The sequence below is a fragment of the Crotalus tigris genome, unplaced genomic scaffold (genome assembly GCF_016545835.1).
Source record: "Crotalus tigris isolate CLP2741 ecotype Arizona unplaced genomic scaffold, ASM1654583v1 scf7180000018101.4720394464:4744507, whole genome shotgun sequence".
Lineage (NCBI taxonomy): Eukaryota > Metazoa > Chordata > Lepidosauria > Squamata > Viperidae > Crotalus > Crotalus tigris.
In genome coordinates, this window is record NW_024096823.1 from 2,439,718 (window position 1) to 2,583,896 (window position 144,179).

Sequence of the window (144,179 nt, forward strand, 5' to 3'; positions counted from 1 at the left end):
GAGGGTTTGTTTTTTTAAAAAATGCTTAGCACAAATGTTGCAGGACAAGATTCTCCAGGCATCACTATAACAAGCAAAGCATTCTCTGAGTTTTTCAGATATAAAATTTGACAACTTATAGGCTGTACTTAGCCCAGGAGCTAAGAGACAAAAAGAAAAGGAAGGCTAAAACAATAATTAGACCAGTGGTTCTCAACCTGTGGGTCGGGACCCCATTTGGGGTCGAACGACCATTTCACGGGGGTCACCAAACAACGCAGTCCACCATTTTTTTCCCCTTTTCCTTAGCTGTGCTACTCCCTTTTATTCTATTGGCTTTTGAAAGCCAATAGAATAGACTCTTGAATAGAGTCTAATTCTATTGGCTTTCAAAAGCCAATAGGAATTGTCCAAGCTGTCTCTGCCCTGCTGAGCCCGCCAAAAGTCCCATTCTGCAAACGGTGCTGCACCAGCTGAGTAGTCCTCGACTTACGAACGGTTGAGTAGTCCTCGACTTACGACCGGGTGGGGATCGCGGCATTAAAAAGGTTGAGAACCACTGAATTACACATATACCAAATCACTCACAAACACACATTCTCCAATAACAACCTTACCAAACTTCTTTAATATGGTGTCCTCTACTGTTGATATGTAGTCTACAATTCCTATTAACTGTGCAGGCTGGTGGAGCGTAGAAAATGTGGTCCAGCATATTTGACATGCATCATGCAAACTGCTTCTGAGGTTTGCTCAAATAGCATAGCAAAGATTCACACTAACACACATTTTTTTCATGGGACATTTTAGGGACCCAAAAGAGCAGAGAACAGTCCCCATTGCAGAGCATGGTGATTGAAACAAGTTCCAAAACCTTTTTCATTCTACTTCAATTACATACAGGATTTGACTAGTAGCATGGGTTGCAGCAACTAAGAATATCACATACCAACATTTACAATTCTACCAATGTTTTCTGGCTGAATTGCCAAGCCATTAAAAAATAAAAATCCATCTAAAGCAGGGGTGTCAAGCTTGCAATGTCACATGATGTGTTGTGACGTATCGTGACTTTTTCCCCATTGCTGGCAATGTGGTGAGCACAGTTTCGGCATGACACAGCTGGCCCGCGGGATGTCAGATGATCTAAAGAGAGCTTCATTTTCATTCATTTTAGTTTTCTAGTTCATTTGGCATCTACAGGTGCTAGGTTACCATAACATACCTGTAAGTTCCTGCATCATCTGTCTTCTCAGGAAAGCATGACTCTTAAAATAAACATTATTTCAAATGGAACTTTTACTGAGAGAAGGTGATTGCAGAGAAGCCAGGCAGAATCTGAAGTTCCTGCGCAAATTGTGAAGCTAATTTCTGCTTGTTCAAACCCCACCCCAATGCCCCAGTCCATCAGGAGCCCATCCGCTGGCATGAAGGTGTTTTGAGAACTCTGAGAGGAGAAGGTGAGAACGTCGTCTTCTTGGTGCCGCGACCTTGGTAACAGGCTGAAACTGGTCAGAAAGGAGTTCATCCTGATGCTCCTGATGGCCCAGTCCCCCTCCCTATTTCCCATACAGATACATCAAAGCTAAAGCAGCAAATTCTCAATCCCCAAGTAACAGTCCCCCTGCCAATACCTGTATAAAGGTGTCAACAGAGAGACAAATGAGCATGGGTGTGTTATTATTTTGAAATTTGGGTTAATTATACTAGTATGATTGGGCTTTTTAGCAACTGTCTTCATTGTTCAGGCTGGTAGGGGTTGCCAGAAGTTACAGTTAGCAATATTACATGGACCACAAGTTCTTCAACCCTGCAGGTTGAAGAGTAGGAGTGCTCAGAATATCAGTGGGACATCATCCTTTAGGGCAGGGGTCTCCAATCCCGGGTCTGTGGACCAGTACCGAGCCGCGGCATACCAGCAACTGGTCCACACAAACAATCAAGGCCCCATCCATGGGATGCAGGCAGCACACAAAACCACACCCCCTCCAGTCCACGGAAAAACCTCTCTCCACGGAGCCGGTCCCTGGTGTCAAAAGTGTTGGGGACTTCTGCTTTATGGCTGGCTGAAAGTAAGCTAGAGATATGAAAAATATTGTGACCTATTTCTGGAACATATCAGAAGTTCCTTTCTCCCCCTGGAGCTCTCCACCAAGTGATTGGGGGATGGGGCAAGGTGTTCATTCCATAAATGAATCTTCAAGAACAAGAAGTGGGTGATAAGTGTTCCAGACATGGCCCTGCTTTGAATTGTTGACCTAATAAACCTTCCAAGTACATTTCAGGAATGAAATATTTAGGTTTACAGACAGCTAAGGGTTAAAATATAGCTTGTGACAAGCTATGGTTTAACCTGATGACATGGTTCACATAATACATTCATTTAATAGCTAGATTTCTGCAACTTCATAGGCTACCCAAGTTTTTTTAAAACCCATTTGGCCCAGCCTAAAAATGAGCCCAGACATTATACATCAATGTGATGTCCAGAGAAGAAAGAAAAAAGGAAAGCAGACATGATATATAATTAGGGTAGATGTTTAGAAAATTCAGACTTTAAGGTGTCATATAACCATGACACGTTTCATATATGTTACCAAGTGTCTGAAATAGAAGTAATTGAATAAACCCCAATCAGCTGTGTAGTACCTACAAATTATCAGCCAGATAAAAGAACAATTATAGCTTAGACAAATGCAGGATTTCAGCCATTGTCTGAGCATCCTTTCAAGTAAAAAGATTGTTGACTATTCCATATTGATCGTCCAGGTCTCCCCAGCATGCCATGGAGCTCAATTCTTAATGGCTTGCCACAGGACATGGTATGCCAAATCAACCAAAGGAACTTCATGGAAGTAATCTCTATCAGGGGGCCCCAATACCCAGGCTACAGACAAATACCGGTCCATGGACTGTTAGGAATCAGGCCACACACCTGGAGGTGAGTGAGCAAAGCTTCATCTGTATTTGCAGTCACTCCCGAGCGCTAGCATAACCACCTCACTCCACCTCAGATTATCAGACATTAGATTTTCATAGGAGTGTGAACCCTACTGTAAATTGTGTATGTGAGGGATCTAGGTTGTGTGCTCCTCCTCCCCACCCTAGTCTATGGAAAAATTATCTTGCATAAAACTGGTCCCTGGTATCATGTCATATCATATCACATCAATCTATCATCTATCATTTCTCTATCTATCTATCTATCTATCTATCTATCTATCTATCTATCTAATCTATCATCTATCTATCATCTATCTGTCTGTCTATCTATTTATCTATCTATCTATCTATCTATCTATCTATCTAATCTAATTAATCTAATCTAATCCAATCCAATCTAACCTAACCTAACCTAACCTAACCTAATCTAATCTAATCCATCTTCGTAGGGTGAAAGAAATCATGGTTTAGAAATCAGAGACTTGCAATGTTGCCAAGACCAAACAAGAAACTACTATATGGCTTAGCAGTGTATATCTCATTGCACACATGATGGTGTGCTACGGCTCTATAGAATGTAAAAGGGTACAATTAAGTATTAGGTTTTATTAAATCAATGGAAGTCTTTCAGTAAAACAGGTGAAACCTTGAGTTTCCAAGAACATTTCATCAAATAAATTGTTTAAAAGCCCAGGCAAAAGCGATCTTTTTTTTTTTAAAAAAAAAAGAAACCCAGGCAATTATTTTATATTTCAGACACAGATTATTTAATCAACTGTCAATCCAGGCAGGACATGGCTTAACTTTAGGAAAATGCTCCAGGAACTTTCAAGGTTGGAATTTGAACTCAGTTCCGTAAATCATCAAAACAATAATACAATCCTATGCAAGTCTGTTAAAAAATATGCAATTGCAGGTCAGTGTGTAAAGGACTGCAGTCTTGGCCTTCCTTCCTAATCCATTCTTCCTCCATGGTTGATTCAGCTTCTTTAGTACAAAAATAAGAACTGTTTAGATTGGAGATGGTTCATTTCTGCTCTCCTGGCATTTTAATGAAAGTCTCAATGTTGTGCTTGATGGAATGGCTATCTTTGTATGCCGTTTACTTTTTGATACAAATTTTTTTTATTCCAGGTCCAATTTGCCATTCAAAATATTGCCTTATGGTTTATTTCTAGGAAAGGTTAATATGGCAGGAGCATAAGTTCTAGGAAAAGTTAATATGGAAGGAGCATAAGTTCCATAATTTCCTTTGCAGACAATTTCCAGTAATATATCAGTGATGGCAGTAACTGTCTTATACGCCTATTAAAATATTTCAAGATCTGTACTGCATTAAATCCTAGAATACTGTAGATTCTTAACTTCTGTCGGTCAAGAGTGATGTGCCTTTCTTAAAAGTTAGATTTTCAAAATGATACAGTAGGTGTAAAAACATCACAACTAAGTCTCCAAAGTCATGTTTGAACTGAGGATGGATTGCTGTTCCAAACATTGAAGACAAATACCTTATGCAACTTCCACAGAGCTGGGAAATTATCCACCAATCAGCATAATTGTAACACTAACCAATAGGCAACATCGCTAACCGGCAACATCACTACATCGATTGACCTATTCAGCTACATCTTTCTACTCAGGAAAAAAGTAATACTTCTGAGTATTACTTGGAATTAGATGGACCATGGTCTGATCCATCAAGGCAATTTAGATGCTCTTAAGTTACAAATGAGGCAATTAGGCAGTAACTATAAGAGGATTCATACGAATCCAGATTTCACCCTCATCTAGTAAGGTGCCAATGCCAAATAAATCATTAGGTGAGACATTACAGATCCTGTGAGATCCTCAGTTCAATATTACAGATCTCATTAATCATTAAAAAAAAAGGGTGTTCATCCCTGTGCAAAATTAATTGGCAAAAACATGTGGCAGATAATCGGTAGCCCAGCCTACATCTCATTTTAAAAGAAGAGTTAGATAGTAACTATGTACAAAATGATTGATTTTATGATTAAATGTATAATAGTTTATGTGTGTAGCATTTGATACATAAAGGCTCTCATTTTGTGTCATCTCTAGCATATTGGATTATTGCTTTTACTGCTTGATTAGCATACAATAAAATAAGCCACTAGAAAAACCTGCTTCTGATTCAAAGGATCAGTAGAAAGACATAACACATCTGTACATAGCTCATGCGAGTGATAATTCTTTAATAGTGATACCTCTCTAATTCTCACTGGAGCTGTTATGCTAGAATTGGAGTGGGGCAAAACACTTGATTTTCCAGGTTTGGTCACTGTAGTGGCGCAGCAGTTAGAGTGCAGTACTGCAGGCCACTTTAGCTGACTGTGTTCAGGAGGTCAGCGGTTCAAATCTCACCGGCTCAAGGTTGACTCAGCCTTCCATCCTTTCGGGGTAGGTAAAATGAGGACCCAGATTGTTGGGGGCAATGTAAATATATATATACATTGCTTACTGGTGTACACCGCTTAGAGAGTGCTTGCACTTAAAGCGGTATATAAGTCTCATAAAATAAATAAATAAAATAAATATGGCTGTGTCTTTTGTACTACAACCTAGTCCTAGTCCTTGTAAAACAAGAAAGCAAACTGAAGAATATATTCAGCTTCTGAGGCAGAAAATACTGTATTTGTAGTATTAAGTATCAAAGCAGTGGGATACAGATTCAAAAAGGATTCTTGAGATATCTATAGGTAAGAAATAAGCTTTGCAGAGAGAAAATCAGGGTTTGTATTTCTAGAATCAAGATTTTCTTGCTGTCGATATCCCACAAAGTAGAGACGCAAGGTTGGGGAACTTTCCCATGCTGTTCTGCAAAATCAGTGCCATGTTGCAACTGACCCCATGTGAAGAGCACAATGAAATTTCATTTAGTGTGTTTACTCAGAGAGCGACTTCTGTCCACTGTACATCAAAATATGTTATTGTAGCATGGGAGATTTCAATGAATAAACCAAGTGACTGACAAAAAGACTCCTGTGAAATTATTAGAGACCAACTTTATCTTAATAATAATAAAAAAAGAGAGTCTCACTGGAATAACTGAAAGCTCTCCCCCAAAGGAAGGAAGAGATATTAGTGGGAATTTCCCCTAGATAATAGGCTTGGGTCTATAGAAATCCTGTTTTGTCTTAGTTAGATATTACGATATGAAAAACAGAATGAAGCAGATTTATTGAGTGGAAGCAGGAAATTGACAATTTTGCAAGAGTACTCCTGAACTTGCCATTTTAATAAACAGTACCTTCTTTTTTTCTGTTCCGATGGAGCAAAAATGGAACCAGATTCTAGCAAATGCATGGAGCTAAGACCAAGCTTTTATAAAGTTGTGCAGAAGAACAAATCTAACCCCTTTAAGAGTTCCCAAAACTGTGGGTGTGCTCTCTTGTTCTGCATCTTACCCATACTGCTGAGTGCAGTGCTAGTGACTTCTGGCTATCAGCAAACGCGTGTCTGTTCTGTTCCATTATTCTAAAATGAAAGAAAACCCTCCTCCAGGCAAAGCTGAAAACTCAGTTTCTTTTGAAGTCTAACTCTATCTCTATCAATCTGTCGGTCTGTCCATCCATCCACCTATCCATCCACCCACCCAGACATGTGACTAGTTAAGAAATTGTTTTAATCTGCCAAAAATATAGGCAAAGCTAGACAAACCAACTTTCTCAATCCATATTCCAGATTTATACAATCTATCAAGTCTACTGCAAGCCAGTTTAGCATGTTTGATTAAATAACTACACTTATAAACTCATTTAATATAGTACAAGTATGAAATCATGTAGTGTCATGGTCAAGTTCTAGTCTAAGGAAACTCATTTGAATGATTTTGGGCAATGTCTGACTTAATGCTAAATCATTAGGTTGTTTCTTTAGGGCTTAGTATAATATGTGATGCTGTCAATGATGGTGAAGCCATTGGGTTTGACTAATCATTTGGAAATGAGCTACTGGGTCCCATCAGGATATATGTCATAACATTTGTACTACAGAGACAAAATGGAGACTTACAAGTGTGCCATCCTGAAAACTTAAGATGAAGGTCAGAAAATAAATGAAATAATAAAAATAATGGCCTTTGATTCATTACACAAAGGATCAATATAATAACAATGCATCAATCCAGTAAGAACAAAAAGCCAAAATCTGTTAGAAATACAGTTCCAAATACACTTTGATTTTTTTAAAAAAAAAATTGACTACATTTTTATTATTTTGCATTAACTAATCTGAGTAAACTATTCCTGCATCTCTCAGAAAATATCATGTTACTGACCTTCCATGGGAAAGATCAAAGCAACAAGAAAAAGTTATTATAACTGACCTGTTGGTATCAGTCAGATAAACTAGTGACACATTTTTGCTCTGTTTGCTTTTCTTATTGGGCTTATCAATGGGGTTTTACAAACAGAACATTAGTCACAGAAGGATCTCGTAGGAACAAGGGAGATGGGTCAACAACAAGAGCTGATTTGGATTTTGCTCATTCATGATGACTCCCTTTTCAACATAGCACTTCTGGTTTGCCGTTTTGTGGATCCCGTGGGGAGTTTTATCCTCCTACAGCAAGAATGTGACTCCATAAGAATTTCATACACTTCAGATAGAAAGAATGCTGTGAATTTTTCAAGTCAGGCAGCTTATTTCAAGCTGGAGTCCCTGGATTCCTCAGATACTGAGGGTTAAGGAGTCATTTCTTAGATATTCATTTTGCTACATATGACTTTTACTGCATACTTTTTTGGGGGGGAAATACAGGATGATTTCTCCTTAGATTTCTTTATTTAATACCCTTAATATCCATCTTAAACACAATTCAAAGTAGAACAATTCTGACATAGCAAGATAAACAGAAATATAGAACAATAACATTTTCTGCTTTTGCAGTTACAACATTAAGCAGAACCTTAAGCACTACAGTGTACTTGCCATAACACAGTTTTTTTAAAATGATGTAAATCAAACTATATTGCTTATTTTAACAAAGCAAAACAAGGGTAAATTAAAGAATCTCCATTGAACAATTGTTTTATAATACAGAGTTAACTCAAAGGAAAACAAACCAATGTTGCAAGCCTATCATGCTCCCTAGAATACATGAAAAAAGGCATACAGGTTATACTAATGTGAACTGGACTGCCTGTACATGCCAACATTCTTCAAAATAACTGTATATAGCCCTTAATTTGGTCCATCCAGGATAGGTAGATCTAGGATCAGTTCTTGCTGCTCTGTAAAGCTTCTATTATAGTTTTGTTATATTCTGCAACTTCCTTCATCACATTCTTCATTATGGACCGGTAGTCACTCTCCTGGCTTTTTGTAGCAATAACTGATTATATCAATTAAGGAAAAAGTTCTCCAATAAATAAATATAAAAGCTACCAATAAGAAACCACACTAACTCCTAATATCTAAAGAACTGAGGCCATACCAAAAAAAAATTAGATATCTCTTTTTTTGACTGTATCATTTTGCCAAGCAGAAAGAAGGCATCCAGGTTGAGAAAACTCAGGGCAAGTTTTCAACAAGAATTGTTCTCAGTTAATAGCAAATTAAGCCAGCTATTGCCGCCGACAATATGGCAGTAGGTTAAGCTGTTGCAATAACTCTTGATTTCAGGTTAAACCTCACACGATTCAATTAGCAAAAATTATTCTTTTCTAAAAAAAAAATCAATAACCACCTCTGAACAAATCCAATCTCTTTGGAGGGAAAAGAGCTGCAGAACTTCCACACAGGTGATAGTAATTTATAGAATTACTATCTATAAATCTATCTATCTAGCTCTCCCCCACCCCCTATCATGTTCCAGGGTCAAGAAATTGAGAATAGATCTGATCCACCTAATAGGTACTTTCATACAATACAGAAAGATGCTTAAAAATCACAGGCAAGCAAGTACAGTTCTTTTTTCCTGTCATGCTTTAGTGTGTTCACACCTGGATTTACCACTGATGCCAGCTGTAAGAATAAGATAGGCCAGATGTTAAATTACATCATGTTCCTGTGTACAGAGTTGTACATGATACTACCATCCCTCCACTTTGTGTGCTATGTATATCCAATAGTCAATGCTATTGATGCTAAACATCTTAAAGGCCCTTATTACACAGCTTCGCCTCACTGTGACTTCATTGACTCTTTTTGGCCAAGAAAGAGAAAAGATTTTTTAAAAACTCTGTAGGTGTGATCACAGAGAATTCACTGTTACACAAAATCTACTCAGCAGTGAGAAGGAACATGTCAAGCACCAGGGAAATCAGGAGATCTGGGCAGTTCAAATGTGTATAAAGATTTATTGTAAGCTTAAGCTCTTTTCAAGATTCTGAACTACTAATGGTCATGGGAGATTAGCAGGGGTTAAGAATAGAAAGGAATTCAAGATGGGCTGGACTTAGATCTCTTGTGGATGCAAAGGGACTCATAACTGATGACACATTTGACCCCCTCCCACAGGTTCAGCCTGGTCATCTCCTACAGTACAGTGGAAACACATATGTCATTGGTAAATTCATGTTTGCTGTAGTTATTTGGAAATCCACCCCAGAAAATGGCTGACTAGTAAGAACATTCAGTTTCGCAACTACTCATTACCCATCTGAAGCTTCTATTGGTCAAATAAACCAATAAACCTTGTAACAAAGAAGCAACCATCACCTATTCTAAACCAACTGCTGTCCACAAGTCTTAAAGTTGCCAAGGTTGGAGACCCCTGCATTACACAATAAGTAGATTATATTTTTGTTTCACCATGATCCCAGAAGTTAGACAACATTCAACAAGTTTCAATTTATGCACCGGTTTTACTCTATTATTAAACACGGTGTAATTTGTAAGTGACTGATGTGTGCTGGTCAGAAAAAAGAAATCTGAACCAAATGTATTCAGAATAAATGTCAGTACAGTTTAATAAAGACTGATGCTTTGCAGGAAGCAATAGTGATAATTTGCAATATTTGACAACAGTAATACTATTTATGAAAACAAGAAGGATACATTCTTTCATAACAAAATTATTTTGTTCATGGTGTTGCCACTTCCTTTCCAGATTTGTAAGCTGAAGGTAGAAAACGAAAAATATGGTAACAACAGGCATGAAAATTGTACTTCCATTTTTTAATACAAGACTGACCTCCCTTCTATTCAACTGTTTAGCTATGTTGCTTAAGCATTCTGATTAAGACTAATTGCAGTGTAATCTTCTCTCTCTGTATGTACATATGTGGTTGCATGTATGCATGTGCGTTTGTGGACACACACACACACACACACACACACACACACACAGGTTTAATGGTTAGGGTACTGGCTTAGAAACCAGGATAGTGCAAGTTCTTGTCCCGCTTCAGATGAACTTGTGGGCCAGTCATTCTCTCTCAGCCCAACCCACCTCACAGAGTTGTCATTGTTAGGAAAATAGGAGAAAAGAATATCGTATACGTTCACCATCTTGAGTTATTTATAAAAACAATGAAGACAGGTTAAAACTCAAATAATGACACACAAACTTATTTTTATAGTGACAAACTATTAAAATAACAACTCATCACAATGAAATTTGTTTTATGTAAGGCAAAGAATTTTCCTAATCTGTTTTGGGTTTTTGGGGGGGGGCGGGCGAGAGAGGTCAGTAATTATTTCCAAAATATCTTACACATATTAAACTCTAATATGCTCTGCACTATGAGGGAGAAACTTCCTCACTTCCATAGCTGAATTTCCTGTCTGATGGCAGAATGTGCGATTAAGAACCGGTCTGTGCTGAGAATAGTCTAACACAATAAGTTTAAACAGAGGAATTTTAGCCATTCCACTGAGCATAAATAACAAGGTTATATGGTTATTATATTTATGGCTGTTTCCTAAAAATACTAGCAACAGTTTGCTTGCCTGATATTACTGTTCAAACTTTTGGAGCCAAAACATGTAGGCTCCTTACAATGAAACTTTCAAAAACACTGCGTGGAAGTCAACATGTTTACTTTAAGAATATCTCACTGTAAATGGAAAATGAGAATATAAACCATTGTACACATCAAAACAACAATTGCCCATTAATATTTGTGTTGGAAAAAACACTTTAAATTTTATTTACCAGTAAACTTTAAGATACCAAATACCAAACAACAAGCATCATGTTTTATAATTAATTGTTTTCTGTGCCATGCTCAACATCAAAAGTTATCAATTCATATTATAAAATTTTATATAACTTTCACACACCCTATATTATTCCAATACAGTAGCCATTATGTTCATTTCAGAAAGTTGAGTTCCATCCTCCTTTTTAATTCAAATCTGCCGTCAAATGTATTTACAGATGTTAAAACACTTGTCTCAAGAAGTTGTGAAGCAATTCAGTGTATCCTTAACAATTTACCTGTGCATGTGTTTCATTCTCCTGGAGCTGCAACTTTAGGCCTTCATATTCTCTATTCAAATGTTCCATAATTTTCTTGAATGCATCCCGGTGTTTGGTTAATCTTTCTTTCTCTTCTTGGAGTTTCTTAGCATGAGAAAATAATATAAAATCAAACGACTCAAGGAGGGAAAAAGTACTTATGTTTATAATTAAGTCTGTAGCACAGCGTATTCCATAAAGACTACATAAAATGAGAAAAAACTGATTTTTCCAAGTATGATTAAAGCAACCAACCTTTGGTTTTAAGTTATTCTATTTTTTAACAAGTGGAAAAATAGAAACCTGAAGATTTGCATGAATTCTGACTTCTAATTTCTTTAGAAATTCATACCTTTTATGTGAATCATTTCTTTCTCTTTCCCTGTGTTCAGGCACTCACTGTAGATTTAATTTTGATTCCCAGCCAATGTTTATGAACACATTGGCTTCTGCTATTTTTTCCTAGCTTTTACTTTCTAACACATTTCCTCTTCTCATAAAATCTTTTGTTCAATGTAATAAATGGTACTTAAATGCTGAAACACTTGATATAAATAATGCACAATTAGAATAAAGGATCTATGGGATTACAGGATCATAAAAAGGGAGGTACTATTACAGATCTATCAGAAAGATAGAGTAGGATAAAACTGGAATGGTTAATAACATATTGAAGGAGGATACAACAAAGTCCAATCCCTCTGACTCAAATCAAGCATGTTGTCCAATAAAACGTCAACTGGGGAACAGCTCTTAGCATGAATGGGAAACAGAAGGGATTTAAATCTAGATTGCATTTATCAGTTACCAAATATTTAAAAAATTGCTGAAGTGAATCTGCAATTTTTTTCCATTGGGGAAAGTGTGGCACAAAACTATCATAGCTATATGTACTTTTTAATCTATTAAAACTAAGAACAAAAGGAGCAGTCATAAAATGGGATGCATTGCTGTCATACAGTATAAGAAAAACACAAAAGGATGAACAGTGCTTCAGAAACAAATGCTAGTGCAAAAAGTATAGGCATGGCTGTTTATCTAGTATACATAGTTATTGTCACAGAGCAGTGTTTGTTGAAAGAATTTCACTAGCTGCTGATTTAACTGAGTTTAAAGCTTTAGCCTTAATGTATATAAAACTTTATGAGTTCCCTAAATTAAATGTCATTATCATGGATCCAAGGAAATGTGCCTTTTCTATCACAGCCCCTCTCCTTTAGAATAGCATTCCCCCAGATATATGTATGGCTCCCACTTTTCCAGTCTTTTCTAAGTCCCTTAAGACGTGGTTCTGCTTCTGGGACTGGGTTTAGGGTGTTTGTGGACCCTCTGCCATGGTTTTTTTTTTTCCAGATTTTGTGAATGCTACTGTTCTTGAATTGTTCAGGAAGTTATGTTTCATTATGCTACATTTTAACTGTGTTTTAATTATACATTTGATATTCTGAAAGATACCAAAAGTTTCCTTGGAATTATGGTTAGGGTTATGTCTGCATCATATCAGAGTCCTTTCTGCTTATATCTATCAGACACCTTCTTAGTTGTGTCACATCCTGCAGATATTTGCCTGGCAGGAATAGGATTTTTTTGCATTGTGTCTTTCTGTTGAATGACAGGAGATAAGCCACCTATTTAACTCATTTTCGCATTCCAACATTTTATATTTATTTTATATGCCACTGTTTTATATTGTACCTTATTTACCCATTTATTACAGTGTTATTTACTGTTTATTACAATCATAATACCAAGCAGGAATACCATAGAAATAGAATTAGAATTCACCATATAATTTAGTACTATAAATTATGATAACATATTTAAGCTAAGAGAACAGTAAATACAAACACTGGTGAAGGTGGAATAAAACCCAGGTGAATTTCCATACCAAACACTATTAGCATTTAACCTAACTTCAGTCTTGCATTTTATATTTTAAATTTTGTGTCATGGAGCATGCCTTATTTTAACTGTGATGCTTCTGACATGAATAAATAATAAACAAACATAATATCAAGCTATTTTGTATTACTGGCAGCATACAGACTCTTTAAATTATCATTTACACCAAGTGCTGCTCCTTGCAAGCCCTTTTAGTTCTGTAAGGTAAGGAAATATAGTTGGGATAGCCTGAAAATGCACCTTCTTACAAAAAGAAAAAAAAAAGCAATGGGAAAGTGATTTGGAAGCAACTGATCCCACTGCAAGAGAAAACCATCCATTCCTACAAGGAAGCATCACTAATTTTAACAGCATTTCTTTCAAGTGAGAAAATTTTTGGCTGTATAAGGAAAAAGTTAAAGGCTATTTTTTTTTAAAGAAAATAGTTTAATGACTTTTCAGTTTTAGGCATAAAGTACTTTCTAAGCAAGCACTTTTGAAGTATTTTTGCTTAGTCTGACTATTAAGCTTCTACTGGGAGGAATGGGAAGCCATTTGAAGCAGCTGGCTTGTATCTTGAGTTGCAGCAGTAAATATGTGAGTATTACAATTGTTTTGAGTTATTACTGACACATTCAAATGCCTCTGCCATGCTCGGATGGGATAAGATTAGGCGAAATAGCCCTGCCTTATTTCACTGCGCCGTTAACAGTGCAAGCCCTACTGGAAGCGGTGGAGCATAGTCCTCCAAAAGTGAGTATAAGACAGCAGTTTCTATATATAGGTTTTAGCAGGCTGAAGATGAATTAATGCCAAATATTTTAGTCTGTATTTTGAAGAACTGGTTCTCAAACATATTTCCCAATTGGTTTTTTTAAAGAGTTGTCACACAGAAGAGAGAAAGCGAACTTGTTTTCATTGCCCCAGAAGGAAGAATCGGAATCAGTGGCTTAAAACTATAGGTAATCCTCCTTTACAGATAGTCCTTGACTTACAACAGTTTGTTTACGACTATTTGAAGTTACAACAGCACTGAAAAAAGTGACTTATGGCCGTTTTTCAGCTTTACGACCACTGAGCAACCCCAGGGTCAAGATAAACATTCAATGCTTGGCAACTGACTCATATTTACGATGGTTGTAGCATTCCAAGCTCATGTGATCCTCTTTTGCAACCTTCTAAACGAGCAAAGTCAATGGGGAAGGCAGATTCACCGAACAGCCGGGTTACTAATTTAACAACTGCAGTGACTCGCTTAACAATCGTGGCAAGAAAAGTTGTAAAATGGGACAAAATTCACTTAATCAATGTTTTGCTTAGCAACAAAAATTTGGGGCTCAATGGCGGTCATAAGTCGAGGATTACCTGTATCAACCCCAACTGGAACTGGCAACTTGGCCTTTAAGCGGGATCACCACTAAGTAAAACTTCGACTGCGCTTACATGTTTTACTTCAGTTTTCCTTTGGTTTACAGATCTGCGGAGGTCATAAATGCGAGAATAGGTTGCAAAGCTACTTTTTCCTCCCCACTGAAAACAGTTGCTAAACAAGGCAGTTGCCAAAGAGAACTACCTATAGTACATAAGAAAACTGGACTAGACAACAGGAGGAATTTCCTGACTCTATCATCCAGCGGAATAGCCTACCACACAAAGTGCCAAGTTCTCCTATGCTAGATGTCTTCAAAGTGAGCCTTGGGGATCATCTATCAGCGATATTCTAGTTAGTAGATCCAGTAGTAAGCAGGGATTTGATTAAATGACTGCCAATATCCCTTGCAACTCTATGGTTTTAGGATTTGGACTGCTAATTACCTTTTTCTTTTCTTCTCCTGTTGTTTTCAGAGCAGGCAGATTGTTATATACTTCCAGGTCCTTGCTCATCTGTTCAATTTTTTCTTTGAGTGAAGTTAGTTCATCGACCATCTTTCCCTCCAATAATCCCATCTTCTGGAGGTCCATCTGGAGTCGCTGACTATCTATAACAAAGGGAAATGGTCTAGGATGCATTACTGACATACAGTAAGATTGATTTTCCATCACAAAAAATATTTACTTATCCAAGAAGACAACCAAGTCCTGCTTGCCTTATTCACCCTGGCATTGGTCCAGTAAAGCTCTCAAGAATGTTATCTTTTGCATACAAATATCTATTATCTGATGAACTAACAGTATGGCAAATACTGGTGCTGAAATAGTTTACTGCTTGTAGCAAAAGCTGCCAAACTGAAATTAAGATTGTTATGCTTCACTTATATTTGTGAATAAAATGAAGAACAATAAAAAAATAATTCCATTGCCTTCTTTAGCTTTAAACTATCCAAAATGTGATAAACTCCTAGTGATTGTGCTGGTAATTTAGAAAAAAAAAAGCAGATTACTATAATTGAAGCGTTCAAATAACAGCCGATCCTTTGTTTAACAATTTTGTTGACCCACAATAGAATCCATCTGGTATACAGCTTTGAGGTCATATTTTAAAAATGTTTTTAAATATTAAACTTACATCCAGCTGCTACACAGTGCATTCTGTGGTCTGACCATTTTATTGTAAAACAGACCTGATAACATCAAATCCTTAGATATTCCAAAATTTGAATTTCTTGTGCATGGTCTCCACTGGGAATTTCAGGCAGCCCCACTGACACCTCAGAATTACCTGAGTTTATATTTTAGATTGAAAGATTTTTTTTTAGACTTCAATGCAAGATACAGAGATATCAAATTAGTATGCTGGAGAAAGTAGTGCATATCATCATGATTTAAAATCATCATGGTGTATTGTTAATGCCTTTCTTAGAGATGGTTTAACTCCTTGTCTCAGAACTGGGCAATCTGTGCTCCTGTCTGGCCTTTTGCTTTGAGGATATGTGGCTTGTGCTCCAAAATAATGATTCCAGGATTCAAAATCCTGCATTGTGGAATGTCTGGGAATTGAAAAAAGTACAGTCACAGCTAGTTTAAATTAATTTTTATTTTTTTAAAAAAAAAATTATTGGGGGTGGTCCCATAGTCTGCCAGATGTTCATATTGGATTTGACATTTTTGTACACCTATCTAGTCCTTCCCAAGGACTTGGGATAGATAGATGCTTGGTGTTTAATAATATGAAAGGTATTGTTGCAGCACGTAAGTTGTTCCAAACAAAGCTGCCTGTTGCAATTAACCGATGGTGATTTTGTCAATGCCGATGATCAGTGCTGATGGTGTTCAAGTGGTACTCTAAATGTTTTGGAATTGCATCCAAGGCATCTATTACAATGTATTTACTATTTCTTGTCCGCTGAACAATTGTTCACACACCTGGCGAAGAACATCCAATTTCCAGATTCCTGTCTAAAACCATAGAAAGCTGCTGCTGAAGAGTATAAACCAGTGGTTCTCAATCTTTTTATACCAGCGACCCTGGTCATAAGGAGGTCGCGTGCATGTGCGGCGTTGCCCCGTGTGGCCGCATGTGCAGCGCCGCCCCCATGCGCCGCCCCCTGCGCGGCGCGCATGCGCGGCGCCATCCCCTGCACCGGCTGAAGAAAAAAAATGGCAGATCGCGTTGTTTGGCAACCCCCGTGAAATGGTTGATCGACCCCAAATGGGGTCGCGACCCACAGGTTGAGAACCGCTGGTATAAGCAGTATCAAAAGAGCAACAATTTGGGGATAAGATAGGCTTTTTTGCTGAACAATCTGGAGAAGGTACTAATTTTCTTCATCCAAATACCATCCTAGAATAAAAAAAGGAAAGGAAAAGGGGGAGGGGGGAAACAACCCTTCTCTCTGGGAAGAGACAGGAAGAGGATGCAGTCCAGTTCCTTCTGATATGCCACTAAGTCACAGACTTCAGCAAGCAGTGTGTACATAGTAGCAAATTTTGAGACAAAATTGCTTTTGTGCTTTGACCTAGGGAAATGTTAGTGGGAAATGCTGCCCTCAGCAAATCTGTTTACTCACATAAGTTTCCTTTAAAGAATGAAAAGCAGACCACTCTTGTGTGGTATTTTACACAAAGAGGGAACGTGTAGCCTTGTAGAACTTTTCTAAAATACGGAAGACTTGTTACTAAGCAAACAGCAAAGTGTAGATTGTAAACAACATGATTTCAAGACCAGCAGAGTCTCACCCTTTTATAGTTGGTTAAACAAGTCAGCAACCACAGTAACAGACTAAGCAGTTTAAGAGAATTAAAACAGAATAAAAAATTGTCTTATTCGCCTGCCTTTTTCATCTTCCCTTTAAATTACATCTCATTTATTTGTTTTACAGTGCGATTCTGGTTTTAAGACCTGGCTCAGAGAATAATTACAGATGCACAATTCAGATATAGCAGAAACTATGATCTAATCAACTCCGCAAATGTTCCCATTCAGAATGCACACAAAGTATGCAGAATAACAAAATGGTTTGTTACTAAATTAATATATCTGAAAATTGCTAACCCTTTTATTTTTATTCACAATCTGCAAAATCACAATGCCTTGTAACGCTCTTTGGTGCCCAGCAGCTTCTGGAATATGTAAATAAAACTCCTATTTGAAATGATTTTGAAACAGTATATCCATATGTTTAGGGAAATCAGCAATATAGATAGTCCTTGACTTAACAACAGTTCATTTAGTGACCGTTCAAAGTTACAACGGCACCCCCAAAAAGTGACTTATGACCAGTTCTCACATTTACGACCGTTGTAGCAACCTCATGATCATGTGATCGAAATTCAGATGCTTGACAAGTGGTTCATTTTTATGACGGTTGCTGTGTCCCAGGATTATGGGATCACCTTTTACAACTTTCTGACAAGCAAACTGTGTTGCTAACTTAGTCCCTGCAGTGACTCCCTTCACAACTGTGGCAAGAAAACTCATAAAATGGGGCAAAGCTCACTTAACAAATGTCTTACTTAACAACAGAAATTTTCATCTCAATTGTGGTCGTAAGTCGAGGACTACCTGTATTTGCCTGATTCTCTACCAGTTTCAAAAAAAATATTTAAATATATATAGTAAAGTATGAACTATGAAACAGCTGAGTCCTTGAGATATAAAAGGGGAAGAGTTATTTTTTTTGTAATGGAATAAATGCATCTCAAATGTATTCCTGTCTTACCTGTACCCAGATTTTTAGCAGTACTCTGTGATTTTTGCATTTCACTTGATTTGAAAGTGAGATCTTCCTGCATGATCTTCAATTCTTGATTTGTTACGGAAGAGATCTGCTTCATACGACTTACATTCTGCACATTACAACAACAACAACAACAACAACAACAAAACTTTCCAAATGTGTTGCCGTGCCTAGAGGCTGATTAATGGAAAAACTTTTTCCATAACAATTATATCAATCACAGTTAATACCCTTAAGAAATGTAAATATTGGAGAGCATATCACAGAGCACTGCTGTGTTATCCACACAAATGGTTTTATTACTTTACCTTACACAATGAGTCAAGGCGAAGAAAATATTAAAGGCTTATATAATTTGAGGAAATTCAACTAAAGGTATAGGTAGTCCTTGACGTACAACCACAATTGAGCCCAAAATTTCTGTTGCTATGTGAGATATTTGTTAAGTTGCTAAGTTAATAACAAGGTTGTTAAGTCAATCTGGCTCCCCCATTGACTATGCTTTTCAGAAGGTCTCAAAAGGCAATCACATGACCCCGGGACCCTGCAACCATCATAAATAGGAGTCAGTTGCTAAGGGTTTGAATGGGAATGCTGCAACGGTAGTAAATGTGAAAAACAGTGATAAGTCACCTTTTTCAGTGCCGCTGTAACTTTGAACAATCACTAAATGAACTGTTGTAAGTCAAGGATTACCTGTCATTGCTTCTTGCAAAAATAACCCTAACCCTTAAGCGAAGAAAAACATCTTCACGGATAATATATCCTAAAGGAAAACAGTTTCTAAAATGTTAATGGGACAATCAAATTCTACTTCAGAAATCGAGATAGCCCGTTCTAAAGGAAGCTATTTTCACTACGACATGGCACTTTAAGAAGTTTCCAGTGAATTGACTTGAATCTGCAAAAGACCTAATAAAACACTGATAAATCTGATGTAAGGCAGTTTTTAGGCAAGTATATGAAATGTAATTACTACATGCTTAAGTTGTGTTAGACTGCTCTGGAAACATAAAAAGCATGTCTGTTTCACATCACATGCAATTGGTTGCAATATGAGGTCATTTTCCTTTTTCCAGGCCTAAGCCTAAGGCAGGGGTAGGCAACCTTGGCTCTTTTATGACTCGTGGACTTCAACTCCTAGAATTCCTGAGCCAGCCATGCTGGCTCAGGAATTCTGGGAGTTGAAGTCCACGAGTCATAAAAGAGCCAAGGTTGCCTACCCCTGGCCTAAGGTATCAAAAGAAGAAACAAAAATGATGGGGGTAAAAAGAAAGCAAAGGAGCAAGATCAATTCTATGGAATGACGACTTTCTATGAACTGTTTTAAAAACTCGGGAAATGTAACCATACCTTAATGAAGTTAATTAATTAACCCCAATGTTAAACAAACCAAAGAATTATTCTGCTATTCTAGCGGCTAGGATCTGAAACCGGCTTAAAATGCGTTTCAAAAAGATCTTGGTGTAAAAATGGAAGTCACCATTTCAGGAAGAAAAAGGCTAAAGCAAGGCTAGACTCTTCACTTGTTAACTGCGTTTACTTGAAAAATCTATACTGGGAAAGGAAGAACTCTCACCGCCTTCTTTTGACTTCTCCAACTGTGGTTCACGTCCCTTAAGGAGCTCTGATAAAAATGTAAGGGAGTCTGCACTCACTCCCACATTGTCTGGACAACGGAGCTTGCTGGTACCAGACCAAGCTGTATGCAGGATCCAGCTGCTGGAACATTCTTCAATAGCCTTTGCACTCACTGCAATGACTCCCCATGAAGCCCTCTACTCACTCCTCAGTACTCGCCAACACAATGCTCATTTTCTTTCTATGCCACGGAGATTCCTCCTGGGGGATAACACTGAGCATGGACGTCCATTCCCCCCAGCAAAATATTGCTTCTCCTTTCCTTTTTGTGATAGGAGACTGACATGCCCTACTTGTCTGTCTTTCTGGGGCATATTCTCTATGTGCTAAACTTTCTTAGGGTGGCTGCTCTCAAGATATGAAAACGGACATTTTCTCTGGTAGCTGTTACTAGTGGGGGCATCTCTTTCCTTCCTGTACCCATGTAAAATGGCTTCCTTCCTTCCTCTTTTATGTGCAGTTCATGATGGGGAGGGAAATGTCACATAAATTCAAGTATTATTTTAGAGGGTCACAGCATCATAAAGTCTGAGAACTCCTGACACTAAATTACTGTTAGATTTACTCTTATTTGCATTCTGAAGAAATGCAAATACAAAGAAATAAAAAAAATAATCCATGTTATTATCAAATGGTTTTATTATTTAATAGTGTGATTTTCAATATTTAAAATTAAATCATAACTGTCTGGTTTTATTTGTTTGAGAGAGAGAGATATATATATTATCTATATTTCCCTAATAGTAAATTAGGATTTCAGGAGGGATTACTTCTTACCCGACTTGAGTGCTCTAAAAGCGCCACAATATTGGCCTCTATCTCTGCTTTCCGTTCCAGTTCCTGGTTCTTTGTCTCTTCAAAAGATTCAAGAAAGTCTAAAGTTGGAAAAAAAAAAAAAGATAGAGGAAGCTATTGTTTACAATAGGAACAGGAGAGAAGTCCAGCAGCATTGCTTACAATTGCACTTTGAATTTTAAAGGGTTTAAAAATATACAAAAAGGGAGTTAAAATCAGAAAATAATTTAATAAAAAATTAGTTTATATGAAAAAGTACAATGAGAATCAGTTATTCAACTGTCACTCAATTGAGTTATTCAACTGTCACTCAATTGAGCTCTATATGGCAAACTAGAAATAATAATATATACAAATTTTTAAGATATTCAATGCCTTAATTACATTCTAACTAGACTCCTGTAACACAATCCATTTATCTATTGTAATATAATCTCTGAAGGATATTCAAAAATTTAAGCAGAATGCTATCCCTTATTGACTGACTTTTTTCCAACAATAGCTTCACTGGCTAAAATACTGTGTCTGAATCCAATTGGAAATGTTGATGATGATCCATAAAACCATATATACATTCATAGACTATATGAAAGACCCTGATCCTTAAGACTGCCTGGGGGATACCAATGTTCAAACAGAGGAATTCTTTACTAGGTGCTTCCAGATTTTGGAAATTTTTCCAGCAAGTGTGGCAATTCAAGCAAAAATTAGGAGAATTGGAAGTCATCCACACCACCATCCAAGTTTGGGCAATAGCTCCCAACATTTACAAATATTGTGTGACTGTTTAAATAGAAGAAAACTTCCTTTCCTGAGTTTTTAACTAAGCCACAGTATGCCTGAAAGCTCCATACATCTCCCTGATATCTGGAGAACTTTCAGAAGCAAAGGTTCAATATGGAGAGTAGCTGTGAGAGTGCGACTGTAATATGACCATAGAACTTTAGCGATACTGGCTCTGGCTCACGGGGGTCTCCAAAATGTGTCTCAGAGTTCCTATATATGCTGAGCAGCTCCTTACACAAAAGAAATCTATTAAAATAGACTAAATGCTTCCTTATCAATTTCTCGGTGCAGAGTAACAACCTATAGAATTTCTGAAATGAAATTAACTTAAGAAATTAGTGTTCTTCATTAGCCAAATGTTCTGCTTTCCTTTATAATATTTTTTCAACACATAAAGGAAGGATTTCGGTTTGCTTTTAACTTCCAATAATTTATCTGAAGTTCAGGGGACCAGAGTGGGAACCAATTTTTACTCTACGTGTTGTTGCCATAGACCCAGTCATCATGTGGGAAACATAAAGAGTTGGACTTACTGTTGAGATTGGCATTCATACCAAGTGATGAGGATGCAGTCTTGTTCTCACTTACCTGAGATTAAAGGCAAAACACTAAGTTTTTTTTCTCTGTGTAGATATCTTGAAATGAATGTTTTCAGGGCCTTAAATGCAATGTGTGCATTTTATATATGTTTATGGATCTACTTACTATCCATGCTTTCCTCTCTCTTCTTCAATTCTTTATATTTCAGATTTTTTTCACCTACAAAAAACAATTTAAAATTAAACAATTAATACTGCCGTTATTTTGTATTGACAGATTAGGGTACAGGTAGACTTTGGTTAATGATAGTAACATTACTAAATGATGCGGTCAAAGTGTTAGGTCACTTTACCGTATTCCTTACCAATGGAAATCCCGGTAGTTCCCATTGCCATTATTAACCAAATCCCGCTGGTTGTTAGGCGCCCTGATTCAAATCATTCCTGATTTTCTCCCTTGGATCCATTGAGCTTAATTACTTTCAGAAATTGCTTTTTAACTGCTTTTTAGTTACTAGGAATTTTTATAACAAGAAGTTATTTTAGAGTACCAGGTGAATCTCCTTCAGTCCTTAGCAAAACTAAATAAATAAATACAAATTTAAGAACTTAGAAAAAATATTATTAATTTGGAATAAAAAGCAAAAGGGTGATTAGAATTTTGGTTTTGGACAGTTATAAATGATCTATAAATTGATTAAGAGGCAAGAGGGACTGAAATAAAATTTTGAAATTAACTATAAGAATTCTCTACATGGGAAATTTCTCTTGAAGTCTTAAAAAATGATACGATGGGACTTTGAAGGTTGGACACTAGAGGGAATCAGAAGTTACTAAAGAAAACAATTAAAGGAAAATAATACTTAGATTTGACTTACTAATATAGAATGGAGCAAAATAGTTTAACACTGAGTGTACTGAAGGATATTTGTGAACAATAAGTCCAGAATTATAAATAAGCTGTGTTTAAAAAATGTTGTGGAATAGGAACAAGTTTTACGGGACAAACTTGAGATTGAGTGGTTTTAAAAATGATAGGCTACAAAAACGATAATAAAAATCATCATAATTATTAAAGGGGATAAACAAATAACAAGTCAAGAGAACAATCTTGATAACTTTCCTATATTGAATTTACAAAAGAGTCTTATTGAAGTTTTGAAGGTTTTTGTGAGAAGGGACAAAGAAAAAAATTCTAGGATAGAATTTGAAGGGATATAGGTCAAGATTGTTAAAAGTAAAAGGAAAGAATACAAAGTGAGTTTAATTTGATCAAAGTTAAAGCAAAAATTGTTATCTCTGCAAACCCTTAATGGATTTTTGTGACCAGGACTGAACAAGGTTTTAAAGTTTTGTTTATGGATAAGAGATGAGAGATAGGTAGAAAAGAGAGATAGGTAGAAAAGAACATTTTTAAAAAGTTTTTATTGTTTTTTTTTAGTACAATTCAAAAGTACTTATTCAACAAACATATTGTCTGAGTTTATCATTCACTAATACAAATTAAATTCCTAATCCCTTGTTCATTTCTCCAGCCATTGATAAAATAAGTCCCAAGTTTGAAAATATTCTGTCTCTTCTTTTTCTTTAAACCTCAGAGTAAGTCTGTCCATTTCCACACAGTCTAATATTTTTTTAATTATTTCTTCCTCTGGTGGTATTTTAAGAAAAGGTGAGTTACTAAAATTGTCTATGCTTGTTGTGATAAAGGGAGAAGTAATTTCTTTATATATTTTCTTTCTTGCTACAATATTAATTTTTCTTTCCTTTCTATTTGTTTTTGTCTTTTTCTTCTACTTTTTTGCTTTTTGCACTTTCTTTTTCTTTTAATTTAATTTGCATTAGTTTTTCAACAGGTTAATAAAATTATTATTAAAAAATAAACTATTTTTAATGGCCACATTTGTAACATGGACCAGCCTCCCTGTTGCTATCAGATTGGCCTCTATATTATTGGCCTTCTAGAAATTGTTAAAAATGGAATAAGGTTGAAGGACAAATGGTGAAAGAAATGACACTGATCTATGATGTATGGTTTTTTTATTTTGTATTAAATGCCTTTAGGAAGGCACTTAAGACCTGGCTCTTCCTGCAGGCTCTGAGTTACATTTGTGTGTGGGCACTAATCACTAGCAATGCTGTAGTAGTATATTTGAATCTATTTCCTCCCTTCATTTTTTTTGATGTCTATATTTTCACCCACAATTTTTTAACCCATTATAAGTGGCCTAGTCATTGAGTGGGTGACCTTAAAAATTGATTAAATAAATCACCGTATATTTAGGACTGTTTTTTACCACAAATGTTTTATAACACCATTGAATGTTATTGTAAACCACTAAGAGTCCTATTGAATGCATTGGGGACAAACCGAAAGATAAACAAGATGCATTTGAATTAATACAAGATATATCTGTTCCATAACATACTTATATGATATGCTTGCATTATTTATGATAACTATAATCTCTGTTGACTTACAAAAAGGTCTGATTCAAAAATTTAAAATAAAGTGTATAATACAAATAGATAACAGCTTCACAACCTAAAGAAAAACATGGAATGCGTAAGCTAAAAATAAACCACATTAAAATTGACAGACACAAAGTCTCCTTTCCCTGTTATATTATATGACTTTCCCACTACTTGTATTTATAAATTATAAATGTTTGCACTGTCCTAAGAGCACATTTTTTTAAACATCCTGGTAGCTAGAGTCCTATTTCTGGCCAATTCTCCCTTTCATGACAGAAAAAAAAAACCTTAAAGTCTAATTTGCTTTTCAGAGTACCATGAACAGAGACATAGATTGAGGACTTAAACAAAAAAGAAATCTTTGATTTTTTTTTATAAAAAATAGGATTTTTTTAATGAAAACTTCAGAATATTGAACAATTGCACCAATAACACTATATTGATCATCGTTTATGAGTTTGTCTTAGATATGTTGTAAATCACCCGTGTCACTTAGGTGAGATAGGTGGGTGTGGAAATTTAAACAAACAAACATCTAGGTTATATATTTCCTATTCAATATTTCGGTAATATATTAATGAAAACTATAACCACCAGTGCAAATGTCTAAATTATACGTTGCAAATTTTTAAAATTGTAGTTACAGATTTTTTTTTTTGTAGAACTGATATTTGCTTTGACAGGTGTTTAAGAAACAAAAACACCCTTCTTCAGATATGAAAGTGAATTGTCCATGAACAATAGGAGCCAGTGATATATGATCAGGAGAATTTATAATAATTTTTGTTGTCTGATACTTGGTGAAACTATTCAAACTATAATTTTCACAAATCCCAACTAGCAGAGTAAATATTCTGGGGAATTACAGCCTGGAAATTGTGGGAGTACCCAGTACCTTCAAGGACTCAAATCAACACCAGCAGGAATGGAAGCTCCTGGTACAATCCCTCTCGTTGGTGTGAAGGTAAGATTAATTACAATGGGAGGGTTGGCAGGTGGAGATGGAGATGTGGGAGAAGACAACTTAGGAAAAGGAATTCCTAAATCAAACTCAAAAGATTGTGTATGATTGCAAGAACATTTGTGGACATGACTGCAACATTTAGACAAGTTTTTGTGCTAGACGATGTGATCTCTGGATAATAAAACACTTCCTTAGTTAGTGGGAAAGAGCATAGCATTTCCACAACTAGATCTGGAGAGGATTATGTGGGAAGATCAAATTAGCAAAAACATCTGGTCATCGATGGTGCCAATATTGAATCACAAAATCATAGGGTTGGAGGTCTTCTAGTCCAACCCCCAGTGTGATGCAGGAATCCTCACACCATACTGAACAAATGGCTGTCTAATCTCTTCTTGAAAACTTCCAAGAATGGAGCGTTCATGACTTAAGGAAGCAGATACTGTATTCCATTATTCAATACTTGTCATAGTGAGGACATTTGTCCTTATTTCAACTTTTGATTTCTTTCTGTAAAGTTTCTACTCACTAGTTCTTGTCTTCTCCTCAGGTTCTATGACAAAACCCTTTGCTCTGTGACATCTCTGTGTGTATCATGTCTCTCTTTACTTTTCTCTTTTTAAAGTTAAACATACCAAATTTCTTTAACTGCTCTTCATAGGATTTAGACTCTAATCCCCTTACCTTTTTATTATTCTTCTCTGCATTCTTTCTTTTTTGTATTGTGGTAACCAGAATTGGTCACAGTATTATTACAGGTGCAGTCTAACCAGAACAGTACTATAACTTCCCGCGATCCTGATGCCATATCTTTGTTGCTACAGTCCAAAATTTAATTTGGTATAATTTTAATACTACTGAGGAAAGATAATTAATGCTTTTGCTATAAGAAATATAATGGATTATTTTGAAAAGCTCCTATGCTTTAGATATCAACTATAAATAGTAAAACAATTTCTTACCATCTACAGCCATCCAAGAAATATAGGAAAACGATGCAAAAAGTGTATGAAAATAAAACAGATAAAAGCAAAATGATGGAATTACCATGAAAATGCTAAAATCAAGTACTGATTATATGATCAAACTTAAGAATCAAGAAAGAAAAACAATACTGATTAAGTCACACTTCTAAGGAGATAGCATTAAGATAATTAGTTCCTTTTAAATCAAAACTTACAACTGCATGTACTTATTTATCTAAGGGCAGTTAAATGACTGCCCAACTCAAATAACATGATTCTGGGTAGCATATAAAAAGAAAAAGAAAAAAAGGGAAAAAATAATCAACCCAATAAACATAAAAAAACTTGAAAGGTCATTAAATCATGAAAGCTGATTTTACTGTAACTCCTCAAATTGGGAATTCTATTCAACTGGCCCAAAAGCTTGAGGAAAGAGCCAGACCCCAACTGCTGCCATTGAGAAGGCATGGCTTTTGGATTCCATAAGATGGCACTGGTTCAGTAAAGCAACCCAAGGTGTACCCTCCTTATAGAAGCATCATTGGTTGTCACCGGATTACAACTCCCGCAATAATCTATTCCGATTTGGAAAGCACCAGGTTGGAAAAGGCTACTTTATTAGTTGAAATGCTTTTTTTCTAACTCCATGTGATTCAAAGATTTGATAATATATATGCAGAGAATTACCCACATTCACAGTCTTCCAAATAGTTCTGCTTACACAAACCTTTTTTACAGTGAGAAGACCACCCATATCTGTTGCAAGGATTAACTTATGTTGGAGTTTTTGTGCATGATCATAGAATTTGAACAACTTTCATTAGGGAGGATTACTTTTTTGGCTTATTTTGCCACACCATCATTTTTTTTTATTCACAGTGAAACACATTCTTTAAAGTCCTTTGAGAAAAGGGATATTTCCAAACAGCTAACAAGCCATCAAGTGCAATGCACTATGAAGCTGTGTTAGACTGTAAACATCTTTTATAGATGTTTTAGCACAGAGGTTCCCAACCTTTTGGGCAGCAGGGACTCGTTCTGTGGAGAAAAGTTTTTTCATGGACAGGAGAGTGCATGGTTTTGTGTGCTGCCTGCATCCCACAGATGGGGCTTTGCTTGTTTGTGCAGACCAGCTGCTGGCATGCCACGGCCTGGTACCAATCCCTGGACTGAGGGTTGGGGACCCCTGTTTTAGCAGTAAGAAAATAGGTAGAGGCGGAAGGAAACTACAGGAAGGTAACAAATGGAAATACTTATCATATAAGAGTGTGGAATAAAAATATTGTACAGAATCATGCCGTTTGCATGTATGAACACATATTAGTATCTATTCAGAATTCATAGACCCTACCTGAATATAAATAGTCCACATTTCTGAATCAACTAGAACATTTAAATACAGTTTTGAAGAGTCAGGTTTTAAAGCCCTCTTTTACCTTGGTGTTCTTCTAAATCCATGTCAAGCTGCCGAATTCCTTCATTGAGATGGTTGATCTTTTCTTTTATATCTGTTAGCCTAAAACAATGTGTAAAGTGCATGGTGATAACTATAAATATACAGCTTTAGACACCAGCTTTTTGCAAAAAACACTGAATAAATAGCTTTCTGACTAACAATAAAACAGCAATGTCTTTTTCTTCCAACATGTTTTTGCTTCTGAATATTCTTGAACTGAGTTTACACAATTTTACCTAAACGAGTTTAATTTTGTAAAGAATGAGGAACATAAGAATTTCTTATGTTAAACAATGGGTCCCCCTGCTGGTTAAAATATTTCATTACAATAATATTACAACAGAGTAATGCTTCTTTCTCTCACTTTCTCAAATTAAGTTTGATTTCAGAGAAAAATGTAAGTAAAACATTAATTAAAGTAACCTAGTTAACATATTTAAATTTAAATGTGATATTGTATTTAAATTTAAATGTAATATTGTATTTATACAATGCATTTTTTTGTTTATAGCTGTCTTAAATGCCAGGTATCATCTTTAAAATCTCTTCCCTTTAATTTTGAACAATATGAATAACCATATGATAATGAAGCATGTCTCATAAGCAATAAAAATGTCACAGGACAATATTTATTTTAGACCTTCCCCTGTTGCATTACTTATTACTGTTGTCTTATTACTATAGTATTACCTAGTTAAGGCATCAGATACTTTAATTCCAATTGCATTTTCACATATGATTCTTCAGAATATTTTAACAAGTAAGTGATAAAAATAACCCTGCTTCTTTTTACAGTTAATGGGTACAATACACATGGCTGGCAAATCTGGGTACAATACACATGGCTGATAAAAAATATGTGGATGTAAATTAAACTGATTTCATAGCAGACATAAAAACTGGAGGAGCAATATAGAAAAGCACTCACTGCCTCTCCATGCTTGCTATTTCTTGATTGTCTTCCTTCACCTTAAAAAGAGATGACATATTTCTTAGTGACACAAATAAATTACTGCTATGGAAAGAATGACAAGAATGCTGGCTTAACTGTAGAAACAGACTGATATTAATTGTATTCTCTAACAAAATACTTTCATCTTACCTTTCAGTATCACAAATATATGTATATTAGAAAAAGTGATAAGCAAGTAGTCTTTGATTTACACAGAGGTATTCAAACTTGGCCCTTTTATGACTTGTGGACTTCAACTCCCAGAATTCCTCAGCCAGGCACCTGGCTGAGGAATTCTGGGAGTTGAAGTCCACAAGTCATAAAAGTTTGAAGACCCCTGATTTATAACTACAATTGAGCCGGGAATTACATCCATAAGTTATTGTGGTCATAAGTCAAGGCACATCATGTGACTGGACCTACATTTTTTGTGACAGTGATTAAGTGAATGCAGTGGTCATTAAGTGAACATGGCAGTTGTTAAGTGAATCCATTTTCCCCAGTTGGAAAGTAAATGCTAGAAACTGGCAAAAAACATTGCAAATCAGTTATGTGACCATGGGATCTTGCAAATTGCTGTAAAGATAAACTGGTTGCCAACCGCCCAAAATGTATCACGTGATGGTGGGTGGGAATACAACTGTTGTAGCTTTGAAAATTGGTTGTAAGTAGCTCAGGGAGGTCCATCTTAACTTTGACTAGTTATTAAACAACAGGTTGTAAGTCAATGACTATAGGATTGTAAGTCTTACCAATAGGGCAAGAAATGTCTCCAAATTCTGCTAGAAATATGTCTGCTCAGATATTCACTGATGATGATGGTTTGGGATCCAATGGACACAGAACCAATCCCAGAATAGCACAAATGTCATTTGTGGAGATATCCTGTATGCATTTTAGATTTGTCAGCTACATTGCACTCGTGACTTATACTCAGCTAGTTTTTCATATCTACTGCTACTAAATCAGGTTTTCATAATATTTTACTTATACGCTTGGTGTTTTTCAGCCATCTGATTCATTTATTATCTTACAGGCTTAGTTCAGTATTTCAGTCTATCAGAGAAGGGAAAACAAATTGTGTAAAATAGAGATACTAATTTATTGCCTTCCCAATTCCTTTATGATATGTGAATACTAAGCCACAATCAACATGTCTCCTTCCAAACTGCACAAATAGAGTTCCTTTTACATAAGTGTGCTCTCACAGTTAGCTCTGTTGGTTAAGGTCATCAAGCTCCAATCATTACATTTGCTGGCCTAGAGTCATGATGGTATCCTGTGGAAGTGAAAGTAAGTGTGGCTTTTCTACATTAACACAATATGTAAGTCCCCAACCCCCGGTCCATGGACCAGTACCAGGCCGCGGCATGCCAGCAACTGGCCCACACAAACAAGTGACATGCAGGCAGCAGACAAAACCATGCACCCTCTGGTCCGCGGAAAAACCTCTCTCCATGGAACCAGTCCCTGGTGCCCAAAAGGTTGGGGACCTCTGCTCTAGCCGTTTATTTCTTCCTGTTAACTGAGCTTTACAAATATTACAAAGTAACCTTTTTTCAATATTTTTTTTATACCTGTTTTAATAGTCTTTCTCTTTCCTCCTGGGGAGAGCCCATGTTCTTGTCCTCTGCAATCATTTGGTCTCGATGTTCCTCAAGACCATGGAGCTTTTCGTACAGCTGTAAGGCCTCTTGTTTAATTTGGGAGTGGGTAATTTCCTAAAGATAGAATACACGCATACGGGTATTTTGCATTTTACACAACTGAAACAGAAAGTAAAGACCAGGGACAATGAATCAGTTTTGGCCCACAAGCCACATTATCTTGTGGATAAACAGCAACTAGAGCAGTGTTTCCCAAACTTGACAATTTTAAGGCATGTGGACTTCAACTCCCAGAATTCCCCAGCCAGCGTTGCTGGCTGTGGAATTCTGGGAGTTGAAGTCCTCATGCCTTAAAATTGTCAAGTTTGGGAAACACTGAACTAGAGAGTAGCATAGGAAGGTTCCTGCTAAAACTGAGTATTCTGCACATACGTTCATTATATATGTTCATTGATTCATATATTATCACTCCTAAATACTTCTAAACAGATAAAACAAAGCCATTCTCTATCTTTACATACAGAGATATACACTGCTAATTAACATCTCTATCCATTTGCTTATTTCACATCTATTTCTAAGCCTCCATAACCATTCTTAATTTAAGAACATATGCATTATCTAATTATATGTATACGATTGCTAATATGTGAAAATTCCAAGGTAATAAAAACAGCTGTCAAAAGTACTGTCTGGTGAGATTCTGAAACTAAGGAAGTTAAAGCATTATCAAAGTTATGACCTTTCAAGTACTACATAGTAACTTTCTAATAGAATATCAAATGGGAAAATTCATAGAACAGTTGATATATACATGTAAAAATTATGGGAGTGGTTAAACTGAGGAGAACAAGTATTTAGAAAGTAACACAGAAGCTCTGTTGGTTAGTATAAAGCATGTTATGTTACAGATACTGTGGTTTAACATTATATACTGAATAGTAAGAGCATACTTAAAAGTTCCCACTTTATAAATACTTTGCTTAACTTTTATTTATTGAATAAAACACAACTGCATGGGTTTACAAGCCCCAATGGCTAAATTCACTCATTATGCTATGTAATATGTGAATCTAGCTATATGGTTTACTGTAGTATGTTACATGACAGAGGAAGCAAATAGTGATCATTTTCCTTCAAGAAACAATATCCTTTCCAATATTTTATGTTAAAAATTGCTAAAAGAATCACTGAAAGTTGAGGATACTAATAGGATTAATAATGTAATACCATCTGCTTATCCCAGGTTCTTGGGAAGGACTTGACAGATAAATGAAAATGCAAAATCCATTCTAAATACCTTGCTGACTGTGTGACAAATCATAATAATACAACAGAATAGAAGAGAAAGAAATGGAGAAAATCAAAAAACACAAAGACCTCCAAGTAGAAGCGGAATGACTGTGGCAAAAGAAAGCAAGAATAATACAATAGTAATAGGCACTTTGGGTGCAATCCCTAAATGTCGGACATTTACAAAATCAACTTCAGCCAATGGCAAAAGGCAGCTTTTCTTGGAACAGCTTACATCTTGGGACAATACTTTAAAACCATCAAATAACAATATTCTTTTTTTTATCTACCTATCAACAAGCAATCAGGTGTTTAAACTTTGTTTATCCACTTATCTAACTCTTCCCAAGATGGATAAACAAAGCCAAATGAAGTTTAAATACCTAATTGCTTGTGAGATCACCCATTATAATATTAGATATGCAAATGAAGTAGTGGATTAGACTCAAGCATAATAAAAGCCCTGGATAGGAAAATCAGAAAAATAATGAGAATGAATCAGCCCTTCATTCACACAGTGATGTTTACAGGCTCTGTTACTCAAGGAAGATGGATGGGTTGGAATGCTGCAAGTACACCAGATGGAAGAAGAAAAAAGGAGACTGGAAGGATAATGAAGAAGATGCATCGAAGTTAATATATCAGGAAAACTTACTGAATATTGGAGAGACCAAACCAGCCTACAAGAAAGTCCAAAATGAAAATAGAAAAGAAATCTTGCAAAGTATTACATGGCCAATTCATTAAAAAAAAAAAAAAACCTAGCAGGCAAAGCAGATAACAACAAGATCTGGCAATGGCTAAGAGCAGAAAAACTAAAGAGACGGGCTAATTTTGGCTGCACAAGAACAAGCCTTAAAAATAAATGCATACAAAGACAGAATTGAGAAGACAGCAGCAGAGAGCAAATGCTGTCTCTGCAAAGAAACTGAAGAAACAGTGGACCGACCACCAGTTATCTGCTGTAAGAAGATTGAACAGACTGATTACGAACAGCATAACAAAGTAGCAACAAGGGTGCATTGGAAAAAGAGTAATGACATTTCATCTTGAGGTATTTGGTGAGATTACCATACTACTGGATAGGAGACTCCCTAGCAGGGGAAAAAAAAAAGGAGTGTGATCCACAGAGCAGAAAAAAGTTATCTACTTTTATTCTATACCACAGTGGCAACCATCAATTGATAATCAGTATCCTGAAGATAACAAACAGCTAAAATCATACTAGCCAGGGATTTTGACTTTATTTTTAATTGTATGTAAGACAGTTATTTATGAGTCATCTCTTTCAACCTTATCCTTCCATTATGTAATGAATTTGAGAATAGGAAAATACATACGGCTTCCAGAGCTTGTTCTTTCATATTCACAGCATCCATTTCTTGTTGTAAAGAGGCCAATTCCTAGGAGAGGAAGTAGGATTTTCATATAATAAAAATTGTTAAAAGAAATTTAGTGCTTGAAAGAAACTTTGAAAATTAAGGTTTCATGGATAGTCCAACCATGGCCATATCCTATATAAATGCACAGCTCTGGTCAAATTCAACCTCAAGGCATCCAATCTTATGCTTGGTAAATATGTTGCCCATTTCTTTGAAGAGTTTAATCATTGGGCTAATTTTATCACTACCGCATTTTCCCCAAAATAAGACCTATCCCGAAAATAAGCCCTAGCTTGATTTTTGGGGGTGGGCCTAATATAAGCCCTACCCAAAAAATAAGCCCTAGTTTTGGGGTGAGACGCACGCCTAAAAATCAAGCTAGAGTGGGGGTAGAGATGCCCCAAGCGTCCTGTACCCTAGCTTACCGTTGCAACCAGGCTTCTCATGAATCAACACCTGCCTTGCCTCACTGGCCCACATCTTCTGTGGTGCCCCCCCTGGCTTGCATTTCACCCTCAGAAGCCCTCAGGAAATGTCTTTGCAGTTGAGAATGGAGCTCCGGATTTCCCCCGGCCTGCATTTCACTGTCAGAGGCCTTCCGGAAAGGCCTCTGCACCTGAGACCCGAGCTACAGATTCAATCGGCTGGTAAGATGCAGGCAGGGGGCGCCGCACGGGTCAATCCAGAACTCTATTCTCAGCTGCAGAGGTATTTCCTTTGGCCACAGAAGAAATGGGCCGGCTGAGTAGGGCTGTTGGTCTCACCTCATGGTGAAAATACACCCCCTGAAAATAAGACCTGGTGCCTTTTTTGGAAGAAAAAAAATAAGATTGGGTCTTATTTTCGGGGAAACGCGGTAACATGATCATCATCATTCTTAGGTCCTCAGTTAGGATTTGAATTATTTAGTTGCCACCATTTCCAACTTACTCAAGCAAAATTAGATTACAGCTCATGTTTCAAAGTGTGACATAGTGTAAATTTTCTGGTGTTAAATATGTTTTCTCTTTTAAACCTTGGATTCATTATCTTGTTCTGAACAATTGATTTTTTTTTGAATAAGGTCAATTAAATCTTTCATTCCTTCATGGAGTTTTTCCTACAAAGACATGCTATACATCATACTAAACAATCCTGCATGCTTAATGTGCACATGACTCTTGCAATGAGTCCATTGTGAGGGACAGCTACCAAGCCACATACCCATGGCTTCTTTAAAATTAAGAAACCTTGCTTCTGGTAAGAAACTGGAGAATTAAAGCTATAATAAAGAAAAAGAGGTTGGTAGATTCTATAACATGATTTCTGTGGTAAAGAGTTAATCACACCCATTCAACCTTTAAGAGGTTAAAATATTAGATTTGGCTGGAACATATTACCCTTCATATGTTGACTGAAGCTTCTGGAATTTTTTTTTTCATTTCTTTGGTCTAAAATTATTCTGGCACATATAAAACTGTAATTTAGCGAAATATCAAAGACTACCTGCAAGAGCTTTTCATTTGCCATTTTCATTTCTATGTATTTGGTTTGATCTTCTTCCGACATATTTTTTATTATATTTTCTGCTGCTTGTTTTTCCTGCCGGATATCATCTTCCACAGCTTGAATTAGTTTTTCTTTGCTGCATCACACAAATAAATATTTTGTAAAACCCAATCCAACATTTTTTTGCATTATAATTATTTTTAAATTTAGAATACCAGTAAATTTTACACTAAAGAGAGTGAAAGCAAAAACAAAGTAAAGTCTTCCTTGAGCCGAACTGTAGTTCTACTAACTTCATGGATATATTCAGTGCTTTTTTTGTAAAAAAAAAAAAAAAAGGTGCCAGAACTCACACACGTCATACAACCTGCCTTGCCTACCCTATAAGGTTCCATCCCAAAAAGGTGCCGGAACTCCGTTCTGGGCGTTCTATGACAAAAAAAAGCCCTGGATATGCTCATATAGTTTTCTTAGGACACATAGAAATGCCATTGTCAACTATGGAGACTTTTTGGTTTCAAACTGTTTTTTAAAAAAAAAAAAATAACTTTTTTTTTAAAAACAGTATTATATCTATTTTTGGATTTTGTCTTTCCTACCACAAAAAATGACAGGAAATTAAAATTCAACAATGCAGTTGGAGGGTTCTCTTGGGACCACAAAAAAGAGTCATGAAAGTCACAATTTGCTTACGTTAACTAAAACCCTGAAACTGCTGAGGTGGATTGGGAAGAGGGCCTGACAGTTAAAGAAAGTATGACAGAAACAGTATTTCCTCACAATGTTCAGACTCCTATTATGCAGCTCAGTTAGTATTTGTTAGCTCTTTTTTTCCCTGACCTTTGATCTAAAATCAAGCATATGCCTGCTTCCTTTTAAAAACAAAATTTATAGATAGGCTATGCTGTGTGCCAGGACTGATGTTTATACTGCTAGTGGCAGTTACACCCCCCCCCCATTAAAAAAGGAACAACTCAACCTATCTAGCCTTAGCTCTTTGTATCCAATACAAACGTGTTTTATTGCAAACTCTAGATTTCTCCTCCCTTACCTTGCAATTTAATGTCATAAAACTGCACAGATCACACTCAAAAGTCTTCTCGATTGGTTGCAAGCCTCTAACTCATAGATGAACACAAAGAGTCAATCTTTTTCTAAAGGTGTCCTGCACTTTATTTTAAACTTCCTCCCTGCTAATTGGGTACAAAGGTTGTGACCAAGTGCAGAAACATTGCAACTTTCATCTCTTTTTTTTCAATCACAGGAAAATATGCAAGTACGATTTTCCGGAGAAAAATTAAGAAGGTATGATATATGCATATAAATCATAGTATACTTGTGTGATACCAAAATTTGCTTCATAATCCAAGAGTGTGGAATATATGTACTGTCTGGTTCTGATTTTCTTAAGAAATTCAGAAAAGATTCTGAACGATTTATGTTTTGTGAGAAGTCATATTTAACTCTACTGCTACCTTGAAGCTGTACTTTGTTTTTAAACAACCTAAAAGTAACAAAGATTGTTTTGGCAATAAAGGAAACCTTGAGAAATAGCATATACTTGATTTTTTTAAAAAAAAAAATATGGCTGAAGATAAGATTGAGAGATGCTTTCACCACGAAACTTCATCGCAACCTTGGTTTTGTTTCTCTGGCTATTGCACTGTATCAAATAAACATCTTATTATCTGTATTTTTTTTATCAATCCTTGAGAGATTTATGCAGTTTTCTTTGTAAAGCATGGTCACATAAATGGCATCACGACAATGAGATATGACTCTCTGCTTTGTGCTGCCCTTTAAAGTGGAACCATTTTAGAGCTCAGCTGGGAGCAAGAAGCAAAGCTCTCAGGAAGGTTTAAATCTGCTCTTACATTATTGAAGTTGCAGTTAGAAAATATTTGTAACTTTTTGTACTTTATAAATATCTACAACAATATTATTTAGCTGAAGCAATGCATTTTTTCTGAAGCGAAGAGCTCGTACTTTTAGCAAGTGTACTTGGCATGTAAAAAAAATAATTGTTGTTTGGTTGCAACCTAGAGAGGCTTTAGAGAGAAAATCATATCTACTTTGAAACATGGTGGGGACACGTTTTACAGCTTTTCCCCTACCTAGTCACATTTTCTATAAGAAAACCACTCTGAAATTGGAGAGAGAACCAGATGACTTAGAAAGTTCTACATTATTGAGAAATAAAGACCCACATATGTATTCTGCATGGGGTTGATTTGTCAATCACCTTTGCAAGTTTCCATATATTATTATTCCAAACAAAAAAGCAGAATTTTGAAATACGGGAGTATGAAGGATTACTGTCTCTCTCTGGGTATGTCTGTGTTTTTGCCTACATCATGCACAGTCATCTTTTAGAAAATCAGAATAAAAGTTTCTTCCATACACAGGTCATTAGATGGGGTGAATTTAGGGGTGAAAAACAATATTACTTCAATTTCAATATTTTAATTCAGCTCCAAGGATTCTATTCATTTATTTTGCTCTGCAATTGACTTTGATGCATTTTATGGCCACAAATCATGAGCCAAAGAAGAACAAATAATAGCGCCTTAGTTCCCTGTGTTAAATCCTCAGTTTTTGTTACTGTTTGAATTGTATCAAAAATTAACAGATTTTGAATATGAAGCTTGCTTGGCTCCTGATACTGGTTGCAGTTCTTTTTCTTCATCCAGTCAGTACCGAATGCAGTGATACTTCTCAAACTGTAAGTTTTGGAACTAAATCATTATCATTATCATTCTTTAGCCACTTGTTAAAGAAGCTGTTAGTTCCCAATTTCTAATTAGATGAGAATGAGACTTAGATCCAATAATAAAGCTTTAACGATGCTATGCAGTTTCTTTTAAAATATGTTTTAGAACATGTATAAACTTGTGATATTTATAAAATATAATGATCACATATTTCTATTAATACTATCAGTTATTCCACTGCTCTTGCACATATATATGTCCAGAGCATGTCACACATTCCATACCAAAAATAAGGAATGCTTCTTCAGAATGCTAAGACTAAAACCCCGTTAAAGAATATTTATTCTTAAACAGATTAGAGATTCAATATAGCACTGTACATTTTTTTTAATATTCAGATTCAATTCCTTCAAGTATCATGCTCTGCTGCATACACGTTATCCATTACAAACCACAATGATGTAATAAACACATCTGGGTTATGATGCATTTATTGCAGAAGATGCTATTATAGACAGCATTTGACCTATGCCAAAAAGCAAAGAAGCATCCCTATAGTTTATGTAATTTGCAATAGTTGCATCATGATGTCTGATGCAAATATTTAAATATGTAAAATTGTCACATTATTGGTATGATGTATATGTTAACATGTGGTGTCACGTGCATCCTTTGGCAGCTCTAGAGATGGTTAGTATGAAACAGCCCCTTATGCCAAAAGATAATTTTCAGTCTAGGTTACATGGAAATGTCACATACGTCGTGCTTCCTACTCCATTACAGAAAGCTTCTTAAGTCTGTTTCAGACTTGAAGTATTGAAATTTAAAGTATCCAGAATCAATATTCATGACCAACTTCTTTCTTGTACACAGTACACTTGGAATGAAAATATTCCTAACTAGAAGCAGCATACAGATATCATTGTTTTGTTTCTGATTTGGGTAATGTTTATTTTGCTGTTCTCTGCTGCTACTTTTCTACATCTTATGGGATTTGGCTGTCACATTTCTCTTTATTTTATTATCTAAACTACATGAATTTCTGTTTGAACTGACAGTCATTTTTTAAACAACAAAGAGTATACAGATTTGTAAAAGATTTTTGTAAATAATTTCTTATGATATTTTCATAACTGTTTTCTCTCTCTGTTTAACAGGTAAACTGTCAGGAAGTGGCAAAAAACCATTCTTCTGTTCCTTCTAGACTAAACAAAGACATTTCTGTGTTATATCTTAGTTGCAACCATATTACTTTAAACAAGGATGACAAAGAAATACTTTGCCAGTACAATAATCTCACAGAACTGTATTTGAACAACAACTCTATTGTTGTTGTTTCTAATTACAGCTTTGAAAAGCTTTTACAATTAAAAATTCTTGATGTCAGTAATAATGATATCAAAACAGTTGAAAAAGCAGCATTTGCTGGTTTAAATGAATTGCAGATTCTGAATCTACAAAATAACAAAATTACACAATTAAATTCTGATATATTTGCAGCGCTAAACAAGCTGAAAGCCATAAACTTACAAAACAATGTTTTAAAATATTTTGATGTTAAGGGAACATTTCATTCAATATGTATTAAATTAAATGGAAATAGGTGGACGTGTTCATGTGATCTTCTTAGTTTACAGCATTGGCTGAATAACTCTACTGTGATAATGGGTAGGTCAAGATATATTTAGTCTTGATTATTTTTCCATTTCTAAAAGTAATTTCAGAATTGCTTTCTGAAATTCCTAATTTGGGAGCCAAAAACCGTAAAAGAAAACTGTATATCGGAATAACCTAAGAGACTTGGCTTATGTACAACATTAATATGATTTCCAAACAATTGTATTATAAAATCGGCTTATATAACCGAGTTTGTTTTTAATCATGAAGTAATTTATACACAATGCTAGTATACTTGAACATGAAACTACATATTGACAAGGTTCTTTGCCTAATGCTGCAGGATCTGGTCTGGCCTTATTCCAATCACATATGAAGCATGGTTTATTAAACTAGTTAACATCTCCATTTGAAACTAAATATAGTCCTCATATTTTAAAGTATTCAAAATAGCAAATTCAAAAATTATCTGTTTAATCAAGTGGGTTAGAAAAAAGATTTGCACACTGAACCAGAAATGTATTCAGAATAATGTATTTCAGTAAAAAACTTTTCATACTTCATCTAGGACTATCTACTAGATCTGAGCTGAAAAAAATCAAAGGGACCATTAGATGATAGCATACAGAGAACTTTAATTGCTGTCATCTGATAGTTGTTCAGAGTTTTCCAACTCAGATCTGGTAATCCTACATTTAGGTATCTGCTTATACAGTAAGTGAGTCACTATGAGTTCTAAAGAATATCCTTCTAGGAGAGCAATTAAGGCAATTTAAACAGATAACTAACACAATAATATATATAATTCTGTTTTATAACGATATAATTAAAACATATTCATACAATTTTTACTCAGAATTTGTTTTCCTTGGATGTCTAGTTTTTGGGATAAGCATTACTAGAATTGATTTTCGATTTTAACATCTTTTGGATGACTATCTGATGAAATATTCCATTACTGAGCCCAACAGTATTGGAATACATCTTTGCTTTGAATGAGCTATTTACTAATCTTGGCACCAAGAAAGTGACATTTCACTACGAAATTCTTTTGATACATGCAGACCAGTTGTTAATGCATAAGATCAGTAAACCTGGACAGCGTTTCTTGAAGTTCTCAAATGAAGTTTGCTTTCTGTGCATTTTTATTGATATGTTTAGCTGGTTAACTGTCCTTAGAAGACTGTTGGTTTTGTTTGTTTGTTCTGCTGGCTTTCTTTTCTGTTAGATTAAAATGAATATAAATTCATTTAGGCTTATTATGTTAGATACTATTTCTTTTGCTTCACCCTATTGTGCTACCTCATCTTTTTTTTAATTTATAAACTTATAAAAAATTAATTTTAAATTTATATTTTTACTATAAAAAGTTTAGCTTTGTATTAGAGTGCAGGCCAAACATTTTAACACTGATACTGGTTATATTTACAGAAAATGAGAACAGTACTATATGCCCTATTCCAGTTACTCTGAAAAACTATCCTATCAAGACAACAAATATATTAAATTGTAAACAAATTGGAACATCTGGAACTCTGTCACCTTTTCCTTTTATTAGTAATATTGATGGCACAACATATAATTATACAAATGAATCAGCATATTCAGGTACACTTCTGTTTAAATAAACAATTAAGGGTATATATGGGGGTATATTGTTTCAGAAAAAAATGTCAAAATGATATAATTCACTTATATGGATTTTGAAGCACTGAATAGGTCTGCTAGCTAGAAGAAAAAAGAATGTACATAGTCCTGAGTACTTATCAATATTTGTTGAGTAAATCAACTTAAGATTTGTTTAAATACTCCACTGACTGTTCTACATTCACACAAATTAAAACCTTTATAACATATTGCATTGCATTTAAGAATAGCTTTTGTCAAAGTTGCCCTCAAATGCCTGCAATATTCTATCTGAATCTTGGCACATTCATAGAAATCTACTAGATAGAATATATGAAGCTTCATGCCACCTAATTGAGACAAAGAGCAGCTTCTATCAAACTAAAAAGTTGCCATTCAGATGCATACATGCATAATGCAGGGTTGAATTCTGTTTTGTTTTGTTTTTTTACCTGTAGAGGACTGATAGCTGCCTTTTTCTCTCATGTGTCTGGAATAGCCAACTACACACTAATTTCATAAACAGCTGTTTTACTCCCAACCTTCCCTCTTCCTAACTTGATGATTTCAGTCATTCGTTACATTTTAAACCAGGAAATATACTGAAATAATTTTATGAACACCACCTAACCGAAGCAATCTTTTCCCTAGCAGAACATAACTGAACATGCTAAATTGCAAAGTGGCCTGAGAATCTTCACATGCATATTGTTAAACTATAGTTAACCAGATAATCTGGATAGTTCAATATTCCAATTATTTGTTGTATGTCCGTTTAAGCATAAAGTTTTGGCTTATCTGATATGGCAACAATTTCCTCTCATGAAAATCAAATAGATCCCAGCTGAACTTGTAGGATTGGCACTATACTAGGGCAAACTAGGTGGGCCATTAGTCTTGAATAAATTAGACCATAACTTGGGCAGGTACCAGAGTTCCATACAGAAAGTCAAGATTATTCATTGATTTATTTATTAATTCAGCTGAAATTCCATAGTATGATATTCACCTAAAATTACTTTAAAAGTTTACAGCATTTATCATTATCTTTTTCTTAAAAAGGTCAATAGTTAAATAACCTAAAGCCTATATTTCTCCTAAGGAAGAGGTCAGTTTGCTTAATTAGATCAATAGACATTAATAAATGTCCTCTGGAAATCAAGCATTTTCTCAGAAAGTTGTGTAGAAAAGACAGTTATGGAGGATGACTATACATTATAATATTTTATTATTTATATAAACATATATGTATATATTTATACAAATAAATATTTTATTTCAACATGCAGGTATTCAGCCCATTGGCAAAAGCTGGACTTTTTTGATGGGTGTCCTAGTAGTTATCCTCAGTACTACAACACTGATTATTATTGCTATCAAGTTTCCAACGTGGTATCGTTATTTAAAAAGCTATAATCACAGACGTCTCCAAGAAAAAGAGGAATCTGAGATGTTTGAAGAAACATTCACACCTCAATTATGCATGCCCCCACAAGCATCTGAGCCTAATGAAGAGTCTATAGTTGTTTTTGAACAATTCCATCCGTATGTTCCAGAAGATGATGGATTTATTGAAGACAAATATATTGATCCATAAATGTTCACCATATTGTAGACTGAAACTATTTCTGTTATTAGCACAAAGTTGTGCCATTTGTTGTCCTATACATAGGACAAAAATATACACACAATCTGTGTTGTTTGTCATTAGTCAATTTCATGTGATCTAAACTTATTAAGAAAAACATTACAACTCTGATTTAACAGATATTGATATGATGGATTTCTAATGCAATGAATTAAATTTCTGTGGTAATTTATGGCATTTGTTTTATGATGTGTATGTTATCTGTATTTATGTACATAATTAATCTCTGAGAGAATGGGCCTTTAAGAAATAGGAAATATAAATAAAAAATTGTGTAAATAGGAATGCATGCAACAATACAATACAAAAATGTGGTTGTGATCATGGATTACTGCTTTTGTCAATCTGCTCTGCCCTATACCTCTCCCTTCAGAGGCCACTGACTGCACTAACGTCCGTGAGAGAAATTACCCCACACTTAATAAGAGCTGCTTTACAATATTTATGCCAATTCTCGTGACTACTATTGTTTTTTAGTATGGTAAATATATCAATTGTGAAAGGCTTCTTCAAATGATTGAGAACAAACACTGGACAAACTTGAATGTATATGAAAATTCCATCCTACAATTATTATTTTTTAAAAAAATTGAATTTAGATACTTACCTCTGTCTTTCTGTAAATATAATGTCTATGCTCTGAGCTTCACAGTCATTTTGAGCTTTTAACTATTAAAAAAGACAAAATCATTGACAACATCACCATATGTGTAATAAATAACACCTATACTGTAATGAAACATTAGTCTTATGCTTACCAGGTTATAGTCACTCATTACTTCCTCCATATCAGTATTTGTGTTAAGTTTATCTACCAACTAAATCAACAAGAAAGGTTAATTAATTCTTCGTGTAATCTCATATAGTTTGCATAGTTACTGTCAAATCTGCATTGGTTTGAACTATATTAGAGAAACAATAGTTGAAAAGTTATTTACAAACACAATTCAAAATTGTGTCCAATTTTGATACTGCATAATCTAAATATTAAAAGTTATCTGTGAAACAATAACGTACCATATTGTAGTCTGCCAACTGTCCTTGAAATTCTTTGATTTCACTAGCTAAAGATTCTGCTCTAAGAGCACAAGAAAACACAAGATTATTACAAAGCCCAGCAATGAATGGAATCTAAAACAAGCTCAGCTCTACACTTCCAACCCAAAAGTTACTCATAAATATGAATCTATTAAGAACAAGCGTATCTATAGATTTTGATGTGCAGTTTAGCTTACCTTTTTTCATAGGACAGATAGACAGAATTCTCCTGGTTATACATATCAATTTCTTTCTGAAGCTTATTGATTTCTAAAGTAAGCTCATTAATTTTGCCTCTATAAGAAAAGAAATAGGTGATCACGTTAACATGTATACTTTAATTTTTGTTATTACTGAAATTTCATATAAAGTTGAGGTGGTACTTGAGAGAACCAAATGTACTACAAATACTTCATTTTTTTCATTTGACAATAAAGGACTAAGTCAGACATAACAAACTGCCGGCCCGCAGCTGAAACCGTGCCCACCCATTGCCGGCAATGGGGAAAAAGTCATGATACGTCACGCGACATCATATGACGTCGCGAGTTTGATATGTTTGGGCTAAGTAGAACATGCACTAAATTGGATTTGTTCAAGGACCTGCAGTCCTGATTTTAATTTTAAAATAGTTAGTATGTTTAATAGATGCCTTTTAAAATTTCCACATGAGTGTTCTAAAATATGAATTTAATATATAAGAGGATATGTTTATCACTGATCAATTTGACAATACTGTATTATTTTAGGGACAGCTAGTTTTTCCTAGGGTAAGAAATACTACAGGTTTTGCATAGATTTGTTTACAAAAAGGAATGTTTTTATAGTTACCAATCTGCCATTAAAATCATAGAATGAAAATTCTTAATTAGACATAGTTAAGGGTGTTTAATTAGACTACCTCTGCTACCAAGAGCATATGGACAGATGGAAGAAATATGAGTCAAATTTATACATACTGTGAAGTTAAAATGTAGGTTTCTTCACTTCTCTTTTATCTGTGAATTCATTCAATGACTTAGGATTATGTGAAAACAAGATATTGTTTTCCAAACTATGGTTAAACAGATCCAGCTTAGCTACAATCTTATTTTATGACAAAGTTTGGGAGTTTCATGTGATCATGTGACATGCAAACAAAACCAAAAAATCTGGCTAATCATACCATATTACCTTTGCCTATTTTATTCTCTTAGGCTTACTGTATTATCTGAGCCAAAAATAGTTTATCTATTTTGGGTTTGTGGAAAAGCAAATCCTGAAAGCAACATTTTTTACAAGTTACATACACATTAAACTCATTATATTCAAAAGTTTTGGCCTACCATAAGCATACATAACCATGGAAAAGAAATACAAAGATGCCTTGAAAAAAGTAGCTCAAAAACATGCAAAGTGTGGAGTCTGGCCACCTCATACTTATATAGTAAGGGAGTGATGGCAATTTAAAATAAGCTAAAGAACTAGGTTTAGCCAATGGAAGGAAATGGAAGGCAAAGCATACAATACAGAAAAATAGAAAAGAAAGTATAATTGCTACTTGGATGGTAAGAATAGCTGGATGGTAAGAATCTCTTTTATTTCATGAAGAAATGAAATACTGAGAACGTATTATGACCCTACACCCTCCTCATTAAATATCTTGTTTGATACTATATTTTTTTCAAATATGGACTACTATACAACATTTGAACTAACCTTATCCCGTCTTACTAGTGACAAATTCTTCCACATACCTCAGCACTCCAAGGTAATAGGATTTATCCATAATTTGTCTTTGTGGACCTAAGGAAAAATATATTATTCTGATATGACAAAAAGAGTTATTTAATTAAAAATAGTGAAATGATTCTTGCAAAACCACACTGTCACATAGAGAAGATATCTATTCACTAACTTTTTTCTAAAAGTTCAATGATAATATATTATTTATACATTTAGAAAACTCTAGGCCCTGGATAAATTTAGTCTGCTCTGACTATCAGGCTCAATCTAGCATTAAACATACTGCTTATTCTATATTATAATGATACATTATTTTAGTCTTTGTTATGGTCAACTAAATACATCATACACTGCCGCTGGGTCCCCATTGCTAGCCTACAGCAGCTCATCTGCTGCTGCTGGCCTATCACTGCTGGCTCACCCCAGCCGGCTCGCCCCAAGTGACTCACTCTGGATGACTCATCCCATGGGACAACTTGCTGCAAGTGAGACAACTGTACTGGGGCGCCAGTGTTCCATCACGGGTCTGGCTTTCCCCTCTGCCTCTTTCTCGTCCTTGCGAGGTGAGTCATCCCACAGTGAGTTGCTCAGGTGAGATAGCCAGGTGAGCCAGTGGTGGCAAGCCAGTGGCGGTGACCCAGCGGGGGGAAATTGTTCCATTCTGTCCTCTGGATCAGCAGTTGTGTATAAACATTCATAATAGTGAAAGAACCCAATCTTGTGATTAAGAATTACAAAAAGACTAGCCTCCCAGAAGGGGCCAATGAAACAAGGGGATGGGCTTTCTTCCAGAGGAATGGTATTAAATAAGGTCTGTTTATATGGTCTCTGTAAGTGGCAGCCTCTTATTGAGGGAACATGTGGCAAGTCTAGCATATTAGATCTAATTAGCGGGCAGATGTTACAGAGGGAATGTGTTCCAGGAGTACCTAGACCTCAAATCCTGAAGAACTATAACAATGACAACCAGCACCTTATATTGTACCCAATGTAAAGTTGTTGGAGTAAAATTGGACCTAATGGAACAGAATCTATATTCCTATTAGATTAGATATTGTTGTATATTGTGTTAATTATTTAATCTTTTAATTTTCATTTGTTTTTAACCTTGTAATGGTTTTAACTTTTGAATGTTAATAAAAAGATAAATGAGGTTAATGTTCTTGTACATATGTCAAAATACCTTTCATTCCTGTTTTCATTCCACTTAATCCTTGTTGTGTCACTGGACGGTCTGCAACTTTAATCTGAGAGGACAAAACCACACCAGTTCCTATCGATCCACCACGTGTACCAGGCCTGGATGTACCTGGGGGAATCTGATACAGAGATCAAAATCAATAGGAAAACATAATTAAAATAGCACTCTCAAAGAACAGGATAGTCAGTTTGTTCCGATTTGTAATCTATGAATAAATAGGCTAAGGTACTGAAATTTAAAAAATCATAGCTACTAATGTTATATATAAAACAGATTCTTTAAAGGAAGAGCAGTTATAGAAAGGCAGAGATTGTGTAAATGCAAAACATGTATATTAGCTTTTATACTGTGGGAAATAGCTAGTGATATGATATGGGGAAAGAAGTAGTGAATTGAAAAGAATTTAAGATCCTATTGCTCATATGATTAAATGATTTCGTCTAAAATCTCTTCAAGATAATGTGTTAACTCACTAAGCTAAGCCATTTGTTTGTTAAACTATGGTTACTGAATACATCCTAATTTGTAGACCCTGGTTCACAAACCATACTGGCAGGATTCACATAACACCCAACCAAAGACAAAAAGCACATTTATTCCTTACAATTGCCAAGGTACTGTTTTAGACCTTTATGCATACAGAATAGAGTACTATGCTAATTGGAGTTAAAAAAGGGATAGTGGTGGCCAAAGAAAAGTGTGACATCAGAAAAGTCAAGCTATAGCTCACCTAAACCTAATCAGGTTAGGAAAATTCCCATGATATTGGCACACAATTAGCTACAGGGAGTATATTTCAAAGTAATCTCCTTGATACAAAGAAAACATATAGAACTGTCTTAATATCATTTGCCTACCAAAACATATCGGTGCCTACCATATATCTAAATTGGAAAGTGTAAACTCTGATTCCTTGGTTTTTGAATAAATTAATATTAACTTACCCCTGCACCAAGTAATGCTGCAGATGGAGGTCGTAATGAGGATGAAGGTGGCCGGACACCCAGGCCTATTCGTGAAGAAGGACGTGCTGTAGGAGGTTTATGATTACTTGCCATTTCTGCTCTTTTCTTCTAATTTCTTTCTAGAAAAAGACAGTAACATTTTATCCAAAATCCTCCTTAAGGAATAGATAATTCTGATCTACCCAATAAGCCAATTATTTTTAAGAAAATAATAAAATGCTCTTCATATTTTAAGTTAGAATCACAAATCTTGACAAAGTGTGTATGTGCAATAAGGGAGCAATCTTTAGGAAAAGAAATAGTTTGTCTCAATTGCATTGGGAGCAATTACTGAAAGGGGCAATGTTAAAAATAAACAAAAAATTACACAAATTGATAAAATGATGCACATCAATGCTGAAATTTGGCTATTTGTATAGTGATGATTATAAATCACAGGGGGTATCTAAATGACAAAACATGGTCTATTAAAGAAGGAATATATTGAGTGAACATTTTTTAAAATTATAAGTGAATGAATAAGTGGTTATTTTGCACATTGTATAATTACAGTATTCCTGGCACTTAGGTTTACCATACTGATAAACGTTTGCATTATTCTGAACTGTTTGCTATTTCTCAGATTTTCAGGAAGGGAATTTAACAGTATACCTACCTTCCTGGAAGGATTTGTGGATTTATTAATGGATTATTAAATCCTTCCATTCCCCACCATTCATCAGAACGGAAGAAACAAGGTAAAAACAAAGAAAGTCTTGTCTTTTGAAAAGCACCTTTGGGACAACCAAAATAACATTTAAAAACATTAATAGGTCTGTCCCAGTCAGAACCAACCAAGAACAGTGGTGGCCCAAGCCTATCTAAGCACCTTGCTTACATCTTCAAGGGAAACAAATGAAATGATTTTATAGCATTTTGGCTTCACAGTAGGAGAGTCAGGGCCCACCTGTTCCTCTTGCTAATTCTGCCATAGCTGGCTGCAGATTCCCAAACTTGAAGGGATAGCAAGACAAGAATGTATAGGATGGGGTACGGTGGGAAGTGGCTTTTTAACTTCCAGTTCTCCCATCCCATAGAAAAATACATCCATGGGACCAGATAAATGTTGAGGAAGAGAAATGTGTGAGGGGAAGTTACCTTCCCTTGCGCCAAGCCCAGCTGTCCACCCAGACTTGACAGACCAACACCCAACCTGTGGAACTACATGCAGCAGCTTTCTGGAAACCAACTGAGCACATGTCAAAAAGCACTCCAGTGGATTAAGCACTGCAGAGATTAATCCACTAAGTAAAGGCAGTTTTTTTTTGTGGGAGGAGAGGTTGGAGAGGTGTCCAGCTGAAGAGCCATTTTCCCCCTTATTCCTTTCCATCAGCATTCCTTGCAGTAAAGAAAGACAAGACTGCTCCCTCTCAAGTGTGGCAAGAGAAGCCAGAATGGAAGAAAATAACTCCTTTGGTGACAGTTCTTCAATCCAACAAAATAACTCACAGAAAACCTGCAGGTCTGCCAGAAGCTGACACTAAAAGTGTTTCTCACTGAGCTCCCCATTTGGTAGAGGATTATTTGGTATAGAATTGTTTTGTTTTGTTTTGTTTCATTGCCGTGGCAGAAGAGAAGAAGTTCTTTAAGCTTGCATATATTTCTGCCAGCCTCCATACCAGATAACACAGGTAGTCCTCGACTTACAACCACAATTGAACCCCAACTTTATGCTGCTAAATGACACATTTGTTAAGGGAGTTTTGCCTCATTTTACGACTTTTCTTGCCACAGTTGTTCAGTAAATCACTGCAGCTGTTAAGTTAGTAACAAGGCTGATAAGTGAATCTGGCTTCCCCATTGACTTTGCTTGTCAGAAGGTTACAAAAGATGCTCATATGACCCCAGGACACACTAGCTGTCATAAATATGAGACAGTTTCCAAGCATCTGAATGTTGATCAGGTGATTGGTGAATACATCCTATGCAAACAAAAGGTCTTTGGGTGCTCTCCATCATTTTTTTTTAAAGTGACAGAAAAGCAACCCAGGCAGAGCTTATTTGGCTCAAGATATGCAACAAAATCTGCCTAGAAAACTATGAATTACATTTTGTATTTTGTAAGCCTAGTGCAGGGGTAGGCTGAGCCGTGCTGGCTCAGGAATTCTGGGAGTTGAAGTCCACGAGTCATAAAAGAGCCAAGGTTGCCTACCCCGGCTAGTGGTTTGTTGAATAAACTATCCAGACAAGTGATGCGATTTATCGCGACGGGACCTCATTTCACCTCAAGGCTTTACCATCTGATTCCATTACACACCAGTCTATGCCCTCCATTACTATTCAAGAGCTATGCCGAAGAAAAGCCAAATAGCAAAAATCGGGGCGATGCTGATACGGACTTGGAGGTGGTGCAGTCTAGGGGCGGCTCCCCAGAGAGGCTCAGGCAGACGAATCTAAAGACGCCGCTTTTGCTCCGCGCTTCGACTTTCGGCCTCTTACCTGCCTCCCAGCACGCGCGAAACGCAAAGGCAGCGGTTGCTGCCAGCCAACTCCTTTACGCGCGCGGCGCCCGTATCATAGCAACGGGAGGCAGCTCGGTTAAAGCGCCGTTTTCCTTTCACCATTCCGGAACTTGGACAATGTATTTATCGCGAGATTTCATCTCTGCCCCCCCCCCGCTATAATATAACATGTGTTTATTGCTTTACTAGATTTATGTCCCCCCCATCTCGTCTGGAGGCGACTCTAGTTGATAATATAATATAAATATAAATATCATACGTCATAACATTAGTATAGCATAATAAATATATATTAGATAGTATATATGATATATTAGATGATACATTAGATAATACAATATTAGATAGATTCACGAGAATATTTGCTCATTTAATTATCACTTTTCCTATGTACACAAATGCGATCATTTCTTCATATACACAACTCCACTTTTTAACAACTATCCTTTTTTTTTTAATAGCACATCTGGTACCCTAATGATGCTGTGGTTGCTATATTGTCAGAGCTATTGTTCTGAAAGTAAATTCACTACTCATGTTAAAAAAAGTGATGCATCGCATAAGAACGTTGTAGCAAACCTAAATCTTGTTATTGTTAGTTGCGAAGTCGTGTCCAACCCATCGCGACCCCATGGACAACGTTTCTGAAAGGAAGTTAAGGTTTATTCATCGCAAAACAGCTTGGACTTCAAGCCAGTTTGGACTCCTGGCAACTGCCTGAATAAAGTCCCTAAAGGGTTTTTTTGGCAAGATTTCGGAAGTGGTTTGCCTTTGCCTGCTTCCACCGAACCACCAGCACACCCACTACTCTTCCCTGTTGCCAAAATCCTACGTTGTGTTCGTTATGGTGGTGCTTACTGACTAATAACAACGAATATAAATGCAAGATCCCGTTAAAAAGAAAGCTTAAGGGCGACCTCACTCCAGCTCCGCAGTTCTATTTAGGATCCCTTCCGTTCTTATTGATCTAAGGCATCTTGGGAAATGTAGTCCTCGTCTGTTTCTCGCCGCAGCGAATTGTTGTTCGTCCGGGTTTTCCGGCGCGCGGTGCTGACGTCATATCGGGGGGGTAGAAAGTGGGTGGGAAGAGGAAGGGAAGCGGGTGTGGTGACGGCTGCTGCTGCTGTGTCAGTGTACCTGAGTGCTGGCGGGATGGCCGCTCCGGTAGGTGTTTACCGGCTCCGCTGCTCCCTGGCTGGGCACGAGCTGGACGTCCGGGGAATCAGTTGCTGCCTCTTCCCGACAGGGTCGTTCGTGTCTGTATCCCGAGACCGGACGGCGCGTGTTTGGGCGCCGAACAGGTTAGTAGCAACTGAGAGGGGAAAGCCCGAGAGAGTGCCGGGAGTTGTGTGTGTGTGTGTGTGCGCGCGCGCGCGCGTCCTATAGGGCCTATTGGGGCTGGGGGCGCTTGCCTTGCAGGCATTGCGTGCAGTATGAGATCTGATGGACTTTTTTTCCCCCGTCGATCCACTGAGGGAGGGATCGGACGGGAGTTGAACAGTTAGCCGGTTGATTCTTAAGAGGTTATGGCAACACCCGGATCTTGGCTGAAAATCTGTCCATATTACTACTTTTTCCTGTTTTACTGGATCAGAGGTTGATGGTCCCAGATAGTTTGGACTACAGTTTTCATCCGATCTAGCCAGCATAATAATTGGTAGGTGCTTCTGAGAATTGCAGGTCCAGACATCAGGAGGATTGTACTTTTCCTGTCTTCGTAAACAGGCCATAGTGTTGTTGTTTTAAAAAACCAAAAACAAAAAACTTTTGTATATGCTCATCCATTGTGCGTATGTAGATTAGTCCCAGCAAATGCATCCTAGAGATTTATCTGCCTTTATGGAAATGGGAACCAATGTTTTTAGTCTTCTTGTGAACACACCAAAAATAAATTGACTGATAGGGCAAGTATGTTCAATTTCAACCAGAAGCAGCACCAAATCTGGCTTTCACAGTGAAGATGGAACTTTTCTATGTTGTAATATAAAGTCCAGTCTTCTGAAATTAATAATGACTGCCTTAGGATTTCTTACAAATATACAACAAAAATACAGTGCTCATGTTACATGCATTGTCAGTATAATTTCATTATTAGAAATTATTCTCAGATTTGCTTCTCAAATATTTTCCCAAACTATTTGCTTAAATATATTGCTGTAAGCTTGTAAGTCCATTTTTTTTAGAGAATAGTGGTTTTCAGAGTAATAAACAAATTAGGACTAGATGTACATATGAAAGGCTAGTAGTTATTTGATGCATTCCCTGGAGAAATAGAAAGTATTGTGCCATTGGAGAAATGGAAACTATGCTGACTAAGGAAGTGAAACCAAAAGCAACATGTTTCAGCTTATAAAGTTTAAATTAGGTGCTTGTGGAGTTATGATTTACAAAGAATCAGGGTTTTTTCAACACAAATTAGAGTTTTGTGGAAAATAAAAGATCACAATTTAAAGATTTTTAGCCTTCTGATCTTAGTTGCTGAAATATACATTTTAGTTGCAACACAGCTATTTTATTTTGTTTTTAGCAAAAACTCTGTTCTTGGATTGCAGAGGAAAATAGGAACTATGACACATTAATAAAGTATACTAAATTTTAGTTTTCTGTTTCAAAAGATTTCTCTAATCTCTTTAGTATATTAAGACATAGAAGTTTTATTTGATTTTGGTTGTAAATTTGGTATTTATTTTTAGTCCAAACAGAGGATTTCATGAAATACACTGCTTGAGAGGCCATTCCAATTTTGTTTCTTGTGTGTGTGTCATCCCTCCAAATGACTTTTACCCCCATGGATTAATTGCTACTGGTGGTAATGACAGCAATATTTGTATCTTCACTATGGACAAGTCTACACCACTGTATGTCCTTAAAGGTCATAAAAACACAGGTAAGAAAAATCTGTTTTAACTATACAATTAAGCAATTTATGTGTGATTTCTAGTGGAAAGGCATAAGGTAGCTGTTACATACAGATATATTGTGTTAGGAGAAATATCCAAATGTTTGTCACATGTAATTCATATTCTGAATTGATTAATTTGGCAGGGTATTATGAATGTACCAGTCATGTTTTATGAATAAAGCTAAATATATAAACAATATTAATTTGTACTATTGTTCAACATTTTATATTAATATATTTTTATAAAGGATTTTTCATTTGTCAGTTTAGCCTTGTAAATAGGACAGATATTTAGGGAATGGCTAAACTAACAATGTTATATTGATGCTGCATTATGCCCATGACCATAAATTCTAGCATTATGCAGTGCATCTTTAAATTAAATATTTTTGTTTATTAAAATACTTTTAAGTTTATATTTCTACTTAGAAATATCCAGAGCGACATGTTAAAGGAAGGGGGAAAAGCAGTTTGAATTCAGTACTTCGTAGGAATGAGAGAAAGAGTGATAAACAAAATGAGGTGGGGGAAACTAACACATAGTGTTAGTAGCTGTATGGAAAGGAAGTTGCTTGTTTAGGTATTTACTTTGGCTGTGATTTTGTTGGTTTTTTAGCATAGTTTTTATTGCTACTTCATAAAGGAAATAAATATGAAAATCAGAATATTGGATTTTGTTCTGATGTATCTTTAGGATTGCAATAGTTATCTGAAAAGCTACATCTCAGCTGTTCCTGATTGCTAGCATATCAACACTTTTCTAAGTTTGACAATGCTGATTTCTCTTCTAGTTTGCAGCCTCTCCTCTGGGAAATTTGGCACCCTACTTAGTGGTTCCTGGGACACGACAGCTAAAGTCTGGTTGAATGACAAGTGTATGATGACGTTACAGGTATGGAAGCTCCTTTGCTGCCATTAGTGAACCAACAGATAATGATATGTATGTGTGTGTGTTGCTATGTACACACTTCAGAAAACACAGATGGGCTCTGGCAGAGAAAATATCCTTTTTTTATAGGGCCACACTGCAGCAGTCTGGGCTGTGAAGATACTACCTGAACAAGGTTTGATGTTGACTGGTTCAGCTGATAAAACTATTAAACTGTGGAAGGCAGGTAGATGCGAGAGAACATTTACTGGTAGGTAATTGCCTATACAGTTTTTAAATACAAAATTGTGAGAAACTTGATTTTTTTATGCAAAAATGGGCACTGTTCCCTATGCTGAATGTTGAGATACAGAAAGGACAACTCTTGTTTTGTTAATAGATACAAGCATTAGAATATTTTATTTTACTAGCCTGGTTCAGCTTTTGTGTACTGTATTGTTGGGAAATAACTTGTGTTTCAATTCAGATTTTTGACTGCTAGTCATATCAGTGTTTGATTTTTTACAGTACACTCTGTACTGTAAACAATCTTGATTGGGTTATCAAAAAAAAGCTTTTTACATTTAATGAATAATGTGCAAGAAAATAACTGGGTACATTTGATGGATGAGTGAATTGATAGCACTGAGTTAGATTTATAGAAAAAAAAAATCTAAGAAAACTTAGAGTTTAAGTATCTTCTCACATAAGTGAGTTTAACCCAAGGATTCACTTCTGAGTCCTTTCACATAATAACATTTCCATTGAAGGTAGTTAGCCTACTGCCTGAGTAAGCTGATTTGCAATTCATGTATTGTTTGTTACAGTTGGAACAGAGAATAGGAAAATGATAAAATAGGCACCAGGCACTAGAAAAATATTTTTCCTTGGGATAACTAGCTTAACGTAAATACTGAGAGCTAGTGTACACTAACAGGCACATGGGAATTATTTTGTATGTAGCAGAAGGCATGTATGTATGTTTGGGAAAAATAATTTTAAAAAAGGTTTGGAATTTTATTGTAAACGAATAAACAGGTGTGGTTAGAATCTAAAGATATGTGAAGATTTCTAGCCCTTTCTACTATTGTGGAAGGATATTCCACGTTTGACTTTGCCACTAGAATGGCAATTATTCATCTCTGAAGTCTCTGTTTTGTGCAAATATGGGCCAGTCACACCATAGACACCCAGCTATTAGCAAAGTTTCCTATGAATGATGCTCCATTATGGAAAAGTCCCAGATCTTTAAGTTAATACTTTCCTTTTGTTTAAAAAAAAAAGCCATCTTTTCTCATGTTGGGTGGGGAGGCAGTGGGTATCGTACAGGGATGTGTCTAACAAAGAAATGAAAGTATGTTGGAGGAAACTATTTATTTAAAAGGTTTGCATGGCTGTTAATGTTACCAACCAACTCTGGTTGGTTTGTAGCACCAATAAAAATAGTAATTATAAAGCATAAAACAGTAAAATGATAAAACAAAAATTCTGCACCTTAATCAGCTCCTTAGGATCCCTCGCAGCAAGGTTCAGTTACCCTTAGTTTATCCCATCCTGTCCCATCTTGTCCCATCCCATCCTATCACCTGAATAAAAAGCCAGGTCTTGATGGTGTTCCAAATAGCTAAAAGGATGGGGGAGGGAGGTTTCATTTGGTAGGGACAGCCAAATTGCAGGATGGGGAGTGTTTCGTTTGGTAGGGGTAGCCACGGAAAAGGCCTGCTTCTGAGGTCCCATTAGATGGCAGAATTTCTGGGAAGGGATCTGGATATGCTTAGGGCAGGGGTAGGCAACCTTGGTTCTTTTATGACTTGTGGACTTCAACTCCCAGAATTCCTGACCCAGCATGGCTGGCTCAGGAATTCTGGGAGTTGAAGTGCATAAATCATAAAAGAGCCAAGGTTGCCTACCCCTGGCTTAGGGAAAGCTAACATGAATAAGAAGAAATGAAAGTTACTTGACCAGTTAGACATACTGAAATCAGCTATTTAGCTTGGATACAGGTGGTCGTCGTTTTACAACTGTGACTGTTCAAAGTTACCATAGCACTGAAAAACAAGAGGCAACTAAACCTCCCACTTATGCTGGTTGCAGTATCTACACAATCACATGATTAAAATTTGGGTGCTTGGCAATCAGCATGTATTTACAGGTCAAGAGGTCATGTGATCCCCATGTGTGACCTTCCCAACCAGCTCCAACAAGCAAAATCAATGGGAAAAGCAGTATTCAGTGAATGACATGATTCACTTAACAACTACCGTGATTAGCTTAAGAACCGTGGCCCAAAAAAGAGTCATAAAATCAGGCTCAACTCACTGAACCTGCTTAACAACATGAATTCTGATCCCAGTTCTGGTTATAAATGAAGGACTATCTGTATAAAGCTTCAATCAATGAGACCCACCAATTGTCTCTGAGCTAATTTTTGTATCCTGCATTTTTGGGCAGGTTTATAAGAGGAAAATTACTCTTTCATTCTGTATTTTATGTGAGATTGCCAACAAAAGAGTTGAAAAGTATGCAGTGAGAGAAGTATTAATTCTCACATTTTTACAAGACCGTAGGGTAGTCACTTCCTGTAGGAAAAGAACTATTGTTTTTCCTTGTAGTAATACGTAGTAATGTATATTGTGCAGTAACACATAGTTCACCTCATGAGTTATTTTGCATTCAGTTTCTGTAGTTTAAAATTTTAATTTGTCTCTTACACAGTTTAATTGATATCCATATCAGTGTAATCAGTAAATAGGATTATGACAAGGAATGATGAAGAAAACTTTTTTTTTTAAGCACCACTTTGATTACTGGAGAATACTTCTTGGTGGTTTATTCACCTCTGTCATTTGTTATTTAGTCTATTGGGTTCAGCTGTTGTTGCTGCTTTAGAAGTTCCCTAGTGGCTGGCAAAAAAGCTCTCTAAAGCTGTGATGCTTTTTATAAGCAGTTGGAGGAAGTTGATGAAATTTATATTTATTACCTTAGTTATGCAACCTGTGAAATATTGAATTTGCTGTACCTTGGTAAACTGGTTGACAAGTTGATTTAAATCAGTGGTTTTCAACCTTTCTAATGCCGCGACCCCATAATACAGTTCCCCATGTTATGGTGACCCCCAACCACTTATACATCACTGGGTGCCAGGGGCGTGGCCAAAGAAAAGGGGGGAAAAATGGCAGACAGCCTTGTTTGGCGACCCCCATGAAATGGTCATTCGACCCCAAAAGGGGTCCCGACCCACAGGTTGAGAACCACTGATTTAAATAATATGAAAATAGTTTTTTACTATCTCATATTAGATTACTGTGCAAAATCATTTGTTTTATTTTTCTTAGATAACTCAGAGAGTATGATCGATAATGTTAAGGATTGTTGATTTGCTGTTGGAGATGCCAGCTACAGTTTTGGCATGTTCTATTATTCTATTATTGCCATATTTTGAACAGAAATCAGGGTTGGATTGAACTCTACGTGTTAAGAAGCATATGTTTTCTTCTTGGCTATATGCTTAATGCTTGGAATCTATCAAAATATCAAAAATTGTAGATTATTTAGAGGAGGGAGCCACCCATAAGGAACATACAACAACAGAAGTCTACATCTTGATTTTCAGTATTGATTCTTAATATATGTTGTTGGTCAACTTTCGAGCTAGTTTTTCTTGCCAAAGGCAGGAAGCAAGAAAACTTTGGAGCAATACATACTTCTATGTTAATTTATCATAATAAAAAGTTGTGTTGATATTTAGAACTTAATGCCAGGCTTCCTTCTTTAAGTTTTAGAAATAGTCCAGCGTTGTTGGTATTTTCATGCATCAGTGTGACTTTAGCTACATATTTGAGTATGAAGAGACTCCAATCTATGTATGGAAAGGATATATAAATATCCAGGTTGAAAGGACTGTTGTAATTTTTGTATCAATGAAAATGTTTTTCTATGTATTAAATTACATCATAGATGCATGCAGTATACGTAACACATTGCTATATGGTTCTCTATTTAACTATGGCTTATGTGTCAACTTGGTTTCTAGTCTCTCAGAGAAATATCAGGTAGAATAGCAATATTGATTTTATATCATGAATATTAGCAGGGTCTATATTTGAAAGACTGATCTCACAGATCAGGAAAGCAAGAACACTGATGGCAATTACTGTAAACCTGGTTACAAACCTTGCTTGTTGTCATTTAAAAGAAGTTGAGTCAGGTCTTCTTTGTAGGGCTGAACACAGGGTATGGCTCTTTTATAGGGAGAATGTAAACGTTTGAACAATTTATCAAAGAACTAAATTTCTAATCTATCAAACCTTTCTTTTCAAAGGACATGAAGACTGTGTAAGAGGCCTAGCTATTTTAAGTGAAACAGAATTTCTTTCCTGTGCAAATGATGCCAGCATTCGAAGATGGCATATATCTGGTGAATGTCTTCAAGTTTATTATGGCCACACCAATTATATATATTGCATTTCTGTCTTCCCTCAAAGTAAAGGTAAGACTTGGGCTGCAAGATAACTCTCTCCACTTTTTTTTTCTTTTACAAATGGCAACATCATTATTTTTTTTCTAGATTATTGTCACTGGTAATATAGAATTACTACTAAATAAAATCCCAGTTCCTTCCCTTGTATTGGAATAATAGTTCAAGTTTATTACTTAAGGTAACAAGAATTCTTCCATCTGCTAAGGCATCCCTGGCCACCTGTCCCAAACTCTGAAGTAGCAGAGTTATAATAGCAGAGTTTGAGGCATGAATACATAATGCCAAGTAATAATGTGGTTTGATTTTGGTTGAGCAGTTTGTGAGCAAAGTGGTTATGATTTAATATTGTGTGAACCATGTCATTGTGGTTTATTCAACCAGCTGTGCTACAATACAAATAATTAGATAATCATAAATCAACATGTGAACCCTAGCAATGTTCACAGTGTGCTGTCTGGGTTTGTTTAGTCCAGTGGTTCTCAACCTGTGGGTCGGGACCCCATTTGGGGTCGAACGACCATTTCACGGGGGTTGCCAAACAACGCAGTCCGCCATTTTTTCCCCCTTTTCCTTAGCTGTGCTACTCCCTTTTATTCTATTGGCTTTTCAAAAGCCAATAGGAATTGTCCAGGCTGTCTCTGCCCTGCTGAGCCCGCCAAAAGTCCCATTCTGCAAACAGTGTTGCACCAGTTGAGTAGTCCTCGACTTACGACCGGTTGGAGGTCACGGCATTAAAAAGGTTGAGAACCACTGGCTTAGTCTTTTCATTTGCCTCTTCTGAGCTAATTATTCACCTTAGATCAAGGACTGCTCTAGAGTTATTTATAAATAAAAACTGTCCATGATGACTATTGACAATCTTCTTTCATTACTGATAAAATTCTAAAACTCCTTGAAGGTTACCAATAAGGCATTTGAGAAGGTTACTCTAAGAAGGCATTTGAGTAGAGACGTAATAATGGGTGTTATACTTCATTCCCCTGCAATACAATACTGACACATTTCTTTTTAGCTAAGCAAACTTGGGTGTGGTTTAATTGTCAGATTTCTTGGTAGTTTTTCCTGAATTTGTTCAGGTTAATAGCTTGGCTCCAAAGAACGTCTTTTGTGCAGTGCCGCTTCCATTTTGGTGAGTTTTGTTCCTATTACTTTGCTGTGGAGAACCTCTTCTAATATGTGTGCAATGTAGCACAGCAATTGCTGCTAGGTCAGGGATGGGCAACCTTGGCTCTTTTATGACTTGTGGACTTCAACTCCCAGAATTCCTGAGCCAGCCATGCTGGCTCAGGAATTCTGGGAGTTGAAGTCCACAAGTCATAAAAGGGCCAAGGTTCCCCACCCCTCTGCTAGGTGAAAGGATTTGGTACATGCTTTCAAACACATTATACCCACTCTGCAAATCTAACTGTAAGAGAACACTTCCGATTGTATAAAGATGTTGCGGTATGTAAATCATTCTACACAGTGTTGGAAATCACAGCTTCAAATGAGCAAATATTAGGATGGGATTATCGTACATCTACAATGCAGGTTAACATTTGTATGAACAATAATGCAGCTGCTCAGTTTAGTTCTTTTTACACACTCATGCTTTGTTGTCTTGTTACAGATTTTGTTACAGCTGGTGAAGATCGATCACTCCGAATCTGGAGGAAAGGAGATTGTGTACAAACTATCAGGCTTCCTGCTCAGTCTGTTTGGTGTTGCTGTATTTTAGACAATGGGGATCTTGTGGTTGGAGCAAGGTATCTTGCCACCCGTTTAGATAAATTAGTAACAGCACTAGGCAAGAACAGTATCGGTTTTATACAATGTAATGAAATAATTTGGTGAATTTACTAATATTGGCCGCAGTTATGTATCACAAATGACCCTTAGCGTTGTTAGGTTTACACTCTGTCTTCTTATTTCGCTTGGCTCTGAGGAGTGATTGGAAGCTTCTGTTTTCCATTTCTGATTAAGGAGACCAACTGAGCTGGCTTCAAGGAGCCACAAATAAGAAGAGTCATAATTTGTCAGAGGTCAGTCATTGTGGTCACTACCTCAGTCACTGTGGGAAATATCCAGGATTTTAAAACCGAAGTTTTAAACTTCAATCTTATTGCGGCAGGAGCAGGGGGAACTTACAATATGAAAAGGGCAGGGAGTCCTCAACTCACAACAGTTTGTTTAGTGACCATTTGAAGCTACAGTGGCATTGAAAAAAAGGTGACTTATGACCATTTTTCACACTTATGATCATTGCGGCATCTCCGTGGTCATATGATTTACATTCAGATGCTTGATAACTGGTTGCTATTTAGGACAGTCGCAGCGTCCCGGGGATCACGTGATCCCCCTTTTTTGCGACCTTCTGACAAGCAAAATCAACGGGGGAAGCCAGATTCACTTTGACTAATTTACCAACTGCAGTGATTCACCTAACAAATGTGGCAGGAAAAGTCGTAAAAACGGGACAACACTCCGTTAACAAATGTCTCACTTAGCAACATACATTCTGGGCTCAGTTGTGTTTGTAAGCCGAGAATTATCTGTACAGTATCGCATTGATTTAAGTTTAAAATACATTGGAGAGAGTGTGGGTTTTAAACAGCAAGGCAAAGTTTAGCAGCAAAGTATCATCTGAAACAGGATACTGTCATTTTTTTCCCAAGACTACATCCACTCCCTACCTCACCCATCACTTGTACAGCAGCCTGCTTGAGTTTGAAGTGGGGGTTTCATAGCTGGTAATTAAGTACCACCTGGGGGTCCTTGCCTAGGAGTGGTGTTTTGCAGCTACTGGTTGTCTCAAGGAAAGGACACGAATTAAGGCTATTGGGGCTCTTTTGCGTAATAACATGAGGGCAAGGACCCTACCTTCAGTGGGATTCTGTGATAAATTATACAGATGAAGTGTTTGGTGCTATTCCTAGAGAAGATTGTTTGAAAGTTTGGAGACAGATGCTGCCAGTAGATTACTGATGTCCAATAACGTCTTCAGGAAGTGGTGTGGGCTCTCAACAATGTGCCGAATGAGGGATAACATAAATTGAAATTGAATCCAAACAAGATGGAGATGCTCATTGTGAGGGACCCTAATTCCAGAGAGGTGTAAGTAGGTCTGTTCTGAATGGGATTATCCTCTCCCAGAAGGAGCAGGGTATTCAGTCTGGAGGTGCTTCTAGACCCAAATTTCTCTCTGGTTTCCCAGATTGATGCAACCACGAGGAATGCCTTTTATCAGTTTCAGCTGATATGCCAACTGTGTCCCTTTCTGGAAGGAAATGATGTTAAAACTGTGATGTGTGTGCTGGTAACCTCCAAGCTTGATAATGGTAATGCACTCTTATGTGGGGCTGCCTCTATATCTAATCTGTGGAAACTTCAGCCGGTACAAAGATCAGCAGCCAGGTTGGTCTGTGAAGAAACACAGAGGCCCATATTATGCATGGGCTTTAAAGCACTACACAGACTGCCAGTTTGGTTCTGGCCAAAACACAAAGTGTTGATTATTGCCTTTAAAGCCTTCAAGCCATGTGAGGGAATGTCCCTTTTCTACGAACTTTCACTTTTGCGGAGATCATCTGGGGAGGTTGCCATGAGAATTTCTGGCAGTGGATTGGCATTGGACCTTTCCTGTTACTACCATAGCTCTTTGGAATACACCCCTAGCCAAATTGAGGGGCTGAGTATCTTTATTTTTTTTTAATTTTAAATTTCTTTAAATTGGTGATGGTTATTTTTAATTATTTTATGTAGTCTACTTGTTTTGGGGGGTTTATTTTAATTACTTTAAGTCTTTGATTTTAAATTAGTTTTAATTGAAAACTGCCGAGAAATGTCAGTGGCCAGCAGAATAGACAATAATTCTTAAATTGCAAATTAATAGTAGGTAATGCCTGCTGATATTTTGTATTATTTGAAAAATACAAGCTAGCTTGTTGGCTTTCTTCCTTTCCCCTAAGTAATTAATGACTCTATACTAGCCATTGATCATCGCAATTTAAAACAGAACTTCCATATTCAAAAGTTAATGAACTTTAAATACTGGAGAAAATTATTCTCTAGTTGAACCAATCAGGTTCTTAGAGATACTATAGCTATTTTGATTTTAATTCTAGTTCAAACTATATTAAGCAAAGAAGTCCATTGAACACAGGGCTTTTTAAATGAATTTTGAAGGTATCCTTCAGCATGTCTTATTGTTTATAACTTTATGACACATCGTCAATGTTTATGGAATGTTCATGTTTCCATGTTTTAAAAAGTAGACTGAAATGTTAAAATAACCCAGTCTCTATGATATTGCATTGCATTATTTTGAATTCATTGGGGGGGGGGGAATCTAAGATGGGGTTCTTTATGAGCTGGATCCTTTAGAGACAAACATGGCAGTTAATGGAAAGGTAATGAATGAAACTACTTTGTTGGATAACCAGAACAATTTTTACTCCTCCTTCAGCGATGGAATTATCAGAGTGTTCACAGAATCTTTAGAGCGCACAGCCAGCCTGGAGGAGATTTGTGCTTTTGAAAATGAGCTTTCTCAAGCAACAATTGATTCTAAAACTGGTGACCTAGGGGACATCAATGCTGATGACCTTCCTGGTAGAGAACATCTGAATGAACCTGGTATGGTAACTGTTGTCTTCTCTTTCTCCCAAAAGTTAAAGCAAACATTAATGACTTTTGAACATGCATACTAGAAATCTTAATTGCTGAATGTTTTGTGCCTGTTTAAAAATGGGCAATCTTTGGTACTATCTCCAACAGAACAATTTAAAATCTAGGAAAAAAAATAAGACAGGAAGCAGTGTGTATGCTATAGTGAAGTGCAGAATGATGGAATTAAAAATGAATAAATAGAATTACGATCAAGTGAATGCATTTAGAGGTAACTTTCGCGTGCTGAATTCAAACTTTAGGGAATAGTCCTTTAGGTTAAGAAAGGTCAGATAACAAAATAACTTTCGATCCTTGAAGTAAAATCTCTGAATTCATGTAAGTCTGGATTTGTCATTAGTCTGCAACGTTATTACAAGATAATGAGATCATGGCTTTATTGGGGTTTTTTTTTTTTTTTTTTTGGCCTAATCATGATAATACAGTTCTCCCCATTATGTGTAAATGGCTAGTTGGGAGAGAGCTTCTCTGTAATCCAGCATACACAGAGTTACAGCAGACTGGAAACCTTAAACACGTTTATAGAAAAATAAAACTATCAAAGTTGTTATTCTTGAAATATATTTTTGTTTAGTCTTCCTGATTTGTTTTGTTCTTTTTTTATCTTTTATTTTTGAAGGAGCCAATTTAACTCCGGTAAAGTATAGGTAGTTCTCAACTTACAACAGTTCTTACAACGGCACTGAAAAAAGTGATTTATGACCGTTTTTCACTCTTACGACCATTGCAGCATTGCCATGATCACTTGATCAAAATTCGGATGCTTGACAACTGACTCGTATTTATGACAGTTGCAGTGTCCCGGGATCATGTGATCAACTTTTGTAAACTTTTGACAAGCAAAGTCAGTGGAGAAATCACATTCACTTAACAACCGGGTTACTCACTTTAACAACTGCAAGTGATTCACATAACAACTGTGGCAAAGTAGCTTGTGAATTTGGGGCAAAACTCACTTCTTCTTCTTGTGCCATATCCGTTATCGGACGTTGGCGATCATGTTGGTGATCCAACTCACTTAACAAATGTTTCACTTAACAGCCATTGTGGTCGTAAGTTGAGGAGCACCTGTATTCACTCTTAAATTGTGTAGTAATTTAGAGTTATCATAATGTTTGAACGATGCCGCAACCAGTCTCAATAGAAACAATTAAATCTTTATTCTTTGGAGACTCTATCTCAGATTGTGGCAAACCCACAATTTGTTTTGAGTCCTGGAATGTTGAACAACTTACTGAAACCCAATTTACATATAAAGCTAAACTGTAAAGCATGGTTGATACACCTTAATGGTTTTAATTTATATAACTGACTGCTATTTTTTTTTTTAGTTTATAGAAATAGAGTAGATGGTCTGCAGAATTCTTCCTCCCTCCCCATGTAGACCGATCCAAGATGATTTGTTCATTTCCATACTTATATATTTTGAAGTAGGAAGTACTTTGTGATATACCGTATTTTCCGGCGTATACGACGACTCGGCGTATAAGACGACCACCAACTTCGGAGACGATTTGCATGCTTAGAAAGTCGTCTTATACACCAGAAACTACCATATTTTCTGGCGTATAAGACGACTCGGCGTATAAGACGACTCCCGAATTCGGAGACGATTTGCATGCTTTAGAAAGTCGTCTTATACGCCGGAAAATATGGTATGTCAATTATGTAGGATTAGAGACATGCTTATGGAAACCTTTACTCCTAAAAAATCTCTTGCACAACTTCCAATTTGCTACAAGAGAAGTTGCCACAAGTTCCAGTTTGACTTCAAAATGAGTCATGTTCATTTACATTTTCATGTACTTACTGCATATTGTGATATATGCATGCATTATATTTGGCTAATTGTGTACCTGTAGTTTGTACATATGTCTTTATTTACTTTTAAAATTGCTTCTGGTTGATAAATAATCAAGGGTCTCTCCTAAGCATTACATCAGGTGTTTGCATTAAGCATGCTACTTTACATTAGAAGTCTTAAAGGACGAAGCAGCGAAATTTTTGGAACGCCTTGTGACATAGAGTTCTTACATACATCTGCATACCATCACAGTAGCATTTTGCTTTGATGTAAGCAACATGCGGAATGGAAAAAAAGGAATAAGAAATATTTGAGGAAATCAAGAGACATGAAATAGAAGCCTCTTATATTTGATTTACAACTGCCCGCTAAGCAAGCTAGTGAGTTATGGGCCAGCTTTGCTCATTTATTAAGTTATGCTCTTCCCCAGTTATTTATTTGTTATCTGTTGCAGTCAACAATAGATTGATGTGCCTTTTGCATTCAAGAAGGAAACTCAACAATCTCAACATCCACAACAACATATATGGCACTTCAGTATGGACCCATAGATACTGAGAACTGTCACCCATTATGCCTTTGGTCAATCAGTGCTTTTGCATAATAGTTTCGTATAAAGATGATATAGAGTACCGTAAATGCTGGCGTACAAGGCGACCCGGCGTATAAGACGACCCCCGTCTTTATAGCCGGACCGCATTCCTAGAACGTCGTCTTATACACCGGAAACTACCAGTATTTCCGGCGTATAAGACGATTCAGCGTATAAGACGACCCCCGTCTTTGGCGCCGATTTCAGTGCTCGCGGAAGTCGCCTTATACGCCGGCATTTACGGTAAGTTACAAGGCTTAGTTGTACCCGTGCCATAAACATTTTCTAGTCTACAGTACTAATGGTACAAAATTATATTTATTGGATATACCAGAGGCATAACCAAAGCCTAGCTTTACCCTGAAACATGTTCATGCTATATGGCATAAGATATAATTTTTAATCTGGAGCACGTTTTCTCAGCCTTTTTTTTTTTTTTTTTACCTCGTAGGAACCCTTGAAATAATCTTTAGACCTCAAGAGTGCTCTTCCTTAAAACTAGAGGGAAAAAATACAAAAATGTCACTATACAATTAACTTCTAATCCACATTTTAACAATGTTTACAACAATAGCATGTAAGAATGTTCACCAATGCGAGTGTTGGCATTCTGCAAAGTTCAAAAAATATTTTGTTAATTGTGACATCTCATGAAATCCCTGGTAACCTTAACCCTCATGAAGAAAGCCTGATTTAGATCAATTTGTAAGCCAGCTAGGAGGCATACATAGAATTTCTTTCAAATCTGTTTCAGCAGATGGTCGAGGATTGACCATGATATGGCATTTCATACCTCTAAAATTACAGCATATAAATTCTGATATTTTACACAGTGCTAGTAAGAGTTCAAGGCAAATTATACACGCTGCTATATTTGAGGGCAAGACAAAACTCCCAGAATTATTTCATTTTTGATTCAGGAAAACACATTGGTTATTAAATTACTTTCTGTAGTCATGCAGTTAATGTTCTTCTTTCTATATTTCAAGGTACAAGGGATGGGCAAACGAGACTTATTAAAGAGGGTGGAAAAGTTGAAGCCTACCAATGGAGCAGTAGTGAAGACAAATGGATCAAAATTGGAGATGTTGTTGGCTCATCTGGAGCTACCCAGCAGACATCTGGAAAAGTTTTATTTGAAGGAAAGGTAAATCCTTTTTCCTGAATGACTAATTGTTCAGTGTATTCATTTGTGTGCTTTGAAGGGAAATATAGGAAAATAATTGTTTTTATTTTGACTTCTGTTGAAAGGAATACGACTATGTTTTCACTATTGACGTAAATGAAGGTGGCCCCTCTTATAAACTGCCATATAGTATTACTGACGATCCATGGCTGACAGCATACAACTTCCTGCAGAAGAATGATTTGAATCCCATGTTCCTGGATCAAGTGGCCAAGTTCATAATAGATAACACCAAAGGGCAAATGCTGGGGCACACAGATACAGGATTTTCAGATCCTTTCACAGGTAAGGGAAAATTATGTTCTTGAACTGCTTGAAAAAGCATGACAGAGTATAACTTATATTCATTTTTATATGCGGAATGCAGATCTTGGCATTCTTTTGCTTCAGCCATGTTCAACTAGCACTAATTTATTCAAATTCAATTAAGACCTGATCAAGTAGCGATTTCTTGAAAATAAAGAGAGATAATTTCTTCTAGACTTCTAGAATTCTTGCTTCCTCAAACTTTATAGCAGTGATTCTCAACCTTTCTAATGCCGTGACCCCATAATACAGTTCCCCATGTTGCGGTGACCCCCAAGTGGGTGTGGCCACCAATAAGAGGGAGTAGGACAGCTAGGGAAAAGGGAAAAAAATGGCGGACAGCATGGTTTGGTGACCCCCGTGAAATAGTCATTCGACCCCAAATGGGGTCCCGACCCACAGGTTGAGAACCACTGCTTTATAGGATAATAAGGGCTTAAACCTGTATCCTTGATCTTAATCAAAGATTTTAACCATTTCACCGTCTGTGTAATCCTAAATAATATGTGCCTTCCTGAGCCTCTACAAAGGATGTAGTCAGAATTTAGCAGCCAAAAAATTAAATTATATGGATTTTCATAACAAGGGACAAACAAAAAGAAAACTAGGGTAACACTGTTTTTATTATAAGTTACCCTGTTCTGGACTGACTGAATCAAGCCATGCCACCTCTGGTGATAAAATATTGTAAAAGAAAGTGCACTAATGTAAAACAAATCCCTTATGAAATATGTAATGTAGCAGCTAAGTAAAACAATTGGATTATAGAAGAGAACATACAGGATTCTCATCCAAGACACAAATGACCTGCCTCATATTATATTTTGAAGATAATTGTGCGTGAAGATCCTGTTCTCATGTGAAGTCTATAATGCTGGCATGAGAAAAAGAGGATGACCAGCAACAAGTGGAATTAAGGGAATGATAGATGCTTCATCAGAAGGCTTGAAGGGCTGTGTTGAGGATAGACCAGGGGTAGGCAACCTTGACTCTTTTATGACTCGTGGACTTCAACTCCCAGAATTCCTGAGCCAGCATAGCTCAGCTTGGAAACCTCTCCCTTTCCCCTCAGTATGGCTGACTCAGGAATTCTGGGAGTTGAAGTCCACGAGTTATAAAAGAGCCACGGTTGCCTACCCCTGGAATAGACCATCTCAAAGAGGGTCTATCTGTGTGGTCATTAAGAGTTTGATGCCAGCTTGGGAGCGCAGGATCAATCAATATGACACTCGTTCTTCTGTTGGGTACATCTTTTCACAGGTAGTGGTCGCTATGTTCCAGGCTCTTCCTCAGAATCTAATGAAGAACTTGCTACAGATCCATTTACAGGTATGACTTTGTTTTGGTTTACGGTATGGAAAATATATACAGCGTTGACCCCATGCATTTAAAGTCAGAGGAATGTCCCCAACAAAAAAGGGAAAAGGCTATACCACCAATGTGTGCATGAATGCATATAATATAAGCAGTGTTTTATACCTTCAGATACAAATTAATGTAGCTGAAGTCAGAAAAGATAATGAATTATATTTTGTCCTCATCTTATGAATAACATTATTGGCCTATATTCAGCTTAAACACGTAGAGAGAAATGTGCCAGGAATCAGTGTTTTCAGACAAATGCATGATTACTCCTGGTACATCAGGTATGTTGTTTAGAAATCTATTATGTATCTATTATGTGTTTATTGATTGCTTCAATTTATTTAGCTGTCCATCTCAAATAATAATTTACTCTGGGCAGCTCACGAACCAAATATATAAAAGACCAAAACAATATAAGAAAAATAAAAACTATAAAAAAGAACCCCATGCAATAAAATTCATAGCTTCAAGTAGTCGTAACATCCATCAATAATAATCAACTCAGCACAAGCTTTACCACATTCCTGAGTCCCCATGCCTGTGGCAGAAGCACTTTTTCAGGGCCAGAAACCGATCTGATTTCCAGGGGACAATGTTCCAAAGGTAGGGGCCACAAGCTTTATTTTTGTAAATAGCTCAATTCTTTAAGAGGTCTCATGCAGATCCTGAAAGGTTTTAGTAATTTTTTTTTCTATTTTTTTTTTTAGCTTTTAAATTTAATTAGGTCCTTGACCGCCATCTAGTGGTATTACTGTCATTTTGCCTATCAATAGGTGTACTAGGATTAGGCCAGTGGTGGCGGACCTATGACATATATGCCATAGGCGGCACTCAGAGCCCTCTCTGTGGGCACGCACACCGTCGCCCCAGCACAGTTCGCCAGAGTAGCGTGCACGTGGCGTTTGGAAGCAATGGGGCAGTTTGGAAGTGAGCGAGCAAGTGGCTTTGGCCCCCTGGGGATGCTCTGGAGATGGCGAGGGACTGGTCCCCACTGCCCTGGTCCCAGCCCACTCACGCCCACCCAGTCTGCCATAACCATCGCAGCTATGGTCACCCAGCAGCCATGCTCACCCAGTGGGCCACACACACACCGCTCCCCCTGAGAGCACCACAATGCTGATGCAGCCCTGGCACTTTGCGATACATAAGTGGGTTTTGGGTTGCAGTTTGGGCACTCACTCTCTAAAAGGTTTGCCATCACTGGACTAGGCTATAAATCTAGTGTTAACCAAGAGAATGAGAATTGTTTGATGCTGTCCTTTTGTTGTAGGCTGCTTTGTTTTCACTTTGTACTTCTTTCATTTATATCTCAATAAACAGTTTCTTATATTATTTGGAAGTTACCACCAGTTGTTATTATTTTATTTTTACCCCATCTTATTTTTATAAATAAGGCGGTGATTATACCTGGTACTCCTTCCTCTTCCTATTTTCTCAACAACAACAACAACACTGTGAGGTGAATTGGGTTGACAGGGTCTAGAACTCACAATCCATAAAGTACAATAAACTTGGATAACTATATTAAGAATGAAGTATGGATTTGATTTTTTTGACAGAATTGAATGTCTATATAAGCTTATATTATGAATGTCTATGTAAGCTTTGTGAATATAACTTTATGTGTTATTGTTCTTTTGTTTTTAAGGTACTGGTCGTTATGTCCCAGGTGCTACATCTAATCTTTCAACTCCTCTAAGCGGAACTCATCCACTTACAGGTAAGTGGACAAGAGATTAACTGTGCCAAAGAACAATACTGTAACTACCAAACTGGCTACTTGTATTCATTATTCTCTTCCTTATTTGTCATACTCAACAAATACAATTCCTTTGTTGCCACTTATCTGTTTAGCTACCTTTTTATAGCTAGAACCACTCCTGTGCTGTAACGAGGGGGGGATGAGCATTCTGCTTATTTTATAGTTTCTCCAGGTTTTGAAATATTATTGGCCTTTTAAAAGTTTATATTGGAAAAGGTACTCATAGTGTCACTGGATTCATTCGTTGTTATAAATGATGGTTTACAAACCACAGCAGTTGGAATTACATAACCTGTATCCAAACTCGAGAAACACATGGCTTGCAATGGGGTGTGAATCATCACAGAATTTGGGACATTATTATTTTTTTTTTTTTAAATTTTTTTTTAATTTTTATTCATTAATACAATTAAAACAACAATGGACAAACATGACATTCCAGAGTGAATTTTTCTATCAGTTCCTATCATAGTACAAAAATTTTATAATTTTATAATTTTTTGTTCTTAACCTCTATATAAACCTCATCTTTTATACAATACAATTATATATACAATTATATGTACAGTTATGTATATCTTTTAGTTCTACCATTAGTTTGAAGTCCGAGCAGTTCTTAATTCATACCAGCGGTAAAATTTGCCCCAGATTTCGAAGTATTCGTGTTCCGTTTTGTCTTTCATAATCATTGTAAGCCTGTCCATCTCAGCACATATTAAAATTTTATGCAGGATCTCTTCTTCCGTTGGGGTTTCCTTGTTCCTCCAATTTTGAGCAAAAACCAGCCTGGAGGCCGTTAAAATGTGTAGCATTAAATAAAATACGCCTTTGTCATGTTTTTGCGTAGTTAAACCTAATAGAAAGAGTTCTGGTTTTGGTTCTACCGCTTGCTCTAATATTTCTTCCAACCAAATTTTAATCCTGTTCCAAAAATCACGAGCTCGCGTGCATTCCCACCACATATGATAGTAAGTTCCACTTTTCAAATTGCATTTCCAACATTTAGGGGAGACATTGGTATACATTTTAGACAATCTTGTGGGTGGGAGATGCCATCTATAAAACATTTTGTAAAGGTTCTCTTTGTAAGAGGTGGCCAAAGTAAGCTTCTTGTTTCTTGCCCATAGTTCTTGCCATATATGCAGATCAAAATTAAGACCAAAATCCTTACTCCAATTCAACATAGTCACTTTTACTTGTTCCTCGTACGTTGCCTGATCTAGCAAATAATAGTATAGTTTTTTAATCATTTTATCCTCCGACCCCAAAATTATTTTATCCAATTCTATTGGTTCTAATTTAATACCTAACTCTTTTTTGTCTTTCCGATATCTTGCCTGCAGTTGCAGGTATGCCCACCGAATTTGGGACATTATTATTATCTCTTCACAACAGTATGAAGCCACAGCTGCTAGTTCTTTAGCTCATGTTAGCTTTCATATGTATCAAGTTCTTCCCAAGAACCTAGAATATTATAATGTATTGGTGTGTTATAATTTATTTACATCTTGCCTTTGATATTTTTATGAATCTTAAGGCAGTGAACATATTCCATACGCCTTCCTCTTGTTTTCCCCACTACAGCAACCTGTGAGGTGGGTTGGGCTAAGAGAGATTGACTGGCCTAAAGTCACCCAGCTGGCTTCTTTGCCTAAGGTGGAACTAGAACTCATCTATTGCAACAAGTAAATGAGGTTTATAATAAATGTAGTCGGCAGAACAGAGTATGAAGGGCAGAGGTGATAGGCAGTGGCAAGTGAAAGAAAGTATAAAAATAAAATAAATGGACTTACTTTTGAACTAAATATTTAGGCTACATCAATAATATATGTGTGTGTGCACGCGCACATGCATTCACTCATGCTAATTTTTCAGATAATATTACTTTTCAGTGATATAACTTTTATGTGGGATTTATAAAGCTCACTTAGTTATTCATTGCCTGGAATTTTTTTTTAAACTATAATTTTGTTGTCATTTTTATATGGTTCATATAAAGGAGAATATCTGTAGCTCAAGGTTGATACGAGGGGTCCTTGGTGCTCTCTGAGCTTGCCTGTTTTCTTGCAGACGTTTCATTACCCAAACTAGGTAACATCATCAGTGCATCAGTACAACAACTGATGATGTTACCTAGTTTGGGTAATGAAATGTCTGCAAGAAAACAAGCAAGCTCAGAGAGCACCAAGGATCTCAGATATCAGAGGTCCCCAACCTTTTGGGCATCAGGGACCAGTTCTGTGGAGAGAGGTTTTTCCATGGACCAGAGGGTATGTGGTTTGTGTGCGGCCTGCATCTCGTTTGGGTGGCTCAGTTGCTGGCATGCTACGGCCCGGTACTGATTCACGGACTGGGGATTGGGGACCCCTGCCTTATATGGTTCATACTCTGGTCCTTAAAGATTGTGAGCCCTTTTGAATTCTCAATATTTCTGGATAAACAAGATCTGTGTAAGTCCTAAAACTAGACAAATGAATCAAAAACATTATACTTGTTCATTGATTTATTGTTTATTGAGAAAAATTATCCAAAACTGCATATTTGTATATGGCAGAAGTAGTTGAACATTTGAGTTCAGTAGCTGGTATGCCTCCCTTGGGCAAAATAATTGCTACTAGGTGTTTCGGATAACTGTTGATCACTCCTGCAGTTTGGCTTGGAGGAATTTTAGTCCACTAAAGCAATAGTAACAGCAATAACACTTAGACTTATTTACTGCTTCATAGTGCTTTACAGCTCTCTCTAAGCAGTTTACAGAGTCAGCACGTCGCCCCCAACAATCTGGGTCTTCATTTTACCAACCTCGGAAGGATGGGAGGCTGTGAGTCAACCTTGAGCTGGTGAGGATCGAACTGCTAGCAGTTGGCAGAATTAGCCTGCAATACTGCATTCTAGCCACTGCGCCACCATTGGTTCTTTGGTACCCTGTCTTACACAACAATTTCAGCTTAAGGATGTTGGTGGACTTCCTCACCTGAATGGCCTGCCTTCCACAACATTTCTATAGGATTAAGGCTAGGACTTTGACATGGCCATCCAAGACATTAACTTCTTTTTGATTTAACCATTCTTTGGTCACACAACTTGGGTCTTTTGGGTGGTTGTCTTGCTGCATGATCCACTTGAGCTTCAGTTCATGGACAGATACCCTGACATTTTCCAGCTGATGTTGCATGTTGGAAACCAGCTGTGAAGATTGCAGGTTGCAATCACGTGACTGCAGCATGTTGCGACCAGTGGTAAATGTGAGCTGGTTGCCCAGATTGCAATCACATAACCATGGAGGTGGTGCAACAGTCATAACTTCAAAGACAGGTCATAAATCTGATCATCGTAATTTCGAACAATCATTAAACGAATGGGTGAACATGAGGAATATCTGCAGCTTTAGATCATTTTCTTCCATGAAGAAGTAGAATGTTTTTGACCCGTTTGCTTAATCGAGTTCTCTTTATCTAGTTTTAGGAGAAAATGTGGAGAACAGATCACATTTTAACTCGTATTTATTGAAATATTGAAAATTCAAAAAGTTCACAAACTTTTAAGTACCCCCGTAATTGGCAGTCAAGTAATTTACTCTTTATTCAGTTTATCAGCAATAAAATGATTCTCTGCTAAAGTAGCTGGCAATCTCTTCTTTTATTACCTTTACTCTTTAGGGCCCAAATCAGTGATAGCTAACGCTGAAAATATTTACTTTCCAAAGAAAGAAGCTGTTACATTTGATCAGGCCAACCCTTCATTAATACTGAGTGAGTATATTTGTAATGACTTCAACAATTTGTGCAAAAAGCAATTTTTCTGGCATATTAGTCTTGAAAATATATATCTATTTTAATCCCATGGTACTTACAAACTTCATCACTCTCGTTACATGTCTGAGTACAAATATAGAAAGAGAATTTATCTTTTTAATAGAATGAAGCTGCTATTTGCTTCTCATAAAGGATAGGTGTTGCAGGTCAGTTTTTCCCCAAGAGTTTCTGTTTACTCAACAATGCTCTGTTTTCTTCTATTGGAGAAAATGTTGGAATAATGCTAAATTTGTTGCGTTTCCTCTTTTGTCTTTCTGATAAGCCATCAGGGTAAAAGTTTTGTTATCGGGCTAAGCATTAAAAGTGCTGCCTGCTTTCTCCTCTCTACGCACCTGAAGACATTGTAAGAGGAGGGCGGTATTAATCCATGGTGGGAAAACAAAAATCCAAAAGAGCTGCTTTTCTGGCTACCAAATTTTATGAAAAGAGAAAAGCTTTTGTGAGTTGCACTTACTTCATCAGATGCCTAGAGTTTTTATGTTTTTATTCCATCTTTTTTTGTTTTTACATATAACTCAAGCCACCAAGCTTACTTAAAACTGCTCCCTGCTGTTTTCCCCACAACAATCCTACGAGGGGATGTTGGGCTGAAAGAGAATGATTGGCTCAAAATCACCTAGGCAAGACTAGAACTCACGGTCTCCTGGTTTCTAAGCCTGTCGCCTTAAACCCTGTGATGGCGAACCTTTGAGTGCCCAAAAACCACCCCGCCTGCGGGCCACACACCGACTCCATGGCCCACCGCAGCAGATTGCCCAGGCAGCCTAGTAGCACCATGGCGGCCACGCCCCACAGCATCCTCTGCACGCAGCAGGCCGCGAGGGCGGAGTTTTGTCCCTGCTGCCCGGCTGCCATGTCCTTGGCTGTGCTGCTCCACGTAGGCCACGCCTGGGGGCAATTCTCCCCTGAGGGGGCTGGTGGTGAGGAAGGGGCTGCGGGGGGAGGCGGAGCTGGGGCGACAGCACTCATGCCCACAGAGAGGGCTCTGAGTGCCACCTCTGGCACATGTGCCATAGGTTCGCCATCACTAGCATAGGCTGACCCGACTACTCAGGAGGAGAGTGCCCTGCCCCTTTCCACAAGGCACACCTGGGGACTGAGACTTAAGGAGATGCTGTGGGGGGGCATTTGTCGGGAACAAAAGCTGAATTCATGGAGGGTTGTGTGCCATTGCCAACACTGGACGTTTCCTGGACTTCTTGCTTTATTTCTTCCTTCTTGGGTTAATTGTCTTGTTCCTTTGCTTCCTGGACTAATTGATTTAATCCCTTGCCCTGCTTGATTTCTTGTTTTGGCAGCCATTGTGCTCACAGCTTTGTTCTGGACTACTTGTAGCCAGAGTCTGCTGAAGGTGTGAGTGTGTGTGTGTGTGTGTGTGTGTGTGTGTGTGTGTGTGTGTGTGAGAGAGAGAGAGAGAGAGAGAGAGAGAGAGAGAGAGAGAGAGAGAGAGAGAGAGAGAGACCACTTTGCTCTGGGACTTGCCAGAGATGTAGGAGCGTTTGGGGAACATTTTGGAGCAATAAAGGGGCAGTTTGAACTATCAGCTGACTGTGTTGCCTCTGTGCCATGCCCTGGGTCATCACGCTGGCTGGCTGTGCGCACTCTGTGTAAAGTGAGTTGCAACTCTTAAAAAGTTTTGTCTCTTTTAATAAAATCTCTTAGTTGGAAAAGTGCTACCAACCTCTTTCTGACTCCTAGCTGAAATATGTATCAAAGGGTGCAAGCAGTGAACTGCAATCAAGTGGACTCCTGTGTGCCAACCAATAACAATAAAAACCATTTTTGCTCTTGAAACATCAAAGTTAATTTTAGCGTTAATTATTGCAGAAAATAGTTCAGATACTGGGTTCCAATCAGTCTGAATCAACCAGCTCATGATATGTTCCCTCACATAACATGTTTCCTTAAGTGGAGCACCTATTTGCTGCATCACCACATCTTAGATTGTAATTCTGGTATATCAGTTATATTCCAAAGCATAAAATGTTAATTTTCAAAAGCTAGTTTATTACTCATTACTTCCCTGATCTTATAACTGTTCCCAGTTTCCAGAGTGTTCATAAGATGTAAATTAAGACTGTATTTGGAGTTTTAAGATCATAGAAAGTATCTTGAGGCTACAATACCAAAGTCTGATGATACCAAAGTTTTATGAAGTTATTTTCAAGGATTCAGGATTTCAGAAAGCATTGCATTGAAAATGACAGCTTTAGCTCAATAATCACTTTTTATTTCAGTTTTTGACCAGGATAATTGTTTATACCAGTAGAGAGTGTCTTGACTAGCAGTAATTTTGTCCGGATAAGATAAGATAATCTTTATTGTCATTTTTTTTACTGTGGGCACAACAGCACACATCAAAAATGAAATTTAGTTGCCCGTTTTTGTACTTTAGTCTTAAAATATATTTGTTTGAAAATATTTTCTAGTGGGTCTCATTTTTTCTGGTAAGTAAACTTAGGCTACATAACACCTAAATATTTATAAGCTATTGTGGATTAGAAACTGGTGATAGACTGTTCCACATCTACAACAAGTTTATTACTTGTGGGCAGTTTTATTGTATGTGGAAATTACTACAGTTACACCTAATTTGAACATAACGATGAAAATGCCAACAAGTCATGCACGGATGAAGCATGGTGGTTTGTATCTAGGCTATTTGTTTTTAAGCTTTTTCTGAAAGTTAATAAAATATGTTTTATAAATTGAAATTTATTAATTTATATAATCAATGCACACAGGTTGATGTTAAGGAATGCTCACACCAGATAGAATTTGATCCATTCGGTAGTGCCGAGAAAGATAATGCAGTGTTTTTATAACAAGGAATTAAATGCATTCTAGAGATAACAGCAAACTTATTTCAAATTATTTCACATCTCCCATGTAGGTAAAATGAAAGAATTAAATGGAAATGTACCTGACGAACAACAGTTAACTGAAGATGATCTAGATGTTTTAGAAAAGATGCTATCTATAATGTGCAGTGTGTCCATGGAAACACCCACAAGGGAGCAGCTGAAAATGTTGTGGAAAGCGATTAACTGGCCAAATGGTATGCAGTAATTATTGAGGACAGATCTCACAAATGATATGGACTAAAGACAGTATCTTAATACATCTTTTTAAGTAAGCCATTTTTATCCCACACTTACCTTAGAGCAGTACACTCCGTATTTAAAATTGAGAAATGTTTATATAGCTACATACATATTCAATATACTCTTTCCTTTTGGAGTAAGCAACATTACACAGAGTACAAAAAAGGAAAAAAAATAATATGCAAAAGAAATTCAAGGCATGAGAAAGGAGAAAAGAGAATCTAGCTAAAGCTACTTCACACTAAAGCCACTCATTGTATCCCTCCATCTTCCTGTCCATACAAACCATTCTCGTTTCTTCTATAGCCATATGCTGATTCATACATTGCTTCCTTTTTCTTTAAATTTCTTAGTTCTTTCTTTTGGAGGATGTGATCTCCATCCAATAATATATTTTTTTCAGTCTTCTCCTTCTTTGCAACTCTTTCTCCATTCATAATAGTTACAGAAAGCCCCAAACGTATAAACTCTAAGCAGTGTTGATATAAGGAGCGATTAAAATCCACATTACGTTGCATAAAATGGCCTCTCAGAATCTTCATCCTGAACCAAATTTTCATGGGAAAAAAATGGATTAAAGTACCTCCTAAAACATTTGAGGGAATGGAAGCCATGTATGCCTCCAGGGGTTGCTGTTACGTATTGTATTGATAATTACCAAAGAGTGCGCCTTCTAGTCTTTCCAAAATTGGAACCTTCAGCAAGCCCTCCATAGATAACCCAACCAGAGTCACATTTACCAGGACAGATCCTGATATATTCTGACTCCATGACCTATAGATTAATAAGATTGTTGTGACTCTACTACAGTTGATGTTCCTGATTAGAAATCTGGCCACTACATTCTGTGCCAGTTGTACCCTCCAAGTCCTTGTATATAAAGGCAGCCCCATGTATAATGCATTGCAGTTTCCATTCATATTGATCAAGGCATCAGTTACAGTTGCTGAGACTTCCCTGTCCAGATAGGTTTGTAACTGACGCATCAGTTAGAGCTGGGCAATGACTTCCACTTTTTGCTTCAGTGGAACCACAAATCCAGGAGCCCTTCCTCAAATCACAAACTAGTTTCATCGGGGGCGTTCAATCCTATTCTAGAGCAACTACAGCAACTATATTTCTGATAGAGTTTAATCTTACTTTGAGATGAAGATGAATACAAGCTACATAGAAGTGTGAATTGCCTTAGGAATTCTCATGAAGTGATATAAGCATTTACAATACATATTTTTAAAAATTTGACTATAGTTCTCAACTAACAGTGGACTCCACAAACTTCTAGAAATTAAGAATGATGGTAGGTGTAGCACAATGTTTTGCTTGGACTATTCTGATAACCAGGTACTTTATTATTAATTACATCCATAGTTGCCACTGTAAATATGCAAGTGTCTGCATAACTCTTTCCACTTGGCAAAATTCATGGTGTATCTACCAATGAAGAAAGATGGGGAAATCCATGTACTAGAACTAACTAAAAGCTGGAAGTTCAACTTAGATATGTAGTTTGACTAGTTGAAAATGCACACAGTGAAAGCATGTATATGTTTAGATAATGCTAGTAATTGTTTTCCTCCAGAAAAAAAAAATGATTAGGGCCTTTTCATTATCTGTGATTTCTAAGGTAATTAAAAAGAAAAAAAAATCAGCAGTGGCATACATATCATTTCTATATTTTTTTCAAGAAAATTATATGGATATGTCCTTAAGGTCACTAGGATTCATGTTTCACTTACAAGAGTGGTTTTAATGAGTCGCTTGTTTGCTTTCCATTTCTTGCCTAATTGTGTATCCAGTTTTGCAGCTCTCTCTAACTCAGTGGTTCTCAACCTGTGGGTCAGGACCCCATTTGGGGTCGAATGACCATTTCACGGGGGTCGCCAAACCACACTGTCCTCCATTTTTTCCCCTTTTCCCTAGCTGTCCTACTCCCTCTTATTGGTGGCCACACCCACTTGGGGGTCACAACATGGGGAACTGTATTATGGGGTCACGGCATTAGAAAGGTTGAGAACCACTGCTCTAACTTCTAGGACTTTCCTTCTCATGAATAGCTTAGGAGGTTCATGCAACTGCCCATCTTAGAAATATGACTTTTGTTATAAATAGTTGCTTGTTGTTGCAAACAGTTGTTGGACAATTTAGAAAGCTCAAGGCATAACCCATCTTCTGTAGGCAAGAATGAGCAGGTGGGCGAATTAGTTGGGAGTGGGGTGGCATTCTCAGATTTCCATTATTGATATTTATTTGAGAAGAGATGTGTTTTAAGAATGAAAAGGAACAGTAAAGTTGTGAGGGTTGTAATGAAATATTCATTATGGTTTGTTTAGCTCGTACTTAAGCCATCTTTCAGAATTGTCTGATTTTCAGGTAAATGAAGGCAAATATACCTATCCCCGGATAATGCTGCAGGATCCAATTTGAGTTGGTCATCAGATTTATTTTTCCAAGCTTTTGGGCTTGTGCTGGAGCCTATCTTCAGGGAACTGGTATACTGCTTTATCACCTTACCCACAGGTTAACCTAGATTTTCATAATATGCTATATTCAGTCCATTGTTGCACATGCTGTGACTTTGATATAAGCACAAAGATCTATAGATTAATTTCTATTTTAGCAACCATCTTACTTATTAAATTCAAGTCTCCTACAAGTTGAGCTTGATTCCTGTTGACTTCATGAAGACATGTCTAAATTTCTTGGCAACAGTACAGAAATGGTTTGCCAGAGCTTTCTTATGGAATATTTCTTAACTTCCCAGCCTCATTTATAGCTCAGTGTTTCCTGAATAGCTCTCATAACTAATAAGACTTTACTGCAATCCAGATTCAGAGTATGCATGGTACAGAGATACTATGTGCACACCCACATGTATTTCAAACCATTGTTTCCCTTTTATATTTGAATTGCTGAACAGATTTTCAGTCAGGCCTGATGCTGTTTAGCCATCAGCCTAGACTAAGAGTAGGCAACCTTGGCTCTTTTATGACTCGTGGACTTCAACTCCCAGAATTCCTGAGCCAGCTGGCTCAGGAATTCTGGGACTTGAAGTCCACGAGTCATAAAAGAGCCAAGGTTGCCTACCCCTGGCCTAGATTTTCTAAATGGAGTCCCTCTGAATAAGTTCATTTTGACATCCATAATGTTTAGTTTTTTTCATTTTTGCCGGTGGGAATATGAAGTGTGTTCCTGAGAAAACCATTTCATTCCTAACCTTTGGTGAGTTAATTCTGCTCAGTTATTGGAATAGTGAGAGTAAACCAATTTACAGACAATTCTATACAATTTTAATAAGAAGACCATTAACTGCTTATGTATTTCTGTTTTTAGACTTTGTCTTTCCAGCACTAGATATTCTTCGGTTAGCAGTCAGGCATCCCAGTGTGAACGAAAGCTTCTGTGGCGAAAAAGATGGCCTTCAGTTCTGCAGTCATCTCATCAAATTCCTGAACCCTGGAGGAAAGCAAGCCAATCAGATGCTGGCTCTGCGAACTTTATGCAATTGTTTTATTCACCCAGTTGGCCAAAAGCTCATGTTGGCACAGGGGGACTCCATAATGTCACAAGCAATAGAACTGAAGCTGAGCACCAATAAGAACATTCACGTTGCGCTGGCTACGTTGGCTCTAAACTATGCCGTTTGTCTACATAAAAATAACAACATTGAGGGCAAAGCTCAGTGTTTGTCAGTGATCAGCACAGTCATAGAGGTAGTGCAAGACCTTGAAGCTATTTTTAGACTGCTTGTGGCTCTTGGGACATTGATCAGTGATGATTCAAATGCTGTACAATTAGCCAAGTCCCTAGGAGTCGATTCTCAAATTAAAAAGTATTCCTCTATATCAGAACCAGCTAAAGTAAATGAATGCTGTAGATTTGTTCTTAATTTGCTGTAAACCTTTTAAAAAAAACACTTGGGAGTCTAGGACTATATCAAAGATGCCCATTTTCATATTTTACAAAAAAAAAAATATTGTGGGCAAACTCTCTGGAATTGAAATGATCTGAATAAATTTTTTGCACTGATTTTAGAAGTGTTTTTCTTCAAAGCTGTTAAGTGTGTGCTTATTTTAAAGGTAATTTTAATACCTTCTGTGAGTTAGGAGTAACAAAAATTACTAGGGAAATCTTGATTCCTTGACATGTATGACATATCTGCTGCCTTTCATCAGACAGAAATCACTTGCACAATGGATTCTCGTTTCTTTGAGTGCCTCCATTTTGGTAAAACCATCTAGAGTCGATTTGTATAGGGGATTAGATCCACAGGGCTGCAAAGAAGAGGGGACTGAAAGAGCTGGAAGGAAAGTTAACTAAATTTAAGTTTCTATTTTGGAAGAAATTCCAGCAATGTGTTTTGATATTGAGCTTTTACATTGTGTGACACTACTAATATTGGTCTTGATTCTTTATGAAAGTTGATTTCCCACATACAGTACATGCCTTTTTAACCACTGTTATAGAAAAATTTAGCATACCACAAAATAGGTCTTTTGTATTTCCAGGTGTACTGTGCTCTTTTTCATTTTTGGTTATCTTTCTATAGAATGTTTCTTCAGAATACATATGGTTCTATCTTCCTCTGAATTTAGTGATAACCTTCCCAGTGTTGAGTGCAGTGTTATCTTCAGCCAGCCAGATCTGCAAGAATAATGCTACAGAGTATGAGCTGTCACATTCATATTGATGAAATGCTCATTCTAAAGTCTAAGCTCTTATACCTAAATGTCAGCATTATTTCTTAGTTCCTTATCAGAAACATGCAGCTCCTATGCTTATCATTTCTTTTGAATTTAGAAATGCAGCTTCAATACTAAATATGCAAATAATTATTTCCATTTTGAAATGTTCTCAGTTTATTTTGGGAAGTTTCCTTTATAGGAGGTGGTTTCTAATTGAAATGAAAATTATAAATACATTTTGTGCGAGACCTCTATCAAGTTTCAAAATCAAAGTCTGAATATCGTATTTAACGGTTAATAAGATACTCCAAATTTCATATACCCTGCTAAGACATAAACAGATTGCAAACTACAATGTTTGGGTTGAGAAAATGTGTCAAACTATTATCCACTGTAGCATAAAAAGTAGCCCCACCCATCATGGGTTAGTGTAGGAACACAACAATTCCTATTTTGTGTTTCCCTATAGTCAAACAACCCCCATATGAATGTAATATATTTGAAACAACCAAATTGACTAATTCTGATCACACAAACAAGACCGTAGTTGAAAAATTATGTGAGTGGGCATCAGAGGGGTCCTTGGTGCTCTCGGAGCTTGGTTGTTCTCTTATAGATGTTTCATTATCCAAACTAAGTAAATCATCAGTGCTCATCGTCACTGGGAGTCTATACGCTTCCCTAAATTACAGGAAGTTTCCTTAGTCTCAGTGTGGTATATAAGGAGTGTTCTCAAACCTTTCTGTCTTAGATTTGGTGCCAATGTGTAAAACAATCAGAATGTTATTTGAGTTATTTGTTATTTGAGTAACAAATAATATCTTAGCATCAGATATCAATTTACAATTGGTTTGGTTTGCACAAGACAGCTGAGACCATTCAAAGTTATGGAGATAACAAAAATGACAGGTTCAGCAGACATATATCTTACTGCAGTGTTTCCCAAACTTGACAATTTTAAGGCATGTGGACTTCAACTCCCAGAATTCCACAGCCAGCATTGCTGGCTGTGGAATTCTGGGAGTTGAAGTCCACATGCCTTAAAATTGTCAAGTTTGGGAAACACTGTCTTACTGCTTTAGATGGTTGTAGTTCTCTTGCTTTTTACAATTACCAGGTGATGTTGAAGAAGATGGACCTCATAGACGTAAAAGATGAACACGTTATACTCACTTCATTTTTAGAGACCGCTGGCATGGCTACCTTTCTGTACCTGTGATCAAAGGTACAAATGGTTGCTTTGGCTTGCTGTGAAATTGCCCTATTGCCTTGCTGCCCGTTTCACATTCAAAATGTTTCAATATTCTCTGCAAAGAGTTAGTTTTAGAAAGCTGCTAGGATCAAGAGAGAGCATTTGCAGGCAAATGTATTGGCTCTTCAAGCAGAATAGATTTACTCTCTGAAGGGCCAAAGCAACTACCTGGAAACCTGGCAGATGTTATGACCCAGGTGGTCAAGGCATGCCTCTAAAGAGTTCTTTATTTCTCTTAAACAATGTTCCAGCCAATGGCCTTCCAACAACCCATAAGGCTCCACCCTCAGTCCTCCAAGCAACAGCCCCGATAGTACACAGAGTAGGAGCATGCTCACAGGACAAAGTCCAGGGTTCCAAGTCCAATCCACCAGACAGGGTCCAGGCACAATACAAAGGCAGTCCTCAAGACAAACAGGTCCCAGAAAAGAAGTTCCAAAGTCCCACTGAAGCAAAGGCCACCAGAGAAAGGTGAGGTCCAAAACAAAATGCAAAGGGCAATCTTCCAGGCAAGGCAAGGCAAGGCAAACAGCAACAGGCACAAGTAAAAGCCAAGGAAGTGTAAGCCAAAGCAAACAACTGTTCCTGGCAAAGAGTAACTCCCCACGGCTTCTCCTTAAGTTACTCCCCTCCAGGTATTTCTTGTGAGGATGGGTGGGGTGACCTCCTCCCAGTAACCTTGCAGCCCTTCTCTGGGCTTGCCTACACTTCACTCTCCTTGCTCTTGGATCAAGTGGAGCAGGCAGCTGTTCCTCATCAGAGGAAATTGGCTGCCTATCAGCACCATTGCCGGTCACTAGATGATCCTCCCCTTAGTCTTTACAGGCAGGCAGCTCTCCATCTGGTGGCCTGGGGCAGCATTGTCCTCAGCTCTTGGTGTGCCTTCCCTGTCGGACGGTCCCAGCTCCAATTCTTCCTCCTCCTCCTCCTCCTCCTCCTCCTCCTCCTCCTCCTCCTCCTCCTCCTCCTCCTCCTCCTCCTCCAGACCTGCCTCTGAGGGGGCCATGACAGCAGGTACATTCCTCCCATCCTATAAAAATATTTGAATATTGCATCCTCTACAACAGGGCTTTTCAACCAGTGGTACGGGTACCACCTGTGGTACATTGGCACCTGGCAGGTGGTACGCGACCATCCTAGAAAAGTGGTAGCAGGGGAGGGGAATGAACTGAACCAGTGGCAGCATCGCACAAGCCTGAGTGAGAGATGGCTGGAGCTGCAGGGCTGTCAGGGTTCAGCGAAAGCACCAGGATCAGCGCCAGGCTCCAGCTGATCCTGGCGCTTCTGCTGAGCCCAGAAGAAGCACCGATCAACTGAAATGTTGCAGCATCTCCAGGGTCTTGTGATTTACATTCAGATGCTTAGCAACTGATTCATATTTATGATGGTCACAGTGTCCCAGGATCATGTGAAGTAACCAAAACCTGCTGCAACCACCCAGCAGACGGGGGGAATAAAAACCAAACACACACACACACCCCCGTTAAGTCCTGGGAGCGATGGCGAATGAAGAATATGCATGTCTCTGAAACAGCTCTTTATTGTGCTTACTTACAATTCCAACAACAACAAGCAAAGGCATACAGGCCTCCTTTTATATGTTCACAATCCCTGGACAAGATGGCAACATTTATAGGCACTTTTCGCACCTTGCTCATGCGTGCTCAGCCGGTGCCACTCAGTCTGGTCCCGGGCAGCTTCTGCAATTGCCCAGGAGCCTTGCAATGTCCCAAGCCTGCATTTGAAGGCTCAGGACACAACACCCCTCCCCCCTTAGCTAGAACACACATGGTACTTCTTCTTACAATCCATACAAAATATAAAATTATATATATATATATATATATATATATATATATATATATATATATATATATATATATATATATATATATATAATCATTTTGTTTTTCCATTCTACCGGCACTCCATTCTACTACAACTTGTTTGCCACTCTCTAATGTGTGCTTCGCGGGTTCTATTGCTACCCACATAGGTTCTATCTCCTCACCATAGACTAGTACTGTTCTTAGGCTGACAATAACCTTACATACTCATCTAGGTGTTTAGGAGGGGCCTTAACCCATTGGGACCTATGCAGAATTAGGGAGGGTGCCTGGCCTGACAGTTCCCCTGCCCGAATGGACAGACCAAGACTTGACCTTAAGGGCGCCTGGCCTACCGGCCCGTTTGATAAGCTCGCTAGACCAGGACTTTTATGCACAAGTTTTGCAGGTGACCCCTGGTAGGGCGTACTGACAGAATTGCCAGAATTTTCCCCAGGCTCTGTGAGGGCAGCTGCACTCTCCCAACTTTCTGAGTTGGTTGAGACCAGAACTCCTCTGGATGGTTCCTGAGAACCTATGTCCTCGAACCTGCGACCGTTCTCGGACATGCCCTGTGAAAAAGGTGTGTGTAAGGGGCCCCAGTATTCAGCAGACCCCAAGGTCATGCCTGAGGTGCCAGGGTCAGGAGAGGCCTCTCTGCTTGCCCCCCTTACATAGGACCTCCTTTTGGAAGCAGTAGTAGAATTGAACCTGCTTCCTAGCTGGGTTGCCAGTTCTTGCGTGTTCTGTGAATATTCCCGGTTGTCCTCCTTGTATGGAGTGTCACTGTTGTTATATGGAATATGTAGTGCCCCCAGGGTGACTCCCTGGCTGGAGTGCGTCTAGGTGTGTAGGGTAGTTCTCTGCCCCATGAATTCTTGTTTGGAGCACTTGCGGAATCTCGGGATGGGGGATCAACTCTCTCTCCAGCTGCCGGACTGGCTGTTGATATTGATCCCCAGAATGCATTCTATGATTTTCCTCCCCCCCCCCAGTGCAGAACCAGGAGTAGAAGCTGATCAATGTGCTGCCTCAGGACATGGCCGTCGTCCAGTGACACCTCATAGGACAGAGATCCAGAGACATTACAGGTGACAGCAGGGACCCATGGGTGACCAGGCCCGTAATTCCTGGACCAAACAGGAGCGCCCACTTGGAGACACCGTAGAGGCCATGGATGTGACCCATGAGATGCTACCCGGTCAGGGTGCAGTCTATCCAGCTTAGTAATGAGTTGGCGACCCCAGCAAAGTTCAGCCGGGCTCTTCCCAGTGGCAGTGCAAGATGTGGTGCGATGTGCAAGAAGAAAGTCAGCTAACCTGTGATGCCAGTCCCCGTAAGTCAGTCTGTTAAGGGCATCCTTGGTAGTGCGCACCATACGTTCAGCTATTCCGTTAGTGGAAGGGTGGAAGGGAGCAGAAGTTGCATGGCGGATCATGTTGGCCTGGAAGAAAACGTGGAACTCAGAAGAGGTAAATTGAGGACCGTTGTCTGAAACTAGAACATCTGGAAGGCCATGAGTTGCAAAAATACTTCCCAGCACCTGGATAGTCTTGGCAGCAGTAGTGGAGGACACGGGAACAACCTCTAGCCACTTAGAATGGCTATCAACAACAACCAAGAAGAATTGCCCCTGAAAGGGCCCAGCATAATCTATATGTACCCTAGACCATGGGGTTTGAGTTTCCTCCCATCTATGAACTGGGGCCTGAGGCATTTCAGGCTGGGACTGTTGGCACACATGGCACCCATGTACTTGGGCCTCAATGGCTTTATCAAGGCTAGGCCACCACAAGTGGCTGCATGCAAGCGCCTTCATCCTGACTATGCCAGGGTGTCCCTTATGTAAAGAATGCAGCACTCTAGTCCTCAATGAGGTAGGGATTACTATCCTACTTCCCCATAGCAGACAACCCTTGAAAGTGGATAACTCATATCTTCTTTGCCAGAAACTCTGAAACTCAGTATCAGGGTATCTATCAGGCCATCCTGACAACACCCATGACAGAATGCGTGTGAGCATGTGGTCAGTGGCAGTTTCTGCAGCCACATCCCTTGCATTGAGGGGAGACTCAGGCAGCTCTTGAATGGACAGAATATTAATGGCAGGAGCAGGATCATGTTCCAGTGTTGGAAGGGGTAATCTACTCAAAGCATCAGCATGACCCATTTCCTTTCCAGGTTTGTGAATTAAGGAGTAGTCATATGCTGACAGGAAAATGACCAACGCAGCATATGAGGAGAAAGAATGTGTGGGGTCTGTTTAGTCATGGTGAACAACCCTAGCAGTGGCTTATGGTCAGTGTAGACCATGAAATGATGGCCATAAATGAAATCATGAAATTTCTTAATGCCAGCCACAATGGCCAGCGCCTCCCTGTCAATCTGAGCGTAATTCCTCTCAGCAGAAGATAAGGTTCTGGAATAATAAGCCACAGGGACCTGTGTCCCATCAGCCAACAGGTGGCTAAGAACTGCTCCCACTCCATATGGAGAAGCATCGCAGGCAATGCAAACAGGTAATAGCTCATTGAAGTGAGCCAGTACAGTGTTAGAAGTAAGCAAGGCCTTAACCTCATTGAAACTTTTTTCATGGACCTTAGTCCATTGCCAACAGGCTTGTTTGCCTGTGCAATGGCTCAGCTATAGCAGCTTTGTTTGGCAGAAAGGCATGGTAAAAATTTAGTAGCCCCAAAAAGCCTTGTAGTTCCCCTTTAGACTTAGGGCTTGGGGCCTGTTGAACGGCCTTTAATTTAGCTTCAGAAGGGTGGATACCTTGAGCATCTATCCTGAATCCCAAAAAAATCAGTAGAATTGACTCCTATCTTACATTTGTCCTTTTTTAACTTGAGGCTGCTTCCCTAAAACGAAGCAAGACAGCCCTCAATCTCTCAGCCAAGTTTTGGGGTGATTCTCTTGCAATGAGGACATCATTAAAATATGGACAGACTCCTGGAATACCCCTCAGTGTGTTCTCCATAATACTCTGGAAAATGCCAGGGGCTACATTTACCCCAAATTGCAATCTCTTCACTTTAAAAGCTCCTCTATGGGTCACAATCGTCTGAGCCTCAGCAGCTGCCTCATCAACAGGCAACTGTTGATAGGCCTGTGCCAGGTCAAGCTTCGCAAAAATATGCCCCCCCCCTTTAGGGAAGCCAGAATGTGACTTACTACAGGTACTGAATAAGCGTGTTGTTGTAGTGCCTTGTTTAGTGTGCATTTGTAGTCTGCACAAATACGAATGTCCCCATTAGCCTTTAAAGGCGTTACTATGGGGGTTTCCCAAGGACTAGAATCTACAGGCTCTAGAATGCCCTGCTGGAGCAATTTGTCTAGTTCAGCATCAATCTTGTTCTTAAGTGCAAACAGAACTCTCCTAGGCTTGACCCTAATGGTTGCAATGGATGGATCTAATCATAGTGAAACTGGAGGCCCCTTGTAGGTTCCAAGTTCAGAGCTAAACACATCTGCAAATTCCCTGCAGACTTCTGCAACACTGGACATTTGCAAATGGTGCAGCCCCGTGACCTGAATTCCCAGAGCCTCAAACCAGTCGAGTCCAATAAGACTCGCACGATCACCCCCAACAACCAACACATCTAAAGGACCCTTAAAATCCTTGTACTGTACCTTAAGGGTGGCCTCCCCCTTAACACACACCTTAGAATTCTGAAAGTCTGTAAATATCACAGTGGATGGCCTGAGTTTCACTCGAAGGCCACTGCTGCTGCAAATCTTCCTGAAAGTGTTGAGGGAAATTATGGAAAGAGTGGACCCAATGTCCAATTCCATGGATAAGGGAACCCCTTGCAATTTTACTTTAAGGGACAACTTCTTTTTTAGGGGTTTATGTGTGCCTGTCCTTAGAATACTTCTGCGTGTTGCGCAGAAACCCACCCAATTTTGGCTGGGGACACTGGTACCTTTCAGATGCAATTCTTCTTCTGACGTACCTTCTGACGACTCAGACATACAGCTGCAATGTGGCCTTGCCTTCCACAGGCCTGCAAATAGTGAACCGGAACCAGCAGTTTGCTCTTCTATGGCATTCTCCGCATCCAAAGCATTGTGGAGTTATTGAAGCCTTTTCTGTGTGATCCCTCTGTCTCCTTCCTGCTGCCTAGTAGAGTTTATTCACTTCATCTTCAGGAACCTCTTCCGAATCTTCTTGCACGTTCTCCTGGTGTACAGCAACAGTCTCTGGAGAGCTTCTGGGTGGCCGCATATTCTGTACTGCTCCACCTGCTGCTTCCTCTGCTGTAACTTCTCGCAGAGCATCTTAGAATGAAATGTCTTCTTTTGCGAAGATCCTTTGCTGTAAGTCTCTATTTCTCAGTCCACACACAAAATGATCACGCAGTCTTTCCTCTAAATCTTTAAATTCACACGGTCTGGCTGCTCGCTTCAATGCTGCGATAAAGTCCTTAGCAGATTCTCCTGCCCTCTGATCCCTCTGTTCAAAAGTGTGCCTCCATGCAATGACGGACAGCTTGGGCTGAAAATGTTCCTTTAGAAGTTTCTTTAAGTCTGCGTACGTTACGCCTTCCAGAGAAGCAGGAGCTACAAGGTTTTCAGCAATTTCAAAAGTCTCTTGGTCGCATACACACAACAACGTTGCAGCCTTCAGCCCATCTTCGCGAACTTGGTTAACCCTAAAATAATTCTCTACTCTTGCAACGTATGATTCCCAACGTTCTGGATGTGCGACATTGAATTCTGACAAATGGCCGATTTTCGCCATTGTAGTTCGTGCCTCACCACTCGCTTCTGCAGGGAAAGGGTCTCTCAACCAAACTCACCCTCCAGCAACGCTGTACTGGCAGGATAGCTGCTGAATCTAACGCCATTTTCTCTTCCAGGAGTTCTTGTGGGTAAGTCTTAAAGCTTCCTTCTAGCTTTCCTTGTTAAGAATCCCACCTTCATCGCCAGTGTTAAGTCCTGGGAGCGATGGCGAATGAAGAATACGCATGTCTCTGAAACAGCTCTTTATTGTGCTTACTTACAACACCAACAACAATGAGCAAAGGGACGCAGGCCTCCTTTTATATGTTCACAATCCCCGGACAAGATGGCAACATTTATAGGCACTTTTCGCACCTTGCTCATGCGCGCTCAGCCAGCGCCACTCAGTCTGGTCCCGGGCAGCTTCTGCAATTGCCCAGGAGCCTTGCAATGTCCCAGGACACAACACCCACCACCCCATCCCCGCTGCCAATCCTCAACAGAAATGCTCACAACAATGAAAACCTCAGACAGGAGGAAGAGCACGGCCGGGTGGGTGTCTTGCTTGGCTGTGGCTTGGGGGCACCTTTTTTTAGTGCCATTGTAACTTCGAACAATCACTAAGCGAACTGTTGTAAGTCGAGGACTACCTGTATTTCATCACTTTTTTCCTTTTTTTTTTTTTTGGTCATCAAGGCAACTGGTGGTACTTGGATATTGCCATATCCTAAAAGTGGTACAATGGGTGAAAAGGTTGAAAAGCCCTGCCCTACAAGAAATGAGCAGAAAACACAGCCAAGTGTTCAGGGACTTCCTAAAGGCTAGCACGCTCTTTACCAATGTATTATCAAATCATAGAATACATCTACATTCATGGACTATAGAATTAAAATCATGGATATTCTGGCATGACTATATACAGGGGCACACCGAATGCTGTTACTTTCTACCAAAGTGGTACCTATTTATCTACTTGCATTTGCATGCTTTCGAATTACTAGGTTACCAGGAGCTGGGGCAAGGATTTAGGTCTCAAACTGCCAACCTTCTGGTCAATAAGCTAATGTCTTAACCACTGGTCCAAAAAAAAAAAAAAAAAAAAAAGGTGCATAGTCATGAATCTTTTTGAGTGTTAAGGATTTTTTTCAAAAATGAGTGATTTTAATACAGCATTTACATTTATATTTTCAATTTCTTATAATGCAACTCAGGTACAAATAACAGATCTGAGCATGGTGTTCATAAAGTCAAATACTGTTTAGACTGGAACCACTGAAATTCATAGATCACAATTAGAGTGATCTACCAAATCATACAATTTATAGAACCCTACTTTTCACAACACTAACATTGTGCAAAATTATAAATCAAAGCGAAGACTCTCATAAAATTTTATATTTTACAAGGGAACGCACAAATGTCAGATTTCATAATCTATTTTCATGATTAATCTTAAGGTGACCAACCGTCCTCCTTTTGGGAGGACAGTCCTCCTTTTGTGAGTTCTGTCCTCCCTTGAAAATGTCCTCCTAAATGTCCTCTTTTTCTATATTTGAAGATTTATCTGCAGGGCTTTTTTTTCCTCATAGAACGCCCAGAAGGCGTTCCGGGACCTTTTTTTGATGGTTTTTTTTCAACTTTTGCCTGAGCTGTGCTACTCCCACTATTGGCTTTCGAAAGCCAATAGGAATTGCTGCTGAGCGCGCCAAAACACCCAGGCGGCAAACTTTGCACGTGCAAGTTGCAGGAACTTTGCACCCCTCACTGCTACCCAACTACACCATCTCTTACTTAGTTTCGCAGATAGCTGGAGGAGACTGGAGCGATAAGTTTCTCTTGATCTTCCCTGTTCGGTTCTACACGGGGATGCACATGGTAGGCGGTGGTGCTGGGGGGTGGCTGCAGGGTCAGAGCCAGCGCGGCTGGTGCTTTGCGAGCCGTGGGCCGGCTCTACGGGGATGCGCAGGGTGGGCAGTGGTGCTGGGGGGCGGTTGGGGGGACAGCTGCAGGACCGGAGCCGGAGCAGCTGGTGCTTTGCCTTTGTGAGCCATGGGGCCGGCTCTATGGGGATGCGCAGGGTGGGCGGTGGTGCTGGGGGGCGGCTCAGGGCCGGAGCTGGCTCAGCTGGTGCTTTGCGAGACGTGGGGCTGGCTCTCCATGGCAGGGCAGCGGTGCTGGCGGGGCGGCTGTGGGCGGAGGCGCGGCAGGCAGTTGACCTTCCATGGGCCGCGCCAGCTGGTGGTCTACGCAGTGCTGATCTGCGCTGCCACCACTTCACCCTGCACATCTACGTGGCCATCCTGGAGCGCCTGGCTCACAACACCTGCCTCCGCCGCCCACCCCCGCGCAGTCCAGTCGTGTAGATTTTTGGACAAGTGAGAAATCGAGATTGAATGTTGATACTCTAGCTGCAGCACTTGCCGTAAAATTCAATATGAAGGATATTTCTTGTTCAGATATTTCCAATATATTGTTAGAAGATGATACATTGACAAAAAATATTCATTCAATGGAAAAGTACTCATTTAAATAATTAATAGGCATGTAAACATAATTACAATATAAAATGTTATTGTTACAAATGTTTTTTATTATGCATTGATCATATTATAGTGTATTCTGTATTATTGTTGCAATAAATACAATATTTCTTTTATTTACAATATTTTTTTCTTCAATTTATTCGTGTCCTCCTGTCAGAATCCAATTATATTTCATCTTTAATTATCAAACATAGAAACTCCCAATTCTGCCTTCTCTGGATTCTGCCATAAGAGGGAGAAAAGGGGGAGAGCAAAGGGGCTTTATGGCCCTCACTTCCTTCAGCACACTTCAAAGGACTGAATGTGTGTTTATGGTGGCCTCTAAGCTTTAACATATCAAAGAAGAGTAATTGCCTTTCATGTAGTTATCTGAAGTCTCCATCCAGACGGAAGAAGAAAGGGGATGGAATTGTGATACTTGAAACTATCACTGGAAAGGGGGTTGATTGGGTGGGACTACTGGGGAACCCCTTAAAACCTTGAATGGGAGAGCTTGAACCCCAAGTCCTGTCTAGCATGCCTGCAACCATTTTCTCTTAATAAAGGATTCCTGTTGGAAGAGCTATTCCAAGAGTTCTGTCTTCTTAAGATGCAAAGTGGGGTGGGTCCTTACATTAGACAGGACTTGCAAAATTAATCCACCTGGAAGGTAGACCCTTGCCGGGGGATTTTGCAAAAATTTACAATGTCAGACAACGAAGCAAGAGAGGGAGAAAACTCCCTGGAAAGAGAGCCGCTGACCCAGTTGGAACCTTGCCAGATGTTGGGATCCGAGAGGCCAGATTTCTCAGAAGACGAAGTGGTGGAGACACAGGACCACAAGCCTAGCTGGTCGATGGGCGTTGGAAAGAAAAGCGAGTGGGGAAAGGAATCAAGAAAAGTGACCCTGAGAAGGGGGACCAAGCAACCAGAATGGAAGCAGGAGATGGAGAAATCCCTGCACGCAAGTGAAGAGGGAGGAAGCTGTATGCCGTACTCAGACTGGATCCTAGAGAGAGCTATTGACCTGATGAAGCGAACTCTCAGCTCCCTAGGAGAGGAGATTCCTGAGCCCTACGCCCGCCCCAGTTCCTGGAGCCACAACGGGAGAGACACCGAGGGGGACGTGGAACCTGCAACCCCAGGGACATTTACTGATCCAGGAGCTCCCACCCCCTACCGGACCACAGATGGAAATCTGGACGGAAGACACTACCACCCACAATGGAGGCACCGATCCATTCCAAGACGTCCACCGTTGGAGGTGAAATTCAAAGGGGAGCCAACACGCTTGGGGTTTTTCCTAACCCAAGTCCTCAGCTACATGGAGGAATATGGGCAGGACATCCCCAGCGACAAAGCCCGCATCCGGATCGTGCAATCTGCCCTGGATGGACCAGCTGCAGATTGGGTGGTGAACCTGCATGACTCCAATGCCCCAGAACTCAGTAACTTCAACCGTTTCATGTCCTCGTTGAGAAGACGATTTGAAGACCCCCTGGCTGATCGCAAAGCCCGTGAAAGAATAACAACGATGAGGCAGGGCAAACGCCCAGTGGCTGAGTATACACAAGAATTCCGAGCCATTGCCAGCAAACTGAATTGGCCAGAAGACATCCTCCTTGGCCGTTTCAAAGACGGACTAAACTATGATCTATATGATGCTTGCCTGCCCCGAGGAGACCCACATCGACTTGAGGAATGGTACGTCTTGGCAGAGGAAGCAGAGATCGACATATTGAAGAGGCATCGCCGAGGAAAACAATGGAGCCGCCCCCCGCCTGAGCTGACACACCAAACGGTGAAATCATCGGATACAGCCAAGAAGCAGATGGGGTGTTTCAAGTGCGGAAGAGAAGGGCATCGAGCTGTAGAATGCCGCTCAAAGGCCCCCCAGCACAACCCAGACAGATCCCCAATCAACAAACCCAGAGGGTATTCAGCTAAGCCAAAAGAAACAGCCATGAAAATGATGGAAATTGCAGAAAACCCCACCTCTGCTCACCAAGGGGAAAGAACTCCAGCCTACACCACAGGGACGGTGGATGCCTCAGATGACAGCTCGGAAGGCGAACCCCTGGTGGATCTCTCTTATTGTTAAGAGGGGCCGGATGTCAGAATCCAATTATATTTCATCTTTAATTATCAAACATAGAAACTCCCAATTCTGCCTTCTCTGGATTCTGCCATAAGAGGGAGAAAAGGGGGAGAGCAAAGGGGCTTTATGGCCCTCACTTCCTTCAGCACACTTCAAAGGACTGAATGTGTGTTTATTGTGGCCTCTAAGCTTTAACATATCAAAGAAGAGTAATTGCCTTTCATGTAGTTATCTGAAGTCTCCATCCAGACGGAAGAAGAAAGGGGATGGAATTGTGATACTTGAAACTATCACTGGAAGGGGGGTTGATTGGGTGGGACTACTGGGGAACCCCTTAAAACCTTGAATGGGAGAGCTTGAACCCCAAGTCCTGTCTAGCATGCCTGCAACCATTTTCTCTTAATAAAGGATTCCTGTTGGAAGAGCTATTCCAAGAGTTCTGTCTTCTTAAGATGCAAAGTGGGGTGGGTCCTTACACCTCCTTTTTGTTGTAAAAAAGTTGATCACCTTATTAATCTGACTTTAAAAAAATCAACTGTTGGGTGAGACACTGGGAAAAATTAATTATCCATGATTGTTAGGGTACACTCCCCTGGACAAATTTGATTTATTATTAGATAGTATCTAATAATAAATCAGATTTCTCCAAGGGGAGTGTACCCTAACAATCAGGGATTTATTCCTTTTACTTGTATGATAACCAATGAGCCCAGGAATTTAGGATGAATTAAAGTACTGGTTGTGGGCTAAATGACAGCAACTGAGCAATTTTTATTGAAGCCGGAATAATTCTAAGGTCAGCTTTGGGTTGATAATACAGGTAGTCCTTGACGTATGACCACAACTGAGCCCAAAATTCCTGTTGCTAAGTGAGCCATTTGTTAAGTGAGTTTTGGTCCATTTTATGACTTTTCTTGCCACAGTTGTTAACTGAATCAGTCAAAGTGTTAAATTAGTAACACTTTCAAGTGAATCTGGCTTTCCCATTTATTTTGCTTATCAGAAGGTTGCACAAGGGGATTAGATGACCCCAGGACCCTATAACCATCATGAGTCAGTTGCCAAGCATCTGAATTTTGATCACATAACACGCAGTGGTGGTGTAAAAAACAGTCATAAATCACTTTGAATTTTGATCATATGGCCATGGGGATGCTGAAATGGTCATAAGTGTGAAAAATGGTCACAGATCAGTTTTTTCAGTGCTGTAACTTCAAATGGTCACTAAATGAATTGTTGTAAATCGAGGGCAACCTGTAACGTACTGTATAGGAAAGCTCAGTAACCAAAAAACTCTTTGCCAATTGCATCCAAACAAAAGATGCTTTAAAGGACCAGAAGCGGAGGGGTTAACTTGAAAAACAGGGAAACTATGCAGACTTCCCAAAGATGCTTTTTCACGAGTCAACTGAACTTTGTTTTTCTTTGAAGGCGTTTCGCTTCTCATCCAAGAAGCTTCTTCAGTTATCTTTGGGATAACTATGACCTGGATGACTGAGAATCTCCATAGACATATGTTAGATTTCGTTTGCTATCTATCTATATATAAAAAAATTAAGATTTCTATCTCTATGGCGAACAAATCGTAAGAATGACGTAAACAAACTGCGACAGGGGTCCAGCTGAGCGTAACGCGCGGATCTCTGATCTAGCCAGTCGCGAGATGGCTGTTTGATGAAGTTATTTATTTATTTTTCAAGACGCTTTAAAGGAACTGCCACTGTTTCGGGGAGGTGGACGCCATGACGGGCCGTAAGTTCTCTAAAGAGAAGAAGCGACACCGCTCGCGTTTAAGCTGCCCAGAGGAAGGAGGCGGCAGCGAAAGAAAACGGCGGAGCACTGAGCCAGCCCGCGGCCCTCTGGAGGTATCACAGTCCGTCAGCCTTGTGGGGGGGGGGAAGGAAAGAGGGGGAACGGTTGAATTGCGCAGGCGCAGAATACAGTTATCGGAGCCACGTGACAGGGAGATGCAGCTTCATCCTATCCCTTCGCGCGCCTGTTTTGGAGGGACTGTAGCTGTGTCGTTTTTATTTCTTAAAACACGCATTACATAAAAAAAGAGCAGAAAAGCCAAGAAAATCCGTATCTTAGTTCAATCAAATCAAGTAATTAGATTGTGAAGGGAGCTCACCACATCATATGCCTTTTAATAGCATTTCTTACTCAGAAAAAGGTGCTACCGGGCTCCTGGTTTTCTGGAAATTAAGAGCCTGGTAGCATCTTCTCTGAGTAAGAAGTTCTGTTAACGCTTCTAAACTTTCTGTGGTGGGTGAATCCAGAAGATTGGTTGACAGAATAAATTCTAGTTAACCGTGAGCAAATGTGCTTAGGGAAAGCCTCAGCTGCCATTAACACGCAAGCTATTTTATTCTCTAGGGCAAAATATTCTTAGAAAGTACTTAAACTATTAAGCTGAACTAGGTAGGCCATCTTAGAAGAGAAATTAGTGCTTTTTTATTACACAGAAACAAGAGTGTCAGGTGCATACATTAGAAAGGAATATAAGGACAAATGTTAAGGCTCATAGCAACAAAGATAAAGCATGCCAATTAGAACATGAGAAATATGACTGTCTGTCTGTCTGTCTGCCTGCCTGCCTACCTACCTACCTATCTTTTCCTATGCCACCCATCATCAGGTGACTATTAAGAAAATAAAACTTGAAAATTTTAGAAGTAGGTATGTGCAATCTAGCTGTTTTGCACCTGACTATAAAATGTCTTTGCAACCTTTGCCAATGTATTTGCCTTGTGTGTCAAATAAAACTTGAACGCTGAATGATGGCATCTGGTGTTTTGACCTCAGCAAGGAATGAACAAAAGGAAAACATTTAACCAATTGTAAAAGCACGTTATCCCTGCAAATGTGAGGAGGGGGCTGTCTGATGTAACTGGTAAGGTCTGCATTACTGTATTTTCAGCAGTAAAGTATCATTTCAGATTAGGATACAGAGGTGGAAGTTAATATCTCACAGAAGCAATCCTGCAAGGCAAGTAGAGAGCTGTCTCTGCAGAATATCCTCCTGTATTACATCAGTGGTTGGATATAAGATATCACTCCAGTTTACTTTTTGGAGTGGTGATCACACTTGTAAACTAATCATTTGGCTGTGCCCACTCAATGGGGGGGTGCCACACTGGAGGTGGTTGATGAATTAAGAGGCAATCCCACCTCCCCACCCTGTGCATTCTGCTCTATTTCTTCCCATCTTCTAATTATAACTTTATCTTTGATTGTAATTCCATTTTTATCATTTTAGAAATATTTATCTTTTTATGGTTTTAATGTTTTTAATGCTGTAAGCTGCCCAGAGTAATTGCTAAATAAGATGGGCAGAAAATAAATAAGCAAACAAATAATACACATCTAATGGAAAGCAAATTCTAGTTCCATGTGTATTCATACATAGTCTTACAGTCTGTTGGCCTTTTCTATGTGTTTGTGAATTGTGGCTTTGGCCTTCCTACTTGGAAAGAATGCCACTGAATATGACGTGATGTCTGAGTAATCATACATAATTTGTGCTATTACAGGTAGTTCTCGAGTTACAACCACAACTGAGCCCAAGATTGATGCTGCTAAGTGAAAAATTTCTTAAGTGAATTTTGCCCCATTTTATTACTTTTCTTGCCACTGTTGTTAAATGAATCATTGTGGTTGTTAAGTGAATCTGGCTTCTCCATTAACTTTCCTTGTTGTGTCACTGCCGCATCACCAGCCATCCCATTAAAGTGAGTGGGACTGTTGGTTAGTCAACAGCAAGTCAGAGGAGGAGCCACTGTGGGACAGATATGACAGTTGCCCTTTAAAAATTATGATTTAAATCGAGTTGATTTAAATCAAGCCTTTTTACTAGTGATTTAAATCATGATTTAAAACAAACCCACCCTTGTCCTGCATATTCAGTCCTTTGCTAAATATGGTGCTTCTCCCTTTTAAGAAGTTATTAATTTGTGACTTTTTTTTTATCTCTAGTAATTGATCTTTAGATCTTCTTTTTATCCTGAACATCTTCCAATTTTATAATCTTCTCTAATCTTCCATTGCCTTATCTTTCTCTAAGGAGCAAGAAAACCATTCACTATGTGATAATCAAAATAATCAATGATCAAATAATGTGATAGTTGTCTTAATTTTCTCCAGTTCCTCTTTTTTCCAATATCTGGTTCATATTTTTTTTCTTTCAAGACTTTCATAACTCTGATTTTTTTGAGACATAGCTCTGAATTTTTGTTACTCTCTATCCGTTAGATGTTCAAAAATATTGTGTCTCCCTTAAATGATCTAATACTTTACCCCTCTTTTATTTCTTAAAATATATAAATTGTCCCTTAGGTTATATGCAATAATATAACAAAGCTAAATATAAAACATTATTGGTTCTATTATTGCTTTTTTATACTGCCAATTAGTCTTATATAATGATAACATTCTATTAGTCTTCCTTTCCAACATTCATTTGTAAACTCCTTTATCTTTCAAATAATGTTGACATGCAAAATTGAGCAGCTTAATGAACCGTATTAAAATATTGTCATTGAATGTGACAATATTAGAGAGTGTTATGATATTTAGACTATAAAATAGTAGGAAGCAATTTTAGAAGCTTCATTGATTTAAACTGCAATTCTATATGGATTCACTTGTGAGTAATCCATATTGAACTCTATGAGACTGAACTATCAGTTCTTTGTCATAGTTTATTTGCTGACAATACTACACAGTCAATCAAGTTTGTATTGGTTATTTTTGTGTATGTCATATTTTAGGAAACCAAGAATATTGCTCAGATTCCAGAAAAGAAAGATGTGGTCGAAGAACCCAGTGACATAGAAGAAGGTGGACTAGATCTGACTGTGCAATTAAAGCCTGTCAGTTTCTATATTACGGACAAGAAGGAAATGCTTCAGCAATGCTTTTATATCATAGGGGAGAAGAAATTGCAGAAGATGTTGCCTGATGTTTTAAAGGTATTGAAGTATATCAAGTAGAGCTGTGCAAATTCTTTTAAAAAGATGCTTCACAATACACTGGAATACACGTTAAATACTAAAAAAAAAAATTAAAAAGCGAACATGTTTTTAACCATGAAGTATACTGGTTGTGCACACCCATGCCAAGAATAACTTCTGAAAGTTATTTATGAGCCTAAAAAAAGATGCAGCTTTTAAAATTGTTCTAAAACAAAAGTGCTTCATGTGAATATTTATGTTATCACATTTAAGAGAAGACTGAGTTTGTGTGTGTGTGTGTGTGTGTGTGTGTGTGTGTGTGTGTGTATACACGTCTGTGGAGATTCTCAGTCATCTGAGTGTTTTTTCAAGAGGCAACCCGACTTTCTTGTTTTTCTTTGAAGACATCTTCTTCGAACTGCCCCACCCCCATTTGCACTACTCAGGTGATCCTGAGGACACAAACAAACATCCAAGGGGTATCAATGACTCTCTAAAAGAATGCAAATGACCAGCTGTTTGCAAGGAATATAAATCTTTCCATTCCCTACCATCCTGTCAGAGCTGAAGAAGCTTCTTGGATGAGAAACGAAATGTCTTCAAAGAAAATAAGAAAATCCAGTTGCCTCCTGAAAAAGCACCTTTGGCACGCGCGCGCACACACACACACACACACACACGAATGAGATACGGCAAGTTAATAAAATTTTAAATACAAATTGATATTAAATGTAATAATTTAAAACTCTTACTGTATCTTTTTATCACAATGATGGTACTGTATTCTTTTTACTTACTAGCTATCTTTAATTGAGGTTGAAAATGTATTTTAAATCAAACATTTTCAAAAGTGTACTTCAGTGTGGGGGCCTTTTTGAAATATGGTAAATTGGATAAAATAACTTGGTTTAGTAAGCCAGAAATTAAGAGTACAGAATGTAGGGTTTGCCAATTTGCTTTTAATCAGTTTTAAAGATTTAATGTTAAACCATGTATCCATTATCACCTGGGCAGACTATCCTTAATTTCTTGTATTTGTCATATTCAAAACTATAATTTTGCATTCTCTGCCTGTGGATGACATTCCTTTTCTCAGAAGTCAGGTGTGGCTTTAGTTTATTTTCCTCCAAATTGTACCCCAACTGTGCACATTTAAAAAAAAAAGTAAAAGAAAAGGTTTTACCTACCATATATTTTTGAAAGGAAATTACTGTTTTCTGTTTGTTATCTATTCTTTATTGCAATACCACACCTACAGTTCAATATCTTCAGAACTAGACATCTTTATCTCGGTCTTACAACCGTACCAATTGTAGTGTGACTTTTTTTTTACTGATTAAAGTTCTCACTGATTCATCAAGTAAGCTGTAATTGATTAACCTGCCAATTAAACACTGCGTCGTTATTTGGTGTGCATCTTATATAATTGTAAGATGGTTCAGTAGTGGTTTATATGGATTAAATAATTCAGCTATTAAGACAGCTAGTGTTTATATATTTGTATATGGATGTATATTAATAAATTTTGTGGTATAAATACTGATGTACACTCCTTGGAATAAATCAGACTGGAAATGTAAATAACGTTAATTACTGTGGCATATGGAATAATGTAATATATAATTACAGCTTTTCCAAGGGGATATTGAAATTTTCTTTAATTGGACATAACACCAGATAAGAATGTGGCAACCTGGCAGTTTATAAATAAGTCATTTATAATTAAAGAACATACTATTCCCAAAGGATTTTTGACATCTTTGCCTGAAAATAACTAACTAGAAATCAGAAGCAAGCAAGATTTAAAATTAAAATGGAAACAACATTAAGGTGTTACTATTCAGTGCTTTTTAAGAATATTGATGAAGCTTTTAGGTGAGAAAGATAGTAATATTCAGTTGTGATATCCTAAATCTATCTCAGTTTTTCTTTAGAATAATTACTTTTGTAAAACTACTTTTAAAAATTAAAAAATATTTTAAAATTAAAATATTTTTTTTAAAGGGGACAGATCAGCAATTGTAAAAAATTTTCAGAATACCCAGAAACAATGCCTGCTTAGAAGACTGCAATAGAGATAGGTTTATGTTAAACTTGGGGTCTACTAGGAAAAACGTTGAGATTGTTGACATGGTTGCAGAAAGTGAAACTGCTAAACATTTGTGGGATTTCTTGACCCCTTGACTGTTCTGACAATAAAAAAAAAGTACACCTCTAATATTGGAAATGCTTTGGGGCCAGGAAACACGTTGGAATTTTGAGTATCCAGAATGGCTGCCCTGGGATGTCCATTCATAAAATAGCAGTGATGATGATTGCAAATTCCAAATCTATTTCAGACAAGGGCAAATTACTAGGACTGGAAAAAAAAAATAGTAACTTTACCACAAAACAGCTTTACTGAACATAATTCATAGTTCATTTTTATTATTCACTAGCACTTACTCCAAAACATTTTTTCTCTTTAATCAACGGTTGATGTATAAGACACATGTACCGGTATCTTCTGCATCAACTGTGGATCTCAGCATGTTCTCTCTGTTTTATATATCACTGATATATAAACTGCCAGTTTTCCCACATAACTCTGTTTTCTCTGTAGTTCTCTCTGTTGCAGTCTGGATCATTCTGTTTTCAATGAAAACAATTAATCAGTGGAACAGCTTGTCTTCCCAAGTTGTGGCCGCTCCATTGTTGGTGGTTTTTAAGAAAAATGGATAGCCATTTGTCTTAGATCAGTGTTTCTCAACCTTGACCATTTTAAGGCATGTGGACTTCAACTCCCAGAATTCCACAGCCAGCATTGCTGGCTGTGGAATTCTGGGAGTTGAAGTCCACATGCCTTAAAATGGTCAAGGTTGAGAAACACTGTCTTAGATGGAATAAGGACTCCTGCCTAAGGCAGGGGGTTGGACTAGAAGATCTCCAAGGTCCCTTCCAGCCCTGTGATTCTATGATTCTATTGGATTGGTCATGTAAATAAAACATATCTTTAATCCAATGGTTCTCAACCTGTGGGTCGGGACCCCATTTGGGGTCGAATGATCATTTCACGGGTCGCCAAACAAGGCTGTCTGCCATTTTTCCCCCTTTTCTTTGGCCCCCTGGTGATGTATAAGTAGTTGGGGGTCACCACAACATGGGGAACTGTATTATGGGGTCGCGGCGTTAGAAAGGTTGAGAACCACTGCTTTAATCCATAATGATAATTATGCCAATAAATATAAATAATTGATTATATATATATATATATATATATATATATATATATATATTAAGACAGCCACTTTAAAATTATCTAAAAACAGCAGAGCAAGTGAAGTTCTAATATATTGAGCATAGTTCACTATATTTTTCTGATTTAATACAATATATATATTTTAAAAACAAACCCAGATTGATAAAAAGAATATATAATTACATATATGTGTAAGTTTTTGATCAATAGTTTAATAAATATTTATCATGACTTAGTGTATTAGGTTAATATGTCATTTTAATTGTATTCCTTCTATTCAAAAACATAATATTCAAGTTCTAAATCATGCATATCTGGATTTCTGTTATTTTTACATTGTTTTATGTCACTATTTTATTTTAATATTATTGTTTAAAGTCAACTTTTTTGTTCCTTGTTTTAGTGAGTTTAGATTTAATTAGTAATTAATTATAAGATTTTAAGTTTGTTTCAAGCATGTTTAAATTTGACTTATCTAAAGTATCTCTTGTTTTAATTATTGTATAGAAACATTTCTTTTTTATTTCATTTAGAACTGTTCTATAGAAGAAATTAAAAGGCTTTGTCTTGAACAGTTGGAACTTATGTCGGAAAAGAAGTTATTGAAAATTCTTGAAGGTAAAATCATATATACTGAACTAAAATTTGGATTGCTTATTGTAAAATTTGAGAGTGACAATTACTGAAGACTAGATGAAGACTAGATGAGGACACAGCTTTGTATCAATTAAGAAAATTAGAAATATTTTTGTAGTAAAAAACTAAATACCATATATATGTTTATTCAGATGTAAGTTTTACTGAGTTCAGCAGGATTTATCTGCAGAGCATATATATGGTCTGGAAATATATGTATATGATTAAAATCTGTGTGTCTTTCTAGACATCAGTTGTAGCTACTAAAATCAGAATTTAATTATCTGAATTAGAGACGACAAGAATTGAAGCCCTCTATTTTATGTGGTGCTATTAGATTAATTATTGAGCTTCAGACTATGGAGTAATTCATAGCAAAAGGAATCAGTAGCTTTTGCTTTAAGAGTGCAAAATATATATGCTTTGCTTAGAATTACAAAGTTTGATCATTTTGGCTGTACGGGTATCTAAATATATTTGCATTATCTGAAAAAAAGAAACATCTTTCGTTTCTGTCAAGTCATATCTAGGATCATATCTAGGATCATTCCTTTCCTGCAGAAGAACAACAAAAAGATTTAGGAGGAACCAGAGGAGAATTGGGAATGATGGTTCTGCAAACTAGAACACAGCAGGAAAAGTGAGAAAGAAATGACTCCTAGTGCTGGGTTATCTTTAGCTTTTGATGTCACTTAGGGCTCCCCTGAGCACTTTTCAAGTCCAAGTGAGCAATGGCAAGAATGAGGCTGAAAGGCAATAGGCATGTGAAAGAGCAGAGAAGTTTTCTCTCGAATAACTGTCTATTTAGGAGTCACTGTTGCGGAATGGGACAACTTGGTGTAGCCAACTCACCACAGCCAACTCGCGGCAGGACAACTTGCCGTGGCCAACTCACTCTGGGACAACTTGCTGCGGGACAATTCAGTAATTTAAGTATTTAAATAAAGATTATTTTAATTTATGTCATTCACATTTCATTTTGTCCCTCCTTTTGCATCCTTTCTTTAACGATTCTATTCCACCATTTCTTCAATGTTAGTATAACTCTTCTTCTGCAGAAAGTTGTCCTGCAGCAAGTTGACTGTGGTGAGTTGTCTTGCAGCAAGTTGTCCACAGCAAGTTGCCAAGGTCCAGTTGGCTGCGCCAAGTTGGCCATGGCAAGTTAGCTGTGCCGAGTCAATCACACTGAGTTGTCCTAGACCCCACTGTTTCCAACTGAACTGGCAATGTGATATGAGCCAATATGTACCATCTGATTTAGGAAAGAGATTTGAATTGGAAGTAACTCAGTGTTTGAAACAACTTCTTTAATTGACCAAGTTTCCGGAACCTTTGCCTTGTTTTCTAAGGCTGATTACTTGGACCTGTAACAGGGCTTGTATACTGATCCTGTTCTTTTCGGCTGAGTTATTTTGCTGCTTGCTGACGATGAAGACGATAAATCCTGTCTCTGCTTCACCCTTGTTCTTGCTTGGTTATATGAAAAACCTAGCAAATCCTATCTGCTTGCCAAAGCTCAGTCATCCTGTGTAGGAGATTAGCACTTTGGATAGAAGGAACAAATGTCACATGGCAGGGATATGGGTGAAATTAGAGAAACAGAGGCCAGGAGACACTGTTTTTCTGTCACTGTTACTGGAATAGTCTTCCTGAGGTTTGCTCCATATTTGTAACAATCCAGGAACCAAATAAAATGGAACTCTTCTGAAGAATGGTTGGTAAATAGTTTGCTACTGCCATTTTGAATTTACCTTGAAGTTATTTAAATTGATTAATTATGTTATTTTAGTATTGATTTTGTTATTAGTTTATTCACTTCTATGATTATTATTTTAATTGTGTATTTTTGATTAATAATTGGTTGGTTTTTTATTTATTTTATCTTTTTATGCATGTTTGGGAAACTGTCATGTGTCCCTTGATTTGGTGATACAGTAGAAGAACAATTTATACTGTATTGTACAAAAGTAGAATGAACCAACTATCAAATAAGCAAATTGTTTTTTAATTACAGAAAATTTTAAAGATGGGGCCCTAGGGCATTGCCTTGACCTGTGAGCTAAGCCTCTACTTTATCTATCTTACTGGTGTTTATTCCATCATGCACGCCCTCTTTATTTATAGAGTTTAATCCCCAGAATCATCTGGACAGCTTAGTCATTGGGAGTTGACGTTCATGTATCTAAAGGGCACCTTGATTAGGAAGTGTTGCCTATACAGATAGTCCTTGACCTATGGCCACAATTGAGCCCAAAATTTCTCTTGCTAAGCGAAACATTTGTTAAGGGAATTTTGCCCCATTTTACGACCTTTCTTACCAATGGTTACCAAAGGTTGCTAAGTGAATCACTGCAGTTGTTAAGTTGGTAACACAGTTGTTAAGTGAATCTGGCCCTCCCATTGACTTAGCTTGTCAGAGGGTCACAAAAAAATGATCACATGAACCGGGGATTCTGCAACCATTTTAAATAATGAATCAGTTGCCAAGCATCTGAATTTTGATCATGTGACCATGGGGATGCTGCGATGTCATGTGAAAAATGTTTTTCAGTGCCGTTGTAACTTTGAATGGTCACTAAGCAAACTGTTGCAAGTTGAGGACTACCTGTACTGTCATGCAATAATTATTGCTACATTTTCAAATTCAAGCTTTGGCAACTGATAATATCAGGGATTGAAACCTAGGACTTTTTTCACGCGAAGTATGCAAAAAGCACTGGATTTTCATGCAAACTATGCAAAAAGCATTTTTCCCCTTATTCTTGTCTCTTACTGAAAGAAGAGCAGCTCCCATTTTTATATCTTCCAACTGTTCATCAACATTGTCTATTAAAATAGCTTCAGCCCAATCTTCTGCCAGACCTACAGATAAAGACAAGGAAATTGTATTGCAGGACAGAATGAGAAACCAGTGCTGGGATTTGAGGAAGATATTATATGATTTGGATGAAATAAAGTCAAAGTCTGAATAGAAGTGAAGTGATGGCAGATGTTGATAGAGAAGGTCAGTTACTGTAGGGAAAGCAAGATAGGACTAGAATATAAACACCAAACATCCATTTACTCTGTCCTTATGAAGAAAGCATAAATTCTACTTTGTAATTGCAATATGAGTAGAGAATTGCCAGTGCCCTTACTTGGCATCAAGGGCAGCTTCTCCCACTAAAGGTAGATGTGATTACTGGGACATTGTTATGATATTGAGTAGCTCAGCCCAAATTAGTAGACCCGAATGTATAGATATGGGCATTTAAAGAACCTCATTCATTAATTATACTATGATTTTGTTGTGTGATATGTTTATATAGTCCTAAAGCAGCAGAGTCTTTTTTGAAATTGTGGATCCCTAATGAACACTAAGTAAAAAAGAATGTTTGTATATGCAGTAGACAAATACAGCAGTTGTCTATAATATAATTAGGATAAGGGACTTCTAGCAAATATAGGGAAATCTAGCTAGAATCTCTCTAAATATGGGGAAATTTAACATTAATATTTTCAGAGTCAGAGTTACTCATAAATTGTAATACTTTTTTTTACTTTGCAAATTAAAAATTGGAAGTTGTTTTGCATGTATCTTTTATATTCATCTTAATGAGGATTGTTTTTGTTTATTCAAATTATATGGTTGCGCAATTCAAAATACCTGGGTAGTTTACAGTAAATTTAGAACTAAGTGCAATATCAAAACTTTAAAAACAACTAAGGACAATTACTCAATGCCATAAAACATACCTCTAAAGATGTCTCAGATTTGTCTTACTCAGCTCTTCAATGCTTTCTGAAAGGTCAACAGGATCTCCATTCATATTTTGGGAGATAAGCTGTTCCATCAAATTATTGGGTGCGGTAGGGAGGTAAGCAGGCACCATGACTTGGAAAGTATTCTTTCTGAGTCCATGAGATAGCATTGCTTGATGGAAAGGACTTGATTTCTGCCAACTCTGTTGGATTTGTTGGGTTGGAATTCCCGGGTAAACTATATATGAAACACAACTAGTTGAGCTAAATTTACTTTATTGTAAGGCTACATTAACAGAATCTTGCAAAAATGCCAACTTCCTACCTGCCACTTGTAACTGCTAGATCTGTTAGGGCAAGTCCTTTCTAAGTTTCCAGGGGCTCTTCTGGTTTCAACGAGCCGGCTACTGCCGGCCCGTGGTCCCCAAAGTGTCGCCCCTTGGTGGCCACCTCTCCAGGGCAGCTTTTGGTCCCGACGGACCCACCGGCAGAGGAAAATTGGACCCGGGGAGCGGAGAGTCTTTCCCCCAGGTCTATCTTCAGCAACGTTACCGAAAGCACTCACGTCACTGGAAGCTCTCTTGGGCTTCTGTCTTTCTTGTCTGATAGTTTTACAGGCAACATGTCTTCTCCCCTTTTCTCAAGATTATCCATGCATTTCATTACATGTTGCGACAGGCAGAATTAATAAGAGACAAATGGTTTGCATATAACCCAACTCTGTGCCATGAAGAAGTTTATAGATGGCAACATTTTTAATTGAACCTGGAAGCTTATGGGAAGCCAGTGCAGCTCACAGAGAAGTGGATTAACATGGGCATGTCAAGGTATGCCCATAACTTCCCATGATTCCACATTCTGGACCAGCTGTAGGTTCTGAATGGTCAAATGGTAACTTACACTAAGATAAAATTTTGTCTATGCTTATTAGCAATGGTTCTGCAGGGTTCCATGTTGGAGATGATAGAGTTGTTGTTCATGAAGAAGAGCAATAGCACTTAGACTTATGTACCGCTTCATAATGTTTCATAGCCCTGTCTAAACAGTTTACAGAGTCAGCATATTGCCCCCAACAATCTGGATCCTCATTTTACTGACTTCGGATGGATGGAAGGCTGAGTCAACATTGAGCCAGTGAGAATCAAACTGCTGGCATTAGAATTAGCCTGCAATACTGCATTCTAAACATTGTGCCACCATGGCTCCTGACATAAATGTGGGGTATTTTTCCCTTGGGTATAAATATGGAGCAACTACTAGCCAGCCAATGCTTATCTTAAAACAGCCTGTTACTCTTCTAGGATAGAGTATACCTCTTATTACCAACTGTCTATAAAATGCAGATATTTCCTTCACTGATTGCAATTTGAGATTACTTCAAGCCCCTTTCTGAAAAGATGGACTACCTCTTCATTGACAGTGTTAACAGTATTTATTGGTGAATGACATTAAGACAGAAAAATGCTATCAAAACATAACATCTCATATTGACATTTTATTTTAAGGTGAGAATGGGGTGGATTCTGACAGTGATGAGGAGACCCATGGTGCTGAAGAAAAGACAATAGTTGAATCAGCCAGTCAGTAAGTAATTGCCCATAAATTAATTATATTTGTTCTTATATAGTTTGTTTTAATTTTGTCTTGTAATAAAGCTTTAGTTGGAAATACTTATAAAATATCAGCAAAATTCCAGCTGAAACTTTGTCAAAACATTGGATGAACTGTAGAAATGTTGGTGAAAATTTATGAACTCTTGCTGCAGCATGACAAATGAACAACTGTTGTGGATATTGCAAAAATCAGAGAAATGAAAGCCTGCAAAATTCTATGTAATGCCTCAGTGAGCTCTATAGGATGTGCAATTAAACATAAAGCATGACAAAATGTTGTGAAACCCATAGAATTAACCATCATTATAGTTTTGTTGATATGCAGTCCTTTATTTTTTTAGGGTATTTTCATCTGGGTTTCACAACATTTTGTCATGCTTTCTTTTATTTTCTAAAATGTGATAAATAGTAACTTTGAGAGTATTTGCTGTGATTCAGTTAAAATAGTACTTTTTAAAATATTGATCTTGCACAATGGAATCCTTCCTACTAATATAATTTTGCATTTTTTTTTATTTTCTGTAGTGCTTTTTAATTGAATTTTGACTAGATACTATTGAATCAAGAAGTAAAATTGCCTATCTACTAGATTCAAATATTAGAATCCAGCTATTCCTCATGTACTGTATTTTAATCAGCTGTCCAGAATTGTTAGGAATCAGGCTGTATTCAAATCTGATAAATACATAGATCACCTCTTCATGTGTGCGGTATGCTTTTCCTTTAAGAAAAAGTTTTTTCTTGATTGTGTATGTGTACAATGAACTTATTTATTTCAAAGTAAATCCTAACTTTGATATTGTTTTTCTGAATGTATATAGAATTGCAGTCTTCAGTTGGGAGTCATTGCTTTCTGAACTGCATTCATAGCAGGGAATGGCATTATAAGTATTGAAATTGATCTTGAATAGTAATCTGCTTTGATACACCTGGGAGGCAGAAAGGTACACATTCCAACATTATCCCTTGTAAAGAGATTGTGTTACTTCTCAGATAATAATCATTTTGAGTTATCTGAAGTCCTTGCTAAAATACATCTTTTGTAGATCTGATTTCTCTTTCTGCCCCTCCAATCTAGTATAAGCCTATAGTTAACTTTTTTAGGGGGAGTTATAAATCTTCAGAAGGTACACACATATGCTAATAGGACAGTTATAGAGCTATTGTAAAATCATAGCAGGAAAGGAAGAAAAATCAACCTAATCTATTTTACCTTCACTGGCTTTTCCATAAGTAACTTTGAAATTATCTGTTTCTTGATTTTTTTTTAAAAAAGTAAAAAGCGACCAGGCACTATTTAATAAAGTCTTTTGATGTAAATAGGTATGGGAATATTATTATTTTTTAGAATATAATAGGTTGTGAGGAAGCAACATTTTCCCAGAAATAAATACTTGTAATGAATCTTTCTCAGCAATTAGAAATGAATTGTGTGACCTTAAAATCTTAAACAATATTCATTTATGTGAAAAGACATGCTATAATGACTTTATAAATTGGATTAGTTTGGTTAAAATAAAAATTAAGTGGGAAATGTGGTCCCTAAGATTTATACTATTTAGCCACAAGATGGCAGAAAATGCACGCATATTAAAAGACCAATTGCAGCCCTGCATCAGAAATTCTGTATGTGACAGCAAAGAATTGCTCAGCGATAGTGTTTTGGACAACACATTGTCTTATTAGTATAAGTGCAGTACTGTTTTGCTGAAGTGGTTGATAGAAACCAGGTACTACATTTTTCTTCCAGATGGTTTTGTATCAGACTATTCAGTTGTCAGAAAAAATGACATAGCTAAATAGATTGACTATAACCATTTCTATGACCTCTACTACAAGCCACATAATTAGAACTAAAGAAGTTACTGTGTGGCTCAACAATTTTGAGTTCTGAATGAAATTTGGCAGCACGTTTCAAGAAAGAAAGAATTTTATTATTAAGGAATCTATACCCTTGGGTAGTTTCTTCTTCAATAAAAGTAGATTTTGCCCAACCATCCTTTTTAGTTTGCTGATGGGGAGCACTTGAGTATAGCATTACCATCTAATTGAGAAATTGAAGTCTTTATCCTATGTTCAGTTAGAAAAGAGGAAATAAAAAGCTAGGGCTGTAATTGTCAAATACCCTTTTTCTGTTTGCCAACATAAATAAAAAAATCTATAATTAGTCTGGTTGTAATTTACTTTGAATAGTTGGTATTTAACTTTGTATTGGAAGAGTACTGCAATTTTAAGGACGTTGCAATTTGATTTTAATTCCAATGATCTGTTAGTATGTCCAGCTATGGGATAATTTCAACACTGTATGTACCATTGATGTTTTGCATAGTTAAAACAGATAGACATAGGTAAAAAGTCCTGAGAATGGTATGGTACTATGGTATGATATTGTTATTTTAGAAACAAGGATTCCTGTGGCATCTAAAACATTGCCAGAATTAGTATGGTATAAGATTATTCCATGATAAAATTGCTTGAAGAACAGAAGACTCTTTGCTATTTTTGTTTAACTTTGACCTGCTGTGTCATTGAGTGTTTTGATTGTGTATGTATATTAACATAATATGTACTTTGCAATTGTTAGACAAAATAATTCAGATATAAAATGACTTATATAAATATAAAATAACTTTATGACTAAAATGCTCATTAAGCTCAGCAACTGAACTAACCTGCCTTGATTTCAAAATCCTTTGGAGAGCTGTATCCTGTTTTCTCAAGTGTGTTTTATAGTCTTTCTTTCCTGTTACTGCTTTGTACAAAGACAATTAAACAACAGATAAGGTGCCTCCATTTAGCAGTTTCCCCTCACTGTACAGTAGAAACCCTCACATTAAGGTGAAAGTATGTAAAAATCTCTTAAATTGGCATCTCATCAACTCTTTAAGAAAATGTGTTATTTTTCTTTCAGTTCTGTATAAACTGTCAAACGTACAAAGCTATTTTAAAGAGATGTCCTTTCCACAGTTTTGAGCTAGGCTATTCCTTGTTGTAGATAGTATAATAGCCTTTCTTGAAATATTTTTTCAGTTTTGGGAATAAAGGCTAAATTACTGTTAAAATGTATTCCTTATCATCACTGTGATGGTAGCAATGGTGTTAGCAGTTGCAAATGTAACATTGAGCAGTACTACATGAAAGGTTTAAATTTGGTTCTTTATGCAGTTCTCTGAGGATAGACCCTCAAGTGGATTTTACATTTATTTCTTATCCAACACAGTGGGTTTATTTTGAGGCATCGTAGTTTGATCCTAAAACTGCTTGCTGGGGAACCTTTAAATCCTATCTGATGTAGAAAGAATTAACTTTAAGATTCTGTTTCTGAAGGTAGTAACACTAGACAGATTCACTGCTGGAGGCTTTGTGGGCCTGCCATTCATAAAGGTAATTGTTTTCAGGTGTTTTGTAGGTTATTAGTCCTTCTGAATTCTTCAGGCAGACTTCTTTAGGACTTAAATGCTGAAGGCCATTCTGGGAAGATGGAACTGGGAAAGCATTTTATTAAGAGGTCAAGGATGGATCTTTTTTCTACAAAGGGTCATAGCCCATTCAGAGAATCAACAATAGCACATATCTCTGGGGTGAGGTCATTGTTCAATATATTAGATATTATTCTATGCAGAAAATACTGAAATTATCAATTGTCATCCCTTACAGGTAGTATGGATAACCAGGCAATACTCTGAGGTAGTAAATAAGCTTACTATATTCCTGGACTCATCAGGTTGCGTAGTTGCAAAGAAAGGCAAACCTTCCTCTCTTTTAACTGTTGTCCAAAGTAAAGATTTTGAGCAGAAGCCCCATTTCCTTCTTTTTCATACGTATTAAAAATAATGGGAACCAGTCCTTTTTTTGCATTTGACTATTTTACTGCTAACAATATTGTTCATATAGTGCACTTTCAATGGCATAAGGTCTACTTCTTATGCCCAAATAATATAAAAATGTCTTATGCCTTCAGAAACCAGTCTAAACTAATTATTTGGATTCATTGCATCAAGTTTAGCTTTATCCAACTTGGTTCCCTCCAGGTATATTGGGACCATAAATTCCTAATTCTCAAGCTGGCTTGGAATTCTGAAAGTACTTGCCCTATCAGATTTAGAGGGAAATGGAGCAGGCTAGGGAAACTAATGTAATTTTTTTTCTGAAAACTATCATTTACTGTATGTGCTTCATTGTATTACTATTATTTATGATTATGTCATTACATAAATCAAGCAATAAAACAGAGTGCTAAGCAGGTATTGAAATATTGAAGTGCTTATTTTATAATTATAAAAGGCAAACTAATTTAAATGTGTTCTTGTTCTCAGGCAAGACAATAGCATAGATTCTACTTCATCTTTGAAGGAAGAAAACAAATTGGAAGGGCTGGATTCAAAACAAGGTAGGGATTGGAGTTATGTATCCTGAATATAGAAGAGGATGTGATGTGACCGAAAATTGGGTGGGTAGGGAACTTTTCATGGATGTATATAAATACCTGTATATAAATATTTATATTGTGAAGAACCATTAGCACTACATATTTATTTGGAAAAATATATTTCAGAATATAAAACTTTGAATTACTTTTTATTTGTTAAGTAAGGAGAAGAGCAGGCAAAGATGGGTTGCACAGGTAAATTCAATATTCATAATGCCAATTCTTTAACTGTGATTTTGACTATGAGTTTTTCTTCCTTTCATATTAATGAATGGTTCTCATGCAACCGTACAGGAAAAGAAAAATGGTGTTCCTAATCTCACAGTTGTGATGAGGATAAACTCCATCTTTTACTACTTCATAGACATAGGACAGACTTTATTCTTTCTCCCAGTTTTGTGGATTTCAGCACCCAGAATTCTCACCAGATGCCCTATCTCCTGTAGGATTTTTAGAATATTTTAGCTTACCTATTTGATACCTCAGATTTGTACAGTTTGGGAAGTTGACAGGAACAATGTACATTAGAAATTGTAGGGAAGAGGATAAGTTATTTTATTTGTGGCAATTGGTACGAATTCAGTGAGAAATTCCATCTATGAGTCTGTCTGAATTTCAACAGTTCCCTGTCTATCTTTTGACGATGATAGGCATGTGCAACAAACTATAGGATTGGATCAAATAAGATCTTATTAAGATACATATCCCCACTAATTATTTCTTTAGAAAATAATACTTCATTTTTCTGCACTAGCCAATAAAGACAAATTGATTTAAATAGAATTATAAGGCAATCAAGCTTTAGTAAAATGCTGTGACTTTCTAAGGAATAGTTTAAATACTGCTTTTTTGCACTCTGTTATGACCTTTGAATTGACATGTTTCCTGCAGATTTGCTCCCTTTCTTTTCTGCTATCAGGGGGAATTGATGACTTCTTGCAGATGATTACTTCTTTGTCCTTTTATGACTTTATCAGCCACCATTTCATGACGGCTTTAGGCAATGACAACAGTGCTAGTCAGGATGTTAGATGTTAAGGAGCTTTGGAGAATGCGCAAACATAAAATGGCAAAACTTAGTAACTGTTCTTATTCTACACTGTGATGCTGAGGATGAAAAATAGAAAAGCCAAGAAAAAGTGATTCAGAGAGAGAAATTAAGAACCTGGAAATAAATTTCACAGTTTTAGTTGAAAGTATAAATACAGATTTTCTCATTTTGATAAAATGGGAAAGAAAATGAGAAAAATACCATCAGAGACTTTTATTACTATGTAACATGATGGATGCAGAAAAGAATAAAGCAGCTCAACTAATTAAACACGTCTTAGACCATTACAGCTGTGTCATCATTGTGTAGCATACATCTGTGGAGATTTCAAGCACTGAAGAAAAAACCCAGACTGATAATACTTCTTTTCAGGTTCAGATAACTTCTCATTCTTGAGGAAAAGGAGAAATGATTTTTCTAAAAAATACTTTTGCCTCACTCCCTCAGGGCAGTTCTTCTTTCACTTGGAACATTTGGCCTTTGACAAAAAGAGATGAGTATGCCGGAACATAACTTCTGATCTTTGAACTAGGCTTATTCAGAGGGGAATGTGATCTCTCACTGAAGAGCTTCTGTTTAGTTGAACAGTATATTGTAAATATGGAGTATTACCCTGTAGCAAGACAAAAGAATTTCCATTCCTTAATCGTATTGATTCCCATTTCATTTGGTCTTTCACACTTCTCATTTGTTTCTGGCAGCATGATATTTAGTTGCTTTTCTTAGGTGGTAGAAAATTAAACATTGCATCTTGCAGGTTCAAGCTGAATATTTGACTATTATTTTGACAACTATTTCTCAGAAGGCAATATTGATGGATAGATTTTGCAGAAGTTCCAAATTACTGATTTTGAACTTTTGTTTTATAACTGTAATAACTATAATTCACCCCCACTCCCTGCCTATCCTAGTGGCAGTTCATGAATGAGCAAAGAATGTTGGGAATATATACCAAGAATATATAATCGCAACAGGGTCATCAGAGCATGAAGGTCATTCCAGCTGCCCAGTTAAACCATGTAGGCAGCTTCATTGGGTAGCAATAATATAGGAAGGTGCTGAAGATCCCTTTAGTGATAATGGCAAAGGCTATGCAGGAGAAGGCAGTATAAATGACTCCTGTATTTTACCAAAACTCCCTCCTCCACATATGCACATGATGCATAAGATAAAGTGAGTGATGATGTAGCACCAGATGATGAGCCCCTAAAGGCCAGATGCACTTAATATGCTATTGAGGAAGAGCTCTTTCAGGCTACCAATGGTGTTTATGGCATGGTTAGATTAAAGCCTTCAGGATGTCTAGTTACTGATGCTGCCATGCAGAAAAAAAAAAACCATCCCAAAGCTGCAAAAATAGACTTTCAGTGGAAATACGGAATATAAAAAACATGAACACCGGAAAATCAACATAGTGAAAGATAAAATTAAATGACCACAAATAGACATCTTAGACATCAGCAAATTGAAATGGATTGGGATTGAACACTTTCAGTCAGAGCATCACACTATTTACTGTTTAAGACATGAGAAATAAGGAATAGCATTGCTTTCATAGTTAGGAAAGCTATAGCATGACTACAATTCAGTTAGCGACCTAGTACTATCAATTAGACTTTATGAAAACCCTTTAATGTGACAGTTTTAAAGTTTATGCTCCAACCATTCATGTAGAAGAGGAGGTTGGTGAGTTTTATGGTCAAGTTCAATTTCAAATTGCTCAAACTTGCAAACAACATATGCTGCCTGTGAATGGAGACTGGAATGCCAAAGTTGGAAATATTAAGAAAGAAAATATATGACTGTAATAGCCTAGGAGACCAAAATTAAACAGGGCTCTAATAGCTGAAAATGCAAATGGTCTGTACTAATGAAAATCAAGGAGAAGAATGGCGAAGAGAATGAGAAGTCCAAACTAATGATAACAGATAGACTAACTAGCCTTAGAGATGACAATGAACATATTGAAGTGGTGGGTAGCTTATGCCTTTTAGGATCAGATATCTACACTAAAGGAACCAAGAGTCAAGAAATATGCCACAGATTAGTAGTGTATTAGTGAAGGCCTTGAAAAAGATATGTGTGCCTACAAGAATCAGAATCATACATGCAATGGCTTTACATGTGATACTGTATGGAAGTGAAAGTTGGACTTTGAAGAAGCAGGATAGGAAGGGTATTCATGTTTTTTTTTTAACTTTGGAGTATTCATGGTTTTGAACTTTGGAGAAGATTCTTGAGAATATTGTGGATAGTCAAGAAAACAGACAAATGGATCATCAAACAAAGATCAATCCACGATTATCACTCAAGATGCAAGTGACCAGGTTCAAATGATCAAACTAGACATATTAAATGAAGCTTTTCTCTAGAAAACTCTACAATGCTCTTAAAAGTAAAAGGAAAGAGAAGAAGGTATCTAGTGGCAACACAGATGTACAATAGGTTGAGCATTTGGAGCATTTGAAGGGCCAGATTGGAGCATATCTATCTGCGTGGTTGATAAGGTTCCATAACTATTTCATGACGCATAATCAGATGTAACTAGGAAATAGAAAATCACAATCAATATTTCATACACTGCAAATGTTGTTCTATGCCCAGTTTAAGTATGATGCATTTAATATGGTGGCCTAAATGTTCTGTTCATCTGATTTTCCTGGTTCTGCTAAACCTGACAGACAGACACACAGACTCACGGAGTATATAAAATAAATGTATCAGAAAGATATATTTTTCTGAAAGAGTCTTACTAATAGTTTGACACAAAATTAGTCTTAAAGTAACATTTCTGAAATCAGACTTGCAAATAGAGATCTGTGAATTTGAATAAGCATAATTGGTTATTTTGGTTTTGCCATTTTGATATTACTGAGGAAATCATAATATTCTTTATATGCTACAGCTGCCTATTTATTCTAAATTTCTAATATCTATAAAATTACTTGTGCAATGCTTTACTTTCCATTTTTTTTAAGAAAAGCTACTTCCTATTTTATGGGCAAGAGCATTTATTATACATTTCTCTTAGTGTTCAGTATTGATTTTTTTTCTCCCTCCAGATACCAGTTATATCATAAAAAGTCAAAGAAAGTATGTTTTTCTAAAGATTTTCTTCCTAGCTCATAAACACAAGACCAACGCACATACGTACACAGTGAAAGTTATGGCATTTCTTTCAGAAAAGATTTAAAACTAGAAATTTTTTTAAAGCCTTTCTCACTCTACTTTTGACTGAGCCTTGCTTTAAGTTGTTTGGAACTGCTGTAGATTAATTTCAGTAATATGTATTCTGCTGCTCAGTCTTTGGACAGACTTTGATGTGAATGGAAAGTAATTGGTATAAAGATCAAGTGCAGAATATTAACTTTTTTTATTTGTGTGAAAAAGTTTTTATTTCTCTGTCCTATTTTCCAAAATAAGTATTCATGTTGCCAACTCAGTGATGCAGTATATTATTATTGCCAAACAGTAGAATAGCTAGGATAGCAACACTCTTATAGAATCTTTGGTTTCTGAAACCTTCTGAACAGAGCACAGGTTACAAAACATTAAGTGCTTAGCAGGCCTTTTTTATTATGTAAAAATGACAAGCAACCTTCAAATTGCAGTACCTGAGTAATTTGAGAAGAACCCAGTAATGCCAAACATTTAATTCTAAGAATTATCTACCTGTCCCAATAAAGTCTGATTAGATAGACATGTCTGGGATTTTCATTCTGATTATTGACATTGGGATTGTTAATACCCAAATGCATCCCAAAGACGCTTTTTCAAAAGGGAACTGGACTTTCTTTGTTTTTCCTTGAAGACAATTTGTTTCTCATCCATGAAGCTTCTTCAGTTGTGACTGAATGGTGGAGAATGGAAGGATTTATATTTCATGCAATCATTTGGTCGTTATTAGTCTCCAAGTGGCCTCAACAATGGATTGATCCATCCAAATGGCCACAGTTACTCTCAGAGAGAATGCTAATGACCAGATGACTGCAAGGATTATAAATCCTTCCATTCTCCACCATTCAGTCAGAACTGAAGAAGTCTTCAAGGAAAAACAAAAAAAGTCCAATTGTCTTTTGAAAAAGCACCTTTGGGACAACCATGAACTGGATGATTGAGAATCTCCATAGATGCCCAAGTGCATTCATTCACATGAACATTTTTTTCTTTTCTTTTTCTAACCTCTCTGTCTCATCTTGCTACAGTTTTCTTTAAAGGTTCCTCCTTCCATTTTACAAAATATGTCTGTACACTGCTTGGGGGAATGTTTTTGAAGTGCTTAGATATGTGCTGATATCCAAGATGAAATTCTTCCAATGTGTCATCCCAAAGCTAAATCTGTGTTGCCTACATCATTCACTCAACTTACAATGAATGTTAAATAGAAAAGCAAATATAGCAATTATGTTACTTTATAGAAAAGTAAAATTAATTTACAGATTTTTAGATCAGAGTCTAAAAATACACCAGTGATCTTTCACATGTATGGCTTCTAGTTCTGGTGCAAGATAACTGCAATTTATAGCAAAATGGATATAGGATATAATTTGTATGCTGTGATGCTTGTCTTTGTACCTACAGACCTAATTTTTGTATCTTTATCAAATGGCTCTGTAATTAAAGGTTTAAAAAGTAGTTTTTATACCCCATGGACTCATTCTACAGAAGGCTTTAGAGAGTGGTATTAGTACCTCACGTGATCATGACTGAATCCCTCTGTTAATGCAATTTAGGATTGAATTGGCTTTTTTGGCTGCCGCCGCACACTGTTGTTTCATATTTAATTGATTGTCTACTAAGACTCCAAGATCCCTCTCACAGTTGCTTCTGTTAAGCCTGGTTTCACCCAATCTGTATGTGTACTTTTGGTTTTTCTTGCCTAAATGTAAGGCTTTACTTTTCTCTATGTTGAATTTCATTTGGTTAGATAGGGCCCAGTGTTCTGTTCAAGTCTGTCAAGATCCCTCTGGATCTTGAGCCTATCATCTAGGGTGTTGGCTATTACTGCCAGCTTAGTGTCATCTACAGGTATGATAAGTTCCCCTTCTATTCCCTCATCTAAGTCATTGATGAAGATGGTGAAGAGTACTGGGCCCAGGACAGAACCTTGTGGTACCGCACTGCTTATTTCCCTCCATGTAAACGTAGTACCGTTAAGGACTACTCTTTGAGTGCGGTTTGTTAGCCAATTAAAAATCCATCTGATGGTGATACTGTCTATCCCACATTTCTTAAGCTTTCCAAGAAGTAGGTTGTGGTCTACTTTGTCGAATGCCTTGCTGAAGTCCAAGTATACCACGTCCACAGCATTCTGATGGTCCACCAATTTAGTCACCTGGTCAGAGAATGAAATAAGATTGGTTTGGTATGATCTGTTTTTAACAAACCCGTGCTGGCTTCTAGTTATAATTTTGTTTGTTTCTAGATGCTTGCAGAACTGTTTTTTTTATTATCTTTTCCAGTATCTTCCCAGGTACTGATGTTAGGTGATTGATCTGTAATTTCCTGGGTCTGTTCCCCCCCCCTTTTTTTTTTGAAGATGGGAACCCCATCAACTTTTTTCCAGTCCTTTGGTAGTTCCCCGGTGCTCCAGGATTTTTGAGAGATATGGTACAGTGGTTCTGAGATGACATCTGCCAGCTCCTTCAGAACTCTGCAGGTGTAGTCTGTCAGGTCCCGGTGATTTATGTTCATTAAGATCAGACAGGTGTTCTCTTACCAGTTTTTTGTTTATTTTAACTTTTATTTCTAGTCTGTCTTTTTCAGTTATGTTTTCAGTTATGTTTCAGTTCAATTATGTTCAGCTCATAGAATGCCCAATTATGTCAGAAAGAGTGAAAATAACTTTTGAAAGTGTTTAAATAACTTTGTTTTAACGAATTCACAGCAGAAACTATACTATTTAACCACAATAGCTATGAATAGAATCATGAGATGTTGAAAGTATCTTCATTAGCTTCAAAAGGACATTTGGCTTGCTGTATATAGCTGGTATTGTTAATGCTGAACTAATTGGAACTTTGTCCTAATCCAGGAAAACCCGTTCTTTCTCTCTTGGTTTCTTTATTTTTCTGCCTATGAAACCTGTCATTGTACTGTTTTGCTGGATTAAATTGCTGTGTTAATAAAAACAAATAAAATGATTAATAGATGGCTTCAAAGTATAAACAGCTGTACATTCACAGTACCTGATGACTGAATATCATTATAAATATATATTTTCTTTTAATATCAAAGCATAGTCAGGTCAGGATTCTTCTAGAAATTAGGGGTGTTAAATTGCCGGCCCACAGGCTGGTTTCATTATACCGAAGCCACCCCCACCCCATTGCCGGCAATCCCAAAAAAGTCGCAAGATGTCGCGTCACGTGATGTGGCGAATTTGACACCCGTGTTCTAGATCAGTGTTTCCCAAACTTGACAATTTTAAGGCGTGAGGACTTCAACTCCCAGAATTCCACAGCCAGCAACGCTGGCTGTGGAATTCTGGGAGTTGAAGTCCACACGCCTTAAAATTGTCAAGTTTGGGAAACACTGTTCTAGATCAATATTTTTCAACCTTGGCAACTTTTAAGATATGTGAACTTCAACTGCTGACTGGAGAATTCTGGGAGCTGAAATCCAAACATCTTAACCTTGCCAACATTGAGAACTTCAGTTTCTCTGGATTAAAAGGTTCTCACCGCTGGTTTTGTACATCCAAGGGAATTTGGGACTTACATTTTTAGTACCTCAGTTATCTTACTGCATTATTCTTAAACCTAATGGAAATATCAAAGGTGGTATAACTTAAATAGATTTGCCCAAACAGATGTCCTTAATTAGTATCAGAATTTCTATGTAGCGGAAAGTTCTATGTTGTAGAATACCCTAGTATTTATAGAAATCACTTCTAAAATTTCTGAGCCTTAGTCCATGCCCTCACTGCAGTCAAAAGGCAGTTTATAACAATTAAAATATCAACTGTAAAATATTTAATATATTAAAACTATAGAACAGAATCAGGAACATATGCAGTTACTGTCAGCACTGCAGGAAAACTGTCACTGTAAATCTTAATAAGATGATATATTAGAGGAGAGAGGCTTTCCAACAAATTATTTGGCACTATGCCGTTTAGGGCTTTGTAAATCCACACTAATAATTGACTAGTACAAGTAACCAAGAATAGGTATAACATAGTTCCGTACTACCTAATGCTTTTGGTGCATCCAAAACAATTTCATTTTACAGTAATCTATACATTATCACACCATGGATCAATACATACAGTACAGGATAATTGAAGATTGGGAAGTGAAAATAGACATTTGCAGGAGCAAGGTGTAAAGGCCTTATGAATATCCAGGGCAAAATTTTAGTGTACGTCATTTATTTATTTATTTAAGAAAATTTTTATGCCCCCTCCCCAACTCACTCTCAGTGACCCCAGGTGGCATACAAGAATAAAGGGCCAATACAAAGCCAATAAAAAAGCAATAACCCCCCCCCTCACCCTTCCCGGCGGCAACAATCAAATGAACCATTTGATGGTTTGGTCCCACTCTGGGGTCCCTAGGTCTGTTGGCAAAGCCAGATCTTCAGGACCTTGCAAAGGAGTGTCAAAGTGGGGGGCAATCTTATCTTCATGGGGACAATGTTCCGCAGGGAGGGAGCCATTACCTTTTTGGTTCCGCTCAATGGGTGTCCTTAGGAGAGGGGACCCGCAACATGCCCTGCCTCCCCGCTGTGGTCAGTTGGGTAGATGTGGCTGGGAAAAGATGGTCTTTCAGATAACCTGGTCCCAAGCCATGGCGGGCTTTGAACATAACAACCAGCACCTTGAATTGGACCCAGAAGCAAATCTGCAGCCAATGCAGCTCCTTCAAGAGAGATGGCACACGTGCATATCTAGATCTACACAAAACCATGTGGGCTGCCACAATTTGAACCAATTGAAGCTTCTGGATTCTTTTCAAGGACAGTGCCATGTAGAAGGCATTGACAAGGGCATGAGTGACCATGAGTAGGGATTGTTGGTCCAAGAAGGGGCGTAACTGGTACACAACTTGCCATTGTGCAAAAGCCCTCCTGGCCACAACTACCACTGCTCCTTGAGCAGAAATTGTGAGTCTAGGAGAACCCCCAAATTACGCACCAGGTCTTTTAGAATGAGAGATCTGGCCATCAACAACACTTTTGTCTTCTAAAATTTAATTTATTGGCCCTCATCAGGCCTATTGTTGCCATCAAACAATTAAGCAAATAAGAATGCCATAATTGTTAGGAAGGAAACCTAAATTGAAGCCTAAATCTCAATGAAAATCTTTACATAGCTATTTCTAATACATATATTACTGTACTGATAACTATTCTCGTATTTTCGTTACAGTACATAAAGTAATTTTAAGAGTACTTTTAAACTGCACTTTAGGAATAAGATTTACTTCTAAAATAATAAACAGTAGTCAGTCCCAGAGGCTTCCCACATCAACTTTCATTTTGAAATGCAGACGCGTCCTTATGATATAAAACCTTATGACATTTTAATTAGGAAAATAGATCATGCAATTCCATACGACGGAATAAATTTTCCAAGCACTGCTGCTTTGGACTACTGCATGTTCTTGTAAATTGGAATAAAAAAAATGCATTAAGACTCGTCTAAATTAAATCAGTCTTAAGGTAGGGAGAGGGCTGAAAAGAGAGAAACCTGTTTTTAATTTATAGATGACCTTTCTTATACTTTAAATCCGGGCAAGGGAATATTTGTGTGCAGAAGCAACTGCAAGGTGAAAAACAGCTCTTCCTTTTCAGGGAGCCTTCTAAATTTGTTCATTTCATGCCGCAGGCAAAGGAGAAGATAGCGACATTCTCAGCATCAATGCAGATGCATACGACAGCGACATTGAAGGACCATGCCATGAAGAAGATAATCCAGCTGTGCCAGAGCGGACGGTTGAAAGCGGAGACGGTCAGATCGATGACCTTCAGAAAGACATTGAGAAAAGCGTCAATGAAATCCTGGGCCTTGCCGAATCCTCCCCAAAGGAGTCCAAGGCGGCAGCTTTAGCAGTTCCTCCCGCAGATGATGTTCAGCCATCAGCACAGCAGCTGGAGCTCCTGGAGCTTGAGATGCGAGCGAGGGCTATCAAGGCCCTTATGAAAGCTGGAGATGTTAAAAAATAGCCGCAGGGCTGCTTCATTTGTTAGATCGTTGGATTTGCTCTGATGAGTGTAGGGTCAGCTTCCTTCCACTCTACGGTCTATTTGGACTAGCTTTGACATTCCTCATTCAAGCCCTTTGGGTATTCTAGCTCATAGCCAAATGAAATAGTTGGCAGCGGTTTATCAGGGCCGTCAGTCTGCTTCTGTGACTTATGTAAATGGATTGGTTTGATGCTGCTTTTTTTTTTCCCAGCTGCCCTCCTTTTTTCCCCCACTTTGGGTTAGATTATTTCCCAACATGAATTGGAAACAGTCAGAGGCAGTATGGATGCAGCTAAGCCCTGTTGCTTTACAGACCAGAATAACCACAGGGTTAGCTCTAGCTTTTGAGGAGTTGAACCTTCGGTTGTTTTTATGTAGCAGTTATAACTGCAGGGAAGTCAAAAGTAGAAGCCCCACACATTTAAGAGCACAGACCACAAAAATATCTTGCATCATCATTATGAGGCTTTGTGATTGCTTTGGCGCCAGCAACAAATCTTACATTCTATACAGACAGTCCTTGACTAATGACCACTTAATCAGTGACTATTCAAAATTATAATGGTACTGAATTAGGGGGAGCTATGACCAGTCCATGAAGTTGTGGTCCTTGCAGCATTCCCGTGGTCATGTGATCACAATCTGGGTGCTCAAGCAGCTGGGCAAGCCACAGGCACATGATCGCCATTCGCAACCTTTCCTGCCAGCTTTCCACAAGCAAAGTCAATGGGGAAGCTGCAGGGAAGGTCACAAATAATTTTGTAAGTTGCTCTTGCCACTTTTTCTCCCAAGGAGCCCCACTAGAGAGTATGAGATACCAGGGATTTTGTACTCCGTAGCGTTCTCTCAGCCACCCTCTCCAGTACCTACCCTTGGCTCCTGCCAGGTGGCCCACACTCCCCAGTGCCCACCTACAGTACCTTCCACGCTCCTTACCCTGAACACCCACCTCTTCCCACTGAATGATCCACACAGTCATTAAGGGTTACATAGGGTTACAAGGGCACCTGGGATTACTAGGATTGTCATCCTAAATGATGTCACATGATGTCACCCATTTAGTGATGGTAATCCCAGTCCCAATTGCTATCATAACTATATAAAGCAACTTTTGGTGGCTGAGAGTGAATAGCACTAAATATTCCAGAATGTGAATTGCATAGTTATATATGAATCTTTGAGCATGGCTTAGATTGTATAATCAATATGATGAAAGTAAAATTTGAAAGTCAAAGGATATTACAGAGGCACCTGACTGTTAGAACAAGTGGTACAGAAGTACTTAATTTCTTGACCTGTAAGGTACTTTTCTGTTCGTTATCAGTAATGTTTTGGAACTTCTTTGGCAAAGCCAAATTACACATTTATAATTAGTTTAGAGGGAGTTGTGTTTCTTCCTTAAATATTTGGCTATTGTGAACTATAGAGAAGAGTAATGTCAGATGTAAAATCTTTAAAAAAATGTTTTTGTTTGAACATGCAACATGTTTTGTAGTTCTTTGTTCAGGGCATGTAGCCCACCAGTTTGAAAATACAGGTGAAAAATCAACATGTATAAGTGACTGGCAATAAATTAACTTATTAAGTGCAGATTCGGGACTTTTTTTTTCCAATAAAGATTTTTGGGTGTAGGGGAAATCCAAATTGAAGCATGGCAGCACATGCCAAAAAGCTTTGCAGGATATGTAAGTATATTGATCTCAGTGTGGATACTTGCACTATGATACTGCAAAACAGGAATGAAGACAAACTGGTCAGGAAGGACCCATTTTAATAGTGTCCTGTATTCTCCCACCTTCTTAAGCCTGGATGTTTTGCTTACAGGGGAAAAATGAAGAGAACGGAATCAGGTGAGCATCATTAAGTGGACTAAAGAGACAAAGCTGGGTTGAAAAAAAGAAATGGGTTTATTTCTATCCTAGAGCATGTAGGGCAGGTGACCAAGGGAAAAATCTAGGAGAGAAATGAATAGGAATTGACCCTTGCTGATGTTTCAGCAAGTCTTGCCTTTAGTTTCCAGAAATGATCAAGAAGCCAAATGTGTCAAGGGCATTTAGAAGACACGTTTATGGACTATAGTTTTAGGTAATGTTGGTTTCAACATTTGAAATTTAAAAAGCAGAAACTGCTGACTGGGAAATTTCAGCTAGTCCTTGTGAACAATGGAAGGAATCACATAGGCAGATGTGATTGGAATGGTTTCATAGAGAGGATTAGAATTATGTTTTTTTATTAGTTTTGGAAATATAAAATTGGTTTATATTTGTTTTCATGTAATACTTGTGTGGAAAACAATGCATTCATTAAAAATGAAACCTACAGAATTCAAATAGTTCACTTCTCAGAAATATGTAGTATGAGTATAGGATTATTTAATTTTCTATTTGCTCAATATTAACATTATTTTGGTACTTAATCACCTGATTCATGAAAGTTTTTTTAAATGAACCATTAAATAATATTTAAGCCTTAAAGCTCATTATTGTTTAATACTTTTATAGCAGCATCTTCCTTTTATGCAACTATATATTAAATAATAATTCATGACTTTGTTTTTTCAGAAAAGTCAAGTTTAGGGTCACTGATGTCTAAAAAAAATACAATGAGTGGGTAACCTTTTCCTTTTAGCTTCATATTTTTACATTTACTTTTTCATTTTGTTTCTATATCACTGGAGAAAGCAATTTTGCTTGGAAGAGTTAGCGGTAAAAGGAAACTAGGCTGTCAAAGAACATGGTGGCTGGATTCCATCAAAGCTGACACCAGCCAGAGTATAGAAAATGCAAAGAACTCAAGACTGGAAGATGTGGAGAAACCTGGCCCATAGAATCGCCAAGAGTCGGATACAACTGAATGGATAACTTCATTATCATCATTTGTTCCTGTGAGGAAACAAATGGTTTTTCCCATCCCATAACCACCATCACTATGTGTAGCATTTTAAAAGAGTATTGGAAGAAGATTGGCTCCTATTTAATTAAAGGAAAATTACACGTAGCATATTTTATATATTTTACAGTGCATCATATAGCAGAAGATACACCGGTGCATCTTGACCTGGGAAACAGAACTGACCAAGTTTGCAGACGGTACTGAACTATTCAAAATAGCAAAAAACAAACGTGTGTGAGAAGAGCTTCAGAACAATCTATTTAAATTGAAGAATGGTTAATCAAGTGCAAATACAGTTAAATTTAAATAAGTGTGAAGTGATAGGTAAAATAAAATTCCCTAATGATAGACACCCATGTGATGGGATCCGAGTTCTCTTTTTACCAACCCGGAGAAAGATCAATGGATGGCACAATGAACATATCAACTCAATATCTGGCAACTGTGAAAAAGTCAAGTTCCATAACTCTAGAAAACTGTCATGCTTTCACACAAAGCAATGATACATTGCATCCAGAATTCTGTATGCTGCTCTCAAATATTACATTTGAAAAAAAAGTGATGTACAGAAGAGGGTAACCAATGTGACTAAAGGCTCAACACTCTTCTATGACAAAAAGCTTGAATGTTTGGGACTCTTTAGCTTATGAAACAGCCAAGTGAGAGGGAATATGGTTGAGATGTATAACATAATACTCGCTGTGGTGAAAATGGACAGTTTTGTCTCCTCTCTCAACAACCTCCATTGATAATTTGGGGGAGATTGAAAGCAGACAAAAGAAGGTATTTCTTCACTTTGTGCAAAATTAACTTGTGAAATTCATCATAACAAAACATGATGATGACCATTAAGTTGGGTTGCTGTAAGAGAAAATCAGTAAATTCATGGAGAGCAGGTCTATCAAGGACTACTAGTTTTGAGATTCAGGGTTATCTCCAACTGGGGAGCAGCGTGCCTCCAAATACTAGCTGCAGGGCAATAACAGCAACAGGAAGTATGTCTCCAACTTCTATTTATCAACAGTTCAGACACATCTCTTTAGCCCAGTGGTTCTCAACCTTTTTATACGGCGACCCCGGTCATAAGCAGGCGGCGCGCATGCGTGGTGCCGCCCCCTGCGCTGCCCCTGCACGCGCGCATGCGCGGCGCCACGCCCATGCGCGGCGCCACGCCCATGTGCCGCCCCTGCGTGCCCCCCCTGCACGGCGCGCATGTGCGGCACCGCCCCCTGCGCCGGCTGACAAAAAAAATGGCGGATCGCGTTGTTTGGCGACCCCCGTGAAATGGTCGTTCGACCCCAAATGGGGTCGCGACCCACAGGTTGAGAACCGCTGCTTTAGCCATTGTGAAAAATGGACTGCAACGGGCATTGCCCTGATTCAGCAAGCCTGTTCTTAGTTTCTTTCTCAGCTGTGCAATTACAATAACATAGAGCCAATTTGATCTAGTGGTTAAGGCTCCAGGCTAGAAACCGAGAGACTGGGTTCTAGCCATAAAAGCCAGCTGGGTGACTTTGGGCCTCTCTCAGCCCAACTCTTGGGTTATATAGAACAGGGGTCCTCAACCTTGGCAACTTTGAGACTTGTGGACTTCAACTCCCAGAATTTCTCAGCCAGCAGAGGATTAAAGTGGGACATGTTGCTATTTTGGATTTCTGGAGTACAAAAATGTTATGTACTGGATTTGCTTACCCTTAATGTTGTGTTGAACATTTTCTCTTCATTACTCTATGTATCTTAATTTGATAGCATTTAAACTGGCAGTGTATTAAAAAAGCAAAGAAGTTTTATGAATGTATTCTTTCTAAAGGAAAAAAATTATCCTTTGTTATGTTAAATGTTAATTTTTTTTGTTCATATTAGGACACTGGGATTACTTTCACCTTTGCTAGATGTGTTTATAATTAGGAGCTGAAACATGGAACAATTATCTGAACGGGATATGTTGCTATCTAGAGGGATTCTTTTTGACATTTTTGGCATTTGAAATGAAAGAAATGTTGTGTATTGAGTTTGTTTACAGTGAACATGGTGTTTTCCCCACAGTTGTTCTAATCTAGAAGAAAGGGATATTTGTGTGAAAAATGGCCCCTCTTTGTCATTTTAAACTAGTTGTTGGGTTTTTTTTTTTTTTTTTTTGCTTACAAAAGGATCACAGGACCACTTTATGCCTTTTAAATGTGATTTTGCTTACAGCTAAAAGGTCAGATGTGGAATGTTGAGTTTTATATATGTTCATTAAAATTATTATTTTAGAGCTCTGTTTGGATTTCTTAACTTTTTTTTTTTTTTTTTGCTGGCACCTGGACTGCAGAAGATGTTGGATTTACCTACAGTTAAGAGACGAGGGATGGAATGAAGAAATTTATATTTGTTAGTTAAGATCAGGTGAAGAGATTATGAAATTGTTTATACTCAACGTGTTGAGGGTGGGAAGTTGACTTCCTGGAGGGGGAGGTCCTCTTTTCTTTCTCTTTTTTTCCTTTTTGCACCTTTTTTCTTTTTTAGTCTGTTATTATCTTTTCTTGTTGTAACTAAAACCCTTAATAAAAAATTATATAAAAAAGAAGTGCACAATACACACACACAGAGACACACACAAAGATTTGTACGTGTGTTACGAATATCAGCCTACATTAACCATTCTGCAAACTGCCAGCCTCATGAGGCCTGCTAGTTGTTCAACCTTCAGGGAGTCAGAGATGTCATTTGCTGAGACAAATTACCCAAGCCTTTCTTTCTTTGCTGGAAATAGAAAAATGTGACGTCTTTTTAAACAAGAACAGCAGCTATAGGGGTGGAAGTGTGTGTGTGGGGGGAGGCTGTCTGTCTCTTCAGCAGTCCCAGTATTAATTGATAAGAATTCCCAGGAAATGGGAAGCCCAGGAATAATTAAGACAGGCAGAATATTTGTTTCATGAAACTGTTATCTCTGGAAAAAAAATAGGTAAAAATATATCTCTAGGAACATTGTGCTAAGTTTATTTTTAACTTTCTGTGCTAAAGTCTAACATCAAGGAGAGAAGCAACCTAGAACTAAGGAGAAACTTCCTGACAGAACAATTAACCAGTGGAACAACCTGCCTCCAGAAGCACTGAATGCTCCAACGCTGGAAGTTTTTAAGAAGAGACTGACCAGCCATTTGTCTGAAATGGTATAAGTTTCCTGCTTGAGCAGAGGGTTGGACTAGATGACCTCCAAGTGCTGTGTTAAGGGTTCCTTGCCACAGGAAATAACCGTGGCGAGTGCTGCTACCTGCCTACGGATGGTGCTTGTGGAAAGCCCTTTGTCCAAACCGTCCATCAGGAACTCCAAGATAACTGGCACTGCAGCCTGTAAGGGTTCGATTTTGTGAGCTAAACACCAATTACAGAAGCTCTTCCACGTGGCATCGTATATTCTATTCGTCGAGGGTCGCCTGGATTGCTGGATCATGGCTATGACCCTTGATGAATATGAGTCTAGGCCTAAGGCCTGCCTCTCAAGTGCCAGACGGTTAACTGGAGCCATTGAGGGTCTGGATGATGTAACTCCCCCTGAATGAGGGAGATCCGATTGGCTGGAATCCTCTATGGAGGGGATGCGGAGAGCTCATCATCATCATCATCATCATCATTCCTCTGTACAAATTAGAAAGTTGAGTGTACCTCAGCCTTGCCTTATATCCTTCGGGCTGACATTAAATTTAGTTATAATCCTCTGGTCAGGTGTATATTAATTTGCAATTCATCTGTAGAAAGCCACTCTATTGTTGTGGTCTACTGGATACTGCATAAGGTATCTTTTGTACAGATAGTCCTCGACATAACAAGCATTCATTTAATGATCATTCAAAATGACAACAGCCCTGATAAAAGTGACTCAACGATCGATTTTTCACATTTAGGACAATTGTATAGCATTCCCTGCAATCATATGATCAAACTTTGGCAACTGTCACGTATTTAAAATGGTTGCAGCCTTCCAAGATTGTCATTTGCAACCTTACTAGGGAGCTTCTGACAAACAAAGTCAGTGGGGGAATTTACTTATTATTTATGGCAATGGGGAAGCTCAATGATCCCATGATTCACTTAACACAGGGGTCTTCAAACTTGGCCCTTTTATGACTTGTGGACTTCAACTCCCAGAATTCCTCAGCCAGGTACTCTGGCTGAGGAATTCTGGGAGTTGAAGTTCACAAGTCATAAAAGGGCCAAGTTTGAAGACCCCTGACTTAACAACTTCAGTGATCAGCTTAACAACCGTGGTAATAAAGATCATAAAATGGGGGCTCACTCAATTCATTTAACATTGCTTAACAATGAAAATTGTGGGCTCCATTGGAGCCATAAGTCGAAGACTACTTGTATTGCACCATTTCTTTTTAAATAAAGTTTGAAGTTTTTCACTAATTGGATTATTTTGCCTCCCAAAGAGGAAAAGAAGAGCTGAAATCTCTAATGAATGCTTCTAGGTTAGGCAGCCAAAAGTTTGCATTACAGAAATTGTTTCATTTTTTTTTTCTATTTCCACCTTTTTATCAATTAAAAGGTAGCATAGATTGTGAGAATCCTATCTCACACAACTGGGAGGCGGATACAGCTGTTGATACAGTTCTACAGAAGAATTATTGAGTCTGTCATTTGCACCTCTGCAACTGTCTGGTTTGGCACTGCAACCAAACAGGACAGACACAGACTTCAACAGATAGTTAGGACTGCAGAAAAAACAATTCCTACTGGCCTGTCTTCCACTGACAACTATATGAGCCAGAAAGAGAGCTGTGAAAATATCTACAGACCCCTCACATCCTGGACATAAACTGTTTCAACTTCTTCCCCCAAGACGCTGCTACAGGGCATTGCACATTAAAACAACAAGACACAAAGACAGTCTTCCCACTATGCCATCACTCTGTTAAAGAACTAATTTCCACAACACTATCAAACTGCCTAGAAGGGCTGTATTACTATTATCCCATCTTTTCTATTACCTATTCCTTATCTTCTTATGACTATAACTTTGTTGCTTGTATCTTACGATTTATATTGTTTTATTTAGTATCCTAGTATGATTTATATTGATTGCTTATTTAGTATCCTATGACTATCGCTGAGTGTTGTATCTTATTTTAATAAAAAGAAGGACTAGGGGGTAACATGGTACCAATGTTCCAATATCTCAGGGGCTGCCACAAAGAAGAGGGAGTCAAGCTACTCTCCAAAGCGCCTGTAGGCAGGACAAGAAGCAACGAATGGAAACTAATCAAGGAGAGAAGTAACCTAGAACTAAGGAGAAATTTCCTGACAGAACAATTAAGCAGTGGAACAACCTGCCTCCCGAAATTGTGAATGCTCCAACACTGGATGTTTTTAAGAAGAGATTAGACAACCATTTGTCTGAAATGGTATAGGGTTTCCTGCCTGAATAGATTGGACTAGAAGACCTCCAAGGTTCCTTCCAATTCTGTTATCCTATCCTATCCTATCCTATCCTATTCTGATTTATGATGAATGTATTTTATGATTATAATAAAGATTTATCACTTATTGCTTGTATGTACACTGAGAGCTTATGCACGGGAGACAAATGTGTATGCCAGGTGAGGTATCCTTGAAAGAGAGGTGGTGGCTGCAGGAACTACCATACCAATAACTCAAAGCAGAAATCAGGACAAGGATGTGACCGGATCCAATCTGACTCAGTCACCGGGACCAGAGGTTTAGTTTTTTGAGCTTTTGGACTCATGCTGAAGTCCATCCTCAGGGAACTTTTCTCTTACCAAAAGTATGAAACACACAGTATTTTTTTGAGAGGACATGTGAGATTTCCAGTTTTCTAATATACAAGTTGCGATGTTCCACTGCAATTGTCTATTACAGTAATTCTCAACCTTTTTAATGCCGCGACCCCCCCAACCGGTCGTAAGTCGAAGACTAAACTGGTTGTAAGTCGAGGACTACTCAACTGGTGCAGCACCGTTTGCAGAATGGGACTTTTGGTGGGCTAGCAGGGCAGAGACAGCCTGGACAATTCCTATTGGCTTTTGAAAGCCAATAGAATTAGACTCTATTCAAGAGAGTCTATTCTATTTATTTCAAAAGCCAATAGAATAAAAGGGAGTAGCACAGCTAAAGAAAAGGGGGAAAAATGGCGGACTGTGTTGTTTGGCGACCCCCGTGAAATGGTCGTTCGACCCCAAATGGGGTCCCGACCCACAGGTTGAGAACCACTGGTCTATTAAGCAAAAGCTGAACAGGATGTCAGTAAACTAAAACAATCAACAGAGAATTCAAATAAGAAATGGTCAACCTCACTTTTCATTGTTCCAGTCCTGCAAAACTCAAATTATGAAGATTTGGTTAGATATCAAACCTCTCCCTCCTAGTATTTTTGCCATTGGATCTGTCTTAGAGTTGGGATTTTTCCTCTGGATTATTTTTAGTTCAGATTATACAGTAATTGGATATTGATAGTTACATTATTTTTTTTAACAAAATAAGTATTTCTAAGTTGTTTTAAATATCCATTTTATATAAAAATATATAGCGATTTTTTGTTAGGGTATGCAGAAGGTTAAGGCATTTGTGTAGTCCAGAGAGCAATAAAGGGACTACTATTATAATTCCCTTTTGAAAATGTTGGTTCTAAAAATGGCATTGCATTGAGCTCAGATGCATCTTTCCCTTCTTGGCATCTTTCGGATGTGTGGGGACTACAATTCCCAGAATTCCAAGGCCAGCAAGCAAAGCTGAAGTTGATTTTCTGCTGCTGGCATTTGGCATTTAATAAACCAAAGCCAATGACATCTCAACTGCAGTAATCTAAAACTAGCAAAACCTACAAAAGTGGTGTGGGCTCGTACATACTTATGACTGACAAACTGATTGTGCGAACAAAATAAATACCTTCAGGGCAACTAAAGACATTTATCAAAGAATAAATTAACTGATTCTGTGTTGTGCTTGAGACTTTGCCAGCAACCACTGGTTTGGGAGCAACTGCACTTTGGAACTGCTGAGGCTTTTATGAACTATCAGCAATATTCTGCAAGCTTCTGCTTCAATTTCCCCCTCTTCTACTGTAGATAGTTTTTTATGGCTTTCAGTTTTGGATGTTGGACTTTTTTTTTTTTTTTGCTGGACTTACAAAAGAGGCTTCCTAAAGTATTGAAGAAATTTGTAACGAGGATCAGCAACGACTGATCATGACTGTTGTTGTAAAAAGAGGGAACACAAAATTGGGTTTATTTGATGAGGATTAAAGTGGGACATGTTGTTATTTTGGGTGGGCTTTTTTGGGATATCTGGAGTACAAAAATGTTGTGTACTGGATTTGCTTACTTTTAATATTGTGTTGAGCATTTTCCCTTCGTTACTCTACGTATCTTACTTTGGTAGCATTTAAACTGGCTGTGTATTAAAAAAGCGAAGAAGCTTTGTGAACGTGTTCTTTTAAAGGAAAAAAATTATCCCTAGACAATATAGGCCAATGGTTAGGACCAGTGCTTTTTTGTAAAAAAAAAAAAAAAAAAAAGGGAGGGGCTGGAACTCACACACGTTATACAACCCGTCTTGCCTACCCTACAAGGTTCCATCAAAAAAAGGCGCCAGAACTTGTTCTGGGCGTTCTATGACCAAAAAAAAAAAAAAAAAGCCCTGATTAGGACTAACAGCAATTCTTGCATTTAGGTCTCCAACAACATTTAGGATTTCAAAGATAGACATCTGTCAGAATCCAATTATATTTCATCTTTAGTTATCAAATATAGAAAACCCCAATTCTGCCTTCTCTGGATTCTGCCATAAGAGGGAGAGAAGGGGGAGAACAAAGGGGCTTTATGGCCCTCACTTCCTTCAGTATACGTCTAAGGAACTGAATGTGTGTATTGCAACTTCAAAGAGTTTGAATGTGGTTAGCACCAAAAGGCCTCATCATAACAAAGGAGGCTATTTACCTTTCATGTAGTTTATCTGAAGTCTCCATCCAGACGGAAGAAAGGAAAAAAGGGGTGGGATTGTGATGCCTGAAACTGTCACTGGAAGAGGGGGGTGATTGGGTGGGACTACTGGGGAACCCCTTAAAACCTCGAATGGGAGAGCTTGAACCCCAAGTCCTGTCTAGAACGCCTGCAACCACTTTTTCTTAATAAAGGATTCCTGTTGGAAGAATTATTCCAAGAGTTCTGTCTTCTTAAGATGCAAAGTGGGGTGGGTCCTTACAACATCACTGCTTTACATCATAACCAGCAAGACCTGAACTAATTTCTACCAGTTCAGGCCATGTGGGCAAAGGCAAATCATTGTTGAAAAAATAACTCCAAGCCACAAAAAGATGTGGCCTTGCGTATGGATAGTCCTCGACTCATGACCACAATTGAGCCCAAAATTTCTGTTGCTAAGCTGTTAAGTACGTTTGGGCCCCATTTTATGACCTTTCTTGCCACAGGTGTTAAGTGATTCGCTATAGTTGTTAAGTTAGTAACACGGTTGTTAAGTGAATCTGGCTTCCCCATTAATCATGCTTGTCGGAAGGTCGCAAAAGGCGATCACATGACCCCCGGGACGCTGCAACCGCCATAAATATGAACCGGTTGCCAAGCGTCCAAATTTTGATCAACTGACCAAGGGGGATGCTGCAGCGGTTGTAAATGTGAACAATATTCATAAGTCACTTATGAATAATGTTCGTTAAGTACTGTTGTAACTTTGAATGGTCACTAAATGAATGGCTGTAAGTCAAGGATGACCTGTGTTTTGTTTCAGTTCGTTCTTCCATTAAATGGGTGGCAGGCCCAGGTATTAAGGATAGGGTTGTGCTCATAGAAGTTGATAGTCTCCATTGTTGTTTGCCTTGAGTGACCAAGTGAGAGGCTTGGGGACCAGGAAATATACAATATATATTCCCCCCCAAAGTGAAGTAAATAATGTGATGGATTTGATTAAAGTCTTTCCTTCTATTTCTGCCTAACCTCACCAGATGCTAGGCTCAGCCTGTAAGCTGGAAGTGGGAGATGTGCTGTCTCTGATTTCGCAGATGAAAACAGGGATCTGCTTCTATAAAGCACATAATCCCATATCAAAGATCACTGCTCCGTTTTCAATCTTCCCCGAGGACTCATTCGCGCTGCTCAAGGCTCTGCTCCATCTGCTGCATTATTTACTCTTCATTGCGATAGGTGCTTCAGCTCTCCTTTGAAGCCAAGATTTGGTCCTTCCATTCTAGAAAAGATAGGCTTAAGAATAACTTAATTAGCCTGTCATGTATTGTTCAAAACGGGCCCCATCGGCAGACGTGAAATGGCAAGTGGAGCATAACCTTGGCCCTTGCGTTTCTGTGGAGGTGTGCAAATGGCAAGATGCATCCCTTATCTATTTGGGGATTTAAATGGTGGCAGTGTGCGCTTAATGAGCCTCTGGACTTAGCTAAATGGGCTGTTTCTCCTGTGGCTTGGACGGTTCTATTATTAGGCAGAACTAGACAGCTGCCTCAGGCATAAGGTGCTCAGGGACAGATTGCAGATAGAGTTGTGTGCCAGACAACTTGCTCTGCCTCCCCATTGCCTGCTGTTCTCAGACACAGTGGGGGATTCTGCCCTTTCATCAGCGGTGAAGTCAAAATTGACACTCTGGATACTTCCATAAGCTCTATAAAGCAGCTTGAAATGGTCTTTCTGAATGCATTTTTACTCCTGCTGATCTCGGAAACCTGGAACAATATGAGTCAATCCATGATAGCCAAGAAGAGCTTGCAAAAAAAAAAAAAGTTCAATTGGCATCTGCAATGGTATGTGAGAATGACCTTGGGGGATAGAAGAAAGAGCCATAGCCAAGGGAAAATTCAAATAAAATGTCATTTAAGCAGAGGCAAGAATGTGAACATGGCAAACATCTCAGAAGGATCCTTTCCTTGTTTCTTAGGCTACAAGTAGTCATTGACTTACAACCATTTGTTTAGTAACTGTTCAAAGTTACAATGCCACTGGAATATAGTGACCTATGACAGTTTTTCACACTTACAACCATTGCAGCATCCCCAGGGTCATGTGATCAAAATTTAGACGCTTCACAACTGGTTCAGATTTATGATGGTTGCAGTGTCCCTGGATCCTGTGATCACCTTTTGTGAACTTCTGACAAGCAAAGTCAAGGGAGGAAAGCCAGATTCACACAACGGTGTTACTAACTTAACAACTGCAGTGATTCTTTTAACAACTTTGACAAGGGAGGTTGTAAAAATAAAGTAAAACTCACTGAACAACTTCTCACTTAGCGACAGAAATTTTTAGGCTCGGTTGTGGTCGTAAGTCAAGGCCTGCCTATGTAAAGGCAAAGGGGAAGAAATGTACTTTCAAATTTGCAAGATTCTGGTAATGCAACCTTATGATAAAGTGGAACTAGTCCATCTGGTCATCCTTCTTTTCTAGGCTACCATGCAAGGCTGATAGTAGTCCACCTTTGATATTGTTGATCCAACTGTTACCCGCCTCCCTCCCAGTTTTCAGGGAAGGTTGACTGCATCGTTTAGGGTGGCATTTCTGAAAGAATTTTGAGTGATGGAGTGAAGCTGCTTGCTATTGTACCATCTGTAGGAGATGACTAGGCTAAGCCTGAGGGAAGGGCCAAATGTGTCATCAGTTTAGAGTCCCTTCGTTTCCACAAGAGATTTAAGTCCAGCCCTCCCTGAATTCCACTGACTTTTATCTACTGCCAATCTGCCTTGACTGTTAGTTACATTTCTTGATTAGAAGAAGCATGGAATAAACTTCTACTCATTTTGGATCTAACCCTGACCCCTGATATATTGCGTCTGACATCATCCATTCCTCCTGTACTGAAAATTCTATTGAGACTTCTCAGGGGGCAAAGAAGCTCATTAGTTTTGCAACAAGGTGCTTTTCTCATGTTGTCTAATGATGGTGGAGGAAGAATGAGGGTGGAAGGTGTTAAATGCTATACAATTTATCTGTACCAGTGGTTCTTAACTTTTCATTCACCACGGACCCCCTTTAAATATTTTTTATGGCCACGGACCCCCCAAGACTTAACTCAAGATTTAAATCATAACATTTCTTCAAGCCTTCAGAGATCCCCTGTGATGACATTGTGCCCCCCCCCAGGTTGACAGGTTGAGAATCACTGATCTATAAAATTGTATAGAAATTTATTACAATTCTACAAAATTGTAGTTCTAGGAGTGCTTTTTCTAGGAACTACAATTCATGGCTAAAATCCAACTACATTGTCCTCGTTTACTCCCTGGAATAACCCAACTCCCTCTCCCCAACACATAAACACACTCCATATTAAAGTAATGAAAAGACATCTAAGCAAACTGGTGCTTTGCAAATCTTCTGGTAGCCCTTCCAGGACACAGAACCAAACAGAACTCTATCATTTTCTGAAGCTCAGAAGGTAAATGGAGAGGAAAGATAAGTTTCCCCTGGTAGAAATAAATGGCTAATGAGCTTTGTAGAACTACAGTACATCATTGCCATAATAATAATAATAATAATAATGATAATAATACAAATACTTGGGTATCCTTCAAGTTGACAACATCAAGCACACTGAAGTCAAGAAAAAGATTAGAGGTGAATACATCAAGAGAGTGAAGAAGATCTTAAAGTCCAAACTCAATGGAGGAAATACCATAAAGGCAATCAACACCTGGGCAATCCCAGTCATTAGGTACACAGCTGGAATAGTGGACTGGACTCAAGCCGAACTAAAAGCAATGGATAGGCAGACCAGAAAAATAATGACAATGAATCATGCCCTTCATCCACGCAGTGACATTGATAGACTTTATCTACCAAGGCAAATAGTTGGGCATGGAATGCTACAAGTACATCAGATGGTTGAAGAAGAAAAAATGGCTTTGGAAGAATATCTGAAGAACAATGATTAAGATGCACTGAAATTAGTATATCAGGAAGGCTTACTAACTACTGGAGAGACCAAACTGGCCTACAAGAAAGACCAAATGAAGAACAGAATAGAGGCATGGGAAGACAAAGCACTACATGGCCAATACATTAAAAAAATAGCTGGGAAAACAGATAATAACAAGACCTGGCAATGGCTAAGAGCAGGAAAATTGAAGAAAGAGACCGAGGGACTAATTCTGGCTGCACAAGACCAAGCCTTAAGGACAAATGCATATACAGTCAAAATTGAGAAGACAGCAACAGACAGTAAGTGCCGCCTATGCAAAGAAGCTGAAGAAACAGTGGACCACCTGGTAAGCTGTTGCAAGAAGATGGCACAGACTGACTACAAGCAGCGGCATGACAAAGTAGCAACAATGGTGCATTGGAAGATCTGCAAAAAATATCATTTGCCTGTAAGCAAAAACTGGTGGGATCATAAAATAGAGAAAGTCATAGAAAATGATAAAATTACACTGCTCTGGGACTTCAGAATTCAAACAGACAAGCACCTGCAACATAACACCCCAGACTTAACAAGTGTCGATAAGAAAGACAAAAAAGTCTGGATAGTGGACGTGGCAGTGCCTGGAGACAGCAGAATAGAAGAGAAAGAACTGGAGAAGATAACAAAATACAAAGACCTGCAAATAGAAATAGAAAGACTGTGGCAAAAGCAAGCAAGGGTAGTACCAATAGTCATAGGCTCCTTGGTGCAATCCCAAAACAACTGGAGCACCACTTGAACACCATTGGCATTGACAAATTCGCTATTAGTCAATTGCAAAAGGCGGCCTTATTAGGAACTGCTTCCATCCTGCGACAATATCTGTAATACCATCAAACATCCACATCTGCCTATCCCAGGTCCTGGGTAAGGACTCGATAGGTATACAAAATGCCAAATCCAGTCTGAACATCTGGCTGACTGTGCGATGATCCATAATAATAATAATAATAATGAGGAGGAGGGGGGCAATATTTTGGTTTACACCACATATAAACCCAAAGATGTTGGTTGAGCTGGGTTCTAGAAAATTAGGGCTACTTAGAGTCCTCTTGTGCAGGTATCTTCAGTCTACAACAGGGGTCTTCAAACTTTTATGACTTGTGGGCTTCAATTCCCAGAATTCCTCAGTTAGTGTTTGAAGTTTGAAGACCCCTGGTCTAGAATGACAAAGCTTTTCACTTTCTTGCTTGTCCTTTTCTCTATACCAGTGTTTCTCAATCTTGGCAATGCTCAGTGCTGGCTGGAGAAATTTGGGAGTTGAAGTCCACGTATCTTAAAGTTGCTGAGGTTGCGAAACAGTGCTCTGTACCATGAGAAGTTTGGGATTGGTTTACATTGTTTATTTAACAATATTTGTAATTTGTTGTCCCCATTAAAAGCCCTGAGCCACCTTGGGTTTTGTTCTTTACCCTGATTATTTTTATAATGCCCACTTTTATCTTACAAATATTATAAATGCATAGAGAAAGGAAAGACACAGAAAATGTAAAAAAGGAAACAGGCACTAAGAAAGGAAAATAAGTGCTATATTCTTTCCTGACAATCTGCATTCCCAACATTTCTAAGTGATGGCCAGTTTTGTATTAATTCCTGTAACGGAAGGAATTAATTTGCTAACAATGCTAATTCCGACTTTCCTACAACGATCTATAAAATGTAGGCGTTTCTATTGCTTTCCAATCTCTTGCAGTGTTTATTTAAATTGCTTTTTGTGAGCTTAATTGTAAATCCACAGGACCCACTTTACCCCTCTTAATTACACTTAGCCTCTTATCTTAGGAATAATCTAAACATTCATTGGTAATTGGAAGAATATTATCAGTTGAATATTACATATTTTTGCTTATACATTTTTAAAACTAATAGCTGAAGAGTTAAAACATTTACTCCACTCTTTCTGGTTATTTGTATGGTTATTCTTTTCACCTTGTCTGTAGTGGACAGGATGTATGTGTGTGTGTGTGTGTGTGTGTGTGTGTGTGTGTGTGTGTGTGTATATATATATATATATATATATATATATATATATATATATATATATATATGTATGTAGGTCTTTGGTTGTTTGGGTTTTCTCCCACGTAAAATTGGAAGTGTCTTGGCGACGTTTCGACGAAGTCCCATTCGTCATCTTCAGGCTGGTGTTTTCAGCTTCGTGCCTCGAGCAGCAGTGTGTGGTCTTGGCTGTTTCTTCCTTTTAACTGCCAGTGGAGGTATGAACTGATTGGGTGGGAGCTTGGCTGTGGTCTGATTGGGTGGAGGTGTGTTCTGATTGGTTAGGGGCTTGGCTGTGCTCTGATTGGCTGGGGGGTTGGCTATGCTCTGATTGGCTGGGGGGTTGGCTGTGCTCTGATTGGCTGGGGGAGTGTTCTGTTTGGTTGTGCTCAGGTTAGTCTGAGTTGCAGAGGGATTCAAGATTTTGGGCTGCCCTGCTATTCCTTGGCTTCGCGTTCGTGGTCGTGCTTCCTCTTCATGGAGGGTGTCAGTTTGCTTCATGTATGGATTGGGGGGGGTTTAAAGTGGCTAATGATGCAGCTGTGGTCTGGCTTCTGGTTTGTGGTCGTGCCTCATCATCGGTGTGGCTTTGGGTTTGTTTTTTGCGTGGATGTTGGTGGTGACATCCTGTGTGGTTTTTGTGAGTGTGGGTCTGGTATCATTTTTTGTGTTAGGGAGTCGTTTGTCAATAAGGGCGGGTTTCCAAATGGCTGGTAGGCGGGAGGTATCATCTCGCTTGTTCATGCTGTGTGGGCGTTTTTCTATCTCGATGGCTTCTCTGATTATTCTGTTATTAAAATGTTCACTTTTGGCAATGGTTCTGGTATTTTTAAAGTCAATTTCATGTCCTGTGGCTTTAAGGTGTTGGACCAGGGAAGATGTTGGTTCCTCTTTTTTGACTGAGTTCTTATGTTCTTCAATGCGTGCACTTATTCTTCTGTTGGTTTGTCCGATGTATGTGGTGGGACAAGTGGTGCATGGGATTTCGTATACTCCTTGAACATAAGAACTCAGTCAAAAAAGAGGAACCAACATCTTGTTGGTTGAGGAAGTTGTCCTCACACACCTCAACAGCCTACACCCCAAAATACAGTTCACCATGGAAACAGAAACTAACAACCAACTTCCCTTCCTGGATGTCTTAGTCTACAAGAAATCCAATGGCTCCCTAGGACACACCATCTACCAGAAGAAAACACACACAAACCGCTATCTGCACGCTCTCTCACACCACCACCCAGCACAGATCAACTCTGTAGCCAAGACACTCATCTCCAGAACAAAACGCTTAGCTGACGAACAACACCTAAAACCCGAACTACACACTCTCACCAATGTACTAACATCCAATGGATTCCATAGAAATAAGATTACAAACCTAATCCAAAAAGAAACCCCCACTAAAATCCAAGACAAAGAACAAGAAAACGGCAAAGCCCTCCTCCCATACATAAAAGGCACCACAGACAGAATCAGTAAGATCCTCCATAAACACAACATCAAAACAGCATTCTGCACAAACAGAAAAATATCCACCATCCTTAGAAACCCCAAAGATAAAATTGAATTAGAAAATCAAGGAGTATACGAAATCCCATGCACCACTTGTCCCACCACATACATCGGACAAACCAACAGAAGAATAAGTGCACGCATTGAAGAACATAAGAACTCAGTCAAAAAAGAGGAACCACATCTTCCCTGGTCCAACACCTTAAAGCTACAGGACATGAAATTGACTTTAAAATACCAGAACCATTGCCAAAAGTGAACATTTTAATAACAGAATAATCAGAGAAGCCATTGAGATAGAAAAACGCCCACACAGCATGAACAAGCGAGATGATACCTCCCGCCTACAGCCATTTGGAAACCCGCCCTCATTGACAAACGACTCCCTAACACAAAAAATGATACCAGACCCACACTCACAAAAACCACACAGGATGTCACCACCAAACATCCACGCAAAAAACAAACCCAAAGCCACACTGACTATGAGGCACGACCACAAACCAGAAGCCAGACCACAGCTGCATCATTAGCCACTTTAAACCCCCCCAATCCATACATGAAGCAAACTGACACCCTCCATGAAGAGGAAGCACGACCACGAACACGAAGCCAAGGAATGGCAGGGCAGCCCAAAATCTTGAATCCCTCTGCAACTCAGACTAACCTGAGCACAACCAAACAGAACACTCCCCCAGCCAATCAGAGCACAGCCAACCCCCCAGCCAATCAGAGCACAGCCAACCCCCCAGCCAATCAGAGCACAGCCAAGCCCCTAACCAATCAGAACACACCTCCACCCAATCAGAACACAGCCAAGCTCCCACCCAATCAGTTCATACCTCCACTGGCAGTTAAAAGGAAGAAACAGCTAAGACCACACATTGCTGCTCGAGGCACGAAGCTGAAAGCACCAGCCTGAAGATGACGAATGGGACTTCGTCGAAACGTCGCCAAGACACTTCCAATTTTACGCGGGAGAAAACCCGAACAACCAAAGACCTACATACAAATACCCGCGAAAACCTCAGAAAACATATATATATATATATATATATATATATATATATATATATATATATATATATATTAATGAAAATAATGTCATTAAGCACATATTAAAAATAACCTGGGACTAAATGAAATAGGTGTTAAAATTTGATTCAGTTGGAATCCATAACATATATCCAGCATTTAAAAGCTGAGCTGTGCTTTTTCCTTTTAATACAATGGATTATGAGCAAAAAATATTCTTTAATTTAGTAAATCAACCAAAAATATGCCAATACCCCTGTATTGTATGTATTGTGTAAATTAGATGCTGTCAATCAAACAGCCTGGACATTTAATTTCCGTTTGGTGAAGAAAAATGAACATATTAGAATAGCGTTTGAAAAGTTCCAAACATAGTCTGAATAAAATAGCCAATCACATTTTTTTTTTTTAATTTTACAAAGCTCCCCCATGCAGAAGAAATAGGAGCTATACTACGGTTTAAATTTCTGTAACTAGAAACAAGTGTGTTTACTTTTTATAGTAAGGTAGTGCACTTACTTGTTCCAAGAATATACAGTAATAACAAAACTGGAGATGCAAATTAGAGAGCTAGATTTAAATTGCTAGTCTGACTGCCACAAATAACTTTATAACTTTTGGGTTCATGTGGCAATTTTTCCTTGGAAAGCACATCTTTTGACTTTTTCTGAACTGCACATATATTCATTTTTATGGTTGGTTTCACAATCAGCCAGATGTTTAGACTGGATTGGGCATTTTTATCTACCTACTGAGTTCTTCCCAAGGACCTGGGATAGGCAGATGTTGTTTGGTGATGTTAAAGATTGCAGGATGTAAGCTATTCTAAATAACGTCACCATTTGCAACTGACTGATGGTGAGTTTGTTAGTGCCAACAGTGTTCAAGTGGTGCTCCAGTTGTTTTGGGATTGTACCCAAGGCACCTAGTATTATTGGGACTACTTTTGCTTGCTTCTGTCACAATCATTCTATTTCTATTTGCAGGTCTTTTTATTTATGGATGAGCCAGCAGTGTGCTGCAGCTGCCAAAAAAGCCAACACAGTGCTAGGCTGCATTAACAGAGGGATAGAATCAAGATCACGTGAAATATTAATACCACTTTACAATGCCTTGGTAAGGCCACACTTGGAATACTGCATCCAGTTTTGGTCACCACGATGTAAAAAAGATGTTGAGACTCTAGAAAGAGTACAGAGAAGAGCAACAAAGATGATTAGGGGACTGGAGGCTAAAACATATAAGGAACGGTTGCTGGAATTGGGTATGTCTAGTTTAATGAAGAGAAGGACGAGGGGGGACATGATAGCAGTGTTCCAATATCTCAGGGGCTGCCACAAAGAAGAGGGAGTCAAGCTATTCTCCAAGGCGCCTGAAGGCAGGACGAGAAGCAACAGATGGAAACTAATCAAGGAGAGAAGCAACCTAGAACTAAGGAGAAACTTCCTGACAGTTAGAACAATTAACCAGTGGAACAACCTGCCTCCAGAAGCGGTGAATGCTCCAACACTGGAAGTTTTTAAGAAAAGACTGGACAGTCATTTGTCTGAAATTGTGTAGGGTTCCTGCCTGAGCAGAGGGTTGGACTTGATGACCTCCAAGGTCTCTTCCAACTTTTATTATTATTATGGATCATCATCGCACAGTCAGCCAGATGTTCAGACTGGATTTGGCATTTTGTCTACCTATCGAGTCCTTACCCAGGACCTGGGATAGGCAGATGTGGATGTTTGATGGTATTACAGGTATCGTCGCAGGATGGAAGCAGTTCCTAATAAGGCCGCCTTTTGCAATTGACTAATAGACCTATACCATCACAGACAGGTGAATGTCTAGTCTCTTCTTAAAAATCTCCAGTGATGGAGCGCCACGTCCTACTATCACATCCACTATCCAAACTCAGTCTCCCAGGTTCAAATCAGCATCTGTAGGACAATCTAGGTTCTTGGAATTATAACTAAAGCTTTTGGGTAGCCCCAATGTGGCTTCACATTGGGTACTTTGATGTGGAAATATAAACATGAACTTGTTACATAATAGATGAATGCAGTTGGAAGTGAATTCTGTTTCTGCTGTGGTTGCTTTCAGTTGGTAGCATCCCATTAATTTTCTTTCTTTTTTTTCATGCGATATTAAAATCTTTAGAGGTGGCCCTCAACTTACAATAGTTCGTTTAGTGACCGTTCAAAGTTACAATGGCCCTGAAAAAAAGTGGCTTATAATCATTTTTTTTATATGTCTGACCCTTGCAGCATCGTTATTTACATTTGGATGCTTGACAACTTGGTTCATATTTA

General features: G+C 38.0%; 4 protein-coding genes across 10 annotated transcripts; 3 read left to right on the top strand and 1 right to left on the bottom strand.

Moving 5' to 3' along the window:
* Positions 1–6,104: 6,104 nt before the first annotated feature.
* Positions 6,105–50,750, bottom strand: IFT74 (intraflagellar transport 74). Of its 6 annotated transcripts, none has more exons than XM_039347822.1 (21): positions 50,641–50,750; positions 47,202–47,341; positions 46,240–46,375; positions 45,068–45,116; positions 43,529–43,627; positions 43,311–43,371; positions 43,052–43,111; positions 42,901–42,962; positions 34,689–34,827; positions 33,162–33,224; positions 30,499–30,642; positions 28,898–28,938; positions 27,950–28,029; positions 26,511–26,513; positions 22,276–22,329; positions 20,767–20,864; positions 18,331–18,457; positions 15,047–15,210; positions 11,330–11,455; positions 9,946–10,006; positions 6,105–8,278 (listed from the first exon to the last, which is right to left on the bottom strand). In XM_039347822.1, the coding sequence occupies exons 2-21, from the start codon at positions 47,313–47,315 to the stop codon at positions 8,163–8,165; spliced, it is 1,797 nt and encodes a 598-aa protein (XP_039203756.1). In that variant the 5' UTR covers positions 47,316–47,341; positions 50,641–50,750; the 3' UTR covers positions 6,105–8,162. The 6 variants fall into 6 exon arrangements, with proteins under 6 accessions (XP_039203756.1, XP_039203757.1, XP_039203753.1 ...); XM_039347823.1 differs by having other exon boundaries at positions 50,646–50,739; XM_039347819.1 differs by lacking the exon at positions 50,641–50,750 and adding an exon at positions 49,701–49,858.
* LRRC19 (leucine rich repeat containing 19) lies at positions 35,700–42,621 on the top strand. Its single transcript, XM_039347826.1, has 5 exons — positions 35,700–35,996; positions 37,321–37,413; positions 38,560–39,070; positions 40,451–40,627; positions 41,935–42,621. Exons 2-5 carry the CDS (start codon positions 37,330–37,332, stop codon positions 42,240–42,242), a joined length of 1,080 nt encoding a protein of 359 aa, XP_039203760.1. The 5' UTR covers positions 35,700–35,996; positions 37,321–37,329; the 3' UTR covers positions 42,243–42,621.
* Positions 50,751–50,811: 61 nt separating the features above from the next.
* PLAA (phospholipase A2 activating protein) lies at positions 50,812–80,599 on the top strand. 2 transcript variants are annotated; one of them, XR_005557240.1, is made up of 14 exons: positions 50,812–51,024; positions 52,417–52,610; positions 53,417–53,517; positions 53,644–53,764; positions 57,815–57,982; positions 59,583–59,718; positions 62,418–62,587; positions 66,024–66,181; positions 66,286–66,505; positions 67,787–67,855; positions 69,540–69,611; positions 73,313–73,405; positions 76,362–76,600; positions 79,903–80,035. XR_005557240.1 is itself a non-coding variant. In XM_039347827.1 (14 exons), exons 1-14 carry the CDS (start codon positions 50,876–50,878, stop codon positions 80,466–80,468), a joined length of 2,382 nt encoding a protein of 793 aa, XP_039203761.1. In that variant the 5' UTR covers positions 50,812–50,875; the 3' UTR covers positions 80,469–80,599. The 2 variants fall into 2 exon arrangements, 1 of the variants encoding a protein (XP_039203761.1); XM_039347827.1 differs by having other exon boundaries at positions 76,362–76,526; positions 79,903–80,599.
* Positions 80,600–95,294: 14,695 nt separating this feature from the next.
* Positions 95,295–124,116, top strand: CAAP1 (caspase activity and apoptosis inhibitor 1). The gene is made up of 6 exons (XM_039347828.1): positions 95,295–95,542; positions 98,447–98,647; positions 102,401–102,485; positions 107,750–107,828; positions 112,174–112,247; positions 122,168–124,116. The coding sequence occupies exons 1-6, from the start codon at positions 95,420–95,422 to the stop codon at positions 122,503–122,505; spliced, it is 900 nt and encodes a 299-aa protein (XP_039203762.1). The 5' UTR covers positions 95,295–95,419; the 3' UTR covers positions 122,506–124,116.
* The last annotated feature ends 20,063 nt before the right edge of the window (positions 124,117–144,179 follow it).

What these genes read in the sequence shown, in the direction of transcription:
- LRRC19 (XM_039347826.1), top strand. Translation starts at nt 37,330, where the DNA reads ATGAAGCTTGCTTGGCTCCTGATACTGGTTGCAGTTCTTTTTCTTCAT. An exon ending in TAACTCTACTGTGATAATGG is followed by an intron (nt 39,071 to 40,450) that starts GTAGGTCAAGAT and finishes TTATATTTACAG; the next exon opens with AAAATGAGAACAGTACTATA. An exon ending in AAATGAATCAGCATATTCAG is followed by an intron (nt 40,628 to 41,934) that starts GTACACTTCTGT and finishes TTCAACATGCAG; the next exon opens with GTATTCAGCCCATTGGCAAA.
- IFT74 (XM_039347822.1), bottom strand. Translation starts at nt 47,315, where the DNA reads ATGGCAAGTAATCATAAACCTCCTACAGCACGTCCTTCTTCACGAATA. An exon ending in TATTACCTTGGAGTGCTGAG is followed by an intron (nt 43,628 to 45,067) that starts GTATGTGGAAGA and finishes CTTTTCTTATAG; the next exon opens with AGGCAAAATTAATGAGCTTA. An exon ending in TAATGAGTGACTATAACCTG is followed by an intron (nt 42,963 to 43,051) that starts GTAAGCATAAGA and finishes CTTTTTTAATAG; the next exon opens with TTAAAAGCTCAAAATGACTG.
- PLAA (XM_039347827.1), top strand. Translation starts at nt 50,876, where the DNA reads ATGGCCGCTCCGGTAGGTGTTTACCGGCTCCGCTGCTCCCTGGCTGGG. An exon ending in TAAAGGTCATAAAAACACAG is followed by an intron (nt 52,611 to 53,416) that starts GTAAGAAAAATC and finishes TTTCTCTTCTAG; the next exon opens with TTTGCAGCCTCTCCTCTGGG. An exon ending in CGGAACTCATCCACTTACAG is followed by an intron (nt 69,612 to 73,312) that starts GTAAGTGGACAA and finishes TTTACTCTTTAG; the next exon opens with GGCCCAAATCAGTGATAGCT.
- CAAP1 (XM_039347828.1), top strand. Translation starts at nt 95,420, where the DNA reads ATGACGGGCCGTAAGTTCTCTAAAGAGAAGAAGCGACACCGCTCGCGT. An exon ending in GTTATTGAAAATTCTTGAAG is followed by an intron (nt 102,486 to 107,749) that starts GTAAAATCATAT and finishes TTTTATTTTAAG; the next exon opens with GTGAGAATGGGGTGGATTCT. An exon ending in AGGGCTGGATTCAAAACAAG is followed by an intron (nt 112,248 to 122,167) that starts GTAGGGATTGGA and finishes TTCATGCCGCAG; the next exon opens with GCAAAGGAGAAGATAGCGAC.